The following is a 144,179-nucleotide window of genomic DNA, read 5'->3' on the forward strand; positions in this document are numbered from 1 at the left end:
GAAGTCCTTCACTATATTGAAAAACACTTTTTGTTAAACTGTATAAAGATCGTATTTGAGTGCGAAATCTAACAACGTGTTAAGTACTTCTATCTCAGACAACCTAAAACGATAATTCCTTCGGCTTTAGAACCTATTTGGACTTTCCCACTCCTACTTAGGCCCTCAATTGATTTGAATAAGTCCTTCACTATATTGGAAAACTCTTTTTGTTAAACTGTATAAAGATCGTATTTGAGTGCGAAATCTGACAACGTGTTAAGTACTTCTATCTCAGACAACCTAGAACGATAATTCCCTCGGCTTTAAAACCTATTTGGACTTTCCCACTCCTACTTAGGCCCTCAATTGATTTGAATAAGTCCTTCACTATATTGAAAAACACTTTTTGTTAAACTTTATAAAGATCGCATTTGAGTTCGAAATCTGACAACGTGTTAAGTACTTCTATCTCAGACAACCTAGAACAATAATCCCTTGGGCTTTAGAACCTATTTGGACTTTCCCACTCCTACTTAGGCCCTCAATTGATTTGAATAAGTCCTTCACTATATTGAAAAACACTTTTAAACTGTATAAAGATCGTATTTGAGTGCGAAATCTGACAACGTGTTAAGTACTTCTATCTCAGACAACCTAGAACGATAATTCCTTCGGCTTTAAAACCTATTTGGACTTTCCCACTCCTACTTAGGCCCTCAATTGATTTGAATAAGTCCTTCACTATATTGAAAAACACTTTTTGTTAAACTGTATAAAGATCGTATTTGAGGGCGAAATCTGACAACGTGTTAAGTACTTCTATCTCAGACAACCTAGAACGATAATTCCTTCGGCTTTAGAACCTATTTGAACTTTCCCACTCCTACTAAGGCCCTCAATTGATTTGAAGAAGTCCTTCACTATATTGAAAAACACTTTTTGTTAAACTGTATAAAGATCGTATTTTGAGTCCGAAATCTGACAACGTGTTAAGTACTTCTATCTCAGACAACCTAAAACGATAATTCCTTCGGCTTTAAAACCTATTTGGACTTTCCCACTCCTACTTAGGCTCTCAATTGATTTGAATAAGTCCTTCACTATATTGGAAAACACTTTTTGTTAAACTGTATAAAGATCGTATTTGAGTGCGAAATCTGACAACGTGTTAAGTACTTCTATCTCAGACAACCTAGAACGATAATCCCTTGGGCTTTAGAACCTATTTGGACTTTCCCACTCCTACTTAGGCCCTCAATTGATTTGAATAAGTCCTTCACTATATTGAAAAACACTTTGTTAAACTGTATAAAGATCGTATTTGAGGGCGAAATCTGACAACGTGTTAAGTACTTCTATCTCAGACAACCTAGAACGATAATTCCTTCGGCTTTAGAACCTATTTGGACTTTCCCACTCCTACTAAGGCCCTCAATTGATTTGAAGAAGTCCTTCACTATATTGAAAAACACTTTTTGTTAAACTGTATAAAGATCGCATTTGAGTTCGAAATCTGACAACGTGTTAAGTACTTCTATCTCAGACAACCTAGAACGATAATCCCTTGGGCTTTAGAACCTATTTGGACTTTCTCACTCCTACTTAGGCCCTCAATTGATTTGAATAATTCCTTCACTATATTGAAAAACACTTTTAAACTGTATAAAGATCGTATTTGAGTGCGAAATCTGACAACGTGTTAAGTACTTCTATCTCAGACAACCTAGAACGATAATTCCTTCGGCTTTAAAACCTATTTGGACTTTCCCACTCCTACTTAGGCCCTCAATTGATTTGAATAAGTCCTTCACTATATTGAAAAACACTTTTTGTTAAACTGTATAAAGATCGTATTTGAGGGCGAAATCTGACAACGTGTTAAGTACTTCTATCTCAGACAACCTAGAACGATAATTCCTTCGGCTTTAGAACCTATTTGGACTTTCCCACTCCTACTAAGGCCCTCAATTGATTTGAAGAAGTCCTTCACTATATTGAAAAACACTTTTTGTTAAACTGTATAAAGATCGTATTTTGAGTCCGAAATCTGACAACGTGTTAAGTACTTCTATCTCAGACAACCTAAAACGATAATTCCTTCGGCTTTAAAACCTATTTGGACTTTCCCACTCCTACTTAGGCTCTCAATTGATTTGAATAAGTCCTTCACTATATTGGAAAACACTTTTTGTTAAACTGTATAAAGATCGTATTTGAGTGCGAAATCTGACAACGTGTTAAGTACTTCTATCTCAGACAACCTAGAACGATAATCCCTTGGGCTTTAGAACCTATTTGGACTTTCCCACTCCTACTTAGGCCCTCAATTGATTTGAATAAGTCCTTCACTATATTGAAAAACACTTTGTTAAACTGTATAAAGATCGTATTTGAGGGCGAAATCTGACAACGTGTTAAGTACTTCTATCTCAGACAACCTAGAACGATAATTCCTTCGGCTTTAGAACCTATTTGGACTTTCCCACTCCTACTAAGGCCCTCAATTGATTTGAAGAAGTCCTTCACTATATTGAAAAACACTTTTTGTTAAACTGTATAAAGATCGTATTTGAGTGCGAAATCTGACAACGTGTTAAGTACTTCTATCTCAGACAACCTAGAACGATAATCCCTTGGGCTTTAGAACCTATTTGGACTTTCCCACTCCTACTTAGGCCCTCAATTGATTTGAACAAGTCCTTCACTATATTGGAAAACACTTTTAAACTGTATAAAGATCGTATTTGAGTGCGAAATCTGACAACGTGTTAAGTACTTCTATCTCAGACAACCTAGAACGATAATTCCTTCGGCTTTAAAACCTATTTGGACTTTCCCACTCCTACTTAGGCCCTCAATTGATTTGAATAAGTCCTTCACTATATTGAAAAACACTTTTTGTTAAACTGTATAAAGATCGTATTTGAGGGCGAAATCTGACAACGTGTTAAGTACTTCTATCTCAGACAACCTAGAACGATAATTCCTTCGGCTTTAGAATCTATTTGGACTTTCCCACTCCTACTAAGGCCCTCAATTGACTTGAAGAAGTCCTTCACTATATTGAAAAACACTTTTTGTTAAACTGTATAAAGATCGTATTTTGAGTCCGAAATCTGACAACGTGTTAAGTACTTCTATCTCAGACAACCTAAAACGATAATTCCTTCGGCTTTAAAACCTATTTGGACTTTCCCACTCCTACTTAGGCTCTCAATTGATTTGAATAAGTCCTTCACTATATTGGAAAACACTTTTTGTTAAACTGTATAAAGATCGTATTTGAGTGCGAAATCTGACAACGTGTTAAGTACTTCTATCTCAGACAACCTAGAACGATAATCCCTTGGGCTTTAGAACCTATTTGGACTTTCCCACTCCTACTTAGGCCCTCAATTGATTTGAATAAGTCCTTCACTATATTGAAAAACACTTTGTTAAACTGTATAAAGATCGTATTTGAGGGCGAAATCTGACAACGTGTTAAGTACTTCAATCTCAGACAACCTAGAACGATAATTCCTTCGGCTTTAGAACCTATTTGGACTTTCCCACTCCTACTAAGGCCCTCAATTGATTTGCAGAAGTCCTTCACTATATTGAAAAACACTTTTTGTTAAACTGTATAAAGATCGTATTTGAGTGCGAAATCTGACAACGTGTTAAGTACTTCTATCTCAGACAACCTAGAACGATAATCCCTTGGGCGTTAGAACCTATTTGGACTTTCCCACTCCTACTTAGGCCCTCAATTGATTTGAACAAGTCCTTCACTATATTGGAAAACACTTTTTGTTAAACTGTATAAAGATCGTATTTGAGTGCGAAATCTGACAACGTGTTAAGTACTTCTATCTCAGACAACCTAGAACGATAATTCCTTCGGCTTTAGAACCTATTTGGACTTTCCCACTCCTACTAAGGCCCTCAATTGATTTGAAGAAGTCCTTCACTATATTGAAAAACACTTTTTGTTAAACTGTATAAAGATCGTATTTTGAGTCCGAAATCTGACAACGTGTTAAGTACTTCTATCTCAGACAACCTAAAACGATAATTTCTTCGGGTTTAAAACCTATTTGGACTTTCCCACTCCTACTTAGGCCCTCAATTGATTTGAATAAGTCCTTCACTATATTGGAAAACACTTTTTGTTAAACTGTATAAAGATCGTATTTGAGTGCGAAATCTGACAACGTGTTAAGTACTTCTATCTCAGACAACCTAGAACGATAATCCCTTGGGCTTTAGAACCTATTTGGACTTTCCCACTCCTACTAAGGCCCTCAATTGATTTGAAGAAGTCCTTCACTATATTGAAAAACACTTTTTGTTAAACTGTATAAAGATCGTATTTTGAGTCCGAAATCTGAAAACGTGTTAAGTACTTCTATCTCAGACAACCTAAAACGATAATTCCTTCGGCTTTAAAACCTATTTGGACTTTCCCACTCCTACTTAGGCCCTCAATTGATTTGAATAAGTCCTTCACTATATTAAAAAACATTTTTTGTTAAACTGTATAAAGATCGTATTTTGAGTGCGAAATCTGACAACATGTTAAGTATTTCTATCTCAGACCACTTAGAACGATAATTCTTTCTGCTTTAGAACCTATTTGGACTTTCCCACTCCTACTAAGGCCCTCAATTGATTTGAAGAAGTCCTTCACTATATTGAAAAACACTTTTTGTTAAACTGTATAAAGATCGTATTTTGAGTCCGAAATCTGACAACGTGTTAAGTACTTCTATCTCAGACAACCTAAAACGATAATTCCTTCGGCTTTAAAACCTATTTGGACTTTCCCACTCCTACTTAGGCCCTCAATTGATTTGAATAAGTCCTTCACTATATTGGAAAACACTTTTTGTTAAACTGTATAAAGATCGTATTTGAGTGCGAAATCTGACAACGTGTTAAGTACTTCTATCTCAGACAACCTAGAGCGAGAATCCCTTGGGCTTTAGAACCTATTTGGACTTTCCCACTCCTACTTAGGCCCTCAATTGATTTGAATAAGTCCTTCACTTTATTAAAAAACACTTTTTGTTAAACTGTATAAAGATCGTATTCGAGGGCGAAATCTGACAACGTGTTAAGTACTTCTATCTCAGACAACCTAGAACGATAATTCCTTCGGCTTTAGAACCTATTTGGACTTTCCCACTCCCACTAAGGCCCTCAATTGATTTGAAGAAATCCTTCACTATATTGAAAAACACTTTTTGTTAAACTGTATAAAGATCGTATTTTGAGTCCGAAATCTGACAACGTGTTAAGTACTTCTATCTCAGACAACCTAAAACGATAATTCCTTCGGCTTTAAAACCTATTTGGACTTTCCCACTCCTACTTAGGCCCTCAATTGATTTGAAGAAGTCCTTCACTATATTGAAAAACACTTTTTGTTAAACTGTATAAAGATCGTATTTGAGTGCGAAATCTGACAACGTGTTAAGTACTTCTATCTCAGACAACCTAGAACGATAATCCCTTGGGCTTTAGAACCTATTTGGACTTTCCCACTCCTACTTAGGCCCTCAATTGATTTGAATAAGTCCTTCACTATATTGAAAAACACTTTGTTAAACTGTATAAAGATCGTATTTGAGGGCGAAATCTGACAACGTGTTAAGTACTTCTATCTCAGACAACCTAGAACGATAATTCCTTCGGCTTTAAAACCTATTTGGACTTTCCCACTCCTACTTAGGCCCTCAATTGATTTGAATAAGTCCTTCACTATATTGGAAAACACTTTTTGTTAAACTGTATAAAGATCGTATTTTGAGTCCGAAATCTGACAACGTGTTAAGTACTTCTATCTCAGACAACCTAAAACGATAATTCCTTCGGCTTTAAAACCTATTTGGACTTTCCCACTCCTACTTAGGCCCTCAATTGATTTGAATAAGTCCTTCACTATATTGGAAAACACTTTTTGTTGAACTGTATAAAGATCGTATTTGAGTGCGAAATCTGACAACGTGTTAAGTACTTCTATCTCAGACAACCTAGAGCGAGAATCCCTTGGGCTTTAGAACCTATTTGGACTTTCCCACTCCTACTTAGGCCCTCAATTGATTTGAAGAAGTCCTTCACTATATTGAAAAACACTTTTTGTTAAACTGTATAAAGATCGTATTTTGAGTCCGAAATCTGACAACGTGTTAAGTACTTCTATCTCAGACAACCTAAAACGATAATTCCTTCGGCTTTAAAACCTATTTGGACTTTCCCACTCCTACTTAGGCCCTCAATTGATTTGAATAAGTCCTTCACTATATTGGAAAACACTTTTTGTTAAACTGTATAAAGATCGTATTTGAGTGCGAAATCTGACAACGTGTTAAGTACTTCTATCTCAGACAACCTAGAACGATAATTTCTTCGGCTTTAGAACCTATTTGGACTTTCCCACTCCCACTAAGGCCCTCAATTGATTTGAAGAAATCCTTCACTATATTGAAAAACACTTTTTGTTAAACTGTATAAAGATCGTATTTTGAGTCCGAAATCTGACAACGTGTTAAGTACTTCTATCTCAGACAACCTAAAACGATAATTCCTTCGGCTTTAAAACCTATTTGGACTTTCCCACTCCTACTTAGGCCCTCAATTGATTTGAATAAGTCCTTCACTTTATTAAAAAACACTTTTTGTTAAACTGTATAAAGATCGTATTCGAGGGCGAAATCTGACAACGTGTTAAGTACTTCTATCTCAGACAACCTAGAACGATAATTTCTTCGGCTTTAGAACCTATTTGGACTTTCCCACTCCCACTAAGGCCCTCAATTGATTTGAAGAAATCCTTCACTATATTGAAAAACACTTTTTGTTAAACTGTATAAAGATCGTATTTTGAGTCCGAAATCTGACAACGTGTTAAGTACTTCTATCTCAGACAACCTAAAACGATAATTCCTTCGGCTTTAAAACCTATTTGGACTTTCCCACTCCTACTTAGGCCCTCAATTGATTTGAATAAGTCCTTCACTATATTGGAAAACACTTTTTGTTAAACTGTATAAAGATCGTATTTGAGTGCGAAATCTGACAACGTGTTAAGTACTTCTATCTCAGACAACCTAGAGCGAGAATCCCTTGGGCTTTAGAACCTATTTGGACTTTCCCACTCCTACTTAGGCCCTCAATTGATTTGAATAAGTCCTTCACTTTATTAAAAAACACTTTTTGTTAAACTGTATAAAGATCGTATTCGAGGGCGAAATCTGACAACGTGTTAAGTACTTCTATCTCAGACAACCTAGAACGATAATTCCTTCGGCTTTAGAACCTATTTGGACTTTCCCACTCCCACTAAGGCCCTCAATTGATTTGAAGAAATCCTTCACTATATTGAAAAACACTTTTTGTTAAACTGTATAAAGATCGTATTTTGAGTCCGAAATCTGACAACGTGTTAAGTACTTCTATCTCAGACAACCTAAAACGATAATTCCTTCGGCTTTAAAACCTATTTGGACTTTCCCACTCCTACTTAGGCCCTCAATTGATTTGAATAAGTCCTTCACTATATTGGAAAACACTTTTTGTTAAACTGTATAAAGATCGTATTTGAGTGCGAAATCTGACAACGTGTTAAGTACTTCTATCTCAGACAACCTAGAACGATAATCCCTTGGGCTTTAGAACCTATTTGGACTTTCCCACTCCTACTTAGGCCCTCAATTGATTTGAATAAGTCCTTCACTATATTAAAAAACACTTTTTGTTAAACTGTATAAAGATCGTATTTGAGGGCGAAATCTGACAACGTGTTAAGTACTTCTATCTCAGACAACCTAGAACGATAATCCCTTGGGCTTTAGAACCTATTTGGACTTTCCCACTCCTACTTAGGCCCTCAATTGATTTGAACAAGTCCTTCACTATATTGGAAAACACTTTTTGTTAAACTGTATAAAGATCGTATTTGAGTGCGAAATCTGACAACGTGTTAAGTACTTCTATCTCAGACAACCTAGAACGATAATTCCTTCGGCTTTAGAACCTATTTGGACTTTCCCACTCCTACTAAGGCCCTCAATTGATTTGAAGAAGTCCTTCACTATATTGAAAAATACTTTTTGTTAAACTGTATAAATATCGTATTTTGAGTCCGAAATCTGACAACGTGTTAAGTACTTCTATCTCAGACAACCTAAAACGATAATTCCTTCGGCTTTAAAACCTATTTGGACTTTCTCACTCCCACGTAGGCGCTCAATTGATTTGAATAAGTCCTTCACTATATTGAAAAACAAAAAAGAACGCTTTGTTAAACTGTATAAAGATCGTATTTGAGTGCGAAATCTGACAACGTGTTAAGTACTTCTATCTCAGACAACCTAGAACGATAATTCCTTCGGCTTTAGAACCTATTTGGACTTTCCCACTCCTACTAAGGCCCTCAATTGATTTGAAGAAGTCCTTCACTATATTGAAAAATACTTTTTGTTAAACTGTATAAAGATCGTATTTTGAGTCCGAAATCTGACAACGTGTTAAGTACTTCTATCTCAGACAACCTAGAACGATAATTCCTTCGGCTTTAGAACCTATTTGGACTTTCCCACTCCTACTAAGGCCCTCAATTGATTTGAAGAAGTCCTTCACTATATTGAAAAATACTTTTTGTTAAACTGTATAAAGATCGTATTTTGAGTCCGAAATCTGACAACGTGTTAAGTACTTCTATCTCAGACAACCTAAAACGATAATTCCTTCGGCTTTAAAACTTATTTGGACTTTCCCACTCCTACTTAGGCCCTCAATTGATTTGAACAAGTCCTTCACTATATTGAAAAACACTTTTTGTTAAACTGTATAAAGATCGTATTTTGAGTCCGAAATCTGACAACGTGTTAAGTACTTCTATCTCAGACAACCTAGAACGATAATCCCTTGGGCTTTAGAACCTATTTGGACTTTCCCACTCCTACTTAGGCCCTCAATTGATTTGAACAAGTCCTTCACTATATTGGAAAACACTTTTTGTTAAACTGTATAAAGATCGTATTTGAGTGCGAAATCTGACAACGTGTTCAGTACTTCTATCTCAGACAACCTAGAACGATAATTCCTTCGGCTTTAGAACCTATTTGGACTTTCCCACTCCTACTAAGGCCCTCAATTGATTTGAAGAAGTCCTTCACTATATTGAAAAACACTTTTTGTTAAACTGTATAAAGATCGTATTTGAGTGCGAAATCTGACAACGTGTTAAGTACTTCTATCTCAGACAACCTAGAACGATAATCCCTTGGGCTTTAGAACCTATTTGGACTTTCCCACTCCTACTAAGGCCCTCAATTGATTTGAAGAAGTCCTTCACTATATTGAAAAACACTTTTTGTTAAACTGTATAAAGATCGTATTTTGAGTCCGAAATCTGACAACGTGTTAAGTACTTCTATCTCAGACAACCTAAAACGATAATTCCTTCGGCTTTAAAACCTATTTGGACTTTCCCACTCCTACTTAGGCCCTCAATTGATTTGAATAAGTCCTTCACTATATTAAAAAACATTTTTTGTTAAACTGTATAAAGATCGTATTTTGAGTGCGAAATCTGACAACATGTTAAGTATTTCTATCTCAGACCACTTAGAACGATAATTCCTTCGGCTTTAAAACCTATTTGGACTTTCCCACTCCTACTAAGGCCCTCAATTGATTTGAAGAAGTCCTTCACTATATTGAAAAATACTTTTTGTTAAACTGTATAAAGATCGTATTTTGAGTCCGAAATCTGACAACGTGTTAAGTACTTCTATCTCAGACAACCTAAAACGATAATTCCTTCGGCTTTAAAACTTATTTGGACTTTCCCACTCCTACTTAGGCCCTCAATTGATTTGAACAAGTCCTTCACTATATTGAAAAACACTTTTTGTTAAACTGTATAAAGATCGTATTTTGAGTCCGAAATCTGACAACGTGTTAAGTACTTCTATCTCAGACAACCTAGAACGATAATCCCTTGGGCTTTAGAACCTATTTGGACTTTCCCACTCCTACTTAGGCCCTCAATTGATTTGAACAAGTCCTTCACTATATTGGAAAACACTTTTTGTTAAACTGTATAAAGATCGTATTTGAGTGCGAAATCTGACAACGTGTTCAGTACTTCTATCTCAGACAACCTAGAACGATAATTCCTTCGGCTTTAGAACCTATTTGGACTTTCCCACTCCTACTAAGGCCCTCAATTGATTTGAAGAAGTCCTTCACTATATTGAAAAACACTTTTTGTTAAACTGTATAAAGATCGTATTTGAGTGCGAAATCTGACAACGTGTTAAGTACTTCTATCTCAGACAACCTAGAACGATAATCCCTTGGGCTTTAGAACCTATTTGGACTTTCCCACTCCTACTAAGGCCCTCAATTGATTTGAAGAAGTCCTTCACTATATTGAAAAACACTTTTTGTTAAACTGTATAAAGATCGTATTTTGAGTCCGAAATCTGACAACGTGTTAAGTACTTCTATCTCAGACAACCTAAAACGATAATTCCTTCGGCTTTAAAACCTATTTGGACTTTCCCACTCCTACTTAGGCCCTCAATTGATTTGAATAAGTCCTTCACTATATTAAAAAACATTTTTTGTTAAACTGTATAAAGATCGTATTTTGAGTGCGAAATCTGACAACATGTTAAGTATTTCTATCTCAGACCACTTAGAACGATAATTCTTTCTGCTTTAGAACCTATTTGGACTTTCCCACTCCTACTAAGGCCCTCAATTGATTTGAAGAAGTCCTTCACTATATTGAAAAACACTTTTTGTTAAACTGTATAAAGATCGTATTTTGAGTCCGAAATCTGACAACGTGTTAAGTACTTCTATCTCAGACAACCTAAAATGATAATTCCTTCGGCTTTAAAACCTATTTGGACTTTCCCACTCCTACTTAGGCCCTCAATTGATTTGAATAAGTCCTTCACTATATTGGAAAACACTTTTTGTTAAACTGTATAAAGATCGTATTTGAGTGCGAAATCTGACAACGTGTTAAGTACTTCTATCTCAGACAACCTAGAGCGAGAATCCCTTGGGCTTTAGAACCTATTTGGACTTTCCCACTCCTACTTAGGCCCTCAATTGATTTGAATAAGTCCTTCACTTTATTAAAAAACACTTTTTGTTAAACTGTATAAAGATCGTATTCGAGGGCGAAATCTGACAACGTGTTAAGTACTTCTATCTCAGACAACCTAGAACGATAATTCCTTCGGCTTTAGAACCTATTTGGACTTTCCCACTCCCACTAAGGCCCTCAATTGATTTGAAGAAATCCTTCACTATATTGAAAAACACTTTTTGTTAAACTGTATAAAGATCGTATTTTGAGTCCGAAATCTGACAACGTGTTAAGTACTTCTATCTCAGACAACCTAAAACGATAATTCCTTCGGCTTTAAAACCTATTTGGACTTTCCCACTCCTACTTAGGCCCTCAATTGATTTGAATAAGTCCTTCACTATATTGGAAAACACTTTTTGTTAAACTGTATAAAGATCGTATTTGAGTGCGAAATCTGACAACGTGTTAAGTACTTCTATCTCAGACAACCTAGAACGATAATCCCTTGGGCTTTAGAACCTATTTGGACTTTCCCACTCCTACTTAGGCCCTCAATTGATTTGAATAAGTCCTTCACTATATTAAAAAACACTTTTTGTTAAACTGTATAAAGATCGTATTTGAGGGCGAAATCTGACAACGTGTTAAGTACTTCTATCTCAGACAACCTAGAACGATAATTCCTTCGGCTTTAGAACCTATTTGGACTTTCCCACTCCTACTAAGGCCCTCAATTGATTTGAAGAAGTCCTTCACTATATTGAAAAACACTTTTTGTTAAACTGTATAAAGATCGTATTTTGAGTCCGAAATCTGACAACGTGTTAAGTACTTCTATCTCAGACAACCTAAAACGATAATTCCTTCGGCTTTAAAACTTATTTGGACTTTCCCACTCCTACTTAGGCCCTCAATTGATTTGAATAAGTCCTTCACTATAATGGAAAACACTTTTTGTTAAACTGTTTAAAGATCGTATTTGAGTGCGAAATCTGACAACGTGTTAAGTACTTCTATCTCAGACAACCTAGAACGATAATCCCTTGGGCTTTAGAACCTATTTGGACTTTCCCACTCCTACTTAGGCCCTCAATTGATTTGAACAAGTCCTTCACTATATTGGAAAACACTTTTTGTTAAACTGTATAAAGATCGTATTTGAGTGCGAAATCTGACAACGTGTTAAGTACTTCTATCTCAGACAACCTAGAACGATAATTCCTTCGGCTTTAGAACCTATTTGGACTTTCCCACTCCTACTAAGGCCCTCAATTGATTTGAAGAAGTCCTTCACTATATTGAAAAATACCTTTTGTTAAACTGTATAAAGATCGTATTTTGAGTCCGAAATCTGACAACGTGTTAAGTACTTCTATCTCAGACAACCTAAAACGATAATTCCTTCGGCTTTAAAACCTATTTGGACTTTCCCACTCCTACTTAGGCCCTCAATTGATTTGAATAAGTCCTTCACTATATTGGAAAACACTTTTTGTTAAACTGTATAAAGATCGTATTTGAGTGCGAAATCTGACAACGTGTTAAGTACTTCTATCTCAGACAACCTAGAACGATAATTCCTTGGGCTTTAGAACCTATTTGGACTTTCCCACTCCTAATTAGGCCCTCAATTGATTTGAACAAGTCCTTCACTATATTGAAAAACACTTTTTGTTAAACTGTATAAAGATCGTATTTTGAGTCCGAAATCTGACAACGTGTTAAGTACTTCTATCTCAGACAACCTAAAACGATAATTCCTTCGGCTTTAAAACCTATTTGGACTTTCCCACTCCTACTTAGGCCCTCAATTGATTTGAATAAGTCCTTCACTATATTGGAAAACACTTTTTGTTAAACTGTATAAAGATCGTATTTGAGTGCGAAATCTGACAACGTGTTAAGTACTTCTATCTCAGACAACCTAGAGCGAGAATTCCTTCGGCTTTAGAACCTATTTGGACTTTCCCACTCCTACTTAGGCCCTCAATTGATTTGAATAAGTCCTTCACTATATTGGAAAACACTTTTTGTTAAACTGTATAAAGATCGTATTTTGAGTCCGAAATCTGACAACGTGTTAAGTACTTCTATCTCAGACAACCTAAAACGATAATTCCTTCGGCTTTAAAACCTATTTGGACTTTCCCACTCCTACTTAGGCCCTCAATTGATTTGAATAAGTCCTTCACTATATTGGAAAACACTTTTTGTTAAACTGTATAAAGATCGTATTTGAGTGCGAAATCTGACAACGTGTTAAGTACTTCTATCTCAGACAACCTAGAGCGAGAATCCCTTGGGCTTTAGAACCTATTTGGACTTTCCCACTCCTACTTAGGCCCTCAATTGATTTGAATAAGTCCTTCACTTTATTAAAAAACACTTTTTGTTAAACTGTATAAAGATCGTATTCGAGGGCGAAATCTGACAACGTGTTAAGTACTTCTATCTCAGACAACCTAGAACGATAATTCCTTCGGCTTTAGAACCTATTTGGACTTTCCCACTCCCACTAAGGCCCTCAATTGATTTGAAGAAATCCTTCACTATATTGAAAAACACTTTTTGTTAAACTGTATAAAGATCGTATTTTGAGTCCGAAATCTGACAACGTGTTAAGTACTTCTATCTCAGACAACCTAAAACGATAATTCCTTCGGCTTTAAAACCTATTTGGACTTTCCCACTCCTACTTAGGCCCTCAATTGATTTGAATAAGTCCTTCACTATATTGGAAAACACTTTTTGTTAAACTGTATAAAGATCGTATTTGAGTGCGAAATCTGACAACGTGTTAAGTACTTCTATCTCAGACAACCTAGAGCGAGAATCCCTTGGGCTTTAGAACCTATTTGGACTTTCCCACTCCTACTTAGGCCCTCAATTGATTTGAATAAGTCCTTCACTTTATTAAAAAACACTTTTTGTTAAACTGTATAAAGATCGTATTCGAGGGCGAAATCTGACAACGTGTTAAGTACTTCTATCTCAGACAACCTAGAACGATAATTCCTTCGGCTTTAGAACCTATTTGGACTTTCCCACTCCCACTAAGGCCCTCAATTGATTTGAAGAAATCCTTCACTATATTGAAAAACACTTTTTGTTAAACTGTATAAAGATCGTATTTTGAGTCCGAAATCTGACAACGTGTTAAGTACTTCTATCTCAGACAACCTAAAACGATAATTCCTTCGGCTTTAAAACCTATTTGGACTTTCCCACTCCTACTTAGGCCCTCAATTGATTTGAATAAGTCCTTCACTATATTGGAAAACACTTTTTGTTAAACTGTATAAAGATCGTATTTGAGTGCGAAATCTGACAACGTGTTAAGTACTTCTATCTCAGACAACCTAGAACGATAATCCCTTGGGCTTTAGAACCTATTTGGACTTTCCCACTCCTACTTAGGCCCTCAATTGATTTGAATAAGTCCTTCACTATATTAAAAAACACTTTTTGTTAAACTGTATAAAGATCGTATTTGAGGGCGAAATCTGACAACGTGTTAAGTACTTCTATCTCAGACAACCTAGAACGATAATCCCTTGGGCTTTAGAACCTATTTGGACTTTCCCACTCCTACTTAGGCCCTCAATTGATTTGAACAAGTCCTTCACTATATTGGAAAACACTTTTTGTTAAACTGTATAAAGATCGTATTTGAGTGCGAAATCTGACAACGTGTTAAGTACTTCTATCTCAGACAACCTAGAACGATAATTCCTTCGGCTTTAGAACCTATTTGGACTTTCCCACTCCTACTAAGGCCCTCAATTGATTTGAAGAAGTCCTTCACTATATTGAAAAATACTTTTTGTTAAACTGTATAAAGATCGTATTTTGAGTCCGAAATCTGACAACGTGTTAAGTACTTCTATCTCAGACAACCTAAAACGATAATTCCTTCGGCTTTAAAACCTATTTGGACTTTCTCACTCCCACGTAGGCGCTCAATTGATTTGAATAAGTCCTTCACTATATTGAAAAACAAAAAAGAACGCTTTGTTAAACTGTATAAAGATCGTATTTGAGTGCGAAATCTGACAACGTGTTAAGTACTTCTATCTCAGACAACCTAGAACGATAATTCCTTCGGCTTTAGAACCTATTTGGACTTTCCCACTCCTACTAAGGCCCTCAATTGATTTGAAGAAGTCCTTCACTATATTGAAAAATACTTTTTGTTAAACTGTATAAAGATCGTATTTTGAGTCCGAAATCTGACAACGTGTTAAGTACTTCTATCTCAGACAACCTAGAACGATAATTCCTTCGGCTTTAGAACCTATTTGGACTTTCCCACTCCTACTAAGGCCCTCAATTGATTTGAAGAAGTCCTTCACTATATTGAAAAATACTTTTTGTTAAACTGTATAAAGATCGTATTTTGAGTCCGAAATCTGACAACGTGTTAAGTACTTCTATCTCAGACAACCTAAAACGATAATTCCTTCGGCTTTAAAACTTATTTGGACTTTCCCACTCCTACTTAGGCCCTCAATTGATTTGAACAAGTCCTTCACTATATTGAAAAACACTTTTTGTTAAACTGTATAAAGATCGTATTTTGAGTCCGAAATCTGACAACGTGTTAAGTACTTCTATCTCAGACAACCTAGAACGATAATCCCTTGGGCTTTAGAACCTATTTGGACTTTCCCACTCCTACTTAGGCCCTCAATTGATTTGAACAAGTCCTTCACTATATTGGAAAACACTTTTTGTTAAACTGTATAAAGATCGTATTTGAGTGCGAAATCTGACAACGTGTTCAGTACTTCTATCTCAGACAACCTAGAACGATAATTCCTTCGGCTTTAGAACCTATTTGGACTTTCCCACTCCTACTAAGGCCCTCAATTGATTTGAAGAAGTCCTTCACTATATTGAAAAACACTTTTTGTTAAACTGTATAAAGATCGTATTTGAGTGCGAAATCTGACAACGTGTTAAGTACTTCTATCTCAGACAACCTAGAACGATAATCCCTTGGGCTTTAGAACCTATTTGGACTTTCCCACTCCTACTAAGGCCCTCAATTGATTTGAAGAAGTCCTTCACTATATTGAAAAACACTTTTTGTTAAACTGTATAAAGATCGTATTTTGAGTCCGAAATCTGACAACGTGTTAAGTACTTCTATCTCAGACAACCTAAAACGATAATTCCTTCGGCTTTAAAACCTATTTGGACTTTCCCACTCCTACTTAGGCCCTCAATTGATTTGAATAAGTCCTTCACTATATTAAAAAACATTTTTTGTTAAACTGTATAAAGATCGTATTTTGAGTGCGAAATCTGACAACATGTTAAGTATTTCTATCTCAGACCACTTAGAACGATAATTCTTTCTGCTTTAGAACCTATTTGGACTTTCCCACTCCTACTAAGGCCCTCAATTGATTTGAAGAAGTCCTTCACTATATTGAAAAACACTTTTTGTTAAACTGTATAAAGATCGTATTTTGAGTCCGAAATCTGACAACGTGTTAAGTACTTCTATCTCAGACAACCTAAAATGATAATTCCTTCGGCTTTAAAACCTATTTGGACTTTCCCACTCCTACTTAGGCCCTCAATTGATTTGAATAAGTCCTTCACTATATTGGAAAACACTTTTTGTTAAACTGTATAAAGATCGTATTTGAGTGCGAAATCTGACAACGTGTTAAGTACTTCTATCTCAGACAACCTAGAGCGAGAATCCCTTGGGCTTTAGAACCTATTTGGACTTTCCCACTCCCACTAAGGCCCTCAATTGATTTGAAGAAATCCTTCACTATATTGAAAAACACTTTTTGTTAAACTGTATAAAGATCGTATTTTGAGTCCGAAATCTGACAACGTGTTAAGTACTTCTATCTCAGACAACCTAAAACGATAATTCCTTCGGCTTTAAAACCTATTTGGACTTTCCCACTCCTACTTAGGCCCTCAATTGATTTGAATAAGTCCTTCACTATATTGGAAAACACTTTTTGTTAAACTGTATAAAGATCGTATTTGAGTGCGAAATCTGACAACGTGTTAAGTACTTCTATCTCAGACAACCTAAAACGATAATTCCTTCGGCTTTAAAACCTATTTGGACTTTCCCACTCCTACTTAGGCCCTCAATTGATTTGAATAAGTCCTTCACTATATTGGAAAACACTTTTTGTTAAACTGTATAAAGATCGTATTTGAGGGCGAAATCTGACAACGTGTTAAGTACTTCTATCTCAGACAACCTAGAACGATAATTCCTTCGGCTTTAGAACCTATTTGCACTTTCCCACTCCTACTAAGGCCCTCAATTGATTTGAAGAAGTCCTTCACTATATTGAAAAACACTTTTTGTTAAACTGTATAAAGATCGTATTTTGAGTCCGAAATCTGACAACGTGTTAAGTACTTCTATCTCAGACAACCTAAAACGATAATTCCTTCGGCTTTAAAACTTATTTGGACTTTCCCACTCCTACTTAGGCCCTCAATTGATTTGAACAAGTCCTTCACTATATTGGAAAACACTTTTTGTTAAACTGTATAAAGATCGTATTTGAGTGCGAAATCTGACAACGTGTTAAGTACTTCTATCTCAGACAACCTAGAACGATAATTCCTTCGGCTTTAGAACCTATTTGGACTTTCCCACTCCTACTAAGGCCCTCAATTGATTTGAAGAAGTCCTTCACTATATTGAAAAATACCTTTTGTTAAACTGTATAAAGATCGTATTTTGAGTCCGAAATCTGACAACGTGTTAAGTACTTCTATCTCAGACAACCTAAAACGATAGTTCCTTCGGCTTTAAAACCTATTTGGACTTTCCCACTCCTACTTAGGCCCTCAATTGATTTGAATAAGTCCTTCACTATATTGGAAAACACTTTTTGTTAAACTGTATAAAGATCGTATTTGAGTGCGAAATCTGACAACGTGTTAAGTACTTCTATCTCAGACAACCTAGAACGATAATTCCTTGGGCTTTAGAACCTATTTGGACTTTCCCACTCCTAATTAGGCCCTCAATTGATTTGAACAAGTCCTTCACTATATTGAAAAACACTTTTTGTTAAACTGTATAAAGATCGTATTTTGAGTCCGAAATCTGACAACGTGTTAAGTACTTCTATCTCAGACAACCTAGAACGATAATCCCTTGGGCTTTAGAACCTATTTGGACTTTCCCACTCCTACTTAGGCCCTCAATTGATTTGAACAAGTCCTTCACTATATTGGAAAACACTTTTTGTTAAACTGTATAAAGATCGTATTTGAGTGCGAAATCTGACAACGTGTTCAGTACTTCTATCTCAGACAACCTAGAACGATAATTCCTTCGGCTTTAGATCCTATTTGGACTTTCCCACTCCTACTAAGGCCCTCAATTGATTTGAAGAAGTCCTTCACTATATTGAAAAACACTTTTTGTTAAACTGTATAAAGATCGTATTTTGAGTCCGAAATCTGACAACGTGTTAAGTACTTCTATCTCAGACAACCTAAAACGATAATTCCTTCGGCTTTAAAACCTATTTGGACTTTCCCACTCCTACTTAGGCCCTCAATTGATTTGAATAAGTCCTTCACTATATTGGAAAACACTTTTTGTTAAACTGTATAAAGATCGTATTTGAGTGCGAAATCTGACAACGTGTTAAGTACTTCTATCTCAGACAACCTAGAACGATAATCCCTTGGGCTTTAGAACCTATTTGGACTTTCCCACTCCTAATTAGGCCCTCAATTGATTTGAACAAGTCCTTCACTATATTGAAAAACACTTTTTGTTAAACTGTATAAAGATCGTATTTTGAGTCCGAAATCTGACAACGTGTTAAGTACTTCTATCTCAGACAACCTAGAACGATAATCCCTTGGGCTTTAGAACCTATTTGGACTTTCCCACTCCTACTTAGGCCCTCAATTGATTTGAATAAGTCCTTCACTATATTGAAAAACACTTTTTGTTAAACTGTATAAAGATCGTATTTGAGGGCGAAATCTGACAACGTGTTAAGTACTTCTATCTCAGACAACCTAGAACGATAATTCCTTCGGCTTTAGAACCTATTTGGACTTTCCCACTCCTACTAAGGCCCTCAATTGATTTGAATAAGTCCTTCACTATATTGAAAAACACTTTTTGTTAAACTGTAATCGGCTGCACATTGAGCCACACAATCGGCTCTTCAATCAGTCTTTCAATCGACTGTTCATTGAGCCACACAATCGGCTCTTCAATCAGTCACTAAATCGACTGTTCATTGAGCCACACAATCGGCTCTTCATTCGGCCTCTTAATCGGCCGTTCATTGAGCCACACAATCGGCTCTTCAATCAGTCACTAAATGGACTGTTCATTGAGCCACAATCGGCTCTTCAATCAGTCACTCACTCGACTGTTCATTGAGCCACACAATCGGCTCTTCAATCAGTCACTCAATCGACTGTTCATTGAGCCACAATTGGCTCTTCAATCAGCCTCTTAATCGGCTGCTCATTGAGCCACACAATCGGCTCTTCAATCAGTCACTTAATCGACTGTTGATTGAGCCACACAATCGGCCCTTCAATCAGTCACTCAATCGACTTTTCATTGAGCCACACAATCGGCTCTTCAATCAGTCACTCAATCGACTGTTCGTTGAGCCAGACAATCGGCTCTTCAATCAGTCACTCAATCGACTAATCAGTGAGCCACACAATCGGTTCTTCAATCAGCCTCTTAATCGGCTGTTCATTGAACCACAAAGTTGGTTCTACAATTAGCCACTCAATCGGCTGTTCATTGAGCCATGATTGGCTCTTCAAAAAAAAAAACAGCTCAAAAAGCAAAGCAAAAATTCTTAACCATATAACTATGCAAAGATTGGCGTCAAAAATTTGAAACAGAGGTTGCAAACGTTCAATTTGGAAATTCATGACAAAATATAAAAGCACAATAAGTTCATAGCACAAAAGTTAAAAACTCAAAAACTTAAAGCACCATGAATGGCCAAATCAAATAAAAGTTAGAGCAACTTTGCAACTTTCTTCATCAACAACTTGCTAATGTTCTTATAGCACTTTAAGTGAACTCCATCTTGGAAGTCTTGTCGCTTTATCGCATTCTCAAGCTGGATATGGCGCCGCTTGTATTTGTCAGCAAGCCTTGAATTTGTATAATGAATTCCCCGCTCGTTAGACAACCGAGGTATTATGTCACAAACGAAGCATTTGTGATTATTGTTCTCCACGAAAGTTACTAATTCTCGCATGCAATTCATCACGCCTTTGATATCAGATGGTGAGGGCACAGATGGGAACTTCGAACAAATATCATTCCCTCCTAGCATTATGATGATAATATCATAGCCAACCATTTCGTCCGAATAATTCCTCCAATTCTCCAACTCCTCACCACCTTTTCCAAGGATAACAATATGTGGAGGTAGAAGTAGCTTCTGAACATGGGAATCGCCAAACACGGCAATGGACTTGTTGTTTGGATTCATTTCCGACTTGAAAAAGAGCAAAAACATAAACTTTTGTGAAGACATTACACAAATCACAATTTACAGCAGTGACCATGTTAATAAATTACAGCATAAATTAACCCCTATAGCTTAGTACCCCTGATACCCGGGGCTGAGTGGTCCCACTTCGACCCGTGGTGGGTGGTCCCAGTTCACACTTGGTGGCGTCCCCTGATACCCGGGGATGGGTGGTCCCATTTTTAACGACGGTACGGATTAAGCGCTACAAGCGATTCACAATGTAGATACACCAAAACTCTGGTTCTTTTTACTATTGGAGACGTCTACTAGTGCTAACTAATTAATCCTGATCGTATGAAGTCCAAAAAAATTAACTCAAAGAGATATTTTGAAAAAAAGAACGTATATATTGAAAAACACTTTTTGTAAAACAGTATAAAGATAGTATTTTGAGAGCAAAATCTGACAACGTGTTAAGTACTTCTATCTCAGACCACCTAGAACGATAATTTCTTCGGCCTTAGAACCTATTTGGACTTTCTCACTCCCACGTAGGCGCTCAATTGATTTGAATAAGTCCTTCACTATATTGAAAAACAAAAAAGAACGCTTTGTTAAACTGTATAAAGATAGTTTTTTGAGTGCGAAATCTGACAACGTGTTGAGTTCTTCTATCTCAGACCATCTAGAACAATAATTCTTTCGGCTTTAGAACCTATTTGGACTTTCCCACTCCTGCTTAGACCCTCAATTGATTTGAATAAGTCCTTCACTATATTGAAAAACAGTTTTTGTTAAACTGTATAAGGATCGTATTTTGAGTGCGAAATCTGACAACCTGTTAAGTACTTCTATCTCAGACAACCTATAACAATAACCCCTTGGGCTTCAGAACCTATTTGGACTTTCCCACTCCCACTTATGCGCTCAATTGATTTGAATAAGTCCTTCACTATATTGAAAAACAATTTTTGTTAAACGGTATAAAGATAGTATTTTGAGTGCGAAATCTGACAACATGTTAAGTATTTCTATCTCAGACCACTTAGAACGATAATTCGTTCTGCTTTAGAACCTATTTGGACTTTCCCACTCCTACTTAGGCCCTCAATTGATTTGAATAAGTTCTCCACTATATTGAAAAATACTTTTTGTTAAACTGTATAAAGATCGTATTTTGAGTCCGAAATCTGACAACGTGTTAAGTACTTCTATCTCAGACAACCTAGAACGATAATCCCTTGGGCTTTAGAACCTGTTTGGACTTTCTCACTCCTACTTAGGCCCTCAATTGATTTGAAGAAGTCCTTTACTAGATTGAAAAACACTTTTTGTTAAACTGTATAAAGATAGTATTTTGAGAGCGAAATCTGACAACGTGTTAAGTTCTTCTATCTCAGACCGTCTAGAACGATAATTCCTTCTGCTTTAGAACCTATTTGGACTTTCCCACTCCTACTTAGGCGCTCAATTGATTTGAATAAGTCCTTCACTATATTGTAAAGCACTTTTGGTTAAACTGTATTAAGATAGTATTTTGAGCGCGAAATCTGACAACGTGTTAATTACGTTTTTTGTAGACCACCTAGATCGAAAATTAGCTCTGTACAACGCAGACACAACTCACTCTATGGGTGCACACCGGGCTCAAATAATTGCTTTGCCTCACCACAGGAGGCTGAAGATCACTCGGTGAGTGCTGACACACACGACCTACAAAATTGCCGGGCTTGGTCACAGGCGGTCTTGAGCAAAAAAAAAACAGAGACACGCATTGCTCAAGCCGTCACTGTGTTGCCCAAGAAAGAGCGCTGCACCGCAGCACTGCTACAAAAAAAAACAAGGCACTCGATGAGTGCTCACAGGACTCAAACAATTGCAGCGCTTCATCACAGGAGGCTCAGAGCAAGCACAAAAAAGAAGCTCAGGCCATCACTGTGAGCGCTGAAAAGCAAAGAGAGCACAACGTGCGAACTCACCATTTGAGGGTTGAAGATAGCTGTTGTTGCACGAAACAAACAAACAAATGCTCTAAAAAAGAGCATTATTCTTACATGAAAAGAAACATAAACACAGAGAAACACAGAAACACACCGAAACGCAACGAAAGACGCCCGCAAAACTCGCCCGCATCGCACGTACGTCCCCATCATGAGGTGCACCAAAGCCCAGAAGTGGGGGGGGGGAGCCGACTAACCGGCGTCTCAACGGGACAGGGGGGGAGGTGCACCCCATGGGGCGAAACGCCCTCACTTTAGAATAATAGTATACATAAGTAATAAGAGGAGAGAAGATCAACCCCTCGACCAATATGGGTAAAAATTGGAGTACAGTTTACCCACAAAACATGGGTACTACAGCGCTGATACTGGTACCCCAAAACATCAATTTACCTATTTTCCCAAGGAAAATTCATGATTTTGGGCATATATTCATGGGGGTTGGGGGGGTTCACCTGCAGAGTAAAAATTGACCCCCTAGATCTCGGAAAACCCTATACAAAATATATATGGGGAGATTTCCCATTACAAATGGAGTTCAACGAGCCCATTCCTGCAGTCAAAGTCATTAATTTCAACATTTCACACGTAGAAACGTGAAACGTACCAGTCACTAAAAGGCCAAAATGACCGTATGTGTCGAGGCCAATTTCTCGAAAACGGCTGAAAGAAACAAAACGCCATTTACAGGGATTCAAGTACTGCTCAAGCTGAGTTCAAATCAAAAGTCAGATCAAAAATCGGTTCACTCTACGAGGAGATATTCCAATATCAAGGTACCGTACCAAATGACCAAAATGACCCATTTCGGGTCCTGTTTCTCTACTATAACCAATAACCACTCATTATAACAACCTGTAAAATATATATGGGGACAATCCCCATTACACGTGCTGTTCAAATCACTAATTTTTACACGTGCATTTATGAAATTCAGAGTTCAGAGTGACCGCAGAACTGGCAGTCATCCGCTTCTGGGGACAAAATGGGGTCAAGTTCCCTGGCCAAGTTCTCTAAAAACGGCTGAACAAAAAAAACGCCCTTAGTACAGTTTGTAGCACTGCTTAAGATACGCATCATATTAAAAAATGAGCACAATCGGTCCACTCTAGAAGAAGTTATAGCAAAAAGTAGGTACGGTACCAAATGGCCAAAAAAGCGAGGTGACCTGCCTTCAGAGCTAAAATTGGACATTTAAACCTCAGAAAACGCTACACAAAGTATACATATTCAGAATCTACGTTAGACGGGCTATTCAGAACACTAATTTTGTAACCTGAAGTAACAAAATTCAAAGGTTCAAAACGGGTACCAAGTACAGGTACCCTGCTTCACCGGGTCAAAATTGGGGCACCTGTCCTGGCCAATTTCTCGAAAACGGCTGAACGAAACGGAACGAGACCTATACCAAAACAAAGCTTAGCTCAAGCTGGGTCTAACAAAAAAATCATCAAAATCGATACACTCTATAACGAGTTATTGCAAAGTTAAGGTACCGTACCAAATCACCCAAAAGCAAGGGTCCTCTGGCTGCAGAGCCAAAATTGACCATCTAAACCTGCAAAAACGCTACACAAAGTATACATATTCAGAATCTACGTTAGACGGGCTATTCAGAACACTAATTTTGTAACCTGAAGTAACAAAATTCAAAGCTTCAAAACTGGTGCCAGGTGGTGTCATTCGCTTCTGGGGCTAAAACGGAGGGCAAGTTTACTGGCCAATTTCTCTAAAACGGCGGAACGAAAACGAACGCCCTTAGTACAGCTTGTAGCACTGCTTAAGATACGCATCATATCAAAAAATGAGCACAATCGGTCCACTCTAGAAGAAGTTATAGCAAAAAGTAGGTACGGTACCAAATGACCAAAAAAGCGAGGTGACGTGACTCCAGAGCCAAATTTGACTATCAACATTCCGTAAAACGCTATGGAAAATATATATGGGGATACTCCCCATTAACTGAGGATTCTAAAACACTAACACTTATTCCGCAAATCAGCTGTTTTGTTGTACCTGAATTTGGGTCACCCAGAATAGCCCAAAAATTCGACTTTTTTCAAATTTAAACATTATTAACTTTCTGATGCGACCGATTTGAGAAACCAACCAAATACTGCAAGCAAGAGGGGTTCAGTGTTGACAAAATGCGACCACTCCCGTTTAATTTGGTCCAGTACTTTAGCAGATATTAACAAAATACTGACTTGTACCCCATTTTTTGGGCTAAAACCGAAGCCCGAAATCTCCGGAACTGACGTAAAACAACGTGAAACAGAGTTGCCGGCGTATTTGTGGGTGTGATTCTGGTCCACTTCGACGTTCTGGGTCACGTAAAACCTTCATGAGGAGGTGGGAAAAAATTTCCCACCTCACCATGAAGGTTTTGATGTTTTGTGTGTTTTGACATAAAACAACATCCACAGAAATTTGATGAAATCGTGAAAAAAAAAATTGTTGAGTTAACCCCATTAATTGATACAAATAGCTTCAGGAACCTAAATACTGCTCAGAAAACATAAAAAGCACGCCCAAAAACTTGTTCAATCGCAAGAAAACACCACTTGACTCATTCATTTGGTCAAATGACCTATTTTGATTACCAAGTTTCAAGTTTCGCTAAAATAAACCATCAAAACTTGTAAAAAAATAGTACAATGTGTACTTGGGGATACTCCTCATCTACTGAGCAATCCAAAACACTACAATACTTATTCTTGACACAAAAAATTTCAACTATGTCGCCGCCGAAATAGCCTAAAATGGTCGATAATCGAGGTTCCTCGCTTACAGAGCAAAAATTGACCCACTCAACTCAATAAAACCACATAAAAAATACAAATGGAGATACTCAACGCTATCAGCGGAATCCAACGAACTAATATATGTAGGGATACTAAGGTATTTTGGGGTATCCATTTTTGGGGACTCCAATCTCACCTAAAATGGTGACTTTTTTACAATTTTACCAATCCATAACTTTTTTTTACCGAGCCGAATTAGGGTAAAAAAAATTATCAGAAGTGCCCGACAATTACAATACCAACACAATGAGCTCATGTTGGTAGAATTCTGCAAAGCACTTGCCTACTTATCACGAAAACAACTAACTGTACCTCTATCAATCTGAATCTGAAAGACTTTAAAAAAATGGAAGCTACATGAGGACCCTACGTCATTACTGCTTCTTTATTAGTGTAATTCAGTTTTCCAGAGATCTATTTTATGCAGAAAGAATAGTTTTTGATTTAATACATAAGGAAGAGAGATTGCAATCAAGTTGGTCCACTTTAAAACCACTGCGTTTCCTGTTGTTATCATTTGAAGAAATTAAAGTCCTTTAAACCGTTTTTTCTGAAACTTCATCATTGATATTCACTTCAGAATCCCCAATGGCTCCTAAATTACTTGTTCGATCCAGAATTATTAGTAGGGCTAATGTGTGGGAAACGTTTATATTAAACTTAACCGAAACTTTGCGAAACTTAATAAACGGCAGGAAAGAGTTTCATGAATGTTTGTTTTGTCTTCTATAATTTGTGCAGTGCCCTGTTTCTGAAACATGTACCTAAAATAACAAACAAATTCCAGTTTTCGAAGGACTGGGTTTTTGAAGCAGAGCTCATGTAGAAAAATGGTATTAGTTTGAATTAAAAAGAAAATCAATCTGATTCTGAAAGACTTTAAAGAAATGGAAGCTGAATGAGGACCATATGTCGTTACCGTTTCTGTTTTTGTGTAATCCAGTTCTACAGAGATCTATTTTATGCAGGAAAACTAATTTTTGATTTAAAATATAAGAAACAGAGGTTGGATTCAAGTTGATCCACTTTAAAACCACTGCGTTTCCTGTTAGTATGATTTTAAAAAATTAAAGTTTCTTTAATCCGTTTGTTTGGAACCTCAGTATTGAAATTAACTTGAGAATCCCCTAATGGTTCCCAAATTACGTGTTGAATCTAGAAACATGAGTAAGGCTGAAGAGTGGGAGACCTTTATATTAAACTTAACCGTTACTTTGCGAAACTTAATAAACGCCGGAAATAGTTTCATAAACGTTTGTTTTGTCCTTTAAAATTTGTAGAGAGCCCTTTTTCGGAAACATGCACCTAAAATTTGAAGACTAACTTCACTTCAACGAACAGGGTTTTGAAGCAGCGCTAATGTTGGAAACTGGAAGTAGTTTGAATTAAAAGGAATATCAATCTGATCTAAAAGACTTTAAAGAAATGAAAGCTAAATGAGGACCATATGTCGTTACCGTTTCTGTTTTTGTGTAATCCAGTTCTACAGAGATCTATTTTATGCAGGAAAACTAATTTTTGATTTAATATATAAGAAACAGAGGTTGGATTCAAGTTGATCCACTTTAAAACCACTGCGTTTCCTGTTAGTATGATTTTAAGAAATTAAAGTTTCTTTAATCCGTTTGTTTGAAACCTCAGTATTGAAATTAACTTGAGAATCCCCTAATGGTTCCCAAATTACGTGTTGAATCTAGAAACATGAGTAAGGCTGAAGAGTGGGAGACCTTTATATTAAACTTAACCGTTACTTTGCGAAACTTAATAAACGCCGGAAATAGTTTCATAAATGTTTGTTTTGTCCTTTAAAATTTGTAGAGAGCCCTTTTTCGGAAACATGTACCTAAAATCTGAAGACTAACTTCACTTCGACGAACAGGGTTTTGAAGCAGCGCTAATGTTGGAAACTGGAAGTAGTTTGAATTAAAAGGAATATCAATCTGATCTAAAAGACTTTAAAGAAATGAAAGCTAAATGAGGACCATATGTCGTTACCGTTTCTGTTTTTGTGTAATCCAGTTCTACAGAGATCTATTTCATGCAGGAAAACTAATTTTTGAGTTAATATATAAAAAACAGAGGTTGGATTCAAGTTGATCCACTTTAAAACCACTGCGTTTCCTGTTAGTATGATTTTTAAAAATTTAAGTTTATTTAATCCGTTTGTTTGAAACGTCAGTATTGATATTCACTTCAGAATCCCCTAAAGGTTTCCCAAATTACGTGTTCAATCTAGAAACATGAGTAAGGCTGAAGAGTGGGAGAACTTTATATTAAAATTAACCGTTACTTTGCGAAACTTAATAAACGGCAGGAAATCCTTTTAAGAATGGAAGCTAAATGAGGACCATATGTCGTTATCGTCTCTATGTCTGTGTAATACAGTTCTACAGAGATACATTTTCTGCAAGAAAAGTAGTTTTTGATTTACTATATCAGGAAGAGAGATTGGATTCAAGTTGATCCACTTTAAAACCACTGCATTTCCTGTTGTTACGATTTTAAAAAACTAAAGTTTCTTCAAACAGTTTTTTTCAAACTTCATTATTGATATTCACTATAGAAATTCCAAATAGTTCCTTATTTGCTTGCTTGACGTAGAAGCATCAGTAGGGCTGAAGAGTGGGAAACTTTTATATTAAAATTAACCGTATATTTGCGAAATTTAACAAACGCCGGAAAGCAGTGCTAATGTTGGAAACTGGAAATAGTTCGAATTAAAAGGAATATCAATCTGATCTAAAAGACTTTAAAGAAATGAAAGCCAAATGAGGACCATATGTCGTTACCGTTTCTGTTCTTGTGTAATCCAGTTCTACAGAGATCTATTTTATGCAGGAAAACTAATTTTTGATTTAATATATAAGAAACAGAGGTTGGATTCAAGTTGATCCACTTTAAAACCACTGCGTTTCCTGTTATGCAGTGCTTATAATGGAAAATGTAATTAGTTCGACTTAAAAAGAATATCAATCTGATTCTTAAAGTTTATCGCTACCGTTTATAAAGTTTGTATTTGTACTGTGTTTTAGTTTACTGCTAAATTTTTATTGTTTCACTGCTGAATACAAAAAAGGTGGTAACCACACCTGAACTTGTTCAGGTGAAAATTTACCTGAAATACAGTTCAGTTGTATTTCAGGTGCTTTTACACCTGAAATTTACCTGAACTTCTAGTTACCTGAACTTTTTTTTAGTGTTTACAAGTTTTATCTTGGTTGAAGTAAAATTCCGACTCGGAAATATCCCATATCCTATTAGAAAACGAAGGAAAACAAGCGAGAAAACTTTCCTACCAGGAAATTCAGGAAAAAAAGAAATTGTAAGATTTCCTACTAGGATTTGCGAGAAAAGCAGGCGAAAGTTTTTTTTCCGAGCAGGAAATTGCGGAAAAGCGGGTAAAAGTTTTTTCCGAGCCGGAAATTACGGAAAAGCGGGTGAAAGTTTTTTTCCGAGCAGGAAATTACGGAAAAGCGGGTTTTAGTAAGATAATCAGGAATCCTAGTGAGATTAGTAGGAATCGTTGCACCGGGTGTAGACCCCACAAGAAATCTCGACCAAATTAAGGAATGTTTCATAAATAGATTCAAAGATAGCCGTGATCAATGTAAATACCGACTAGAAGTCGAAGACGCCACTAGACAAGAAGATGAATTAATAAAAAGTATTTCCATCTTATTAAACATGTTGTTGATAGGGGATGACCTGAGAGGATACCCGCAAGTTTAACCAATTCTGCCCGTATTACAACCCATATTACAAAAAATACATTGATTTGGCTATATGAGGTCTGCAGCCCCCATCCTTAAAACGCAAAGCTCTTGAATACAGAATAGAAAATCCTGATAAAACAGAATTAGCACCAAAGTTATGGTATCTGTATCTATTTGTTGTTTCAGGGAGTGTCGACATTTTTGGCAGAAATGGTTGAAGCGAACACCATTCTGAACACAGCCACTGAGAACAGTCTTGTAATCATTGATGAGCTTGGAAGAGGTACTTCGACGTTTGACGGTTTCGGACTAGCTATGTCAATTGCAGAGCACCTAGTCACTAAAATAGGCTGCTTCGGTCTATTTGCCACGCATTTCCACGAACTGACAGAGCTTGCCAATAAATATGCCAAAGTCAAAAATTACCATTTCACTGCTACTGTTGAAAATAACGAAGTAATAATGATGTACCAAATGAACCCTGGTGTTTGTGATCAGAGTTTCGGAATTCACGTTGCCAAAATGGTTGGGTTTCCCAGTGATGTTCTGCAAGCTGCAGAGTCAAAGGCAGCTGAGTTGGAGTGGCTCGATTTTCTACCGGAGGAGGATGAAATTATTCACGAGTTCTTGCAAAAGATGGAACTTTTAAGCAGCGAAATCGGCGATGAAGAAGAGCGGTTCAAACTTGGAAAGAAAATGTATGACGATCTTATGAGCCGGCATCCTGATTTTGCATCGAGAGTGAACAAGAAATTGCAAATGCTGTCTTCAAAACAAGTTTAATTCTTTACGATATAACTGATGCCTGAACAACTTAATGGCATAATAAACTGTATGCGCTATATGTGCTTTCTGCGTTTATGTCGAAAACTTTCTACCTTTGACTTGCAACAGCTCCGTGTTCTGCTCCTAACACCAGCATACTAGTTGATAACAAACTTATTTTGTGGTGAGATGAAAAATGACTGTTGAAACGCTTCTATTTGTTGATATTTTGTGTTTAAATTGATACTTTTGGTGTTACATTTGATCTTTATTTTGAATTAAAGAGTTTTGTTATGGCAGAATATTTAACAGAGAAACACCGACCGACAAAACAGCAATACCCGAATTTACCACGCAGTTAAACGAAATTAGTTACTGTTAAACTGTTCAATTTTTCGCAGTTGAAAAACAGAACAATTTACAATCTTCAGTTTTTTTCATGAATAGAGTCAAAATCATCCTCTCAATGACTAACAGTGGTTTAATACCATGTTGGGGCCTTAATCGCAAAGACATCCCAACCCAAGTGTTAGTACACCATATCTGTCGTTGACGGTTTTTGTTCGTGAAAGCAAGAATATTCATTGCTTATTGTTCCAACGTTCCTTTAGAAATGGCGGAATATCTATACTAGGCTGGCTTTCTCCAGACCAAATAGGAAAATTTAATATCAAATAGAAAAATAAAAATGGTGCCATATAAAAGCTCTTAAAACGCAGATTTCAACCTCCTAACTTTCAATTGTTTTTTTTAGCAAAATAGAGTCTTTCTATTGCCAGAATTTTTATTACTAAAGCTATTGCTGGGGTGGTTGTATATAATTAAGCATTCGCTCTTTCTCACGATTTTCGCGCTCATGGTTATCGACTCCTTTGTGTTTCCAGCCGACTGTTATTGCCGACTTTTTTCAACTACCAGATTCAGCGTTTTTATTTACTTAATATTAACAGAAAAGAGTACTTTGTTAAGGCATAAAATTGTTTCAAGCTGTTTTTACAGTAGAGCAAAGAAATGGCGTATGAACGAATTTTTGGTTTTTAAGAGAAAATTTTCATCGTGCGGCGAGTTAAGTTTTTTGCCATTGTTTTTCTGCTGGTTGGTTTTGGATTGTATTGGTGCTCTGTCATTTTGTAAGATGTTTTCACACCTTGTTCCCTGACTTTGAGCTTTCAAAATGGGATAAACAGGTAAAGCTCAGCGATCATCAAGTTTCATTAGAGGCATTCTGCTGGGTTTTTGCAGTCGTTCAAGTGCTTAGAGTGGTGAAGGTGCTGGGAAGGTCGTAATTAAAGATCAAAATGTCATTCTTAGGAGCTTTTGAGACCAAAATGGTGCATTTTTTTGAAATTTTTCTTTTTCATTTTTATAGGTTTTTTCTTTGACCAGTTTTAAATTGACTTTTGTAAAAGTTGATAAAGCTCTTTGCTTGACATATTTTTTTATGACCATTTTGTTAGTTATTTTTCTGCTACTGCAAACAAGCACGCAAAATGATGCCTACTCCTGCTATTTTTCGAAAATTTTTGTTATTTTTTATACATTTGTTACATCATTTTTCAACCATAAGCACGCAAAATTATACTATTTTTGCGATTTTTTTTCGTAGTCTTTTAAAATTTTGTCGCTTCTTCGAATTTTTCCAGCTCTTGGGGCCAGGAGGCCTCCTCTTGGGTTTTATTATAGGTTAATGCATAGCTTCCAGTAGCAATAGAATGTTTTCAACATTATGATTTCACGAAGTTTCACGAAGCGATTTCTTTTTTAAAACTTTCAATTTTATTTTTGTAAATTTTTTGTAATTGTTTTGCGGCCCTGGGAACCAGGTTCAACTATAGGTTAATGTCGAAAACTTTCTACCTTTAACTTGCAACAGCTCCTTGTTTTGCTCCTAACACCAGCATGCTTGTTGATAAAACTTATTTTTTGGTGAGCTGAAATATGACTGTTGAAACGCAGAACTGGCAGCCTTAAGGTTCAGGCGTCCTTTTGTTGATTTTTTGTGTTCTTTTTGTTGATACGTTTTGTGTTACATGGATCTTTGTTTTGAATTAAAGAGTTTTGTTATGGTTTAATTGACCACTTGGCAGAATATGTAGCACAGAAAAACCGACCGACAAAACAGCAATACCCGAATTTACCACGCAATTACACGAAGTTAGTTGCTGTTAAACTGTTCAATTTTTCGCAGTTGAAAAACAGAACAATTTACAATCTTCAGTTTTTTTCATGAATAGAGTCAAAATCATCCGCTCAATGACTAACAGTGGTTTAATACCATGTTGGGGCCTTAATCGCAAAGACATCCCAACCCAAGTGTTAGTACACCATATCTGTCGTTGACGGTTTTTGTTCGTGAAAGCAAGAATATTCATTGCTTATTGTTCCAACGTTCCTTTAGAAATGGCGGAATATCTATACTAGGCTGGCTTTCTCCAGACCAAATAGGAAAATTTAATATCAAATAGAAAAATAAAAATGGTACCATATAAAAGCTCTTGAAACGCAGATTTCAACCTCCTAACTTTCAATTGTTTTTTTTTAGCAAAATAGAGTCTTTCTATTGCCAGAATTTTTATTACTAAAGCTATTGCTGGGGTGGTTGTATATAATTAAGCATTCGCTCTTTCTCACGATTTTCGCGCTCATGGTTATCGACTCCTTTGTGTTTCCAGCCGACTGTTATTGCCGACTTTTTTCAACTACCAGATTCAGCGTTTTTATTTACTTAATATTAACAGAAAAGAGTACTTTGTTAAGGCATAAAGTTGTTTCAAGCTGTTTTTACAGTAGAGCAAAGAAATGGCGTATGAACGATTTTTTGGTTTTTAAGAGAAAATTTTCATCGTGCGGCGAGTTAAGTTTTTTGCCATTGTTTTTCTGCTGGTTGGTTTTGGATTGTATTGGTGCTCTGTCATTTTGTAAGATGTTTTCACACCTTGTTCCCTGACTTTGAGCTTTCAAAATGGGATAAACAGGTAAAGCTCAGCGATCATCAAGTTTCATTAGAGGCATTCTGCTGGGTTTTTGCAGTCGTTCAAGTGCTTAGAGTGGTGAAGGTGCTGGGAAGGTCGTAATTAAAGATCAAAATGTCATTCTTAGGAGCTTTTGAGACCAAAATGGTGCACTTTTTTGAAATTTTTCTTTTTCATTTTTATAGGTTTTTTCTTTGACCAGTTTTAAATTGACTTTTGTAAAAGTTGATAAAGCTCTTTGCTTGACATATTTTTTATGACCATTTTGTTAGTTATTTTTCTGCTACTGCAAACAAACACGCAAAATGATGCCTACTCTTGCTATTTTTCGAAAATTTTTGTTATTTTTTATACATTTGTTACATCATTTTTCAACCATAAGCACGCAAAATTATACTATTTTTGCGATTTTTTTTCGTAGTCTTTTAAAATTTTGTCGCTTTTTCGAATTTTTCCAGCTCTTGGGGCCAGGAGGCCTCCTCTTGGGTTTTATTATAGGTTAATGCATAGCTTCCAGTAGCAATAGAATGTTTTCAACATTATGATTTCACGAAGTTTCACGAAGCGATTTCTTTTTTAAAACTTTCAATTTTATTTTTGTAAATTTTTTGTAATTGTTTTGCGGCCCTGGGAACCAGGTTCAACTATTGGTTAATGTCGAAAACTTTCTACCTTTAACTTGCAACAGCTCCTTGCTTTGCTCCTAACACCAGTATGCTTGTTGATAAAACTTATTTTTTGGTGAGCTGAAATATGATTGTTGAAACGCAGAACTGGCAGCCTTAAGGTTCAGGCGTCCTTTTCTTGATTTTTTGTGTTCTTTTTGTTGATACGTTTTGTGTTACATGGATCTTTGTTTTGAATTAAAGAGTTTTGTTATGGTTTAATTGACCACTTGGCAGAATATTTAGCACAGAAAAACCGACCGACAAAACAGCAATACCCGAATTTACCACGCAATTACACGAAGTTAGTTACTGTTAAACTGTTCAATTTTTCTCAGTTGAAAAACACAGCACAATTTACAGTCTTCAGTTTTTTTCTGAATTGCGTCAAAATCATCCTCGCAATGACAAACAGTGGTTTAATAACATGTTGGGGCCTTAATGGCAAAGACATCCCAAGGGTTAGTACACCATATCTGTCGTTGACGTTTTTTGTTCGTGGAAGCAAGAATGCATTAATTGCTAAATGTTCCAACGTTTCTTTAGAAATTGCGGAATATCGATGCTAGGCAGGCTTTCTCCAGACCAAATGGGAAATTTTAATATCAAATAGAAAAATTAAAGTGGTACCATATAAAGGCTCTTGAAACGCAGCTTTCAACCTCCTAACTTTCAATTATTTTGGCAAAATAGAGTTTTTCTATTACCAAAATTTTAATTACTAAAGATATTGCTGGGGTGGTTGTATTTAATTAAGCATTTACTCTTTCTCATGGTTTTCGCGCTCATGGTTATCGACTCAATTGTGTTTCCAGCCGGCTGTTATTGCTGGCCTTTTTCAGTTCCAAGATTATGCGTTTTTATTTAGTTGATAGTAACAGAAACGAGTACTTTGTTTAGTCATAGAATTGTTTCTAGCTGTTTTTACAGTAGAGCAAAGAAATGGCGTAAACTTTCAATTATTTTAGCAAAATAGAGTTTTTCTATTACCAAAGTTTTAATTACTAAAGATATTGCTGGGGTGGTTGTATTTAATTAAGCATTCACTCGTTCTCATGATTTTCGCGCTCATGGTTATCGACTCAATTGTGTTTCCAGCCGGCTGTTATTGCTGACCTTTTTCAATTCAAAGATTAAGCGTTTTCATTTACTTGATAGCAACAGAAACGAGTATTTGTTTAGTCATAGAATTGTTTCTAGCTGTTTTTAAAGTAGAGCAAAGAAATGGCATATGAACTAAGTTTTGGTTTTTAAGAGAATATTTTCCTCGTGCGGCGAGTTTATTTTTATTGGCATTGTTTTCCTGCTGCTTGATTTGCTGCGCAAATGCTTTTGAATGCGATATCTTTATTCAAGCGATGAAATTTTACGGTTATTTAAGCCCCATGGTAGGCAACTAATGGTTTTAGTCGCACTTAGTCTCATTAATTACGGGTCTCATTGAATCTCTAATGAAGTATATTTGAGTTTACTTAGCGATTTAACTTCAGTCCAAAGGTTTTAACAAAGTTGACAATATTTTCAACAATAATGTGTGTCACTTGGGTTATGTCAGTTTTGTAGTTATTTTTAGATGTTCTATCACTAAGTCCCACTAATGCAGGTCTCAATGGCTCCCTAGTGAGTTTTTTTTATTTATTTGTTTGTTTCTGTGTACATCCATCTGTTTTAAGATCTTTGAAAACTAATTGAAATTGTCTCGAAAGTCAAAAGCAATTTAATGGTCTCAGAAGAGTTTATGGGTCTCTACAATGTTGTGGTACGGTTGTACCATATTAAGTTCATGTTTAGTTGTCTAAGTTTAGTTTCCCTTTAAGTTGCCATTGTCTGACTAAAAGTCATAATTCACATACGTTAAGTTTGCCGCCGACTAATAGGTCATCTTTTCAGTTTGTTCACATCACCCACTTATTATCATTTTCATTCTCCTAAATTTCATCACTTAATTCAGTTGCTCTTAATCTACTCTGTTTTCCAATAAGAAGAATCTATTTGGATTCAAGGAGGATTTCCACATCAGATAAAATACAGCTACATTCGTAGCTCAATTGCTAAGCAAAACTAAAAGTGGTAATCCCACTAATTAGTAACAGCTTGGATTCGCACCTCGAATCCCACTCTATAATTTCTAAGTGGAATTCTGGATCAAATACGTATCTATACAGTCAGGGATATCATATGGCGTAGTCAGCAACCAGAGAACGTGCACTTCTTGGAATTGAACCCTTTTGGGAGAAGCCAACATTAAAACCATCCTTGAGATGGGACCGCTAGCAGATCATGTTGAAGTTGGCTATCATGGCAAAAGAGGGTATTTCAATCGACATTCTATTCGAAGATCCCCCAGACAAAGTCATCCTACCTCCTGAGCCTATATACGAGGATAATGTTGAAAACAGTACATCTCAGAGCGAAAGAGATCGAAAAATCCGAAACGAGCAATTGAAGAACTCGTGTCTAAATCGTTGTCAGAAAATAGAACTCATAGGTATATTATGCGGTGAAAAACCCTGGAAGTATTGTGATAACAAAGCAGTCTCCCTAACGTATCTCAGCCTGGGGATGGAGGGTAGACGAATATTTGGTTCTCAAGAACCGAATATCCAGATTGATCGGGTAACAACAAAGGATCTTTGGGAAAGTCTAGATAGGGTATTTACTAAACAACGAAACATTTTCGATCGGTACACCTTTCTCACCAGGAAACAACTAAAGGGAGAACCTGTGGAAAAGTTCTACGGTTGTCTTCGGGAACTATCCTTGAATTGCGATTTAGGAAGCCACGAGGAATCAATCATTCGTGATGTCTTCATAGCAAACATGCAAGATTGCGAAATTCAACGAGAATTGCTAAAGGAGACAAGAACAGCGAAGAAGCCACTAGAAGTTGCCATGAACATTGAAATGGGAATACAAAATCAATTGAAAATATCTGGGACTGCAGCTCAGACGTCAACAAATGGAATTATCAGTGCGACAGTGAATAATGTACAAGGATCATGGAATAGATCACGCCCTTCGACTAACCAATTCGTCAAGCCTACAATTTGTCCAAACTGTGGCTATGGATGGTCAGCTTCGCATAGACAAAATTGCCCAGCCCGTGGAAAGAATTGTAAAAATTGTGGTATTGTTAACCACTTTGCAAAAGTTTGTCGCAAACCTAAACTTCCCTATAAACCAAAACCCAGAGTAAATAACGTAGATGATTCCGTTTTTGAGGCGGCCACAGTGGGTCCCTCTACAACAGCGGTCGAACAAGTCAACAATATAGACAGACTACTCAAACAACAGAGCATATACGACGCCAACTATGATTCGGATTTTGACGACTATATTGATTACTGTGTGGCGACGATTTCAATTAAAAGCGACACTCGCGAGGTGGAACCGGTGAATTTGGATATTTGTATCGGGAATACGACGACAAAAGCATTAGTGGATTCGGGAAGCGTGTGCACAGTTATTAATAAAAGCCTCGCAAACGCGGTGGTCTCAACGTGCAAAGAAAGCTACTGGGTACAGTCGCCAGAAATACATGACTTGAAAACTTTCTCTAATGTTATAATCAAGATTTCTGGCGTAGTTAATACATCAATCAAATGTAATGACTGGATAACCACGGGCGTTGATGTAACGGTAGTGGAAGATGGTCATCGACCCATCATTGGACGAGATCTCTTCTCAAAACTAAGCTTTTCTCTCACACAATTGAAACAAGTCGCAAATATTGATCAAAATCAATGTTTAGTCAAGAAACAGATTGCATTTGATTTTCCAGGTCTCATCACAAGAATCGACGCAGATACAGTTCCCGTGGAGGACTGCCTCGGTGAAAATGTATGGGTGACCGGTGACCGCAGTGACATCCTCATCGAAGAGGCGATGCAAAAGGCACAAGTGGATGCAAGACGTCGTTACAATGGTGATACGAACAAATTGGTGTCCTGATTCATTATGCATCCGAGACTAAACAACCCCATTCATCGGTCGGAAAAGTCACTGGAAAATAAACTTGCACGCAAGGTGTCTAAGAGGTCCAAAAGAGATCTTCATGGTCTATGGGAGACATTGGCCCCGGGCAGTACGGTTGTTCGCACTTCTGACACGACCACAGTTATTAAGGAACCTGGAGGTCCAGAGGTAAGTGTGCGGAACAGCGATATTGCGAAATTCGGCACTCGCGCTGAACGCAATACAGAATTATGGCAATAAGCACAAAGACGTCCTCTTCCCTGAGAAAACCACGGAAGAAAAAATAGCCCAACACACAAAGGACCTTAAAAAGAAATATCGTGGGGAGATCAAAATTCGCCATCGCTCTACCCAATCTGATGCGGCCTCAGGAGTCTCATCCGCTAACAGCAACATTTCGAAGGCCATGTCGTCCCGTAAACCGAAGAAACCAGAACCAGGAAGTACTCGCTCGAGCAAGCCGTCCGCCAATTTGAATATGTCCAATGCATCCTCCATTGCTGCGTCATCGGTCACCTCGTCAACTGCTTCGCCTTCCACATCGAAAACAAAAAGGAATCGACGAGCCCCGGACTATTTTGGTTTCGAGAATTCAGTGTGCTCCATAAGCGATGACTCTGCCCCTGCTTCCAAAAGACAAAAGACGGCAAATCCGTTTATTGAAACGATTCTCCAAGAAGAGGCGTCACAGCCTCCTGCAACTTAAACAGATTTTGAGCTTCCAGTGGTGAGTCCTCCTGCACCTCCCCCTGTCGGATCTTGGTCTCCGGAGAGTTACGAATACGACGACTATGCAAGGGAGATTACTATGAGCGTCTTCGACGCAGAAAACCAAATTTAAAACTAAGTAAACTATTGTTGATAACTTATAACTTCAATGTTTTAATTTTAATTTATTTCATTAGCAGTTATTTAATTTAAATCTGGATTTGCAGTACAATTGTACTGATTTTCTGTTGAAGTTCGCCATTTATTTGTGAACGTGTTTAGTTTTAAATTGTTCAACTTCAATTGGTTTCCTCTCAGTAAACCACATTCAGTTAATCCGTTTGGGATACGCACCACTTTGTGCAATAATTTATGCTTTGTACTTACGATTAACAATAATTGTCTAGGACTTCCATGTTATGTAACCTACCTAGTCAGCATTCGTCCCTCCTTTCCACTATAATTGTCTGTTGATTGTTGCTGGTCTCATTATTTTACTAATTATACTAACCAGTACATAGGTTATTGATATCCTAAATTTTACACTGTTGCAGTTTAAAATTTATTTAATGCCAAGGATATGTGGTACGGTTGTACCATATTAAGTTCATGTTTAGTTGTCTAAGTTTAGTTTCCCTTGTCTGACTAAAAGTCATAATTCACATACGTTAAGTTTGCCGGCGACTAATAAGTCATCTTTTCAGTTTGTTCACATCACCCACTTATTACCATTTTGATTCTCCTAAATTTCATCACTTAATTCAGTTGCTCTTATTCTACTCTGTTTTCCAATAAGAAGAATCCATTTGGATTCAAGGAGGATTTCCACATCAGATAAAATACAGCTACATTCGTAGCTCAATTGCTAAGCAAAACTAAAAGTGGTAATCCCACTAATTAGTAACAGCTTGGATTCGCACCTCGAATCCCACTCTGTAATTTCTAAGTGGAATTCAGTCAGGGATATCACAAATGTGTTAGAACTGGGGTCAGCAGTCATCAAGCGAACCCCGACGACACTTATAATCAGGGAAACGGGAAAATCTGATGTGCGGAAAAGATGTCAGATGTGACAATATTTGGGATATTTGAGGATCGTAATACCCACTAGCTAGTTATTCTGTACGATGACATTATATCTGAAAAATCCATAGATTCTAAAATCGGATAGCTCAGCAATGATCGCAGCTAAAGCGTGACTTTCGTATTGTTGTCGATTATCCGCAGAGAAATAAAAGTCCGAAGTCCGCACTCCCCTTATTTCTTCTGTCTTAATTCCCTCTCCACCATCGCTTCAGCGGTATCCACCGAAGATTTCCGTATTCTGCCCCTTCGAACGCTTCAACAATTCCGATGACACCTGAAGTAGTAACTTCGCCTGAGCAAAAGAGCCTGCCACCGCACGCGTAGATCGCCAAATTACTGTGGGTTTGACAGCAACCAAACTTCAGCGTCAGCACAGGCGAACTTTGCTAATACAATTGTTAGTCAAAACCTTACTTTCACCAGTGCCCAAGAATTTTCTGACCAATTTATTGATTTTGGTTCAGTATGACCACCCGATGTGCAAATGCGGTGCTTTTAGGACCCGAATCAAGAAATACTACCACCAACCAAAAGCGAATTGTCAAATCGGAAGGTAGAAAATCTTCTATTTTTAGGTGGTACAACTGAACATGAGACAAATAAATTAAGTGGTATTTTACGAAAGCAATTGTCAAGGACTTCCATGTTATGTAATCTAGTCGGCATTCGTCCCTCCTTTCCACTATAATTGTCTGTTGATTGTTGCTGATCTCATTATTTTACTAATTATACTAACCAGTACATAGGTTACTAATATCCTAAATTTTACAGTGTTGCCGTTTAAAATTTAAATAGAGCCAAGGATATGTGGTACGGTTGTACCATATTAAGTTCATGTTTAGTTGTCTAAGTTTAGTTTCCCTTTAAGTTGCCCTTGTCTGACTAAAAGTCATAAATCACATACGTTAAGTTTGCCGCCGACTAATAAGTCATCTTTTCAGTTTGTTCACATCACCCACTTATTATCATTTTCATTCTCCTAAATTTCATCACTTAATTCAGTTGCTCTTAATCTACTCTGTTTTCCAATAAGAAGAATCTATTTGGATTCAAGGAGGATTTCCACATCAGATAAAATACAGCTACATTCGTAGCTCAATTGCTAAGCAAAACTAAAAGTGGTAATCCCACTATTTAGTAACAGCTTGGATTCGCACCTCGAATCCCACTCTGTAATTTCTAAGTGGAATTGTGGATCAAATACGTATCTCTACAGTCAGGGATATCACAAATGTGTTAGAACCGGGGTCAGCAGTCATCAAGCGAACCCCTACGACACTTGTAATCAGGGAAACGGGAAAATCTGATGTGCGGAAAAGACATCAGATGTGACAATATTTGGGATATTTGAGGATCGTAATACCCACTAGCTAGTTATTCTGTACGATGACACTATATCTGAAAAATCCATAGATTCTAAAATCGGATAGCTCAGGAATGATTGCAGCTAAAGCGTGACTTTGGTATTGTTGTCGATTATCCGCAGAGAAATAAAAGTCCGAAGTCCGCACTCCCCTTATTTCTTCTGTCTTAATTCCCTCTCCACCATCCGCTTCAACGGTATCCACCGAAGATTTCCGTATTCTGCCCCTTCGAACGCTTCAACAATTCCGATGACACCTGAAGTAGTAACTTCGCCTGAGCAAAAGAGCCTGCCACCGCACGCATAGATCGCCAAATTACTGTGGGTTTGACAGCAACCAAACTTCAGCGTCAGCACAGGCGAACTTTGCTAATACAATTGTTAGTCAAAACGTTACTTTCACCAGTGCCCAAGAATTTTCTGACCGATTTATTGATTTTGTTTCAGTATGACCACCCGATGCGCAAATGCGGTGCTTTTAGGACCCGAATCAAGAAATACTACCACCAACCAAAAGCGAATTGTCAAATCGGAAGGTAGAAAATCTTCTATTTTTAGGTGGTGCAACTGAACATGAGACAAATAAATTAAGTGGTATTTTACGAAAGCAATTGTCAAGGACTTCCATGTTATGTAATCTAGTCAGCTTTCGTCCCTCCTTTCCACTATAATTGTCTGTTGATTGTTGCTGGTCTCATTATTTTACTAATTATACTAACCAGTACATAGGTTATTAATATCCTAAATTTTACAGTGTTGCCGTTTAAAATTTAATTAGAGCCAAGGATATGTGGTACGGTTGTACCATATTAAGTTCATGTTTAGTTGTCTAAGTTTAATTTCCCTTTAAGTTGCCCTTGTCTGACTAAAAGTCATAATTCACATACGTTAAGTTTGCCGCCGACTAATAAGTCATCTTTTCAGTTTGTTCACATCACCCACTTATTATCATTTTCATTCTCCTAAATTTCATCACTTAATTCAGTTGCTCTTAATCTACTCTGTTTTCCAATAAGAAGAATCTGTTTGGATTCAAGGAGGATTTCCACATCAGATAAAATACAGCTACATTCGTAGCTCAATTGCTAAGCAAAACTAAAAGTGGTAATCCCACTAATTAGTAACAGCTTGGATTCGCACCTCGAATCCCACTCTGTAAATTCTAAGTGGTATTCAGTCAGGGATATCACAAATGTGTTAGAACTGGGGTCAGCAGTCATCAAGCGAACCCCGACGACACTTATAATCAGGGAAACGGGAAAATCTGATGTGCGGAAAAGATGTCAGATGTGACAATATTTGGGATATTTGAGGATCGTAATACCCACTAGCTAGTTATTCTGTACGATGACATTATATCTGAAAAATCCATAGATTCTAAAATCGGATAGCTCAGCAATGATCGCAGCTAAAGCGTGACTTTGGTATTGTTGTCGATTATCCGCAGAGAAATAAAAGTCCGAAGTCCGCACTCCCCTTATTTCTTCTCTCTTAATTCCCTCTCCACCATCGCTTCAGCGGTATCCACCGAAGATTTCCGTATTCTGCCCCTTCGAACGCTTCAACAATTCCGATGACACCTGAAGTAGTAACTTCGCCTGAGCAAAAGAGCCTGCCACCGCACGCGTAGATCGCCAAATTACTGTGGGTTTGACAGCAACCAAACTTCAGCGTCAGCACAGGCGAACTTTGCTAATACAATTGTTAGTCAAAACCTTACTTTCACCAGTGCCCAAGAATTTTCTGACCGATTTATTGAATTTGGTTCAGTATGACCACCCGATGCGCAAATGCGGTGCTTTTAGGACCCGAATCAAGAAATACTACCACCAACCAAAAGCGAATTGTCAAATCGGGAGGTAGAAAATCTTCTTCTTTTAGGTGGTACAACTGAACATGAGACAAATAAATTAAGTGGTATTTTACGAAAGCAATTGTCAAGGACTTCCATGTTCTGTAATCTAGTCAGCATTCGTCCCTCCTTTCCACTATAATTGTCTGTTGATTGTTGCTGGTCTCATTATTTTACTAATTATACTAACCAGTACATAGGTTATTAATATCCTAAATTTTACAGTGTTGCCGTTTAAAAATTAATTAGAGCCAAGGATATGTGGTACGGTTGTACCATATTAAGTTCATGTTTAGTTGTCTAAGGTTAGTTTCCCTTTAAGTTGCCCTTGTCTGACTAAAAGTCATAATTCACATACGTTAAGTTTGCCGCCGACTAATAAGTCATCTTTTCAGTTTGTTCACATCACCCACTTATTATCATTTTCATTCTCCTAAATTTCATCACTTAATTCAGTTGCTCTTAATCTACTCTGTTTTCCAATAAGAAGAATCTATTTGGATTCAAGGAGGATTTCCACATCAGATAAAATACAGCTACATTCGTAGCTCAATTGCTAAGCAAAACTAAAAGTGGTAATCCCACTAATTAGTAACAGCTTGGATTCGCACCTCGAATCCCACTCTGTAATTTCTAAGTGGAATTGTGGATCAAATACGTATCTCTACAGTCAGGGATATCACAAATGTGTTAGAACCGGGGTCAGCAGTCATCAAGCGAACCCCTACGACACTTGTAATCAGGGAAACGGGAAAATCTGATGTGCGGAAAAGACATCAGATGTGACAATATTTGGGATATTTGAGGATCGTAATACCCACTAGCTAGTTATTCTGTACGATGACACTATATCTGAAAAATCCATAGATTCTAAAATCGGATAGCTCAGCAATGATCGCAGCTAAAGCGTGACTTTGGTATTGTTGTCGATTATCCGCAGAGAAATAAAAGTCCGAAGTCCGCACTCCCCTTATTTCTTCTGTCTTAATTCCCTCTCCACCATCGCTTCAGCGGTATCCACCGAAGATTTCCGTATTCTGCCCCTTCGAACGCTTCAACAATTCCGATGACACCTGAAGTAGTAACTTCGCCTGAGCAAAAGAGCCTGCCACCGCACGCATAGATCGCCAAATTACTGTGGGTTTGACAGCAACCAAACTTCAGCGTCAGCACAGGCGAACTTTGCTAATACAATTGTTAGTCAAAACGTTACTTTCACCAGTGCCCAAGAATTTTCTGACCGATTTATTGATTTTGGTTCAGTATGACCACCCGATGCGCAAATGCGGTGCTTTTAGGACCCGAATCAAGAAATACTACCACCAACCAAAAGCGAATTGTCAAATCGGAAGGTAGAAAATCTTCTTCTTTTAGGTGGTACAACTGAACATGAGACAAATAAATTAAGTGGTATTTTACGAAAGCAATTCAATACTGGGTTACACAATGTTTCCTTTAAGCAAACGTCCACTGTTTTGAGAACTTAAAAAAAAATTTAAACTACAAACACCAAATCACACTGGAGGATTGTAATGATGCATAATATAATAATAATTAGTGACTTTTGTAAAATAGGATGTTTTCTACTTAATTTACTCGTGCTATGAAATTAATCTGAAGAGGGGGAAATGTGATAGGCTTATATGGTACGTTCTACCTTAATTAATTCAATTCATCTTGCTCACTCAATTTATATGGTTTCTGGCCTGCTTAGCAAGTCATATACCGCTTCTTTAATCGGCTCTATTCGTATTTAGCTGTTTTAACGACTTTGAGGCAATTTATTTACCAGGAAGTAGTGAATTTTTAGTTTTTGCCCGTTCTTAGTATTAATTATTAGTTTCTCACCTAGTCGCATTAATGACCGGTATATTTGACTGTCAATGAGGTTTCTTTCATATCTTTTATGATTTTTGGTGGTATGTTATTGTTTTGACCGACTTCGACGCAGCCTCTTGTTAAAAATTTGTTTTTTAAAAACCCACGTGTCAGCCTCTCAACGGCTATTATTTAGGCGCTCTCCTTTTTACAATCCAAGAATTGGATTGTATTGGTGCTCTTTTTTGTAAGATGTTTTCACACCTTTTTCCATGACTTTGAGCTTTCAAAATGGGATAAACAGGTAAAGCTCAGCGATCATCAAGTTTCATTAGAGGCATTCTGCTGGGTTTTTGCAGTCGTTCAAGTGCTTAGAGTGCTGAAGGTACTGGGAAGGTCGTAAATCAAGATCAAAATGTCATTCATAGGAGTTTTTGGAGACCAAAATGGTGCATTTTTCTTTTCTAAATCATTTTTAGAGGGTTTTTCTTTGACCAGTCTTTTAAATTGACTTTTGTAAAAGTTGATAAAGGTCTTTTGCTTGACATAATTTTTTATGACCATTTTGTGAGTTATATTTCTGGTACTGCAAACAAACACGCAAAACGATGCCTACTCTTGCTATTTTTCGAAAATTTTTGTTATTTGTTTTATACATTTGTTACATCATTTTTCAACCATAAGCACGCAAAATTATACTATATTTGCGATTTTTTTCGTAGTCTTTTAAAATTTTGTCGCTTTTTCGAATTTTTCCAGCTCTTGGGGCCAGGAGGTCTCCTCTCGGGTTGGATTATAATTTAATGCTTAGCTTCCAGCAGCAATGGAATGTTTTCAACATTAAGATTTCACGAAGTTTCACGAAGCAATTTCTTTTTAAAATTTTCCATTTTTTGTATATTTTTTGTAATTGTTTGAGTTTTTGCTGCCGTGGGAGCCGATTTCTCCTATAGGGTTTGATAGTAGGTGACTGCCTTGTTGTTTGGGACAATGGATTGGCATTCAACTTTTTAAAATAACAAGTTTTTGCAATTTCTTGATAAAATTTGGGGATTTTTTTCAAATTATCTGTAAATTGTTCTCATGTTCCGAGTTTTTCGATCTTTATTGGCCTGTGTGCTTCAAATTAGGTTGTTGAATTTTTCTAGAGACCACGGAATAATTCAGGACATATTTTTATCACGATTTTGAACATTCCATTAAAATCTGCAACTGTTTTAATGTTTTTTAATTATTTTTGTCATTTTCTTGTTTTTATTGATCTTTAAGGGTCACTACAATGTTTTCGAGGCCCTTCAAATGGGTTACGGGACAGATTAGAATGGGTTTCAGCAAGATAAAATGACAAATACTTCGCAATTGTTTGATTAAATTTGAACTTTTTGAATTTTTACCACCAATTTATCACCATGTTCCGAGTTCATTGATTTTTATGGGCCTGTGAAGCAGATGGGCTACTGGACAGATTGGAGAGATAAAAACTTGGCTTTGAACGTACTATTTTTGCGAAGAAAAGAAACTTTTAGAAAACTTTGCAGCTTTCATTTTTTGAACGTTCGTCATGTTTCATATGTTTATTCTAATTGTTTATGCTAAAATTTTAGTGGCCACTAGACCCTTTTAACGGCTTGTTCCTGGGCTTTTTGTGGATCAAATTTGGCCTTCAGGGTTGGGCTTCTGGCATTGTTCAATCGACCTGCTGGTCAGATACAGCGGTTTTCAGTATTTCTTTGATTTGGTTGGATTTTATTTCAGGTTTTGTCCTGTTATGTTTTTTTTAGTTCGCTTTTCCCTTTTATCAGGGTTTTCTGTTTGTATAAGTACGGATTTTCAGGCCCCATTTCTGACTTACCTCACTCAGTGTTTCAACTGAATGCATTTTAAATACTTTCACGCCTTTAATTATGCAAGGTGGTGATTACAGTAAGTCAGAAGAGCAAAATAAAAAGAAACTGGATATACCGTTAAATCCCGGTCATTAAGTCTACATGCATCAGGTTATCAAAGTTCACTAGAGAGGTTGCTAGCTGACATAAGTTTTAAGCTCAATAGTTTTCAATTTAGAAGCTGAATCAAGTATAGTTTACTGAAAACACGCTATTTGTTAAAAAAAAAGATGAAAAGATGTGTTTTCGTATATGTATTGATATATGATTTGTTAACAAAGCAGCTCTTCTAAAGCAGGCATATATTGAGGAGTAATTTAATTTGGTCATGAAACTGCCCTGTCATCCAGTACTCGTCCATGCTATGTTTTTGGTTTGTCAAACAAAATATTGTTTTCCTTTATCCTCTTTTGCTGTAAGCTCAAAATTTTTGCCGCTTTTTCTACTGTAAGCTGGAAATGTTGGTTACTTTTTTTCCAGGCTGGTTACAGTCTTCGCTCCTTCTCAAATTGTTTTGAGACATCAATTGTTGAACAAAGTAATCTAAACTGGACTGATTTAAAATCAAAAAAATACACAGTAGAAAGGCATAAAGCAGTAAAATCGTTCATTCAAATTGCCTGACAAATTATTATAAATGTTGAATATCAAATCAAGCCGTTCTATCATTTGTATCAATAGTTAATTGCTTTTTTTTTATTGAAGTCAAGACACAACACTTGATTATAAACTCCATTTGATTATCTTTTTTTTTACTTGTTTTTGATCCTCGATGCATTTTTAGTTAAACTTTTTCAACACTAATTGTTTTTTTATTTTTTTTTTGCGTTTTCGCCTTATATCTGCCTTCGGACATATGATTTCGGATTGTGGATAGTTAAATAGGTGTTAAAAAGTCTGGTTGTGTGTCTCAATAGATTTAGTTTTACTTCTTTTTTTATTTTTAAGGCAAAAGAGCACGTCTTTTTCAATTTTAAAAATCACAAGCCATTGTATTTTTCACCAATGTCTTGTGCCCTCTACTTCGTCTCATCTATCTTATTCAAATTTGGCTTTAACTGTCGGAGATTCCATTGTGTGAAGGTTTTTTATAGACGTTTTTAAATCTTATAACTTGGACAAATCTAATTTCACGGAAAATTTATGGTTATATTTATTGTGCTTAAAGAGTGTCATGTTTCGTTTATTGTCGTATCTGCATTAGTATTTGTTCAATATCATGAGTTGCCCAAGGAAAATGATAGTCAGCGTTTAAGTTGGCCAATTCTAAAAACTGTTATTGGTGACATGTCCTGCTGTGTTTTAGTTTGACAAGAAAATGTTTTGCTTTATCCAGTTTTGCCGATTTTTCAACATTTAACGTAAATTCCAATGATTGGTGAAATTTATAGGCTTGTTTCTTTCGCTCATTTTACTCGAAGAATTGGTATTATACAGCAATTGCTGTGCAAATCAATCAACAGATTTGATATCGAAAAAGAAATCACAAATAAAAATGGTATAAAACCATAAATCGCTCTTCCAGTAGCCTCAAAAAATAAGTTATTAAAAGGTTGAATTTCAAAAGAACCTGGCGTTCAATTGTATTCAATGGCTAATTATTTTTTGTCTGAAAACCAATGAAATGCAAGTGATTTCAAAAAATCATTTGATGTTTCTTCTTTGACTAATTTTTTCGTCTTCAATGCATTAGTAATTTACAACGTTTGTTTTCTAATTTCGGTCTCTTTTTACAATTTGTGGTAGTTTCTGGGTTGATGGAGCTGCGGCGTTATCCTGTGTTAATCTTGGAACTTTCTGTACAACGCACAGTACTGGGCAATCATTTTTGTTCTAACTTGGTTAATTATACTCTATACTCTAAATTTCAAAACTCGTATAAAAATTGTTTTGACAACTTAAAAGAACTTTAATCATCCATCTCATTTTAAGTTTGATCGAGATCTACTTCAAAGAGCGATTAACTTATATTGTTAATAGAAAGTACCCTAGGGTCAAGATGCAAAAGTGAACAAAAACTAGGCAACTGAAGCACTCTACTGTCCAAGTTTATTTAGCAACATTTGAACTAAACAGGTAAGATAGCATAGCGTTCATTCAAATTTAAACAGAGGTTTGGGATCTTTCCCATTATAGCCCTCTTCCAAGCTTAGTGGTCAGGTAACGTATAGCCCCCCCCCCCCCCCCCCCCCCGCAGCTTAATGTTAAGATAACGTATAGCCCCTCCCCCCAAGCATGGTAATTATAGCATAATGGGGGGGGGGGGGGGGGCTATAATGGGAAAGACCCGTGGTTTGGATGTTTGAGGTTATGATCACACCCCTCATAAAGTGCCCGAGTCATCAAAACAATTTAATGAAAGTAAGAAATTAATTAAATTAAGACTGATTCACTAAACAGCTAAGTTGTTTTAAATTGGTCCTGTTGTCGAGCTTATATCGAATGTAAAAAAATGTATCGCAGTTGGAGACAGCCGGTGATATAACCCGGGACCTCTCGCACCCAAAGTGAACGCAATTTCAGCACAGCAACAAAACAGATTCTAAGTATCGAAAAGTTGCACAGCAATTTTCTGACTCTGCTGTATTGCATGCGAACTATTCCCCTACCAGCGTGTGATTTATTGTAAAAATTCTTTTAAGATTTTAAAATTGGGAAGTAAAGTAGAAATTTGCTTATACATTAGATACTGATTAGATAGGTGGTACTTGTTACATAAGCTTTTGTGGCCTGAGAATGGTATCACTGAATCATATCTTTTTACTGCTCCGGAATTCTTGGGTTGATTTCCTTTGCAGATATTTTCAATAGACAAAAGAGCTTCTCTGAAATGAAGCTCTATGGAGCTTTTCAGCTGTTTAATAAAATCTGGCGAATAAAACGGTTCAAAATGCTTCTAAAAGTAAAAATCCGTAGAAATGGTATTTGATTTGAAACCAATTGTTTGAAGTTAATTGTCAAATTAGACTTCAAATACAATGCACAGATTCTGCTGCATTTAACAAATTGTGTGTTGTTTAATTTAATGGCCGACTATTCTAACTGTGCACGTAAATTATTGTGCGTTTTTAATAGTAAACTACGAAGAGTACAGTAAAGAAAATCAGTTTTGTGTTTATGGTATTTGCTGCAGAAGTATTTTTATTCTAGCCATTAAATAATTAATTGGATGGCATCTTCTAAAAGCTGTATAGCTGAAGAAGTGAGTTCAGCTTTTTTATAATAGAGAGCTTAGTTACATGTAAAACACCGATGTTGGGTGCCAACATTTAGGCGAATTTGTCTATTTTGTGTTCAATTCTTAATGGAGAGTTTTAAATATTCGGCGGTGATTAAATCGCCAAGAACAGTTATTTGGGAAGTTTTCGAAGACCCAGTTGCTTCTATTTTAACATTGTTCTACGAGTACAAAGACGCAAGAGCCGAGGACACTCGAGTGGTCAATTTTATTGAAGAGGGTTCCAAAGAGAAAATTACAGTGACGATTACGAAGCGGTCAACGAATGAGGAGAAATCGGAACTGGTGACTCGATTCAGCTCAGCCTCACTCGGAGAGATCAAAGTTAATATGAAGTTGTCGGATGGCGCGGAGACTAAAAGTAGCACCAAATTTGAGTTCAACGTGGACTTGTCAAAAATGGGTAACCAATCATGGCGACAAAGTTTCGCTCACGATATGAATGACCGGTGAGGCTATAGGCATTTGTAGCTATTAAGGCCCTTCACTGAAGCAAACTCCTGCCGTCATTTTTTAGCTGAAATAGGTAAAAAAAGGCTGTAAAGTATAGGAATGTCCCTAATCTATTGTTGGTCTTCAAATACCCACGAATTTTTTTTTTTAAAATCGATTATTTTCATTGTTTCAGTTTAAATCCGTCCTTTTTTCTTGAACTTGCCCGTTGAATAGCACTATTAAATTTATTATAATTTTTTTCTCTACTATTGATCCGGTTGTTTTTAATAGCCGCAAAGCAATAGCTGGGGCTATTATTGATTTTTCTTGGTATTTTCAATCTAAAGATTGGATTGTATTGGTGCGCTCTCTTATTCACGACTCGAAGAGGAGTATTGGTGGGGAGTATTTTTTGTGATCGATTGTTTTTTGGTGTATTTAAAACAGGATTTAAAAGTCAATGCCGCACGTGGAAACTAAGTGTTTAGGTCAAATGGATGCACGAGTTAATGATGACAGAGAAGAGAAAGCGATGTTCTGATCATGCCGCATTTTTGAAAGAGAGCGAGAAAAAATACGTGTAAATTTTTTTGCTTAGCGAGCAAAAATTAGATCAGGTGAGGCTTTTTCGAATCAATTTTGTAGATGTGAAATAAGTTCTGCCAGTAAAATCGTTTTTCTAAACTATATAAATAATTAGATGTACGTTTAAGAGCATTTTGGCTGCTCAATCATATGATAGACTTCAAAATGCAATCTTGCGCTTTTTTTTGATTTCTCTGAACGCTTTTCTAGCGATTTTGCATTGTTTTTCAATTTTATATCGTCGTGGGTTATTTTCTGGTTGCAAATAGGATTTTTGAAATCTTACTTTGGGTGATCTTTTGATTCCATTGGGCTCATTTTAAGTTTATTTTATTTGAAGAGAACTAGGTAAATTCAAGCGAATTGTGTGCTTAATTTCGTCTTCTAAATTTATTGCCCTATTTTTCTCTTTTTGAGAGTAATTTTTCATTTTCGATTTCAGAGTAATCTTTTTGAGAGTAATTTTTCATTTTCGATTTCAGAGTAATCGCTTTCAGAGTAATTTTTCATGTTCGATTTTCCCTAGGGGCCCTTCTACTATGCAGTGAAAAGCGAAGGCTTGATTTTCATTGAGAAAAACTCTTTTTTATAATGGATTTTATTTTCTGCTTAAACTTTTCAGTCTTTTCCAGTGGTTTTGGGTGTTGATGCTCAATGAATAAACATTTATTTTTTGTATGTTGCTTTGAGAAGAATACTGAGACTGTTCAACTTCCAGCAAATGTTTTAAAGTGAGAAAGTTTAAGTGAGTAAGAATGTTTTTAGATTTCTTTTCTTTTTTCTTTGATCGGGGTTTATTTTTCAATATATATTGTTCATTTTGTTATTTTCTCCAGTATGATAGTCATTTGTAGAAAATAAGCTAACTTTATCAGTCAATGTATTATATATCCAATAGAGGCAACTTACCAAAAGTTTCCAAAAAGTGTTATTTCATTTTGCCTTTTACCTCTAAAATGCTTCTGCAGTTTGTTGCTTCAAATTGAATGCTATAATAATGTATATAGTTTTTTATTTTAACTAGTATTTGGCTAGGGCTTAAAGAAGTTTTCTTTGAGTGGATTCCGGAGTCTTCGGATATATTTTTTTGAAGATAGTTTCCCACTTTTTCGGCAGTGAGAAGTCAATTTAGAGTGGCGATTTTTATAATGCTCAAGTAGAAAGGATGCGGAAAACTGAGTAAGTTTGAAGCGTGATTTTATTCAATTTTTCTTTAAATTGAAGTGAAAAATTTGTATTTGAAAAAAAATTTTGCTTTCTGAAAGCGAACATTTCTCCACGTCTAATTTTACCAAGTTTTTTTCTACCTCATTTTTTTTACCAAATTGACATCTATTTGCAGTGTTTGTTGTCTTGAGTGCTATTAATACTATGCATATCTGCTTTAGTTGCGCCTATTTGTAATCGCTTGAATTTTTCAACGGGCATACTTATTTCTGTCTCATTTCTTAATCTCTTTAATGGCAAGTCTAATCAGATGCTGATGAGGAATTGGTGATTGAAAAAATTGTTTCAATCTGCTGCTACTGCTTTATGTGACTTTTTGCAATTGTTTTCAAAAAGTATCAACGAATTTATTTTTGCGAAAATTGGTTATTGGTTTTTGTTGTCTTATATTTTTGTCCCATTAGTGACCGGTTCCATCAGGTGCTCAGGAGAAAGAATAAATTTAGCAACTGGAATTGATAGCAGTCGTTATTTTTGATTTTTAACGTTTTTTTACAGAAGTTGATTTTTTGTCTAGCTTGCTTTTGTTGTTTTTTTCTTGTGGTCTTTTCGCTGTTTCTCGAATTAGCCGTTCTTTTGGGGCTATTAGTGCGGTGTAACATTAGTTCCTCTTTTTCATTAACGTTTTGCTTGACCAAGATATTGTTGTTTTTGGAAATGCTGATGTGATTTTGTGGGTCTTGCCTTCTTATGTAGTTCTATTGTCCCTTTTTCAGCCATTAGAACTGCTAAGAGGTATTTAATGACTTCTAAAGTTTTCTGGTATGCGTTGACTAAAGATTTTGGCATGTGTTCACGAGGTTCATTTAATTTGACGCCCCCAATTTTGTGATTTTGTCAACTTCTTTAGTTTTTACTCTTTTTTCCTTTGTCTGCAATTGATTTCCACAATGTTTTGTTTTGTGTACTCATTCTAACGTTGCTTAAAGTCATTATCATAAAGTTTTGTTATATGTGGTGGTCCTTAAAACAGTAAATCTTAGAAAAAAATTTAAATTGTTTTCAGGTTTTTTGTTCTTTCTGCGCATATAGTGTCGTGGGTTTTGTTAAATGTCTTAGTTTAAGGTTGTTAAATGTCTTAGTTCATTAATTATTTCAATTATTTGAATTTTTACTAAGTATTTGTCCTGCTAATTAGAAAAAAATCTTCAATGTTTTTACTACCATTTGACGTCACGGTTACTTCAAATTTGCTTTTTGTTCATTTAATCTTGCAATTTTGCCTGAATTGCTCGCGTGACGTCTCAATCTTAGTGGTGCGAAATTTTTGTTTAATTGTTTGATTAAGTCTTTGGTCACACGTTGCTTACTTCTCTCTCAGATTGGCCTATCTTTACTTCAAGTCAAGGAGATAAGGTCAAGGGGGTATGTGCCACTCTAATTGAAGTTTATTCAAGAGCAGCTAATAGAAGCAGGAATAAGTTATACAGATTTTTAATCAAATTATAACATCTCAGCATTTAATAAAAAGGAGAAATTTGTTTGTCTGTTTTCAACATTTTTGAGACTGCAACTCTACGGAGATATTGAGGCTAATTTCTGGCAATCTGCCAGGTTAGTTTGACTAAATTCTGGAACTGTTTTGTCTTTCAAGGCAGATACTAGAGACTATTGACTCTCACGTGGACTTGAAGTGCTGTCAGTAAGTCTTTGAATAGTTATCGCCTAATTTCTAGAATTAATTTGAGCAATTTCTTTTTTGGTTGCGGAAGCTTCCTTTTGTTAGCTTTTAGCTATTTGAATGCTGGATGCTTGAGAGAAAAATTTTTGCAGAAGTCCTACTTTTTGGTATTATTTAAGAATCTGTATTGTTTTCTTCAAATCTGCTAGTGTGAATTTTGTTGTGAGTTTTGTTTTTTTCGGGGGTTTAAATTGTCCTTAGTTTTTGCTCAATTTTTAATGAGTTTTGCTAAAGTTATATTAACGATAGTGTTATTGGTTTTTACTTATACATTAATAGGCGGTTTCTGATGTTTAATCTGAAGTTTTGTCTACATTTCTGAAAATTGATCTCTTTAAAATGAAAAATGGCGCCAAATAAGCGTGTGCAGCCCCCTTTGTCGAATCTTGCCACATTTTTACCTTTGAATTATTGAATTTGGTTTTGCCAATATGTTTTGCGCTTAGACTTAGTACAACTCGCAGCAGTACCAAGGCTAGCTAATTTTGTATCATCTTGGAATTTTACAATCAAAATAGGCAGACTTTATTGGAACTGTCTAATTAAAATCGTTTCGCACTTTTTTTTATCAATTAATGACTAGTCAGTTTTCATATCGAGAGTCCCATTTGCTGTGGGAAAAGCTGTCCCTTCAAGTGTAAGTGAACTTTTGTTAATGCTGTCATTTATAAGCTAATGCGTCTAATGACTTTAAAATTGTTTGGCCTTTTTGTTCGTCTTGTTTTCCAACTTTTCTCATTGTTCCGACCCCACTTGTGGGGGGAGGAACTATATACTCAAATGGGTTTTTTTTTGTTCCGTGAATTTTGGCCGACCGATATATTCATCGTAGAGAAATGTGCATGGTATCATTAAAAAGCTCGTCCAGCGTAGAATTCGAAATTAAAAAGATTTTTTAGAATTTCGTTTTTTCGAGGAGTTATCGAGGTTTAAAGTTTCATGTGAACACTTGATATTTGGTTCACTTTTGTTCACTTTTACCGTAATTTTCGTTCGAATTAACGTTTTTTCTACGAAAAATTTAATTCAAAACTAGATTTCACGCCAAAAAAAATCAATTTTAGGTTTTTAATAGACGAAAGGAGATAATAAAGACTAGTTCTAGTCTTAGAGGGAAGTTTAATATATAAAAAAAAATTCGAATTAGATTTGGGAGCTCTTTTTTTAGAAAATTTTGCATTTTTTTTGTTTTTTCAAGTCACCTAGAGACTACTAGACACTTTTAATATCAAAGTTCCGTTAATGACAAATCTCTTTTACGATCAAAGGAAGCCCAATGAACCAAAAATTTGTTTCAAAGGGATTGCTCATGTTTTTTTTGGATTCGTATCTCAAATTTCGTAATTTCAAATGAAATTTTGATTTATTTTTTTGAGGTTTTACTAAAGTTTTCTAATTCTATGGCATAAACTTGTTGGCTAATGGTGCAATAGATTTGCTATTGAGCATTAAGTGAACCTATCTAGTGCTGTGAGTGGACAGCTAATGGCTGTTAAGACTTTGAAAATTAATTTTCGAATTTTTTTTAAAATTAGTAAATCATAAACTTATTTTTGTGAACTGTAAGTTCGTCTCAGTAAAAACAGGATTGAATTCCCTCATACCACTGCAACATAAGTTAATCTCATTGGCGGCTTTATCAAATAACGTTTGGTTATACGTTTTCAATGCCACAAGATTTCAAATTTTTTAAAAAATTTTTTGGACATTTCGTTTTATTGGTTCATTTTGAAATCTTATCACGTCATCCTAATATTGATGGCTACATCCTCCTTTAGTGAAGACGTCCAGAGGATCATAGATAAAATTTTCTGGGAGAAAAATGTGGTTTAAATGGCTTCAGCACTTTCTTCTCCCATTTTTCTAAAGAAATTTTGGTTTTTGCCTGTATTTGTTGTTTTTTTTTCATAGTCGTAAGACATATTGTGATGTCTTATTGATTACCTAGGCATGATAAACATCCTTTTATTCACATCGTGGCATAGCTGAGCGTATTCATTGAATTCCTATGAAAGCTTTTGAGTTTAATTGCTGTTAAAAATATTCTTTTTTTGAAATTTTTCTGAACATAAATCAATCTTAACCTTATTTTCGTGGATTGTAAGTCAGTCTCGGTAATGACAGAACCGCTTTTTTACGTCAACAACAATTTATCTAGTTAGCGGTTTTGTCTTCTAACTATTGGTTTTTTTGACTTCGGTGCACGAGTTTTCATAATTTTTATAATTTTTGGATATTTTTTAGTAATTTTGGTTCCTTTTGAAATCGTATTACATTATCCTAATATTGATAGCTCCCATTGGCTTAGTGAAGACGATCAATGGATCGTTCAAAAAGTTTTCAGAGAAAAAGCTTATGGTTTAAATAGCTTCGACACTTTCTCTCAATTTTCTACCGAACTTTTGGATTTTGCCTGTTATTGTTGTTGTTTTCATAGTCAATGACTTGTTGTAATGTCTTATTGATAAATTTTGATTGGCAAACATCCTAGTCGTCACATCATCTAGGCATATTTTAGCGTATTAAATGCCTTCCGTTGAAAGCTGTAGAATTTTATGACTTCGATACTATGGGTTTTCTCAAAAATTTCGTGATTTTGATGTATTTTTTCTTTGCCATACGACTTATTGTGATGAGTTATTGATGTCACATGAATGAAACCTATGATGGCTATTTCATCGAGGCAGAATTTAGTGTGTTTAATTAACTCCGTTGAAAATAAGTGAAATTAATGTCTTTGATACTAGGGCTTTAATCAAACTTCGTGGTTTTAATATCTTTGTTTATATTTGTTGTTTTCCAAGTCATTTTGTAACAATAGAAACAATCACCTTGCTGTTGAAAAATTAATTGAAAATAGAAGAGTTTCTACTGAAAAGTTTATTCTCTAATGGCTTTGAAACTTTTCTCGCTTAATTTTTGTGAGTTTGCTGTTTTTGCTTTTTTTTATTTTTAGGTAGCCGTGAAATTCTGATCGGTCTCATAAACCTGTAATATTGCCTGTAATGTTGGCCATAAACCTGCAATGAGTGATGTTACCCAAAGCAGTCAGTTTAAAGCCAATAGTCCTAAAAAATTATGTTATTATACATCTTCAAAGATTTTTCAAACTTTTCAGTTTTTTTGTTCTTTTCGTCAACTTATTCTCGTCATTGAGAAGTCCACTCCAATTCCTTGAATTTCAAAAAACAACTTGTCTACTAATATTTTGTCGTAACTGATGTTTTGTTTGGTGGAGATTATGCGCTTTCTTAAAAAATATTGTGAGTGGTGTATTTGTGTTTCTTTTTTTCTGTTCTTTTTAGCTTATTCAAGTAATAACAGATCCCAATGATTTTCAAATGTGGCCCAAATTAACGAGCTTCTTTTCTCTTTCAGTATAATTTTAGCTGAATGAGTATAAATGTAAACTGAAATAAAATTAAATAAAATTCAGATAATAGCTAATGATTTTAATGGCTTCAATAGTTTATGTTATTGTTCGTAATTTTTTGAGATTTTCTGCGTCTTTGTTTAAGTTGTTCGTTTTTTTGAGATTTTCTGCGTATTTTCTTCATCTTCTGCCTATGGTTTTATTCTCAGCAAAGACATGTCCCGTTAGTTTCATATTGACGTTTTAGTAAATTTATCAAGAATTATTTTGTTAAAAGACTAATGATTTTTTTAGACTTTTGAAATTATTTGGTTTAAGAAATGTTGATTGATCTTTGACTTTAACCTCATTTTTTTTCTCTATGTCTACTTTTTACCTAATCTCATTATGAAAAACATACATCTGCTGTATAGTTAGCAAAAACTAAATTTGTGGAGTTAAGGTTTTATCTGATTGCATTTTGACGTTGTTACTAGGTGCTTTTAAAATTAAATATTTGGTTTCTGCCTTGAAAATTTTGTTTTTGCATATTTTGTTGTTTGCTGTATTCTCTCGTAGTCTTTTTATCGGTAGATCTTGTGAGCGCTGTAATGAGAAATGGCATTATGTAATTCAATTTGTAGTTAGGTTTTGTAGCATTTTTTTTAAAATTCAAACATCTATTTTTGTTATCTCTTCGTTTGGTTGACAATTAAATCAAAAATGTAGATGAGCTCGGGTCGGAACATCATGTGCGAACGCACATCAACGAGCCGCCTTGTTAATATTAGGTGGTCATTGTTTGTGAGTTTTGGGTCAATTGAATATATCGAATATTTGCAGTTATTTGTTTTTAATGACTTCAACCTTGTGTGTATTCGTAAGTTGTCTGTGAAATCTGTGTTACTAGTATTTGTTGATATTTTAGAGTCTTATGACTTAGTCGCACTAATGACAGGTCTTATTTACTTTCTATGGAGTCAAATGAGAATTTATCTAGTATAGATTTTTTACTAAAATAATTTTTTTCACTAATATAGGAAGTAGATTACTAATGGTTTTTATGAATATATTAATATTTAATTATTCGGTTTCGTCAATTTCAATTGACTTTTGAACTTTGCCTTCTTTTTGTTCTTTTAGGTTCACTTGTTACCTAGTCTAGTCTCATTAAGGAAATGTCCCATGTGAGGTACGAGTTAATTTATTCATGTGAATTTTGAAAGTTTCCTTCCTATCGCTTACTCATTCGTTTGACAAATATTATTGCCATAATATTGAAACGAAGTCCTCGATTTCGCTGGTTGCTTGAATTGTGTTGATTTTGTGTTATACAAATATCGGATTCCCAGAAAATCTGATGATTGTTTTTGTGCATATAGGTACGAGAAGTGTATCAACTACATTCTGCTGCGCGTGGCCAAGAAGCACGGCAGTAAGCTCAAATACAGCATCTCAATCAAGTGTCCTCGTGACGTCATCTGGAGAGACGTGAGTGATTGGGATTGCGTGGACTGGATCAAAGGTGCCACTGGAGTGGAGAGAATTGGCAAGGACAAGAGAAAAGTTATCTCCGGCTCAAAAAGTGCCATCAATTCACTGGTTGGTTACCTGAAATATTTTAAGCAAGTGCTCAATCATATCATGATAGTAAGGGGGAGATGAGTGAAGCTGTTCTAGTGAAATTTGGTTTTGCAAAACAAAGCAACTTGAGTTTCTTTAAGTTTCCTACGGCTAACCTGGGAACTGAAAGAATGCCCGGACATTACTTCCGAACAATGTTGGGTAGCTTTTGTATCAATGAACAACAACTTGAAATGGTAGCCACCAGACAGATTGGAAACAAGGCTAGCAACTGTGAGCCAAATTTAAAGGAAAGCAAAGCAATGCGATCATATGTGTTTTGGATGCCTACTGTTGACCTTTATCATCTTTCCGACAATGTAAAAATTAGACAAAAGTAAGCTTCTCTGATATTTACTAAAATTAATTTCTCAGTGCTCTCGATCAATGTACCATTTTTAAGTACTTCAATAGCTGTTTGCTGAATGTAAATAACATTTTTGCCAACATTTTTTGCCGAAATGGATTAAAAAATTGTTGTCGTTGAACGGCGACGTATCATGTAAATAAAAGCTAATGCTTCTGAAGAGTATATTTACTATGTTGACGCTAAATTGTGGCAGAAGATAGACAAAAAAACGGGGTGAAGCAATTTTTAAAGAAGTAAGGCAAAAACTATTTGAAAGACTAATTAATATCAATCGAAATTGTACGCCATAACATACTCATGTGTCCTAACGTTTGCATTGACCTGAAGCAATTATTAATTTCGGAATAGTTTCTATCCTTCACTGCCTCGCAAAATCTTGACCGATCCGAGCTTTCTACTGCAATATTGTGATCAGTCATCTGAACAATTTCAAAGAGTTTGCAGGCAGAAAGAAAAATAATTATTTTCTCCAAATACTCTAAAACAGAAGCTATGAGAAATATCAATCTATAAAGAGATTTGTAGGAGACATACAACGGAAGTCATCAACACTCTGCCCTTCAATAATACATGACTTCAATATAACAATAATACTTGACTTATATAACTTCAATAAAACTGTTATTATAATGTTAAATGAATGCATACGATAAGAAAATAAATTTGAAATGCATTTTGTCACCATTTCCAGGTTATTTAGTGGAAATTTGTTCCAGAAAATGCGATCGTGGCCATCAAAGGTTGCTTTTCATTCATAAAACATAAAAAGCGGAGATTTTTTCCGACAGAGCTGTACCATGCATGTAAATTGTATGTAGATTTATTACTTCAAAAGCAAAAATAAGTTTTACCAGCTCTCTTGTTATGTATGTAAGTCTGGAGTTTTTTTTAAAAAATTATCATCTCAATAACAGTCCAATTATGAAATTCAAATAGTTTCTGCAACCATAAATTAAAGTACTGTATTGTTTTATTGGTTTTGCGTTGCCTTTATAGTAGCGAATTAGCAACTGCCTTGGAACGTAGTGTCTTACCTCACAAATAATTCCACACTAAATGCTTAATCTCATTAACATAATCAATATGGAAATTTTACATCCGTTTAGAATCTTAATTTTAACCAATCTATATACACTTCTGTTTAATAGAAACCGGACAGTCATTCACAATATACTGGTGATTAGAATCACTACAGTTTAAATTTAATTGAACTATTTTATCTAAATTAAGAGACAATTTGTCAGCTAATTGCCAACCATTGATTTCACAGATCTGTTTCAATAACTTCAGGTTTACATCCAACCGATGATATATTATTTTTATCTGCAAACAGAACTATTTTTGTGATTTTGCAGCTTGTGGTAACACCAATAATTTTTTGATTAATAGAGGTTCTGAGATTGATCCTTGTGGTACGCACCAATTAAGCTTTCTCCTCTTTGATAAACTTCCGTTCAGTCAACTCGTTGGTACCTATTCAATTAAGTACGGTTCAGACAAACTGTGACGGTTTCCAGAATTCCGTAGCAACCTAACTTATGCAGCAATATTTGATGATCAATCTTATCAAAAACTTTCTTACCATATTTATATTATTTATTTTGTTTTAAAAACAGAAGATCTACGAGTAATGATTCGGAGACATACGAGTAGTACTTTTTCCAATTGATTTTCTCAAAAAAACTTACTATCTTTATTGTCGAAATTTTGAAGTTTTACCATGGCATCAACCGTGCTGTTTTTCCGGTTGAGTCCAAATTGTTTAATCCTCAATAAGAAAAAATTATACATTTTTATAAAAAACTATGCAAAGTTAAAATTTATAAACATTGGTTTTTGTTAAAACTTGTTAGATAAATACGTTTCAGCTCAATTTTGACCTTTTCCGCGAATTCAATAAGAAACTAACTAAAGCAAGAATTTGTCCAGCAGCTCTACCAATTTTTTGTTGTTGCGATATTTATTGTGGATCTTGTTCCCAATCAAACTGTCATTAGGACATTCAACCCCACAGTAACGTAAAATGTATACATTTTCATTTTCTTTGTTTTTACTACTTTGATCATTTAATAGTTTATAGAACTGTCTTGCGTCCCCCGTGCATGATTCGGAGGCATTTGAGTAGTTCCTTTTCCTTTTAGTTCTCTCCTAATGAAACCTTTCTATCTTGTCTTTAAAAGTTTGAAGTTCGACTATGGTATCAACCGTGCCTCGTTTCCAGCGGAATCAAAATTGTTTAATCCTCAACAGCAAAACATTATAGAATCTTTTATTCAGACCTTCGGTCTTATCACCATCCTTGCGCAGAAGAAAACCTTTGGGTTCTACTAAAGCTATGAATTAGTACGATAAGTTAGGTATGGGACAGTAGGCACTGAGCTGTTTTTCACCAGGAGGTTACTAATTTATCTAGCAGCTCTACAATTTTTTTGTTGTTGCGAGTTTCATTGTAGATATTGTTCGCAATCTTACTATCATTAGGACACTCAATCACAGTTACGTAAAATGTATACGTTTTTATTTTCTTTGTTTTTACTACTTTGATCAGTTAATAGTTTATAGAATTGTCTGTCGTCTCCTGTGCTTGATTCGTAGACATACGAGTAAGACCTTTTCCTATTCATTCTCACTAATTCTTCAAACTTATTGCGCAACAGTGTGCTTTTTTCTAGATAGAAGTTGTTGCTTTCCTTCCATTTGCAGAGCCATTTGCACCAACACTATAACTTCTGATTTGAGATTTTCATATAATTTGAGCTTATATTGCGCAACTTTTCAGGTCTTTTTAGTGCAGATGTGTCACGGTAGGTCTTTAATTGTAATATTTTTTGTCTGTTTTTTCATCTAATTGTCATCAGAAAAAGTTTGGCTTTCAAGAAATGAAACTTGGATGAAGCACAATTTTGCTGTATGGTAGGATCACTGCCAGACATCTAGGTCATTATTACTTGAGTTGGGATTGTTTCGAAAAGTTCAAAACCATTGGGCTGGATAAGATTTTTGAAATCTCTTGTCAGCTGGTGATCTTTCAGAATATCAATGTTAAAATCTCTACAGACAGCAAACGGAGTTTAAACCGATTTATGATTTTCCAAAAACTCCTCTCACAGCTCTACAATTTTTTTCGTTGCAAGGTTTTTTGTAGATACTTAGGACCTTGAATTTTTTCCTGCTCTTGAATTTTCAGATTGTTTCAAAGCTGTTTCAATATTTTCGATTTTGGTAATATCGCTGCTTACTTGAATCTCCCATAGAAGCTCTACATGTTGTTAGATACTGAGAGTAACAGTGTAACAACAAACACTTTCGGTCATCATTTTCAGATAACCTTGTTTTTTTCATACATAGAACGGACAGATAAGAATTAAGATCTAATATTAGTGCTTTTGAATTGTTCAGTTTCATATTTAAGGACCTCAAATTTAAATGCATCAAGAAATATTTAAACATTTTGGGAGTTCCGAAAAATACAGTTTATCTTTTGCATTACTGATCACCGCTTTCGAGCGTTTTTCAATAGTCTTATTACCTTCATTTTACTGTTTGTATTAACGCAGGAACTTTTTGAACAATATCATTCGCTAACGATGCAGTATTGTTTGATTCAAGAGCTGGTGACAATTGAGAAAGTTTCCGCCGCTTAGCGCTGTTAGGCATTGTTGTTGATGTTTTTTTCAGTTCTGGCGAGAGGTTTGGCGCTTTGATGGGATTAGTCAGTTGCACTTGAGTATCCTTCGTTGGGATACAGTTCTGCTTATGATTCTGTAGATTAACATAGGCATTTAACTCCTGAGTTTTCTTTACTTGCGCAACATCTGCATTAGGAAGATTATAGAGTAAACATCTTGTCTGCCAGTATAAGAAATCTGCTCCATTTGCGTTGCCTCTCCTAAATTCTCGGTCTCTCGGGGCTAGGCCCTCTTGAACTTATATCATACGTCCAATGAAATTAGAAATATCCCTCAACCATGTTCTCCTCCGAACTTTGTCCTATCTTGATAATAAATGAATTTGGCGATAATAGGAGCATTTATATTTTGATTAAGTGGATGACATGCTGCAATGCTTGAAGCTGACAAGCTTGAAAATTATCAGAGTCCATGCACAAAACCCGGTATTATTTTTAAATTGACATAGTTGATCAATTGGCCTATTTAATGAAAAAGTTGGTCCAGCTTCGAGCCTCTCTAGCAGAAGTGGATTTAGAGTTTTCTGAGAAGAACCAAATCACTCGTTGGAGCTGCCGCTGTTTCTTCTTTTGGTTCCAGGATGGCTTCCGCTTCTTACCAGCTTTTTCGCAAGAAAGTTCTACTGAACCGAGAATTATAGTTGGTTCGTTTTGTCTACAGAGGGCCATTAAATTTTGTTCTTCATCAGAAATGCAAGGATACATTTTTTGTAACTCGTTGATCAGATTGTGGTTTTGTCTTATCAGGATGCGAAAGAAGCTGTGTTGAAGCTGTGCAATGACAATTGGCCGGAAGGCTTTCAGACAGAGCGGAGCAACAAGTAGTTTTATTAATACATTAGCAGCAATGCGGTCTTTAAATTCCAATAGAATATCAATTAGTTCAAGAACGGGGCAGGCTTTCGTTTGTTTAAATCGCCAACTTACCTTCTTGTAAAGACTACCACCAATGTTTAGAAACTTTTAAATGAATTTTGCTCTCTCTCTCTCTCTCTCTCTCTCTCTCTCTCCCTCTCCCTCTCGAGTTCTCACGTTGAAACTCAAATCATCTTTGTGATAATGACTCCACAATAAAGATTTCTTTTCATTGCATTGCATTCCATATACTTATTGAATTGGCTCCCATTCTAAATTCCATATCATATTCAATTAAATCCGGACTTTTAATCAATTGGCTAATTAATAATTTCACCACTACAAAGTGCAGAAATGCGCAGCGGCTTAATCGGGTCCAGTTTTAATGAGGAAAACAGTATTACTTTTAAAATGTTTTTTTTAGCTTCAATCTATTTTTGGTGAAGTGTTCTTTAGGCTTAAATTGGTGTTCCATGAGTTGTACAAAGTTATTGTTTTTTATAGTTTTTTTTAAGACTTGCTTCACTTTAATTAGGTTATCACCTAGCAGCCATTGGGATTTGTTGTAATTTTTAAGATTTTTTTAGCGAACTCTCGTAGATAAGTTATATTTACTTTTTCTAATTGAGAAGAATTAAGTTCCCTTTGTTGTTCAACTTTTTGGAACTTTTAATCAATTATTGACTGGTGTGCGGTAACCACAGAGGTTTGCGATGTTTCCCTTTCCCATGAGACATCTAGTTTTTCATATTTGCATTGAGTATCCCCCATCGGTCTGTAAAAACTGTTGCCCGCTTCCAAAGTTAGTTCGTACTATTTCATGTCCTGAATTATTGAAGCTGAAAGAGTAGTACTTGAAAATTCAAGGCAAAATGTAACCATGGGTTTGAAGCGTTTTCACTGTCAGTACCGAAAAACTACTTAAACTTGCCACTTTTTCAAATGTCTACATCATTTTTTTCTTTTAATCACCCGATATCGACCGAACCGAGTTTTATGACGTACTGTTAAGATCAGTGGTTGCTTGGTTGCTCCCTTTATCTGAATAATTTGGGCATTGAACTAACCGTGAAGATTCGCATAATTTTGATTTTTTTAATTTAAAGATTGATCTCTTGAATTATTAAGTTTTTCAATTTTATATCGAGTGTCCTACCAGCAGCCTTGAAAAATAATCGCTTTCTTCCAGTCAAAGAATGCTATTGCATTCCCTGTTGATTGAATCTGCAGTTTTTCCCTGAAAGCCCTCTTAACAGCTCTTTAGGATTCTAAGCAAGTTTTTGTCAGTCCGTTTTGTCATTGCTTTTCAGGCCGAAAAAAAAACATTACGTTTACAGTGGTAACAAATTACGAAAAAATGGAAAATTTTCTCCGCCATTCTTGTGAATAGCGTCACTAAATTCCCCGTAAATTAATCTTAAGTAACCAATGAAGAAATCAGAAAATCAAGTTTCAGGCTAAATGAACTTTTTTTTGGAAAACAATGTTTCGTTGGAAAAGTTATTTTTTGAAAAACAAGGTACTGATGCAAAATACCTCCCACAAAAACTAGGAAACTGAATTAACAAACATTAACCGCGGAATATAGTGACAATATTTTTGTCACTGTTTTTCGCGCAGTTAGAATATCACTGTGAATAGAAGTGATGTGTAATTAATTCTAATTTTGAAGGAATTTGAATTGAATTTGGTGGCTGTCATTAATTTCCACTCCCGGTCCTCACAAATGTGTATCGCGGAAAACAGAGGCAATAGCGAGAATATAAATACTTGCCTAAAAAGCTTTTTAATAACTAATGATGCGTATTAGAGATTAGTTTAAAGTGATTTTCGGACAGGAAATCTATGCTGAGAATAATTTTGTTCAGATTCACGTTGACGATGAGACACTAGTTTACGAGGTAATGACTCCCGAGTTCTCATCTTGTGCGTACTACCGTGGTTTTCTAGTAGTACAAGACAGCCAGAAAAAACCCGGAGCCACTAGTGTTCTCTATCGCAACATCTGGCTTCCTATTGAGCTGGACAAAGTATCCGAAGTCCAAGCGTCCATGAAAAAGAGCTTTATCAAGAGGTTTCAATGGATGAAGGAATACTACGAGGCTAAGCACGCGGGGGTGACACGCGATGCTGATGTTGAAGAACCCGAGAAAAAAGAACCAATTGTTGAGAATGATTCTGGTCACGATGACCCTGGTGGCAATCTCGTATTGCCGGTGATGCAGGGGAAGTACAAACAAGAGGTACAATTTACGATTGCCGGACAACTTGACGATGTTTGGGAAGTGATCCAAGACTTCGGCGTTGGATGTGAAAATTGGTGGATGCACTCAAACTTTCTACAGTTTGAGGGTGATGAAGCCAAACAATATCTTGGGTGTACTCGTAGAGTTTCGCGCAAAGGACAAGTTGTTCGCGACAAGCTTATATTTATATCTCCAAATGACTACAAGTTGATGTTTGAAGCGTTGGAATGGATTCCCAATCCTTACGGATTCCAGAATTATAGTGTTCTTTTATCACTTGAACCAGGACATCGGGAACCAGACGATGAAACTGAGGTGTTAGTGACCGTAAAGTATGATTGTCCAGCTGTTATTCAACCTACCATTGACTCACAACAAAATGCACAGATTTTAGACTCCCTGAGACGTCTGAACGACTTGTTCAAGAAACCTGTTGGTCAAATAGAGATCACGCTGGTGAATGCCGAAGACTTAGGATTGGATCGAAATTCGTCAATTGATCCTTACTGTTCTATTTCTGTTGACAACGGCGAAGTTATCGATTCCACGGTTGTCAAGGCAACTTCAAATCCTAAATGGAACGAATCTTTCAACTTTAGAGTGTATTCTGCTTCTTCAGTGGTCAACGTTGCTCTCTGGGATAAGAGTTCAGCGTCTGATTCAGAAACAGGGCCGTTTGAAAATAACTTACTGGGTATCATAACATTTGAGTTGCCCAATAAACCCAAATCAATTGATACGAAATATAAAGTTAACATTTCGACCGGGAATATATATTTCAAAATCAAATTTTCAAACACTCCGAATAACTCAAAATCGCATTCGACAAAACCATCAGTAGTACGTCAAGTCAACTACCTGAGAGACTGTTTAGTGGCGACATATCTCGATCTACCCCAGCTGAGAAACGATAAATTTCTATGGAAAGTACAAAAGCGGTTGAAGAATGCGGAGCATATTCCGATGGAAAATCTACCTGGATATTGGGAAGTGGTTCCTCACATGGAACGGACTAATCCTGCAAATATGAGCACTGTTCTGTCCGAACTGGCTACTTGCACTAGCTCCTTCCGAGGACAAGTTGTCTCCCAGAAGACCAACCCAAAGTCACGAGTTGAAGGAATTTACTGCAAGTACTTGCCTATTCCGAGTCCTGTGTTGGAAAACTACGAAAATGATAACGACTTCTGTATGCGCTTTTTTATCGGCCTTGCTCCAAACTTGGTTGTATGTGTGAAACATCTGTCCCAAGTTCCAGCTTCGATCCGTAACCAGACTTTGGAAGGAGACTTGGTTGATCTCATAACCAAGAAGTCTCTTTACATGGTCTTGTTAAATACTATCTCCGATTTCTCAAGTCCAACTGGGAGTATTCTCAATACTCCCACTATTGTCTTCTCTGGAGATTTCAAGGAAGGCTTCAAAATACACGGAATTGTGCTCTCGTCCGCTGACAATGACGTGTACACGGCCACTTCAGTGGAAAATGCATACAGACTTTCTAAGTTGTATTTATCGAATGCCGTCATCATTCACCACCTATACTTCAATGTCCTCTTGCGTAACTTCTTCCTGGAATCCATCTGCTTCGCCATTCACAAAGACCTTCCTTCCAATCACCCAGTCAGGAAAATACTACTCCCATGTTTGAATGAAATCGCACATAAAGCTGTGTTTCTTCGCAAGATTTTCACAGACAGCGAAAGCTGCTATCCCGATTACGTCTTCTCAATAGGCAAAGTCAATGGCATTGACATGATTTCTAAATACAGTCGAAGCAGGGAGGTTGCAGATTCATTTTTTGACGTTGCCAAAGATTTTGAGAATCGCGGATTTGATACTCCAAACGTGAACTATTTACATCAGCATGATGTCATCCGGCTGCTTGATGTTATCACGCACGAGATATCGCAGTACTTGTCAAAACACTTCAAGATTGACCGAGATGTCGAGAGTGACGAGAAACTTCAGTCCTTTTTTGATACCCTGATAGATCCCAGTCAATGCAATCTGAACTTGTTCACCGATGGTGTCAAGACGCGCCTCAAACTTGCTAACTTCATAGCATCGGTTATATTCTCAGCAACTGCTCACACTTCAGCGTTTGAGAAAAATTTGTATGACGATGGCTCACTTCTGGCGGGCATGGCAACATCGATGACAAAACCGATGCCGAAACCAGACGAACCTTGTCCCGACAATCTGTTCGACTACTTCTTTGCTCCGAACGACGAACTGTTTCTCCAGGTCTTACTCTGTAGAGTTCTATCTGTCAACACTTCACAGTCACTAGCGCAGCACTCATCAGTTATGGGACACAAACTGTCGGACAAGTTACTCAAGTTATCAACTGATATCAAGAATCGCAACTCGCAGTTGAGGAGTGAAAACAAAAAGTGTTCATTTGTCGAGTACTCGCGACTGGACCCTTTTAACATACCGTCGGTAGCAGGCCTCTAAATTGAGGCACGGCCTTTATCATTTATTCACTGGAACAATAATGAGCGAAAATTAAGAAAAACATTTGCTATGGTTAAAGATTTACATTGTTCGAACGTTTCTACCAAATTTAACTATACGTGTACATATTTTGCAGCAAAGACCGTTGATCATGATGAAACGATTTATATATATATTATGAGATTATTGTACAGTTAAAAGAAATTATTTAGACAGACGCATTTTTGACGCGTTAAGCTTATTGGCATTCAACAGATGATTATGACGTACGCTCGGTAAATATTCAGCAATATTGATTCAATCTTTGATGAAATGTATTTAATTAGACAACCTCGTCGAAAACAAGTCAACACTTTCGACAATCACAGAAAGACTAAAATTGAGTTCGCCATCCAACTATGTTCTTCAATTGCTGAAACGGCACTTTGATCATAATAAGAAGTGGCTATATTTAATTAAGTAAGAAATACCAACTGTTTTGGTTCTGTAATGTTTCGGTTAATCATTTGATTAAGGACGGATATCATGGAGTTTTTCGATAGTCAATTCGAGGTGGCCACCTCAACTGAGCACTCGGAGCATCATTATCATCAACACGAGAAGTGCTATACAACTAACAAAGACTGGATTGAGTTGGTCATTATCTGGGTCATAGTTTTCCTCTCACTATTTGGAAACGGGTTGGTCATTTATCTCTTTGTGTCCAGAAGAGTATCGCGATATCCGGCACACTGCATCATCACTAATTTGGCAATCGTGGACTTACGTTAGTTCAACTACGTTGTGTGGGTTCAGCCCCTGTAATCTTAACTGTGTGATGATGGTTGTTGTGTTGCTGCGATTGCGGACGTCAGATTTCAAAGCTAATCAGCTTGCTTAGCTGACACTCATGCAGTGACATTCAGTGCAAAAATTTGATTCTTAAATGTGTCCGTTTCCATTAAATCGACTTGAACGTTTTAAAAATTTATTCGAGCAAAAACGCAATTCGTTGACATTGAGAAAGGATTGGTGAAGAGAATAATTGCTGCCCATTTTCTTTTCCAAGTTTCGAAGTAAGAAAGACGAAGAGCGTATTATAATCTTCCGAACTGCTTTAAGAATAAAAATTTCCAAAAGTTATAAGGTTCGCAAATCATAAGTAATTTTTAACTGCTCTTGAACGAAGTTCATAGCAATTATTGTAAATGTTTGCGTCTTTTTTAATTCAAATTTTTCGCTTGACAAATTTGCGCTTTTCTTTTAGAACATTCTTTGACTTCTCAAGTGACTTTTTCACGCTTTCGTTCATCATTTTTGAGTAATCGCTAGTGCTTCGAAGTTGCTAATATAAAATCGGTTGCAGCATAGCAAAAGTAAGTGACTCGTAACGCAGTGGTTAGTGCTGGTGGCCATTGATCGAGAGGCCAGTGGTACGAAGCCCAGTGACGTGAAAGTTTTTTGCACCCATAAAGAAAAGTTGTTATCGACTAAAGACCATGAATTAAATTGCCTCGCCTGTCGTTCAGGAGCAATTCTTCCGACATTTGTGGGTTTATTATAGTACTGAACTGCGCGGTTTCAAGAGTTTGAGAATGCAACTCATTTTGGTGACATTAATTTAATTAATGTAATTCCTTACTCTCAAAATACACACATTTTTTGCACCTCACAATATGGAAAAAAACGATTGCCCGTGTATGTTTCTGCAAGTTTCAGCTTAAATATAATAATAATAATAATGCATTCAAACAAATAGTTACAACCAGCGTGGTAGTCCTCAGATTAGAGGAATATAAAGTTTTAAAAAAAATAATTTGTCTCGATAATTTTCCATCCTGAAGGGTTTCTTTTATATTTGAATCTTTTCATTGCTTCCCCTTCCAAAATGTTTTTTGCACTTTTCTTTGAAACCGACATGGAATTTTGTGTGGTGAATAGTTTAAAAGATTCCTTAGTTGAGACAAAGAACTATTGAATCGGGCTGCTCCTTTAAAGTAAATAACTGCGGAACGTTTCAAAAAAATTTGTTCTGGCTTCAAAAAAAATTTTCACTTGATGGGGTCTTTGCACAACCAGAATTTATTCACCAGTGGTTTGAAGCTTTCTTAGAAGTTAAATCCAAAAAAATCTTTAAGCAGAATTAGGTTGTTAAGAACTAGAAATTAACTGACTGATAAAGGGAGATTGCGAATGAGGCTCTTAATGTTTTCCTTGTCACCCTAAATTGAACGGCAAGTTAGATTGATTTTAAACATGATTTTTGCAGTCTCTCCAAGCGTTGAAGGTACAGAAGTCCTGGTTTCCAGACATTTGATACAAAGAGACCGCTGCTAATATATATAATGTCACCAATGTTCATTTGCCAGTTTCTTTTGTGGTTTTTGTATTACTCTTCTTAGATGATTCAGTTTCTGGAATCATTTCTTAAAGGCCATATTGAGGTGACAACTCCAAGTCATGCTGGTTGTAAAAATTATTCCGAGGCTTTTTATTTGCTTTTCGATTTTGATAGCAATACTTTTGCAAATAATTGTGGACGAATCGTTCGTATTTTTCTATGAGAACTCGAGAATACTGACTTTGTCGAAGTTGAAATTTAATTTGTTTGAGCGAGGCTTTTTGATAGGTCTATTTATGTGAAACTGAAACTCTTCATCTTTTGAAATCTGTCCTTTTAATTTCGTATGAACGGCATAAAGGAAAGTTTCATGAATAATTTGACCAGGTAGATAATTTACGTACACGAAGAGCAAAAAGGAGGCAAATTTGATCTCTGAGGACCCCTGCTTGAAATTTGTGAGAAAAGTTTCTCACTAAAAAATTTTCAACAAAAATTAATTTCGTCAAACACAAAAACGAGCGGGTTTTTGAAGAACATTAGTAAATTGTATTGTATGAAATGATTTAGAAATATCCAAATAAATTGTTATCGGGGATGAATTCTTATCTGAAGCTTATTAAGTTTTCACAACACAGTGACATCTGGGGACTGTTGAATGCTTTTTACCGAAAACCGTATTGCTCAGTGCAGAGTGTCCCTTAGAACGCCTTCTTAATTTTTTTTGTAAACCCATGTTTCAAAAACTATTGGAAATTGCACAGATTAATGCAATTGGTCTTTAATTCGTAATTTCCATTTGGCTACCATATTTGTGACTAAGATGCAGGTGTACAATTTCCACACATTTGGCAATTGGCAAGTCTTAATAAGGCTGCTTAGTATATACAAGAGGCAGTTTGTTGTACGGCGCTGAAGCTCTAAGGAGTGATGGTGTTATCTGTTCAAAAGAGTTTGTGCCAGATTTAATTTGTGACAATTCTTCCGTCACAACTTTAGCGTTAAAAGAGATTTCTGCTAGAAAAATCTATTGCTTTGTTAAGTCGTTAAAAAAACTATGTTTTCGGTACTGTTAATAGTTGAATGTTGGCAGTCGTGATCTTCGCAAAATTTATCCTAACAAATTGTTTTGGTTTGCTTGCGATAAAAACACAATTCTAAGTTGAAATTTTTATCAGTTTTCTATTTAAGTGATGAATACTTTCTTTTTTACGTAGCATAATCTTTTATACAATGTGAGTATGGCATCGTTTCAGTGAACTACATGATTTGATTGGGAGTTTTGGTTTTTTGACCAACGAATAATTAAAGAAAGAGTTAATTTCCTCCAACACACAAGAAAAAATGCCTTTGAGAAAAAGGCAATGCGCAGTTTAAAGCTGATCTTTATTTTTAAAAGACCTAATGAAATATGTGTTTGTAGTGTTTGACCTTCTTTACTTTAGGCGGTTTAAAATTCGGGACCCGATTTTTGATGAACAGAGTGAAGAATTGCGAATTAAGTTAAAAATAAATCTCATGCTTCAAATGACATCTTGCGCATGAATTACCCTTGGGTCCTTCAAAAATTATTTCCAAACGTTTGTTACTCTCTTTTCAAGGAGGACCTCGAAGTTGTCTAATATTAGGGGGAAGACTATTATAATATCAAGTTGACTAATAATCTATTTTTAGTCACGAATTCGAGAACTATTCATAGCTACAAAATTTATTTGCCTTTCAGACAAGAGGAGAAGATAAGACAATAATATTACTAATGTTACTTACCTTGTCAAGTCAAGTTCTCTTTCAGTAACTGACCATTAGTTTTTGGCTATCTTATGGATAGTTTCAATTCAATTTTGTCGCGATATACAAACAGCTGATGAATCCTTTCGTGAGATTATTAGTGTTTTTGAACTTTTTGAATCCAGTATATATGGTTTGTCGCATGTCAGTGATTGTTTTTCTTAGTTAAATTTTGGGAAAAATATAAGATCCTAAATAAATCTTTGCACCATGATTTTCATAGTTGGGATTCCAAAACGTGGTCTGGTTTTAAAAAAAGGGAAATTGTTAGCACTTTCAGAGTGTCACAATGATATAAGTAAGATGAACATGTGGTGGGAGGACTTAGCATCCGATATAGATAAGTTAAAATGGTTCCATTTATAACAATCTAAATCAGTGGAAACTGAATTAAGAATCGCTTTATCTGAGATTCATTTCAAACAGTCTGTTATTTTAAATCCACTCGCGTCGGCTCCCATTAAAATTTCTGAAATTTTCCAACATCGATTCGGGAAAGGGTATCGTGTTGAAGACCGCTGCCGTTTTGTCAGTAGGAACGTAGGGAAAAGGAATAGTTCCATCTTCCGGCTTGTCCCGAATAAATTTGATTTTTTCCCCATGCGCCTGCTCCTCTTGTGCTTGACTGGTTTTTGGGTAAAGTCTGATACAACTCTGGTTGTCCTCTACAATTGCTACTGAAGGTTTCCATTGGATTTCACAATCTTCTAGGAATTTATTTAAGCACGGTGACTCTTAAACTGATATTGCCTTGCCCTCATATTTTGCCTCTGATCAAGAAAAAGAGAATGTAGCTTGCTTCTTTATACCCCAGCTAATTGCTGCCCTACGTCCATTGAGCTCGAAGTAAGCGACAGTTGTTGATTTTCTGTTGTTCTGATCACCTGGCCATTCTGCATCAACTTCTCCACTAATTCATAATTAGCGTCTTTTATTTAAGTATGTTTTAAACCTTATGAACCTTGAACATAATGTAAGAGCTGTTTTCCGCAAAGCCACTGTTGGTTGGTAGGTGTATTCTTATGACTGGAAAGATTGCTGACTGTTAACGCGATGTCTGGTTTAGCCTGTTTGGCTGGATGAAGAAGTGATCCACCAGGCTTCTGTAGATCATTTGATCCACTACTTCGTGTCCGTTCTGTGCCGCCTGAAGTTTTAAGTTCAACTCAGTTGGAGTCCTTGAGGGTTTCCACTGATCCCCATTTAAACCGCTTAAGCATTGTTTCTTGGGAGCATTGCTGGTCGATTGTTACTTTGCCCTCGTTTCGTCTGACTCTTAGGCCCAGAAACCAGTGTAGTCTTCCTATGTCGTTCATGCGGAATGGCTATCAGGCAATCAAGCTTTAAATTTTCCTGCTTAGGCAACTCATTGTATCAGTTGTTAGCAGCTTGTAATAGACCCGCCTGTAATAAACCATAAATTGTTTTTTTTTCTGACGGCATTTTAATTTCCTTCCATCTGATCCTTTTTTCAGGAACTCCTGTGTTTGCTTCAGATACATTTCTTCTCCTCTTGGTCAGTACAGCAAAGCCGTCTTGAAATCAAACTGTTGCATGGCATGACCCTGTTCGTCTCACTTGTTTGGAGGCCTCTGTCATTTAGCATGCTTTATATTTGTCGACCTGACCACTAGGTCCTATTTTAACTTGTAGCCAGTTTGCCTTGAATGACGTCCTTGTCTGTTGGTTGTTTCACTATTTGGTCCCAAGTCTCGTTGTATTTGAGGTCTTTGACATCAATTTTCATTGACCGGTTGCACTACTCCCAATAATCACCTTGCCTGGCTTTGTAAATTGTTTTAGTATAGCTAGTCAACCTCAATTACAGCAATATGGGTTCTGTTTTGTCTTTCCTTGCTCGTGTCCTTCGTCTGGGCTGTGCTTTCTCTACTTGCTGAGGTGAGTCTTCATGGATGTCAGAAGTTTCTGTGGCCAAGTCTTATGTGTCACGGTCATCTAGTGACTCTGAGTTACTCTGATTACAGGTTGGGTTCGAATTTGCTGACTTCTCTCTCTCTCTCCCTTGTGAAGAGGGTGCAAGCGGAATTAGATAGTTTACTAAATGGAGGCTTAGGTTTCATACCTCGCACAAGATCTGCTGGACATCTGTCTTTTCGTTGTCTTACAACCCAGTTTTTGGTCCGCGATGCGTGCAGAATTTCTGCTTCCCACATCATCTTGGGAAGCTCTGAGTAAATTAGCAAACTCCTTGCCATCTTCAGCAATGTCCTGTTGACCTCTTAGTTAACCTATTCTGTTGTGGCATCGTTGGTGTGGTCTTCTCCTTTAGAATGCCTGAATCTAAATAGAACGTCTCAAATTGGTTTGAGAGAAACTCCTTTGCATTGTCTTGTCTCAGCTTCATGGTCTTCCTCACACTGAAATCAATCTTCTTGAAGCTGGCCGGTGCTTCAGTCTTTGCCGTAAGCGAGTCCACAAGCACAAACTTTATGCACTCGTCTGCTAATAATGTAGAGCCGGAACCCTTACAGTGACTCTACTCTGAAAACTCCCATCACGTCTGTGAACACCATCTCCAGCTTCTAGGTGGGCCTCTTTCCCTCTTGGTACTGGTTTCTCTGTTATCTTGGTAATTGCGCACACATTACATACATCATCGAGTTGCCACAATGTCTTTGGCGCGTTCCTGGCCACGTCCGTTAGATTCAAACGACCCAGTCGTCTGTGCCACTTCCTTGCACTCTCAAGTTTTACGCTGTTAGAACACATCTTGAACTCTAGAACGCTGCAGGGTAAGTAAAACAAAATTATCTCGATTGAGCATGACTCGGGTTCCTTTATGGACTTTCACGCAACTGTTGTCTTTCTCGAAACTGAAGCTACGTTCCCACTCCATTCATCTCGAGACTGATGGAGGTTTGAAGGACATTCAGGCACAGACACAACATTCATAAGTTCGCATTTAAATTTGCCTCAATTTGAGGGTATGCTGATCTTCGCACAGTTTCTGCCTGCTACTCTTGACTGTTCTCCGTTGAGATTATTGACCATTAATTCATTAAGTACAAAGGAACGCATCGATGTTCTTTCACTGTGATATATACAACAACGGTCCACTAGCATGCTTGGGTAAGAGGCAATCACCGGGTGATAGCCACCCAGTTTCCCTCGTCTCTTGTGGCCAATGCTTCACCCATTGCCACTGATTTATGTTTGCCTCCGCGACCTTGTATATTGAGGGCTTTTTCTAGGTGAGCCTTCTCAACACACTTGCTGCATCACGCTGTCTCCGTTATCCAGCAGTCATTGACAAAATGTAGAAGGATCCCGCATAAAGCAGTTCAATTACTTGAGTCCATTCTTGAAATCAGGCTTCACTGTGAGTGCTAAAGAACAAATTTGTCTCAAGTGTCTTTGTGCTGTGCTCTCATGGCAGTTTTCTTTAACTCTGCCAAGTTTGTCAAGGGATTGGAGTTTTCCTACAGAAAAATTTTTGTGCCTCATTGGAAGACCATTGAGAACTAAAGCGTTGAAGAGGTTTTATGAGACTGATTTTCCTGGTTATTGACGCCTTGTGATCAGTTCTTGTCCTTTTAAGAAGAAACTGTTCAGATCTTCAGATCCTTCAAGCTGCATTTGTGCCAAACGTGCCACCAAAGTCAATATTGTGAGCGTCACCACCCTCTGAAATCTCTTACAATTTTTTTCAAGCCTTTGGTTCGTCTCCAATGGCTTCATCTCCCACACAATCATGTTTCATCAGCATGAGAGTTGTTGCATCTAGAGTCAATGTCAGATGGCACCACACTTTGTTTGTTTTTCCTTGATGACTGCAACTTCTTTCTCATATGCGTCCTTCAGCACCTTTTATTCCTTTTCGTACTCGTTGCTGGCCCCATTGGCCACTGGTACAGGCTAATTGAGTTGGTTTGCTCCGATGTCCCCAGTAGTTCTTTGTAGAGTCCCTCAGTCTGCATCATCGCAACAAATCTTGTTCTCCAGATTGGAAAGTCCTGTGTAGGTCAGCAGCTTCACTGTCTGTTGATCCATCGTTGTTTGAACTGGTTAAAAATTTGGGACAACAAAAGGTACTAAGCAGAAAAAAGATTTTGACCGTCAACAAAGATAGAGTTTTATTTAGAAAATGTTATGCCCTAGAATTCTCAGGTTGAATGAAAAGCGGTTTTATCTAAGTGAAAGAATAAATTCCGCAAAGAGAGAGAGAGAGTAACAAAAAGCTATTTTAAGCTAAAATATAGAGATTGGCCGGAGAGCTGCATAAAAGGTCAAGATTGTGAGCTGGGTTTAAGGGCGAAGAAGGCTCAAAATCATCTTTATATATGTCCAATATCAGATTGAAAGAGCAAGACACAAAACTTAGTTTAGCACCAAAGTTTAAAGTAGGAGTAGCAAGGTTTACGAAATTTATGTTGCTCTTAAAAAAACTTCCAGATCTTGTTTTAACGTCCAGGGTGTTATGGCCATACAAGTGAACTAAGCACGTGGTGGGAGAAATCAGCATCAGATAAATATACGATAAATCAATTCTTTTCAATCATTTTCTAAGTTTAAATCAACTTCGCTGTGGGATTCTTGATACGTTAAACGTTTTCTTCAACTAATATTTTATCTTTTTTTGAAGTCCACTTCTAATATTATTTCGAAACTTTTTTAAAGAAAAACAAGAGAAGTTGTAGTGTTTCAGTTTTTTTTCAATTGAATAGATTAGTAAAACGTTTCTAAACAAAAGCCTCATGTTCTCTTTAAATTACAATTATTTTTGATGCTGATTTCTTATTTGTAGTCGCTTGTTTATTTTTGTTTTTCTGTATGCTTTTTTTCCAAATTTGTGAAACTTATAGAACAAATGTTTCTCCAGTTATCAGATATTTTTGGATGCTCATACGGTAGGTAATATATAGATCCTTGACAACTTATTTTGCCTTTAGTTAATCTTAACAAATTGTAGTGCGTTTGCATCAGAAATCTGTAAACTGACTAAGAATAAGAATATTAATGAGAAAGCAGGGCAGTTTTTTTAGTCGCCATCAAATGTTTTACTTGATATTGTAATGTTTGTCTTTTTGTTTTTTTAAAGTTATTTCTAAGACGGTTGATGGTTCTTCAGAATCGATGGATCTTCAGAATCGCACGAGATGAAGGAGCTACATTATAAGCAACAGTGAGCAATAAAAATTCACGTAATTTTTTTGAGCAAAAATGCTGACTCATGAAAAGACTTTTGCTTGAGCCATGACTTGACAATAAATTTGACCTGGTCAAAAAATACCCATGAAAAGATTATTGACCTAGGTTTGACTGCTGCTCGACTCAATTTTTAATCCTCAAAATTTACGGTCGAGTAAAAATCCAGAGCCCAAGTTTGATCGAGAAAACTCCAGCTTAATTTTTTTGGGTCGAGCAAATGTCTATAGTGGCAAAATGTCCGTATCTTTGTCAAAATATCCGAGCAAATTTCCCTTTCTTTCTTCGGTCGAACATGGTTTTACCATAGGTAGAAGCCTAGGAGGGATACAATTTTTTCTTTGGGACTAGTTTTGTTTTCAGTTACTGCCGTTTCGTTGCTGATATCGGACGGTATCCCTGGAATCTACAAACCAGATGGTACTGGAAGCAGAGCGAAGGCCTTCTGCATTTTCTTCTGTAGTCTCTACGCTACTTGGGTGTTCATCAGTGCCTCTATTTTCAACCTGCTCCTTATTGCAATCGAGAGATACATCTCCACTCTGTTTCCTGTCACATACAGAATTAGAATACGAGACGACAGAACATGCTTGGGTGTCGCACTTGTTCTCTCATGGATCGTTCCTCCATTCCGTGAGTTGTTATTGTTCAACTCATATCTAACAATTGAAAGCAATAAAGAATTAATCAACTAGCAAGACTCTCAGGTCAATACAGCCAATAATTAGGATTATGAAATAAATTAGCTGTAACTCTAGATGAAATAACTGTAAATGAAACACAATGAGAAACGTTGTCAAAATTTGACTACGCCAGATTATTGTCAATGCTCGGTTTCAAAAATGAGAAAATTAACTTGATTTTCACCAATAGCTCTCACCGGTTGTTGAACGATCATTACGCAGCCGTTTTCAACGTTTTGTATTTCAAAAATTAAAAAAAAAAACGTTTCCTTGACTGCATTTTTGTGGCATTTTTAGCTGTTATGTATGATATATACTTCTACACTCCCGAGGACGACTACTGTGTGATAACATACAACAAGGAGTTCATCACCTGGGCCGGCACCTGGGCTCTGATTGGTCAATTGGTGCTACCCACCCTCTTTATGTTCTACGCCTACATCCACATGACTATTGTGCTCCAGAGATCGCAAGCACGAAACGACAAAGGTGATAGAACAAGACTTGGCGAAAAAATGATTACTTGTTATAATTAATAGGTTCTCCAGATATGTAAGGTTATGCGTATGCGTTGAATTTATGTAAGAGTCGTCCTCGGGATAAAACACAATTTTGCCATTTTTAGAGTTGCTTACTTAGTTTGCGCTTATTCGGCGTTTGTCTTACTGCAAATATGCACCCCTTACACATTAGATTTGATATCATATAGTTTACCGATTTTTAGTGTTGATGTTACATAAAAAGAAATCACCGCTGACCGGGTCAAGATGTTAGCAGGAGTGGGCAAAAAACTTTGTAAGAGATGCACTGAATGCGCTGAAATTTTGTAAAAAATATGCTCAATGTGCTGAAAGTTTAATTTTAGGCGCTGAAAGTGCTGAATAAAAATATTTTAGCACTTGTCAACGCATTTCTTACATAATTTCAGCACATTATTCAGCACTTCGCCTACAAAATTTTAGCAATTCAAAAAATCCCGTATTCAAAATTCCACTTTCAGCACATTCCTTACATAAAGTCAACACTTCAAAAGTTCAGCACAATTCTTACATAATTTTAGCACTTCAGAAAAAAAAGAGAATTTCAGCGCTTTCAGCACATCCTTCACATAAAATTTTACGTGCAATATTATTGCTCACTGTTGCCTATAACGTAGTCAGTGTGTACGGTTTTTCATCTTTTGCAACTTTGTAGAGCCATTAACCAATCAAAAACCTGCGCTGTTTTTCTAATGGTAATTCATGTTTTTGAAAAACAGAACAACTGAAAAGCGTCACACTTTCATTTAACGGAAGGAGGACAATTATGCTTAAGCTGCCTGGTTTGATTCAATCAGGTAAATTGTCTATATACTCCAGCTCCGATAACTGCTTTATCTTAAGAGTTGACAAAATACTTGAGACCTTTGGCAGATTCCCAACTGTTTTTATGTTGAACTGCAATGCTATTTAGTCTTGCTCTGGTGCTGCTTCTGTATATACAGATGTAGAAAAAATATCGAAAAAAATTGAAAATGTTTAAGGTAAGTGCTCTAAGTGCCAAAAATGTTAGATTGGTGGTGAAAAACTGAAATATGTAAGAAATAAATGAGTTGACACGTGCTGAAATTGTGTAAAAAATGTGTTGAAAATACAACATATTAGTTGGATAATTTTGTAACATTTATTTGCTGAAAAATATATTTTTTCAGCGCTTGTGAGCGCATTTCTTGCATACTTTTCGTGAAAAATCTCGACCCGGGTGATTATTTCAAATACTTTAGCTCTGAGCTTTCGTCATTTTAGTTTTTTATTTTTGATATTATTTGCTTTACTGCCTGAGAAACTCTCTAAAATTGTGTTTCAAATCTGATTATTCCAAAAACAAAAAAGCTGATTTTAGCCTTCCATCTGACAGTAATATTATATACATTCATTAGTTAATGAACATTGAAGTTACTGGACGGAATTATGTCTTGCTTTGGCGCTAGGCATTTTTAAGATTGTCTGCTTGGCGGAAACCATCCACTAGTCGAGTTATAATTTTCTCCCCCAGATTTCAAGGATGCCAGAAATCTGTTATTTAATAAATGTGTCTGGAAACGGCCTTTTGGAGTAAGACAAAACTTTGCTAAACTTGCTTAATGTCAGCATTTCTTTTTGACAATCTTTGACTCAGTTCAATTAGGTCTGCGGCTTTTGTACCGTTTCGGTGACATTTTTTAACAATTTGAAGATATAAAATTCTTCATTTTCGACAATTTTTCTCCAAATTTTTTTTCGGTATAAAAGGATTCAGAAGATCATAAATATGTTTATGGGTACAGAGGACCATTCCTCCGAAACAAATTCTGTATAGTCGTGCAATTGCGAGTTCAGTCGGTTTCTACAGCTTTTAAAGGGAAAATGCCAAATGACAACAAAAAGTACCATAAATACTGACCAGCATCTAAAACTCAATATATTTTTTGAAAAATCATGGTGCCAAAGCCGTAAAAGCATCGCTTAAAGCACAAAACAAGCAACCATTTATGTTTGGTTCCCATCTTAACAAGATCTCACCTCCAAATGAGGTCAATGAGAACTGTTGTTTTTAATAATTTCTTATACGACTTCAAAAATATGAACCAAATTCCAGAATTCATTTTGCGGGAAACATATTTAAGACATTAAGACCGTTAGCAATTCATTGAAAGTTCTACATACGTTCAATTAGATTTTTTTCAACAGGAACAGAGATCTTTAATCTCATAACATGACAAAAAACAATAAAAGAATAACAAATACAGGTATTTACCCATAAATCATAAAAGTCTCTTATGAAAACTTCTCATATCAAAATCACAATTTAAAGAACCGCTCAACAGATTATTTTTTATTTCACCCTAAAAGAGATCCTACCTGCCATTTATAAAACTCTGCTACAGGAATCCATCCACTGGTCTTGGTATCTTGTTCTTCCCAGATATCAGGAATGCCAGAAATCTTTTATGTAACAAGTTTTGCTGGAAACGACCATATGAATTTAGAGCATTAGACAAAAATATAGTACACTTGCTTAGTGTCATCAGTTCTTTTTGAAAATTTTTAACAGAGTTCAAATGCATCTGAGGTTGTTGTACCGTTTCAGTGAAATTTTTAAACAAATTAAAGATATGAAATTTTGGCTTCTCAATAGTTTTTCTTCAAATTTTGTTTTTAATATCAAAGTGTTTTTTTGGCTCATGAAACAATCTTTTGCTTCCAGAAGACCATTCCTTCCTATCAAATTCTGTATAGTAGTGCAATTGCAATTTCGGTGGAATTCTTCAACTCTTAAAGGTGTAATGCTAAACAACCTCAGGAAAATACAACGACTGACGAGCATCAATAACGCACACGGTTTTTTTTGAAGAATCGTGGTGTCAAAGTCATAATAGCATCGGTTAAAACACAAAACCAGCAGAGATTAGTTTGTTCTCATCTCAAAATTACCCCACGTCCAAATGGAGCCATTGAGACAAATTGAAAATATAAGGTTTTGGATTCTCGTTTTCTCAAATTTTGTTTTTGAGATCAAAGGGTTCTTTTCGGTCCAAAAAATTTTTTTTGCGTGCAGAACACCTGCACTCGTTCTGTTTCTGTAGATCATATTAATTCAAAGCCTAGCACAGTTTTAATAATGGTGGTTAATGAAGCCAATTGAGAAGCGAAACTCAGAATCTGCAAACCCGAGGTAAAAATTATTGTGTTTTTTCTCGTGTAAGGATCATTCAACCATTAGAGTTCTTTTTTGTTTTTTTTTCGTTTGATTATTTGTTCTTTTGCGCTTCATTATTTTATAACAGTATTGTTCACTGCTAAGTTTGCTCAGTTTTGGTTCATTACTTATGGAGTTATTCAACATTGGAAAAGTTGTCCATGTACTAAGATTGGGTATAAAATAAAAAAGGTAGCCCCACACAGCGCTGTTCAGCAACCGCTGTCTATGTTTTCATCGGATAGTAGGCCTTTCTAGCGTTTATAACTCTGTGGAATTTTACCTCATTAGCATTTGTGGATAAGGAGATATAATCGAATAACCTCCAATTTGAGATTATTTAGATATCTGAAATTTAGGATTTTTGCTTTATTGAAGCAAAGCAGTTTGTTATTCAGCAAATCTGAACGATTAAGTCTTTGAATGTATTGAGTATCGAGTAATGCAACGGTGTTATACAGCATAGCGGATAATATAGTTCACAAAAGTTAACCGCAAAAATGTAATAAGTAGTAATAGGGTGAGCAAGTCTCCCGGGGGGGGGGGGGGGGGGTGTAGACCCCATGTATTAAGATAGGGTATAGGAGTAATTTTTGAGAGAGGGTCTACACTAATGTATTAAGATAGGGTATAGGCGTACATGTATTAAGATTAGTAATAGCGGCCGCCACGTATTAGGATTAGTTATAGCGGCCGACACGTATTAAGATTAGGAATAGCCGCCGCAACGTATTAAGATTAGGAATAGCCGCCGCAACGTAATAAGATTAGGAATAGCCGCCGCAACGTATTAAGATTAGGAATAGCCGCCGCAACGTATTAAGATTAGGAATAGCCGCCGCAACGTATTAAGATTAGGAATAGCCGCCGCAACGTATTAAGATTAAGTATAGGGACCAGGGTATTAGTAGTATAGTGTGAGTAGATCAGCCGCATTTTTGGGAGCCGGTCATTGGCCTTTCCGCGCAGGGAATTGTACATGCGGGGAATTGTACAGGCAGCGCGCACGGGAATTGTACAGGCGGGGAAATGTACAGGCAGCGCGCACGGGAATTGTACAGGCGGGAAATTGTACAGGTAGCGGGAATTAACGGATAATTCCCCTCGCAGTAAATTTCAACATGTTTATTGGTATAACCAGCGCAATGTTTTAAGATTAGTTATAGCCGCCGCAATATATTAAGACTAGGTATAGCCGCCGCAATGTATTAAGATTAGGTATAGCCGCCGCAATGTATTAAGATTAGGTCTAGCCGCCGCAATGTATTAAGATTAGGTATAGCCGCCGCAATATATTAAGACTAGGTATAGCCGCCGCAATGTATTAAGATTAGGTATAGCCGCCGCAATGTATTAAGATTAGGTATAGCCGCCGCAATGTATTAAGATTAGGTATAGCCGCCGCAATGTATTAAGATTAGGTATAGCCGCCGCAATGTATTAAGATTAGGTATAGCCGCCGCAATGTATTAAGATTAGATATAGCCGCCGCAATGTATTAAGATTAGGTATAGCCGCCGCAATGTATTAAGATTAGGTATAGCCGCTGCAATGTATTAAGATTAGTTATAGCCGCCGCAATGTATTAAGATTAGGTATAGCCGCCGCAATGTATTAAGATTAGGTATAGCCGCCGCACTGTATTAAGATTAGGTATAGCCGCCGCAATGTATTAAGATTAGGTATAGCCGCCGCAATGTATTAAGAGTAGGTATAGCCGCCGCAATGTATTAAGATTAGGTATAGCCGCCGCAATGTATTAAGATTAGGTATAGCCGCCGCAATGTATTAAGATTAGGTATAGCCGCCGCAATGTATTAAGATTAGGTATAGCCGCCGCAATGTATTAAGAATAGGTATAGCCGCCGCAATGTATTAAGATTAGGTATAGCCGCCGCAATGTATTAAGATTAGGTATAGCCGCCGCAATGTATTAAGATTAGGTATAGCCGCCGCAATGTATTAAGATTAGGTATAGCCGACCCTAAATAGCAAGATGGCGCAGCGGAAGCGTGCTGGGCTCATAACCCAGAGGTCGGTAGATCGAAACTATCTCTTGCTGATCTGGCATTGTCACAGTACTAGTGGACTTTTACGCGCTCATAACATGGAAAAAAGTTACATAAAAGAAAAAAAAATTGAATTAATAAGTACAAAATAAGAGACACAGTACAAATTAAGCACATGCAAATACAAATTTAATCAAATGTTTACATGATGATAGTACAAAAGAAAAGAGTATTAAAGTACATTTAGCCGAGTAGTTAATAAAGTCGACAGCAAAAATTTGAGTAACTAACGAAGAATTAAGGAATTTAGAAAAAAACTACTGTCGACTTTATTACACTTCGACTTATTTTACATTTAATTTATCTAATTCACATATAATTACTTATAAAGTTTAAAACATGAACGTCATGAACCTTGTTCAGTTTTGTTTGAAAAAATTTAAATAGTTGAAATGCTGCAAATATTGTGTAAAACCCACACAAATTATCAGTTTTCTGAACTGGTTGTTGTATCATTTTCTGATAATTTTTATTCAAAAATTTGTATTTTGTGATTGGACGAGCCAAAGAATCAGCATAGTAATAAGTTCGATTGAGTCAAGCAATCATTATCCAATGCTCTCCAGCTTCACTGCTCTGAGAAGTGTTGATGATAGCAAAACTGAATGTGGGTAGCCTTGGAACACAATCTGCTGGAAACGATCCAATGTAATAAGTAGTAATAGGGTGAGCAAGTCTCCCCGGGGGGGGGGGTGTAGACCCCATGTATTAAGATAGTGTATAGGAGTAATTTTTGAGAGAGGGTCTACACTAATGTATTAAGATAGGGTATAGGCGTACATGTATTAAGATTAGTAATAGCGGCCGCCACGTATTAGGATTAGTTATAGCGGCCGACACGTATTAAGATTAGGAATAGCCGCCGCAACGTATTAAGATTAGGAGTAGCCGCCGCAACGTAATAAGATTAGGAATAGCCGCCGCAACGTATTAAGATTAGGAATAGCCGCCGCAACGTATTAAGATTAGGAATAGCCGCCGCAACGTATTAAGATTAGGAATAGCCGCCGCAACGTATTAAGATTAAGTATAGGGACCAGGGTAATAGTAGTATAGTGTGAGTAGATCAGCCGCATTTTTGGGAGCCGGTCATTGGCCTTTCCGCGCAGGGAATTGTACATGCGGGGAATTGTACAGGCAGCGCGCACGGGAATTGTACAGGCGGGGAAATGTACAGGCAGCGCGCACGGGAATTGTACAGGCGGGAAATTGTACAGGTAGCGGGAATTAACGGATAATTCCCCTCGCAGTAAATTTCAACATGTTTATTGGTATAACCAGCGCAATGTTTTAAGATTAGGTATAGCTGCCGCAATATATTAAGACTAGGTATAGCCGCCGCAATGTATTAAGATTAGGTATAGCCGCCGCAATGTATTAAGATTAGGTATAGCCGCCGCAATGTATTAAGATTAGGTATAGCCGCCGCAATGTATTAAGATTAGGTATAGCCGCCGCAATGTATTAAGATTAGGTATAGCCGCCGCAATGTATTAAGATTAGGTATAGCCGCCGCAATGTATTAAGATTAGGTATAGCCGCCGCAATGTATTAAGATTAGGTATAGCCGCCGCAATGTATTAAGATTAGGTATAGCCGCCGCAATGTATTAAGATTAGGTATAGCCGCCGCAATGTATTAAGATTAGGTATAGCCGCCGCACTGTATTAAGATTAGGTATAGCCGCCGCAATGTATTAAGATTAGGTATAGCCGCCGCAATGTATTAAGATTAGGTATAGCCGCCGCAATGTATTAAGATTAGGTATAGCCGCCGCAATGTATTAAGATTAGGTATAGCCGCCGCAATGTATTAAGATTAGGTATAGCCGCCGCAATGTATTAAGATTAGGTATAGCCGGCGCAATGTATTAAGATTAGGTATAGCCGCCGCAATGTATTAAGATTAGGTATAGCCGCCGCAATGTATTAAGATTAGGTCTAGCCGCCGCAATGTATTAAGATTAGGTATAGCCGCCGCAATGTATTAAGATTAGGTATAGCCGACCCTAAATAGCAAGATGGCGCAGCGGAAGCGTGCTGGGCTTATAACCCAGAGGTCGGTAGATCGAAACTACCTCTTGCTGATCTGGCATTGTCACAGTACTAGTGGACTTTTACGCGCTCATAACATGGAAAAAAGTTACATAAAAGAAAAAAATTGAATTAATAAGTACAAAATAAGAGACACAGTACAAATTAAGCACATGCAAATACAAATTTAATCAAATGTTTACATGATGATAGTACAAAAGAAAAGATTATTAAAGTACGTTTAGCCGAGTAGTTAATAAAGTCGACAGCAAAAATTTGAGTAACTAACGAAGAATTAAGGAATTTAGAAAAAAATTACTGTCGACTTTATTACACTTCGACTTATTTTACATTAAATTTATCTAATTCACATATAATTACTTATAAAGTTGAAAACATGAACGTCATGAACCTTGTTCAGTTTTGTTTGAAAAAATTTAAATAGTTGAAATGCTGCAAATATTGTGTAAAATCCACACAAATTATCAGTTTTCTGAACTGGTTGTTGTATCATTTTCTGATACTTTTTATTCAAAAATTTGTATTTTGTGATTGGACGAGCCGAAGAATCAGCATAGTAATAAGTTCGATTGAGTCGAGCAATCATTATCCAATGCTCTCCAGCTTCACTGCTCGGAGAAGTGTTGATGATAGCAAAACTGAATGTGGGTAGCCTTGGAACACAATCTGCTGGAAACGATCCAATATAGCGGTATTTGAGTTCTGGGATTCGTTCAATAATCTGTCTCAGGGAAGTGTTATCCATGACAAACAATTTTTCTCTGCTTTATTTCGCAAGTACCATTAACACACGGATTTCTAACTGTACAGTCAAGTTGAAAAGACTCATTCTCTTCATAAAAGCAACAATCATTGGAGTTTTTACCTTGCTCTAATAAAAGGTTGCTTGACTTTTTAATTTTGTCAACAGAATTGTTATGGGATTAGGGGTAGAATAAAATAATTATAAAAAGAAGTACCAGGAAAATTAGGAGAGGAACGTAAACAAAAAAGTTTGAATTAGTTCGCCCCCAGTTAACGTCCTTTTTAAGAAATTATTTGGTGAAGAGAATGGCAACTGGGTGACGATAATATATAACCCAAAAATGTTCCAATGCAGAAAGCAATGATGTAAAACCCATAAAAAACTGAAAAAAATATGAAAAAATTTTCGTTAACGCAAAAATCTTCAGACATTTTTAGCAACCGTTCCGAACTGATCAATTTTAACAGTGGACATCCTTTCTCCTAGAACAATTAATTCTGTCACGCTTCTTAGCGGGCGGTCGAAAAACATTTCTAATCGGATACTTTCACCGCTGAGCTCAGGATAGTGAATACTTTCTCCAGCATCTTGAAGTGAAGTGAGATTAAATACAAGCACGTAATGGTTCTGAAATAGATTATGTGGTAACGCGGGAATCTCTTCGTTAAAATTCATTGATTTCATTGTTGTTACATATGCCCTACAGTCATTGGTTGTATCAACTGATACTATAGCTCTACCTCCTCGAACAATTCTTAGTTCTCGTAAACCAAATTTCTGATAATGGAAAGGATTTTCTTGAAAATGTCCTGTGAATGCTGAATTTGTGTTCATCGCAATAGCTACTCTTCTGATTGGAGCATTGTTAAAAACATTTTCCTGAATAAACTGGTTCTGTCCTGAAGGAATAATAAATGTGCGTGCAATTGTTTCCATAAAGTTGTAACAAGCAGGTTGATGAGTTAATTGATATTTGATAGTCTGGTGATACACTTCGTTAACAACAACACGTCTTGTAAACAGGGAACAGTCAAGAACTTTAAAGGAGACGTGAGGATTGTAGGAGATCATGTAAAAATTGGGTCTTGCACGAATCAATTTCAGTCTAACTTTTGTATTTGGAAGCAGTAACTTTTCACATTGGAACAAATCAATTGCTAATTTACCGTAATAAGTAGTTCCATTTTTCAGCAAAAGTTCTTCCTTTCGATCTATAAAAGGGCTTTTCTCAAAATCGCTGGGTTCTTTTTCAAATTCATATCCATGACAAGCCAAAATACCTTCATTGTTTCTTGTGGAAGCGTTAAATTCATTGGAAATTATAGCTTTGTGTCCATAGAGACCATTTGAGTTGTAAGCCTGTTGATTGTTCAGATACACCTCACAGTTGGAAAAGAGCGAGTGCAATAAATTGTTGACGTGAGTTAGATAATGTAAATCATCATCTGTGAAAGACATTCCCATATCTGCTTTTCCATGCTCGTCTTTTTTCATAAAGTCATCAAACAATCTTCCCTTTTGTAATCCAACTTTGATTTGAAGGTGGATATCTCTCATATCAAGATATATGCTTCTATCTGTTTCAAACTCGAACTCAATGCTGCTTTCATCCAATGAAGTACTGGGATAAACTTCTTGAACGTGAGAAGATTCAATTGGTTCCAAAACAGGAATTTTGTCAAAAATCTCCAAGCAAGAGTTCGTAAAGTGACCATAACGAAAGTTGCTATCGTTTGTTGATCTAGTATTTATTTTAGCTTAGAACAAATATCTCTTCTAGTTCGACGACGTGGACTGGTTTTTGGGGTAATTCTTCGAATTATGCGCCGTTTCCTAATTTTTCCACCACCTAGCTGTTTACGTAATGTTTTCTTTCCAACATCTGCAGCCACAGATTTGAATTTTTTCTTTCCAGTTAGAACATTTCCAATTTCTGGTGCAGCTATATCAAGCAAATCAGCACCAACTCTTTTTGCTGCTGGGACAACATATCTCCTCAAGAATGGAATAGCTGTCCTCCCAATTGTTTGTGCTAACGCTCCGAATCCTCTTCCCCTCTGTCTTGAATAACCACGAAAATACGGTAAATCACTATCAACCATTTTCTACAACTTTAAATCTAAAAATGATTGTCAGAAGATTTTCTAAACATTAGTACCGCTCTTGTCACACCAACAGAGTTGAAAGGAACTTTTTCACCATAAGAGTCCCGGAGCTCGAGTTTTATGCTGTGGAATGAGTTTTTTAGAATTTTTTTAAATTGTAAGTTTGGAAAATTTTGATAATTCATGTATTGTCCCGTTGAGATGATATCTCCTTTCTTAACTTTTGATATAAACGGAATGCATCGTAAAAGAGCAGCTTTTGTATCACCCTCAATATTGTATTCAACAATATCACTATATATCATTAAGGTGTGTATTCGTACAATGTCATAAGGAAACTTGGGAAAATGTGGACCACCACCACTCATGAAAACACCCATACCATAAACAGCTTCTTCGCATCCAAAGACATGACAAAGATCGGCACTAAAAATGACAAGTAAAGAGTTCTGATTTGGAAGACTCAAAGAAATTCGCTGTGTAATTTTGTTAACGTGTAACTTGATGGGCGTTTTTTCATATTTTTCACGTTCCTGAATTTTTCTATTCATTTCATTGACAATATCAGAGATCGAGGGGTATAGACCTGGATCAAGTGTGTAATAATCCGATGGTTTTGTATCTGGTGTTGCTTCATCTAGATAGAAGAATTTACCCTCTGTTATGTTTTGGTACAAGGAAGGATACGACAGTTCTGTTATCGCTACCTCCCATTCTCCATCAAGATTAATTTGTTCAGGTAGAAAATTCGTGAAAGAACTTAGTGTATTGTTTGGGTAACAATCAAACGACGCATTGGAAACCAACTCAACAGTGAAAGAACTCATCTTTAAATGATACACTTTGAAAGCTCTTGTTCATAAAATTTACCTAGAATTTCATCACCTTGTTCTCCACAAAGGTTATAGGTTGGCGGTTTAAAAGTAGCAACTTTAACAATTTTGAATATTTCATTTGTGAACTGTGATTTATAACCTTTTCTGAATGGAATATCTTTTTTTGATATACGAACATTTTCACCAACTTTAAAACGTGGTCGTTTATATTGGTTAATTGGGTTTCTGTAAAAAATTGACAGAAAGTCTCTGTTTGTTACATTTTTTGGAGCTTTACCTGTTGAGCGATTAACTCTTGTGTTCATTGTTTTGACATAGGAATGCATTTTTCTCATGTATTTGTCACCATTTTCTTCCATATAGCGATAAATAATGTTTTTCAGGGATTTAATGGCTCGTTCTGCTACAGCAGCTTTCGTTTCACTTCTAGTAGAGTAAATTTTAATTTTCTTGTCCGTACAAAACTTTCGAAACTCAAAACTAAACTCTGTTCCCTGGTCAACCCATACTTTCGCGGGCATACTTTTTTTACGCAACATTTTTTTGAAAGCTACAACTTCATCGGTAGAGTACTTTGACTTCATTGGTTGCACACGAACAAAGCGAGAAAAGACGTCAACACATACTAATAAATACTTCACTCCATTATTAGTATCCAATAATTTATCCAAAAAAACTAGATCGAGACACCAGATCTCATTGATTCGCTTAGCAAATGCTGGTAATCTTTTGAAATGTCGTGTTGCATGACGATACTTTGTGTAGGAATCTTTACTGTGTAGAAAGTAGACAACTTTCTTTTTGGATAACCCACTTGCCTTTTGTAGATTTTTAATTGATCCATATGCGGCTTTTCCATCTCTATACAGCCTTTGTAGCTTAGCTTTTTCAGATTTTGAAAGGAATCCAGCTCCCTCTGTCTTTGCTTTTGGCATCTTTGTTTATTACTTTTTGCGGATTTATTCCGGTAGCATCAAGTATTGTGTAATATATGTCGGGAAAATCAACGTTCTTTCTTTTTAATGCAAAAATAAAATCTGCAAAAGCTACTTCTGTATCTCTTCCATCTAATAAAATTGTGTCGTTGAGAGATAGCTTGACTCGCGGTGATTTCAAAATTTGATCTACAATTGAATCGTTCTTTAAAGATCTGATTTTGTTGCTGATTTGCTTGTAATTAGGGTTCAAATGTGTTGGGACAGAAACTGGTTTCTGCTCAAAAGTGTCCAACTTTTTAACTTCTAATTTGAATTTTTGTTCGTAAAGGTGTTGAGGAATCAAAACAAACTGTTCCATTTCAAGACAATCGATTAATGATAGATGGTGTCAAAATTGATATGAGCTCTATTCCTTTTCGTGAACTTAAAATTGCTCTTCTTTTATTTATTCCGGTTCTTTTTATCACGAGTTGATGAATTTCGTCTCTGTACTTTATTACGTCTTGTTTTTGTATTTCCTGTAGTTGTCCCCCGAGAAGGTTTACTATGCATTCGTTTAGAAACCGAATGAAATCTTTTGGACAATTTCTTAGGAACGATTTCTTGAAGTTCTGGGAATACGTTTGGAACGTTATCAGCGTAGAGAGATGTTGTGTGTTCATCGTTCAAAAAAGTAATCTCTTGTTTCGTTTTAGGGAGAAAAAAATAGTGGGAATAGAACCACTGTTTCTGCAAAATCTAAGAGAGTCGACTGTTTTCGGAGTTAGATCAATGAGTAAGTGACCATACGGGATTGAAGTAGCTTTTGTATACCAATCTTTTAATTGTGATCCTAACCCGAGCTGTTGACTAAGAGTGTTAATCTGGAGAACATCTCTAGGAGACTTGAATAAAACTATATGAGTATTTTGTAACTCAATATCTCTTCCCAACCTACTCTGATGAAAAAGATTATGCTTTATATATATTGTACTAAGACCTTTGTGTCTTCCAGCTGTCGCGATTTTAACAAATTCTTTCGAGCTTGAGATTTCTTCACAAGAATCATCAAAAATCAGCAAATACTTTGTTCCATTATTGGGTAGACTCTGAATGAACTCAAAGTCAATTCCTTGAATAAATTGAATGTTTTTAATGTTTTTGGACATTAGACCGTAATGTGATTGATAATGTTGATAAAAATAGTAAATTTTATCAAAATCGGGTTGAAAAGTTCCAATAATTAGCCAATCATGGATAAGATGAGATTTTCCAGACCCGCTTGGTCCCACCAATGAAATAAAAATGCGTTCCTTAGTAGAGATTATTTTGTTCATAGTTTAGGAGAAGGTAAAATATAACCGACTGTACTAGATAAGATAGCAATCCAAACTGTTGTTTCTTCACAGGTTTCGGCAAGAGTTATTCTTACTATACAGCACGCTAATATTAACAAAATAACAAAAAATTGGGACAAAAAAACCACCAGAGATCTATTAAAAGTCTGTCCAAAACATTTCCACGATTGTCGTTCCTGGTTATTATCATCAAAGACAAAATTACCTAAATTTAAACCGTTATCTGTATGCTTGGTCATTTATACCTTATTTTTTAAGGGAAAATCAATTTTTTGAACTGGGAATGCAACTTCGCTCTGATTTCAAAAGTAGTAAAATAAAAATAATAAATTACAAAACGATCACAAATACAAATAGAAATTACAAATAGAAATTACAAATATTATACGTTATCAAAAAAATCCAGAGTCCAAGTTCCGTAAGCATAAGCTTTTTTCTCTGCACAGTGAAATGTCTTTTTGTGTCGATACGGATAATTGGTACAATCCCAGTCAGGATCCGAGTTATTGAGAAGTTTGGAAACTTTTGGACAACCAAGATCATCTAGATTCTCCACATCTTTACACAAGTAATTTGAGAGAAGATTACACTTCTCTAACCCTTTTGCAAAGTATTCTGTTGTAGGTGAACAATGTTGGTGAATGATTGATGACAACTCAGTGTATTCCAGTTTTCCATTGTTCCAATTAATCCCATGTAAATTTTTAGCGTTCCATTTTGCTTGAAAAGTAGGTTTATAGTCTTTGGGTGGGAGGAAACTGTATCCCAAAACAATTCCATCCTTGAAAACACCCAACTCCTTGACAGTTTTCCCTTCCAAGCACTCAATATCAAACACAACGAGAGACATTCTTTTTTCTAGGTTGAATTATTACAAAAATGATTAGCAGTCTAGCATTTTGAAAATTTGAGGATGATAAAATTTAATAAAGACACAAAAGATTAACCCAGTTAAATGTCCCAAGAAACATGAGCTTGGAAAATTTGGTAACATGTAACAGTATCCTGGTCCCTTGTTTGTAGTTGCTTTAACCTCTCCAGCAGAATCGTGTAGTATAGCATGTAATCGAAAAACTTTCAATCTAGCAAAGAAGAAATCTAAAAAGGAATTTCCATAACCAATAAGTCCTCCATGAGGAAATTTTTGGTTAATTTCCTCCAAATTTATATTCTCGTCCCAAATTTTACAGGCCGCTAAAAAACAGTTTTTGCGTTTTTCATTTTCGGGAAACATTGAAAGGATGCTTCCGTAGCAATTGAATATGTTGACAAGAATGACAATATTCATCAACTTTGCGTTCCTTCATCCATGTCAATGCAAGTTTTCTTAAACTTTTCAATATAAGATAAAAGTGTAGGGAGATGCTCTAGTAAGTTCTCGTACTCTTCTTTTTTTAATTCAATATTTGTCAGAAAACTCCACTGATATCCGTTCCAACGATGTTGTGAAATTGTAACTTGTTGTTTACTTGAACGATATATAAGACTTGTTCTGCGTAATCCGTTGTGAATAACCCACTTAAATTCTGAAATTTGGGACTCTGTGTCCAAATTTTCTAATTTGGGAAAATTTTGAGCTTCAAGAACAAAATAGGAATATCTTTTAAGTTCGTAATGAAGTCTAACGTGAAAAACATTTGACTTGTCTCTGAGACTCAAAAAAATGTTTCTTGAGCAGCCAATATCCCAACTCATTCTCAGATCAAAGATTTTTAAAATGAAAAATTTATTGTAGAGAAGACAAAGACATATTACAAAATCACACAACAATTATTATTGAAATGTACATTGTTCAATGTTAGAAAAGTCATTCAAATTTTGCATCAGTTCCTTGAACTCGTCCAAAGTGTAGCTGACATAAGTCAACTGCTTGAACTCATTGTTTTCCTTGCGACAAAAGAGCCGAATCTGCACATAAATGGAGGCTGGATTCTCCTGAACGTATTGAATCAAAGGCACATATATTCGTCGATTTCGTCCTATGCTGACCTCTCTGACTTTGTGACATCGTTGCAGCACATCCTCCATACATGGGTTCTTATCAAATTGAGTCGGGTGCTAACTCAGTTCCAACTCCCCATCCAGGATTTTGTTCTTGAGGAAACAGAATTTCTTGAATTCGTAATCTCCTATTCGAAGTTGTTGGTACTTCTCAAATGTTCCAGAATTATCTTTTTTGAAGACTTGGAAAGTTGGTTCGGAATAATTTTGTCCGTTTTTAAAAATCTGGGACACAGTAAATCTCCCAAATCTTTTTGGGTTAGAACCAAAGTCTATATAAAATGGAACCGAATCAGTTCCAGTTTTAGGTTGAGAATCGGTAAACATAGACGGAGCACTCGAGTAAAACGGAGAGACTTGAGAGAGAGACATTTTATCAACTTAATGTGACAGAGAGAAATTAATTGAATGATTTGACTTGCAATTTTACTTCCTCTATTGTTTCCGATCACCTTTATTTGGTAATGATGTCATTATCTTTCTTTCATTTCCAAATATGGAAAGTTCAATTGCGTCATTTGGCAAAAATTCCTTAGAAGGAAACTTAGTCAGAAATTTTAAGTTGAGCAAACATTTGAACTAGAGCAGCATATTTATCTTGATGTTTAGCACGTCTGTGTTGCATTAGCGAGTAATAGTGTTTGAAATATTTAGAACAAGTAAAACAACGGATTTTTCTGAGTTGCTGTCTCTTGAACTGTGTCATTTTTCAAATGAAATTTTCGCTGCGTTTGAACTGAATTGCGTTATTTCCTTATACGGTAGTTTAAAAGAATCACTCCAAAATCACTTTGGTTACAGAATGGCAGCAGTTATGTGTCAAGTTTTACCTGACTTTTATAAAACATTTTGTGAGAAATCCTTGTTCATTTGCGTATCAGTTAAGGATTATAAACCTTACTTGCTTACTAGTGAAAACTCTGTTGCGTCTCACAATTACACTTTTTGTCCTCTGAAAAATTGTTCTTATCACATAATTCTCATTTCATCTTCCATTAATGAATTACTCCAAAAATTGGATGATTTATCTTTTCAATATCAGACAGTGGACTGCTTATACACCTTATATAAACATCAGTTTTTTGGTCACACAAACGAAGAAGCAGGACTTGTTTTCACCCAATTGAAGAGAGCGGTACAACATAATTCGGAAAACAAATTTGTTGAAAAACTACCCAGCGTGTCTAAGAAGAGATTGAGTAGAAAAAAGTTCAAGAGACATCTACTGAGAGCTGAGCAAAGAAATGCAAGCACACAAACATTGAGATCACCCTTCTTCGACCGAATTCAGTCTCTTAAGAACTCAAAGTATGAATTAATAAAAATTGTTGATTGTTTACTAGATGGTCATGGAATAATTGATAACCCCATGTTGTACTTTGAAGTTAGAAAGTAATAAAGTGTTTGTACTAAAATGTTTTATTATTAGTGTATATTCTAAAAGTCGAAATTTGAAGTCGATTTTTTTGTTAAATGTCGAATTTTCACACAAAATTTTTTGTTAAAAGTCAAAAATAGAACCTCAGATTTTTCATTAAAAATCAAAAATGTTACCAAACTGTGCGTGCAAAATGTGCAATTTTTTCTCATTTTTCTTAGTTTTACGGTATGATTTTAAGCAAAAAACATAAATTTTAATAATTTTTAAAATGACAAGTTTTGAATCTGTTCTTGCAGCTTAAAAATCGGATTTGTAACAGTAATTTTTTCTTAAAAATCGAATTTTTTCTCGACATTTTTTGTTAAATATCGAAAATAAATTCGACAATTTTCTTAAATATCAAAATTAAATTCGGTATTTTTCTTAATTGTCGAAAAACAAATTTTCAATAATAACCAAGTACCTAAATTATCAAGTAACCTTTCGTGTTAATCTTTTTTCTGGAAAACTATAAAAAAAATTATAAAATTGAAAATGTAAATTTAATACGAAACACCCAAAAGGTATTCAGAAACTTTATTATTTTTACGAACAAATACAAAATAGTTTACAAAATTGAACATAGAAATCATTCAAAAAGAGTTTCAATAACATATTCTGGTAAGTTCTGAAATTCATTACCGAAACCTCTTTGTCGCTCAATTCTACCAGGTAGTTGAGTTGGTTGAACAGTGACTGGGGTATTAGGTACATCACTCAAAAAGATAGGGTTGTGAGCTGTTCCTTCCTCAATCGATGGGGTTGTCTTCGAGGGTGTAGTTGACATGTCAGTAGATCCATAGTACTGCGCTGGATCAAAGTTTTCCAGATCGTTAAATGACGTGGTGGTACTAGTATCAATACTCAACTCGCTATATTCTCTTCTATGAGCTCTTGAAGCTATTTGGAGAAGATTATTTTCCACCTCCGGGCCTGATACCTCACCTACATCCTGTGTAAAGAGCCAACTGTTTGGAATTTGCCCTTCCTCCCAAGGAAATGTGTACTGAATATTTCCAGCTACGTAGTTGGCAGGAAAATCAGATCCATTAACGTGAGGATAGTGGTGTCCACTGACAACAGCAACTTCGTGTCCCATCGCGTGAGTTCCGAGTTGATTCTCTGTGATTGGGACCTGTCCCTGATGATATGTATCAAACTGTTGTCGCTGGTGCTCAATAATGTGCCACACAGTAATGGGTAAAGTGATCAGAGACTCATACAGTCCGTTTGATAAATCTCGAACTCCTATCCGAGCAATATCCTCAGTAAAAGAAAATGAGTACAGAAGGTTATTATTTTGAACGGTGAGCTCCATTTTGGAATAAATGATAGAAGAGGTTTTTGTTAGAAAGTGATGAGAATGGATGAAAAGATTCTTGTCGAGAACGTGATAAAAGCAATCAGTGGAGAGAAAGTTATAAAGCAGCAAATTTCCTTTTTAGGAAGGGAACAGGATATATAAATTAGATTTAAACAAAAGTTAGAACTAAAGTAAGTATTTTTAAACAAAAAGAAAGTGAATGTTGGAGCTCGATAGCAGGATAAAATGTTGAGGAGTAGTTAGTATAATGTGAGAAAGTAGTGACGATGTCTTCAGAGAAGTTGGATCAAATGATAATGTCAAAATCAACAACCTCTATATATAGTGTGCTCTGTCCAATCAGACAACAGTAACCAAAGATGGAAGATTTTATGAGAAAAAGTGACGTTTAGCTTGAAATTTCTGGACGAACTGAAATTCAAATCCAAATTTGGGTAAAATTTTCTAACAAGGTAGGAAGTGAGGGATACATACAGGTTTCCGACTATGGTTTTACCTAAAATGGTCTATTTAAGTTGAAATGAAGTGACATAATTTACCAAAAAAGTCAAGCTTTGATAAATTTTTTCCAATTCGTCAAATTTCAGATCAATCTCGGAAAATGTTCCATTTTTGGAATCAAATTTCTGTATATATAGGTTAGGTAAACAAATTCCGAACCTGATCAGTACTCCCACTGCATTGTAGTCGTTGTAATAATGGAAGTACAAAGCACTCTGTAGTGAAGAAGTTATTGTTATTGGTTCTGGGAGAGGAACAAAGTTTGTTTGTGAAATATTTCTGTACTGTTCCAATATATCGGGGACGGAGTTCAAAATGAACAACAATTCGTATTTGCTTACATGCAATTCTGAGGATAAATCGAAAGACTTTTAAATCAAAAATTGTAAAAAAAGTATGAATCTACATCAATTTCGTCAATTTTGTATGAATCAGGTATACCTTCTTTTCTCTTGTAAATCTTCTCCAATATTTGTAAGTGGTTTTTGATCAACATGTTTCACAAATGAGTAAAATTTCACGTATTAATCTATTAAAATAAAAAAATGTTAAAAGAGAGAATGAGATAAGCAAAACGATATCATTAACTTTTACAACAAGTTTCTTAATACTAAAATTTGATTGGTTTGTAGTTTGTAATATAATCACGTTAACGTCAATTGTATATAAAGTATCTTCAATTAAAGTAGGAGTTTTCTTCTCTAATGTTTTAATATTATTGTAAAAACACATTTAGTGTTTTATCGATGAAATTACAAAATTAGTTTGTTTACAATAATATTTGTATTCTCTAAGTGAGCAAGCATCTGACAGATAGATTTTGTTAAGAAGTCTGTTTTGGGATGAATAGTATTGTTTTGTAAAAAAGTAACACAAATCAGCAATATGACAAATAAATATAACTTAAGACTTCCAATTTTCCTCCAAGGAATAAGGTTACACATTTTTGATGTTTTCTGGATTTAAATACAATGTATAATGTAACACTGTGACTGCTTCGTAGGAAGTTCTTGAACTTTCGTATTGCGTAATGTTACTAAAAATAGAAATTACGTCATTTCCTTATATGGAAATAATTAGTCATAAAAGTTATTCTAACTAAAAAACCAAAAATTGTATTCATTCTCACTTTGTTATCAGATACAGTTGCTTGGCAATTTACTTAAAATTTATTCGATTTATTTTGGATCACAACAATACAATGCCTTCTCTTGATAGAAATCTACCTGTCAAATGCTCAAAGTGCGAGAAAATGGTTGTCAAGCAGCAAATGGCTCGACACAAAAAATCGTGTGATAGTGGGACTTTAAAATGTCCCAAGTGTCCACATTTCTACACAAAGAGGAAAGAGGACTTGAACTATCACCTTGCTAAGCATCACGCTCCTCAAGAAAAGAAGCTCAGTACAGTGTGCACTATATGCTTGGAGGAATTTCCAAGTTTTTATTCTCTTCAACAACATAAGAGACGGAAACACGGAACATCGACCAAAGTTGGAACCAAATCCAGCGAAAACTTGAAAGAAGTACTAGAGTCGGAAGAATTGGATAGGAACAACGAACAGTTACAGCAGGAACTTAGTGCCTGTCAACACTTCTTTGACAATACTGAGATGGAGAATGGGAGACATAGAGTATTCAATTTTAAATTGTCGAGACTTGATCCCAGCGAAATTAATGAAAAACTGAAGGAAGTGTTTGAAAAGCTTAACTGTGCTGCAAAAATAAATTTATCCCTGGGATTTATTTTACGAAATGTTGACACAGACAAATACCGATACTTTTATGCTCATGAGAACAACACCTTCTTTGAGAAGTCTCATTTACTTTGTTCTAAGGGAGACTTAGTCTCACTTCAGGATAGAGTAGAGAAATTGGATTTGATTGAGACTTGTGCTCAAGAAAGGGCAAACACAAAATGGCGGTATGCACTAACTACGAATGTAACAGTTTTCTGTGCTCTTCTCCACAATATCCCAATGGGATGTTTAGATGCTGTTATACCTGAACAGTTGTTGAGGAGAAACGATATAAATTGTCTTGTTACGAATGGATACGGAGAAACCTACAAGGACTACCTTTGCTTGTTTAGAGCTGTGGCTGTTCACTTGTATGGATCAGCTGAGCTGGAAACAAACGCAGCTAAGTTGTTCAGTGACTTTCTCCACGAGTCTGGTCATGACGCAATTAACTTTAGAGGAGTGTCAATGGATCACCTTGTGTTTGTTGAAAATGCTATAAAACACAACATTTTCATTTATGACATTGACATTGAGGACGGTGATTTTGTAGGTGAACTTGCCAGAAGAAGTATTGAGATGTACGAGAACAACATTAATCTACTGCGCTACAACAACCACAATTGCTATGTTGATGATATCAACACGTTTTTCAAACGATTCCGCTGTCCTAATTGTGATACTTTTATTAAGCGTGCTGGTAATTTCCACCGTCACGTGAAATCTTGTAAAGATAGGATACAGCACATTTATCCGAAGAGTGTTTACACTTTGAGAGAAACTTTCTTCGATAAACTTGACGGTTTTGGAATTGGATATGAGGAAGAACAAAAACTGTTCAAAAACTTGGCTGTATTTGACTTCGAATCAATCTGCGTTCCATCTAATGAACTAAAAGATACCAATACAACTACTTGGATAGGAAAACATGAACCAATATCTGTGTCAATTTCCTCTAATTTATTACAAGAACCTATTTTCCTTTGCAACAGAGACCCCAAGACACTGATTGTATCTTTTGTTGAAACATTAGAAGAACTAGCTAGCAGAAGTAAAGCAGAAATGTTGCAAAAATTTTCCTCAATTGAAAATGCAATTAAAAACAGAGTAAGTTCTATTTTCGAGAAGCTAAAAGGAAGGAAAGATGAGAGTACTCCAATGTTTGAATTTCAATATATCGAAGAAGAAGAAATTGATATGTCGACTCAATTCCTCCAAATTCAGAAAAATCAACTTCTCGAACTACAACAACATTTTGAACGTTATGTCAGCATTTTACCTGTATTTGGATTCAACAGCGGGAAATATGATCTGAATCTTATCAAGTCTTATTTACTACCCTACCTCATTCACGAGCGCGATATTCAACCAACGGTTATTAAAAAAGCTAATCATTTTGTATCCTTTAAATTTGGCGATGTTCAGTTTCTCGATATTCTAAACTTTCTTGGTGGAGCAACATCACTAGATTCGTTCCTCAAAGCTTACAAGACAAATGAGACCAAAGGGTTTTTCCCTTATGAATGGTTCGACTCACCAAACAAATTGGATGTAACTTTCCTACCCCCTTACGAATGTTTCTTTAGTAAGTTGAGAGATCACAATCACTTGGAAAAAGAATTTACGGATTTCACAAAATTGTTGAATAGTGGACTTTCCCAACAGGAGGCTCTGAAAAAACTTAGGTTGAAGGTAGTGCCCCCCTCGGGATTCGACAACTACAATTACCTGGAAAGTGGGTGGGAGCACGAACAAATGACAACTTTTCAAGACTTTGTCAGGTGGTATAATAACAAAGATGTTGTCCCGACACTAGAAGCGATGCAGAAAATGATGGAATTCTATCATAACAAAGGGATTGATATGTTAAAACTGGGTTGCACACTACCTAATTTAGCAAATATTTGTCTACACAAATCAACTAATATTAAATTCTATCCTTTTGTTGAAGCAGACAAAGATTTACATGATAAAATACGCAAAGATATGACCGGTGGTCCCTCTATTGTGTTTACTAGAAAAGCAATTGTGGATCAAACCTACATTCGAAACACAGAAAACATTTGCAAATCAATTGTGGGTATAGACGCCAGTCAACTTTACCCCTTCTCAATGTGTCAAGAAATGCCCACTGGGCTTTACACTAGATGGGAGTTTGATTCAGACTCTCAGAAGTTTAAAGCTAGACAAAATAAATTGAGGAAATTTGAGAACATGGTTATGTCGTACCTACAATCTCAACGTCCTAACTGCACTATTGAAAGCTACTACACAACTGGAACTCAGAAAAAGATTGATTGTTTTAATGTAGACGGATTTTGTGCTCACTGTAAAACTATTTTTGAAGCAATGGGTTGTTACTTTCACTTTTGTGCATGTCAGGAAGCAAGAGCAAGCATGTCAGAGGAAGAGACTCAGAAAGGATTAAAGAAACGGGAATACGATGAACTAAGACGAGACTATTTGCGAAACAAAGGATATAAAGTTCTTGAGATATGGGAATGTAACTGGTGGGAAACTGTCAAAGGTGATGAATCTGTAAAAATTCACGTGAGAAACAATTTCCCATTCAAGCTACCTCTGACTCAAGAATCTCTACTTACAAAGATAAGAGAAGATAAACTATTTGGTTACGTTCAGTGTGATCTCGAAGTTCCAGATGGGTTGAAATACAAGTTCTCGAACTTTCCACCAATCTTTAAAAACTTTAATGTTAGTCGAGCAGATATTGGTGATTATATGAGGGATTATGCAATTGATAACGATTTACTCAAGCAACCGCAACGCATGTTAATTTCAAGCTTCAAGTTGGAGAATGGAACAGTCATAACACCATTACTCAATTTTTACCTTAGTCTTGGGCTAAAATGCACCAAAATTTATCGCTTCGTTCAGTGCACACCCAAAAAATGCTTCAACAATTTTGTCGAATCGGTTGTTGATGCTAGAAGAGTTGGAGATGAAAATCCTGAATCAAGCGTTGTAGCAGAAACAATGAAATTGTTAGGGAATAGTTCCTATGGTTACCAAATCATGGACAGAAGCAGACATACAGAGACAAAATACTTGAACGATGAAAAGACACACAAAGCTATCAACGGGAAATTGTTTAAGAGACTTAACAGTGTGTCAAAAGAACTATACGAAGTTGAACTTGTAAAATCAAAAATTGAGCACCGTGAACCGATAATAGTCGGCTTTTTTATACTTCAGTACGCAAAATTACGTATGTTGGAGCTTTATTACAATTTTTTTGATAAATTTTGCGTTCGAAGAGTTAGAAATGGACACTGACTCCTTATACTTAGCTCTAGCGCACGATAATTTGTACGATTGCATTCGTCCATCTAAAAAAGCAGATTGGGAAACTCTGAGGGAACACGATTGTGATGATTCTTTCAAAGCTGATGCTGTACAAAATTTCTTCCCTAAAACTTGTTGTGATAATCATAAAAAGCACGATAAGCGTGAACCAGGTCTGTTCAAGGAAGAATTTAGATGTACTGAAATGATTTGTCTCTGTAGCAAAACATATTGTTGCTACGATGCCAAATCGGATAAGTACAAATTCAGCAGCAAAGGACTGAACAAACGAACATTGGAAGAGACCGGAGATGGACCATTGGAAAAATATCGGCGAGTGATGGAAGAAATCATCAATTTAACATCAACAAATAGAGGATTTCGGACAATCAACCACTGCGTAGCTACCTATGAACAAACAAAGAAAGTACTCTCATATTTTTATCCTAAACGAAAAGTGTTATCTGATGGAATTCATACTGTACCCCTGAACTTGTAATTTATTGAATCAATTTTTGTATTGTGAGCGCTCTCTGTTGTGTTTAAAATTACTTATAATGTACTTGATTAATACTGTGTCTGTCTTTTTGTACCTTCATAATTCATTCTTTTAAAAATTTTCAATTTACTCAATTTTAGTGGATATAACTGACCTTAATACATTGCGGCGGCTATACCTAATCTTAATACATTGCGGCGGCTATACCTAATCTTAATACATTGCGGCGGCTATACCTAATCTTAATACATTGCGGCGGCTATACCTAATCTTAATACATTGCGGCGGCTATACCTAATCTTAATATATTGCGGCGGCTATACCTAATCTTAATACATTGCGCTGGTTATTCCAATAAACATGTTGAAATTTACTGCGAGGGGAATTATCCGTTAATTCCCGCTACCTGTACAATTTCCCGCCTGTACAATTCCCGTGCGCGCTGCCTGTACAATTCCCCGCCTGTACAATTCCCGTGCGCGCTGCCTGTACAATTCCCCGCATGTACAATTCCCTGTGCGGAAAGGCCAATGACCGGCTCCCAAAAATGCGGCTGATCTACTCACACTATACTACTAATACCCTGGTCCCTATTTTTAATCTTAATACGTTGCGGCGGCTATTCCTAATCTTAATACGTTGCGGCGGCTATTCCTAATCTTAATACATTGCGGCGGCTATACCTAATCTTAATACATTGCGGCGGCTATACCTAATCTTAATACATTGCGGCGGCTATACCTAATCTTAATACATTGCGGCGGCTATACCTAATCTTAATACATTGCGGCGGCTATACCTAATCTTAATACATTGCGGCGGCTATACCTAATCTTAATACATTGCGGAGGATATTCCTAATCTTAATACGTGGCGGCCGCTATAACTAACCTTAATACGTGGCGGCCGCTATTACTAATCTTAATACGTGGCGGCCGCTATTACTAATCTTAATACGTGGCGGCCGCTATTACTAATCTTTATACATGTACGCCTATACCCTATCTTAATACATTAGTGTAGACCCTCTCTCAAAAATTACTCCTATACCCTATCTTAATACATGGGGTCTACATCCCCCCCCGGGGAGACTTGCTCACCCTATTACTACTGTAATATCCGGACAGATTTGAAACCACTGAAACGAACCGAGCGGTGTAAATTTTTCCATGACTTAGATAGGAGAGCAGACGTTACAACACTATTACGCCAAAACAATTTCGTTTTAGTCGAGCATCTGCACGTTCAATCACTTTCTAGAACTTCTAAAGGATCAAGGCGAAACGACAACAAACAGATCCACAAATACTAATGAGGATGAAAAACTAACATAATTTTTTTGAGGATTTATAGTGAAAAGTCAAAAGCATCAGTTAAAACACAAAACCAGCAGAAAATATTTCTTTCTCATCTTAATTTCATCTCTCCGCCCTTTAAAGCCATTGAGAACTTCATTATTGAAAACCTGTTATACGACAGCAAAAAGAAACTTATACGAACAAGATTCCAGAATTCAATTTGCTAGAAAACATCGAAGCTTTTAAAACTGCGAGCAATTCGTTCAAATGTTTAAAAAATTTTAGTTATGTTTTTCTACAACAGCAACGTGAACTGTATTCAAAATTATTCTCTGACATGAAACAACAAGACGAACCACAAAAACAGGAAATTACGCTTTAATCATAAATTTCCTTTTTGTTCCTTTGAAATCTAATATCAAAATTACAATTTATAGTACCGCTCAACATATAAACTTTTTTGCACCCGAAAAAAGCGGAAAAAAGTATTTGTTAATGATTTTTTGGTCGTCTAACCTTCCAATGAAGTCATTGAGAAATGGCGATATTAAAAACTTGTTATACCAATTCAAAAAACATTAAATACAATCAAAATTCCGGAGTTCAAATTGCGTGGAAATATTGAGGCCGTTAAAACCTTTAGTAACTCACTGAACTTTTCACATTTTTTCTGTTAGTGCTCCTTTCAACAGCAACAGGAACTGTCTTTAAATTGATAATCTGACAAGAGACAGTAAGCGATCCACAAATACAGACAATTACCCATAAATCATGAAGTTCTCTTATAAAAGCTCCTAATATCAAAGCCATAGGTTATAGAACCGCTCAACAGAGTAAATTGTGAGGAGTAAATTGGAAAGTGGTACAGTTAAAAAATTCGCCCATTTTTTAAACAAATATATTGACCGTCATAAGCGCCGGTTGTTAAAACAGAACAGCTCAACAGATTAATTCTTGTTTCCCTGAAAAGAATAGTTGGCCGTTCAATAATGAGACTAAACTACAAATTGACAGAAACAAGGTTAAAATTGTGGCAAAGCTCCGAAATTCAGTGATTTTATAAGAAGTGTTTTTAGAGACATTTGAGTCATTATGTATGAATGGAACGCATTAGATAGTTTAACTGATACCTATTGAGAGTTTCAATTGAGCCTTTGAGTATGGAGGCTAAGTCTTAAGACTGAAAACAAACAAAAAAATGTAGAATTCATCAACAATCACCAAATTTTTTGTTGGATCTCTGAAAACGGAATATTTGTTCAATGGAATATTTGATCTCATTTGAACGGAATATTTGATTTCATTTGAACGTAAATGGTGCGCCACAAAAATGCAGCGAGCTTTTAGATTACGAATACTTTTCAATTTTGAGGATTCACGATAAGACGAAAACTAGTTTTGCTATCGCTGTACGCTTATTGAAAACTCGTAGCTGTTCCAACTCTTAGCGAGCTATGTTAATTGGTTAATAATCCTTATTATCTAAAAACAAATGCATTGTTGTGAACAATGTTAGTTTCCCTTCCCTGGCCCTATATTAAATTATAATGAAAGTGCAAAACTGCAGGAAAAATGCACATTCAAACATTTAGCTGTTCAAATGTGCGAAAAAAAACTTTTACCATTTCACATAAATAGTATGCACTTTTTCTAAGAGGCGTTACGGTTTTCTGTTTTTTTATAAATGAAACAAATGCATTGCAGATAATTTTTGATTTAAATTTTCGATGATTGGCAAAATTTGGTGTCATGTTCACGGAAAAATTGCTAAATGTTCAGATATTTGGTGACAATTTCTGCCATAAAAATTGTATCAATTATTTTCGAAATTCCCCTCCTTTTAACTGTTGAACCGATAACACTTTAGCTCTGAATTAATATCCAATTTTCAATCAAAATTGATCAGAATTGGCTTGGAAACGAAGGAAAATGTCAACTCAACAACTCCACGGTAATAGCAAAATCCGAAAAAGAGTGATATTTTAGGCTTAACAAGCTTTATATTGATACGACCTACAAATCAAATGTTGACCGGCCAAAATTGACTCAACAAAATGAAAAAAAAAACAGCTGAGCTTGTAGTTCCGCCCCCACAAATGTGGCGTCGGTAAAACTATTGAGCATTTAACCCGTGCTCAAGTGCCTCAGAGGAAAAAATTTATTACGACAAACAAAGTCAACTGATCAGAGGAATAGAAAGACTGTTAGTTTTATTACAGTTTTGTTATTTCCTTAATTATAAATCTAAGAAATTGTGACAACAAACAGATATTTTTATGTTGATTCCTGTTGATCATATGTTGTTTCATAACAATCTTTTGTTGATTCGTTTTGTATGTTTCAGCGAGAAAGAGGTTGATAGTGTCTTGTTTCTCAGTCTCTACCTTCTTCTTTATTTGCTGGTTCCCAAATCAGTCTGTTTTCTTCTTACACGCAATGCAGCTCCCATTCTGCCCCGTTGAATTGGATTCCAAATACTACATGTAAGATGATCACCCATCTGCGAAACGTGAACATACATCTAAATTATCTACAATTGTTCATTACGTTGTACTAAAAAGATCTCGACTTGCTCCAGAAGACGCCATCGACTCTTGTATCATATTCAGGCATTAACCATCAATTAATCGTAACCAGGCATTAATCATCAAATAATGCAGGCTTCTTTCACACCTGAATCAGGTTTTTAATAAGATTAAAAGAATTAAACCACGACTTTTGTAACAGACAGAAAATTTTTTGGCAACATAGGTTATGTTGAATTGTATGATTAGCTTAAAGAATAGTAGAACAAATTCTATAATGTAGCTAAATTATATCAGTATACTTGTATCAACTAGAATTATTTACGGCGCCTAAGATGTCAACTCCGCTCAAACCAACTTTGAAGCAATTATTTTGGTCCTGCTGGACTTCTTAGGCATTTCTTCCTTTGCTTGTTGTCAAGGAACTGCTTTGACTTTTCGAGTGACATCCTCGTTCTTGACAGTTTGAGTTTCGCGTTATAAAAAAATTGCTCTTATACATGATTTTAAACTGTTGATTTCTAATGCCCGTAATTTATTGCCATTTCCATAACTTGCGAACATCCTGATCTGTTAACCTCTGCTAATGTCAGTCTCTCAGGACGACTGAATCAAAGTACATTTTGGGGTAGAGCTTTCATCTCTACCCAAGATGAGTTGCGCGACCCAAGCCGGCCCTGATGAGACCGACTTGAGTCCTGCACGGTGGTTAAACATATATAATAATAATAATAAATTCGTTTGCGATATACAAAGAATACAGTCATCATTCATGTATACCGCGCGAGCACCAAAAGGCTGGAAGCCTGCGTGAGGGGCCGCTTTAGAGCGTCTTTTCCCATAAATTGTCCTTTAGCTTTACATTTTTTTCAAAAAAATTGTTAATACTTGTTCTAATGCTAGTGAAAAACGCAGTGAAAAAGTAATTTCCGGCTTCATTCTTTGGTCCCTTCTTATAAACGGGTATCACTCTACCAATTTTAAGCAAATTTGCGAAATATTCCTCCCCAATGCATTTGTTGAAAATTTGACTAAGCTTTTCTAAAATTGTTGGTGACACAATCTTGAGAAAAAAATTTGATAGTCCAAAGTATCAAATTCTTGTTCAAATACTTAAGTTCATTAAACACTTCTAGTTTGTTTGTTTTGCTTAGAAACATTGATTTTTCATTCCGTGGTATGCTAGATATTTCACAGTTGGTATTGAGTTTTTTGTCAAATTTGGTCCGACTTCAACAAAAAAATCATTGAGCACTGTTGCAGATTTATCTTTCGAGGATCAAAGTTAAGGCCTAAGCTCTTTTCGTTCGTCAAGTATTTTTTATAAAGTGGAAGAATTTTTTGTTGTTTTTGTCATTTTCTTTACAGAAAAATTTTGAGTGAAACTCTTTTTTTGATCTGCAACCTGATTGTTTACATTTGTGGCGCTGCCTTTTCAATTGTTCTGTGGCCTCTTCAGATTTAACATCTAAAAAATTATTCCAAAGCTTTATCTTCTTACAGCACTGGTTTTCACTTCATTAGTTATCCATCTCTTCCCTTCACTTTGTGGTTTGATATTATTTGGGGTATTGTTTTGTCGAGTACTTTTTCCAATATTCTTAGTAAATTTTATATCATCGAGTTAGTGGGTATATTTTTCGGGAACGAGTTATTTTCAAATTTTTTCTCGAATTTTGTTATTTAAGAGGAGTTTTGTTTCTAACTTTTCTAGGTTTTCCAATTTCGCGAAATGAAACTCTTTTTTTTTTCACTGTAATTTTTCGTGTTGATTGATCTTGATTATATGATGATATCGAAACCATGACTCGCTAATGAATTATGAACCTGTGTTTGAACGGTAAAGTTTTGAAAAAACTAAGTCAATTGTTGATTGGCTTGATTGTGACACTCTCGTAAATTCTTAAGGGTTGTTGGCCAGCTCAAATCCTAAAACATGTAGATTTTGTATAAGATTTTGTTTCCAATCTGACTCACCCGTAATGTCTATGTTGAAATCACGACAAACAATGTGATCAGTTTTGCTTTGTTATCCAATTTCAAATAAATGATTCATACGAATGTCAACAAACTGAAAAGCGTTCATTTTTGGAGCCTTATATATTACAGTAATCAGAAGTTTTTTCCATTTTGTGACATTTGTTTTAACAGTTAAAATCTGTAAATCTTCGTGACTAGTTTTTTGGTGGTATTAATACAATTTTGTTCAGTACTAAGGACGGCCACACCACCGCCCCTTTCAGTTTTTCAATTGCTTTTTTCAATAGGCTTCAACCTGTCTTGGCAGAAGATGTTGAGATTTGAATACTCACGCAGCTATATTTCTGTTACAATTAAAAATTGAGGCTAAATATATAAATTTTCAAGCTCAATATTGAGTTCATCAAAATTGGCTCCTAATGAGCGATTGGTTTGCAAGTATAACAGTTTCTCCATTTCATGTTGACTTGACCTAACTGCTTTTTTTAAAGGATGTTCTGCTTTAGCATACCAATTTTTAGTTAACATTGTTGATTTAAAAAATATTATTGTAAAAGAAAATTCCTAACATGGCGTCGAAAAGTGAATTTCGTGAAGTTAAACCGCGACCACTCCTCAGAGTCTGGCAGCAGAATGTATGTTCTCCACATTCTGATCAGAACCCCATCAACGGTCTGATCAGGGCATTAACTGGATAAATTGTTCTTCGCTTTTGTTAAGGAAACGCATGAAACGCTCGATCACTACGCACAGTGTTCAGGGCGTGGAAAAAAACTGCGTTTTCATTAGGGAAGACTCAAAATTTTTTATTCAACTTAACTCAAACTTAATTTCTTTCAATGTAATTTCAATTGATATGGATGAGGACCGTGTTGAAAATGCTGCGTAAAAGTTTCATTTAAAACTGAGTAGACGCATCAAGATGTCCAGCATGGCCTCAAGAATTTGCAAAATACTATCTCGCCAATAATGGATTCTCTTTCCCTGAATTCATCTCAAAAGTAGTCTTCCAAAAGGCAATAATGCTGTCCCAAATTCTCTAAGTACTGGCCGGAAGGTTTTTTTTAATTGCTCTCTGAAGAAAGTTTTTAGTAATTGTTTTAGTTCTGTGGTTTTTTAATGCAAGTTTTTGCTTGACCGATTTTTTTCTGACCCCTTTTAACTTTTCGTCCCCCAAAACGGGATAAACAGGCAAAGCCCGAAGGGAATTAAGTGGCTGAGCAGCTCTCTTAGAGCTTTACACCTTACTATTCTCGAAGGATGTGATTCATGAAAACTGTTTTGGGGAGACTATTTTGTGGTGTAAAGGGCGGTTCTTAATCTAAAAAGTGTGGCCCCTCATTCACCCCCCCCCCCCCGTCACCCTCCCAACACTCCCCTTTCCACCCCGTTCTCCACCTGGCGAGTGCACCCCCCTCATCCAACTCTCCCAACCCTATTAGAAAGCCGTTTGAAAGCAATCTGTTCGTAAGTTGGTTTTGTTTTTTTGGTTAGTTCTATCTTTCAGGCAGATTTTTGTAATATGAGTGGTGTGAATATATTCACACCACTTATATTACAAAAATCTGCCTGAAAGATAGAACTAACCAAAAAAACATAACCAACTAACAAACGGATTAAAACCAAGACCAGATTTTTCCTTGTTCAGCAGTCATCATTAGGAAAAGTGAACATAGACTAGAAGTAAAGAGAATTTGATTTTTAGCAAATTTTTTTCCCAGGTATGCGAACGTGATTGGCTATTTGACTTGTGCTTTGAACCCATTCTTTTACGCAATACTGAATCCATCGTACAAGAAAGCGTTGAGAAAGCTGAAGAGAAGTTTGCTTCGCAACAGATCTCCAATGTCGCAGTCGGAAAATGAGATCACAATTACCCAGGAGGGATACGAGAGTCTGTCATAACTTCATTCCATCTGTCTTTCTATGTTACTTGCCATTGATGAACTTACGTTTTTATTTAGGAACTGCCCCCCCCCTGTAAAATTTTTACCGCTAAAACTTGTAATTCTTACAAATTTCACTGCTGAGAGCCGCAAATCTTACAAAAATTTACGACTAAAATTTTTCGACAAATTCACCGATTAATATTTTTCACCGCTATTCACCAAAAAGCTTACACTATTTTTTTTGCAAAACCTCGACCCTGGTATATTGATATATCAGTTTATCTAAATCAGCTGAGAAGGGTAACACAGCAAAATTGCGCATTATTTCTTCACATAATCTGCTAAAAGAACTTTTAAAAAGGTGTGAATTGTGGAGGGGTGGCAGTTCCTTTTTTAGAATAGCCAATTCATGATTTTTTAATACATTTATTTGTGAACAAAATTAAGAACACATTTGAACTGGAGCTGTTTTTAAATTTAGTTACTGTTTTAGCATGGATGCATAATCCAATACATCAGGTCAGTTATTTTTTCGAATTAGGTTGAAAAAATGAAAAACGACAGACATTCTGTGATGGATGTATGATGGATTCGATTGGTCAGTTTTTAGTCCATTTTGATAGTAGTCAGTGTTCAAGATTTGAATTGATGAGAATTTTGCGATTAACTTAGGTTCTGTAAAAAGATTGTCTACCTAAGGAAGTTAATATTGACTGTGAGAAGAAAGTTTTCGATGTGGTCCTGATCATGTACCCTTACATCAACGAGAAAATTAGCTTGGTTTTTATTGCAGGCAAGCGTAGCAGATGACATTCAAAAATAGGCACAAGAGAACCCCAGAAGCTTCTTTGAATGGAGAAATTGCCTCGTTTTAATAACATCAGGGACCATAGTAACATAGTAGAAAACAAAAACTCTTAGAGTACTATGAAACAGCACTGATATTGCGTTCTACTAATGAAATATTTTGAATCAGTACTGATTAATATGAGATTAGGGTCCGGGATGCTGAATTTAGCAATTCTTAGACCAAGGGATTCACTGCGAATTAACACATTGAAATCTTGCAACATTTGGGTCTGAAATTAAATGGCAGCTTGTTGAATCAACTAGATCTAGCTTTTTTCCTTACTTTGTGTTCCTTTGATATAATCAAATCCTGTCAACAGGTGAAGAGCAACACCAAATTGATTATTAAAAATGTTGAATGATTGATGAATATTTTTGAAGGAAGATAGTTAGCTATAACTTGTCAACTCACATTGAGCTAATGAAAGAAAATTCAAAATATCGTCAAAATCATAATTACCGAAAGCTAACAAACCCCCCCCCCCCCCTCCCCATCACCACCACCAACACCGTCGCCGGTACAACCCCGCACTCCCTCTCCCTCACCAAAAAACGATGATTGAGGAGGGTGAATTGAAATTGCAAGGTGACTGCATGCCTGAATGGCCCGGTGGCAGGTATGCAGGCAATCATGCATTGGGAGGGAAGGGAAGGAGGGAGGGAGGGAGGGGGAAGAGGGGCGCAATTTGTATCACATCAGAAAGAGACTGGAGTCTGGCTGCGAATACTAATGGCACAAAGCTGGGAAAATAACTTCACTCCAAATCACGTTCTCCTCAATTCAATGAGCATCCTATCACCGGAAGGTATGGAAGCGTGAAATTATGTAATTACAGGCATGAATAAAAGTGCGTCTCAATTGATTCTCAATTCTTCTCTTTTTTTTCTGTCTCTATCCTACCTGAAATTGTGTCTTTTCCATTCCTTTGAAATTTGCCAGTATATTCCAGTCCGAGGGGGAAATTGTGGCAATAAAAGTTTGCTTTAATGTCATTTTCCCTAAAATTAAAGTAGACTTCTCTGCCCTGTGATATTAAAGAAAAGCGTTGTTGACATTTAATCAATAATTAAGTGACCATCTTAGGTTTTTTGGCACACTCAAATCATATAGAGCTACTTTCGCTGTCTCAATTTTTGCTTTCATTCAATATATTTTCTCCAGAGAGAAAGCAAACATAGCAGCAATACCAACTTCACGCAAGCACAACACCACCAACCATAGTCTGTCTATATTCATTCCCCTCCCCTCAATTTTCAACAAACAGTAAACAGTGTTTATTTATTTAAGATCCTTGACACTTTTACACTCTTCATAAAACTGAGTGTCCATTTAATTTAGAGATTATTACTCTTGTGTTGCCTCATTCTTTCCATTAGTTATTTTTATTGCAATTTTTCAATTCAACATTTTGAGTCTCGATTTTTTTGTGCCTTGGAGGTCGAGCAAGTCTAAAGCCACACCAGTATCGAGCTTCTACGGGGTTTAGTATTGCTATACTTAAAGAGGACAGATCAGATCATCAGCCTTCGTTGGGGTTTTCGATTTAGGGGCAGATAATGATTTGTGTAAGTACAAAGTTAGCTGATCGGGTCCTGTAATTGACAGGACCATGGTTCATTTTTGGTGAGTTTGAAAAAAACTTCAGAAGCCTTCAGAACCTCCAAAAGCGCCCCCAGAGGGTTAACTTTATGATAGCAGAAGTGTTTATATATCTCAAACACAATATTTGAAAGCATATAATATCTGCTGTGTATAACAATTTCTATGCTGTGTAATTTAGCTGTTGCGGATGCAACTTCAAGATGGCTAAATATGGAAGTTAAGATGATTTGCCGCAAAAAACTTGACTTTATGTCCCACATTGCTAACTGTCAGTTACCAAAAACATGGAAACAAAACATCTGAATTTGACTTTTTCAATGCTAGAAATATGTTTTTCACTACATATTAATGGTAACTAACCGACATTCAACCTTCTGATGTTACAATTACAGACGCTAACGATTACTTGGTTGTGACAAGAGCAGACAACGATCTCCTGCATGGATTTTTTACTGGAATCAGATGTCACCAAGAACAATTTTTTTTGGAAGTTGGGTTTCAGACGTCACCCCTACAAGAGGTTCTAGTTTTTTTACTGGTTTCAGACGTCACCAGCAGAAGTCCGCCCGAGGTCTCAGACGCCACCTCTGATGTCCTGTTCCCCGGTTAGATCGAGCCAAAAATCTCTAATTTTTTCGACAAAAAGCCACCAAAAAATTGAAATTTGTCCCCCAAAAACCTGTTTTCTGCTACTATAACACCTCGATTGATAAACTTCGACTAGTTTTATTTTTCTAGTAGCAAGTAAAAGCAATTTAACTACTTTGAAAGAAAAATTTGGTGAGAAAAAGGCCAAAAGTCAGAAAAACGGTCGCAAAATCAGAAAAATCAAAAAAATCCATTTTGATTTTCTGATTGCATATTCTAATGAAATACCAAAAAAGTTTTTGAACTATTTTTTTAGCTAGTTTTCAAATAGCGAGAAGGCCATTCTAGTCGATATGTCATACTGGAGTCTTAGAAACAAGAAATGTTAGAAAATTTTTTCTGAAATCAGAAAAATCAAAAAACCCATTTTGATTTTCTGGCCCCATATCTTATTGATTCACAAAATAAACTCTTAAACTATCTTTTTGAGTTAGTTTTGCAGTAGCCAGAAAGCTATTTTGGTCGATATAGTATACTGAGTCATCAAAAATGTGAATTGTCAGAAAATTGTTTGTGAAATCAGAAAAATCAAAAAACCCATTTTGATTTTCTGACCCCGTATCTTATTGATTCACAAAATAAACTCTTAAACTATCTTTGTGAGTTAGTTTTGCAGTAGCCAGAAAGCTCTTTTGGTCGATATAGTATACTGAGTCATCAAAAACGAGAATTGTCAGAAAATTGTTTTCTGAATTCAGAAAAATCAAAAAACCCATTTTGATTTTCTGACCCCATATCTTATTGATTCACAAAAAAAACTCTTAAACTATCTTTTTGAGTTAGTTTTGCAGTAGCCAGAAAGCTATTTTGGTCGATATAGTGTACTGAGTCATCAAAAACGAGAATTGTCAGAAAATTGTTTGTGAAATCAGAAAAATCAAAAAACCCATTTTGATTTTCTGACCCCATATCTTATTGATTCACAAATTAAACTCTTAAACTATCTTTGTGAGTTACTTTTGCAGTAGCCAGAAAGCTATTTTGGTCGATATAGTATACTGAGTCATCAAAAACGAGAATTGTCAGAAAATTTTTCTGAAATCAGAAAAATCAAAAAAACCATTTTTATTTTCTGACCCCATATCTTATTGATTCACAAAATAAACTCTTAAACTATCTTTGTGAGTTAGTTTTGCAGTAGCCAGAAAGTTGTTTTAGTCGATATAGTACACTGGGATCTCAAAAAACAAGAAAGATCAGGAATATTTTAAAATTTTTTCTGAAGCCAGAAAAATAAAAAAAAAATCCTTTTGATTCCTGACCTTATACCCTGTCTATTTGCAGTTTGAACTCTTATGCTAGCACTGTGAGTTAATTTTACACTGGAGAGAAAGCTATTTAGGTCAGTACATCGAATTGTGATCTCAATAACGCGAATTGCCAAGAAAACTTTTTTGAAATCAGAAAAAAAAAATTCGAAAAATAGTTTATATTTCTGACTACACATCGCCTTGAAAGCAAACCAAGTTGTCAAACTAGCCCTCTGATTTACCGTGCAATTGCCGAAGGTTGATATTTAGTTGATATATGAGTCAGCCTCAGAAAAAAAAGAGAAGTTAGAAAGGCCTTCCGAAAAAAGAAAAGAAAAACGGTTTCGATTTTTTCGGACTGCACAAAAAAAACCTAAAGTGTGAATCAAACAGTCTAACTCATTTTTTGAGTAAGATTTTGAAATTGTCTCAAAATTTTTCTTTTCGAATATATTATATCTGGAGTCTGGAATCAATAAGAGTTACAGAAAAAAGTTCGAAACAGGTTTCTTTAAAAATAGAAAACACTTATTACAAAATCCCAAGAACACCTCCGATAAAGAAAGCAAAACACATAAAACAACTTCCCAACTAGAACAAAGCTTTGATTTTTTGAAAGATTTGCAAAACGATATATATAAAATATAGCCTTCAGCAGAAAAAAAGCAAAAAGTTTTCCCCTGTTAACTTTAAGAACCGTTTAATTTTTTCCTTGTCCGCGGTCACAAACGTCACCGAGAAGAAGTCCCTATTCCCCTGCTGGTCTCAGTAGTCACCAATCAGAAGAACAAATTTTGCACGGTTCCAGTAGTTACCGAGAAGAAATCGATAATTTTTACTGGTTTCAGAAGTCACCATTGTGAAATGAGAAGCCTTTTCTTTTTGGTATCAGTAGTCACCCCATTTAGAAGATTTCAATTAATTCAAGAAGAGCAAAACATCTCTCAAGAACCTCAAGCAGTTCTACACAGTAAAGTCTTTAGTGGGTTTTCCTAAATCAACACAGAGACAACTCAACAACCAACGTTTTTTCTTGTAACCCTCGTTGCCTAGTCGCTCCGCAAAAAAAAAAAGAAAAAAAAATATATATATTTTTAGCAACCTCCTTTTGGGCTTCTCGTAAAATTAAAACAGTAGAACTAATTGTTTTTGCTTACATTCAGGGAGAAAGCACAAACCATTACAGTCATTGTCCGAAGAAAAAAAACTATTTGAAAACAAAAAAGAAAATCTATTCGTAGCAGTTATTTGGTCCTGCAAAAAAAAAAGACGATAAACGTTCGAACGATTTTTTTTTCTTTTTTAGCAATTAAAATCTACTATAATTAGCACCACCACAACCTTAGGATTCTTGTTTTTGAAAATATTTGCGTCGCTGAACTTTTATAGGAAATTTTTGGCTGATTAGCCAAATTAGATTTTGACATCAAAAGTTCGTCGCTCCGGTTTTTAGCCGTTTTCATTTTAACCTGAAACACAAGCATAACAACAACAACAACAGAGATCAAAGATGTCGCAAAGGAACAACGACGAGTGTCAGTTTGCAGTGAACATGTTTAAATCAACGGAAAGTTCTTTGAAAAGCCAGCTTGATTTGTTGCAAAAGGCAATAGACGATAGAAAGAGCTTCCGATCATTAAATCTACTGATAAGCAGAGCCAAAACGCTGCAAACAGAATTGGACAAGAAGACAGAAGCAGTGTTGAGGGCGAAGCCTCACCAGAGTACAGCAACTTCGATTCTCGACAGACAGAAAGCCCTAACATCCAGACTGCAGCAATCCGAACTGGAAGTTGACACATTGGACGATGATGGTCTATTAAGCCAGTCTTCAACAAGATTTCGCGATGACGTCACAATTCCTTCTCGCCCAAGCAGCCGACGACTGGATTCAGAACGATCAACACCAACACGCAATGTTATCGTTGAGCAAGCAGCCAGTTCACAAACGAACGACACAACAGTCTTCATTAATCCACCGCCCATTCCTCCAAGACCAATCAAGCCACCACTATTCCTGAACAACCAGCAAATCCAGGATCCTCTTATTAGCCATTTGATAAATCAACAACAAAATTTCCATCAACAGAACAGAAACCAGTTTGTTGACTCCAACTCAACACATCATGCTAGTCATTATCAACCAACGGCATCAAACACCCTAGAACAACCCAATGCTAATCATCAACAAGAAATCTTAACTTTGCCGCCTCTCAACATGTCAAACTTGGATCATCAGTTGAACCAAGAACCCAATTTCCTAACGGCAAAGGATTTAGAATTCAGCGGTTCTCAATCCAATCAAAAGCAGTTTGTTAACCGTTTCAGTTTATCTTTGACCCCTGAAAGTCAGAGAGGCTTCCGAAACGTCAACGTACCTTGTCTAGCCCTTCAAGATGAAGGTGGAAACCCATTCCTTGGCAGAGCAATTATTGACAAGCCTCTTAATCATGGACCTGAATACGTGACAATAGATCAAAACCCTCACTCATCTAAACAAAACTACGTTCAGCCTATGCATTATTGTTTCACAAACAATCTACAACCAACAACAGCTGCAAACGTAGTTTCGGATGTCCAGAGCTATTGTTTTTCAAAAGAACAAGATGTTCAACTCAAACCTCAAAAGTCTGAAAACAGTTTTGTGCAACGTGTCAGTTCTTTCAACATCGGTCCCAATGATCCTGTAAAAAACACAACCTTGACAAACAGCTTCCCAATTCAGGGTTTAGCAGTTCAAAGGCCTCCTGTTTACCCATATACTACCCCAGCGCAAGCAAACATCCAGCCAGTGCAGAGCGATCTACAACTTCTTACAACGCATCCCACAACCTCTCAAGAAGCGAACAATCCAGTCCATAGCTTCAATCCGGCTACTCAAACCAGTATGGTGGATATTGGTCAGAACAACACAAACGCTTATTTATCATATCCTTTACCCATTAAGAACATGGCAGCTGAACCCGCTGTAAATCAAAGTCATTCAAACGACGAAATTTAGCAGTTGCGACCTCCCCCTCTACCTAATCTTTATCCAACTAACATCTTGCCAACTTCAAGCGTAAGGCAGCATCAGGCTCCAGTGTTTGCTACAGCTGGACAATTTATCCCCTCAATGACCAATAGTGAACTTCAGCCAACATCTGTCGACCTAAAATGCTCGATCAAATTACCGCCATTAAAATTGCAAAATTTTAATGGTAACCCCATGCACTATCTCGAGTGGATAAATAATTTTTTCTCAATGGTTCACAATAACATTTCAATTACTGACACACACAGAATAACCTACCTACAGAATTCAGTGTCGGGTAAGGCAAAGGATCTGATACATGCTTACTCTTGTGATCCATCCTATTATAATACAGCCCTCAACGAGATAATGAGCCGCTTTGGCGACCCTTCAGTTGTTGTCAACGCTTTTATCAACCAATTAGAGAGCTGGAAATGTAACATTTCTTACAACAAGCAATCCTTCATAGCATTTTCTTCATTTCTAAAGAGACTAGTCCAGGCTTTTCAGAACCTAGGTTTTCAAGCCGACCTTCAATCGTCTACTTTATTGAGGAAAGCGAAAGAAAAAATTCCCCACAATTTGCTTCTTAAATGATTTGAATACACCCTGACAGAGAATGTTACAACAACTACCCTTGTTGAGTTTCAAAAATGGCTTGATGTTCAAGCAAGGGTTTATGACAAAGTAAACCAGGAAAATAGAACCAGTACCTTCACTCACAACAAAAACGGTAATTATCCTGCTGTGACAGCACAACAATCGGTTCAAGAACAGTTTAAGCAAACAACTGCAAGACAGTCTCAAAGGAACGATTTAGATCAAGGAAAGGTTAATCACAACGGCTCGAAAAATGAGCAACAGTTTGCAAACAAGCACACAAATTGTGTTCAATGTCACAAACCGCATTTTGTTGCAACTTGTTCAGACTACCATAAATTGTCCCCTGAAGGTCGATTTCAAACTATCCAGAAAAATAGCTTGTGTAAAAACTGTCTAAGTAATCAACATCGCAGAGACACTTGTCCCTTCTCGAAGCGTTGTCAAGTGTGTAATGGTTTTCACCATACAACACTACATAATCCAGCTAAACAATTCAGCAGAACACATGCCGCTTTTACTACCAGCAACGTCCAACAGCAAACTAAAACCCCAGGTCAACAAAATTGGTCATCGAAAGACGACAACAACTCACAAACGCAAAAAAGTATTGAAGCAACTCAGAATAAATTAACACAATTCAAACCCAAAAGCAATCTCAGGTATGGAAAAAATTTCGGAAATAATAATAATCAACAGTCATCGAAACATGCGAATTTGAATGGACCTTCTACCAGCCAAAATTTCAATGTCAACCAAATATCCAGTACACCGAAATATTGGTTTGAGCAGTTACTGCTGCTGCCAGTATCCTTTATCAAAGAAGATAAAGTATTCGACACGTATGCTCTCATTGACCCCGGCAGTCAGTTTACGTTTTTATTAGATGCTGTTTCTGACTACCTGGAACTCCCACGCGAATATCAATCTTCAACTACTGTTCAATATCTAAGCGTTGATTACGAAATGCCCCTATCAAAAATAAAGCAACCAATAACAGTTTGCCCTTTCAATCAGTTTGATGAAAAGTTCCAAATATCCAGAGCCTACAGCACCCCTACATTAAACGTTAATGCAGCCAATGTCACTGAGCTTAACTATGTTTGCGATGCATTCAATGAACTTCGACACATATATTTCCCAGACATTGCCGAAGGTAAGATTGGAGCACTCCTTGGTGTCAATGCTTTTGCCTTTACGCATCCTACTGAAGTAATTCAAGGCACCGAAATCCGCCCCTTCGGAGTAAAGACAAAGCTGGGATGGACACTTGCAGGAGAGTACCTGAACACACTACGAAACTGCTCTTCAAAATCTTCTAATAAATCGAAAGTATTTGTATACCATGTCTGTCGGTAAAGTCCAGAACAACCCTTGGACAATTTGATACAAGAATTTTGGTCAATAGAGAATGATGGTACCAGAAAAGAAGATAATACTATCACTGAAGATGAAAAGTCTGCCATTCGAATACTTGAGAGTACTATCAACCACACAGGGGAAAGGTATGAAATAGGTCTTCCATGGAAAGTACCTGCCAATCTTCAAAATAACTATTTTTCTGCCCTCAATCAGCTAAACAGTTTGAACAAACGACTTAATAATGATCCAAAACTAAGTGATATGTACCAACAGACTCTTGTCACAGATCTCGAGAAAAATTACGTCAAGCCAGTGGAAATGACAGACCCACCCCCTGAGAAAATATGGTACTTGCCGCATCACCCTGTTCAAAGCGCAAACAAACCAAACAAAGTGCGTCGTGTCGCCAATGCAGCGTCAAAATTCAAAGGCGAGTCACTAAATTCCAATCTTCTAACAGGACCAGACCTCTTAAACAGTCTAATAGGAATTTTGGTCAGATTTCGTTAAAAACCTATTGCTATTTTGGCAGACATTGAAGGAATGTTTATGCAAATCGGCATCCGAAATGAAGATCAATCTGCACTACGTTTCCTATGGTCTATTGACAACGATGTGCGACAGTTTCAATTCACCAGATTGATTTTCGGTGCAACTTGCTCACCATCTTGTGCAATTTTTGTCTTAAACAGATGCGCAGAGGACAACGTCGAGACATATCCAAAAGCACAGAGCGCTATAAAGTCTTATTTTTTATATGGATGACTACATCCAGTCCTTCGACTCTCCTGAAAATGCCAACGCGACTGCATTTGAAGTAAAGAACTGCCTGAGAGCCGGTGGTTTCCGCCTCACAAAATTCCTGTCAAATCATCAACAGGCTCTTCAGTGTATTACTCCAGAAGACCTCGAGGAGCCCAAGAGTGAAACAAGAGTCCTCGGACAAAAATGGAACCTTAAAAAAGATACATTTTTCATGAAATCCCTAGGAGAATTCCCTAAAGAAGCTGAACAATACACTCAACGGAAACTTTTCAGTCTGGTGTCATCGATTTTTGACCCAATTGGGTTTCTTGGCCCAATGACAATAAAGTTCAAAATTCTTCTTCAGCAGCTTTGGAAGTTAGGTAGAAAATGGGACGAGCCACTCCCAATTGAACTTCTACATCCCTTACAAAAGCTCCTTAACAGTTATCACTCTATGCCTCAACTTGAAATTCCACGACAGATGACAACACAGAATCTACTGGAGACAGAGAACCAGTTGCATGTTTTTGTTGATGCATCGATTGTTACAACGTGTGCTGTTGTCTACCTCAGGAGCTTGAATAAGACCAGCAACGAAGTACAAACTGCATTCGTGATCGGGAAATGCAAAGTAGCGCTCGTAAAACAGTTGAGCGTTCCAAATTTGGAACTAGAGGCATCTGTCACAGGTGTTCGACTCCTGAATTTTGTTAGACATGAACTCTCTGTTGAAATCAGCAATGTTTTTTATTGGACGGATAGTCAAGTTGTCCTTGACTGGATTGGTTCTTCCAAGAAGCAACCAGTTTTTGTTGCTAATCGCATTGCAGAAATAAAAGTAAAAAGCAAACCTGACAATTGGAACCATATTGCGACAAACTTAAACCCAGCAGATCACGGTACTCGTGGTTTAGAACCCAAGGAAATTGAAGCAAAATGGTTTAAGCCACCAGATTTTCTCAACACAAATGATGTCTTTTGTAGACCTACAAAGCAAATGCCGATTTGTGCTGCAACAACACGATCTGCCTTAAGAACCAAGAAACCATTACTCGACCCTAAACAGTTTTCAACATGGACAAAGATTTTGCTAACGATAGCTACTGTTTTCAATCTGATCTACAGAGCGAAAAAACAGCTTGACAATCACCATCAATACACTGTTGAAGACATTGAATTATCAAAATCTTACTTGATACAAATGTCGCAAGTCAATAGCTTCCCAACCGTCATCGAGTTGCTAAAAAGTAGCCGTAAACTGGACCCGAAATTCAAACACAGGTCGTTAAACCCAATGCTTGATAAGAACGGTATATTACGCGTCTGTGGAAGGCTAATTTTTGCTCCCAGTGAACTCGAGTTGGCCAAGCGGCCAATACTACTTCATGCAAAAGATCACATTTGTCGTTTATACCTCGAACATGCCCATCGCATCTGTGTGCATCAGGGAACAGAAGCCACTAAGGCTTTTGTACAGCAAAGGTACTACGTAATTGGTCTCCGCAGGACACTGCAGAGCATTAGATACAAATGCTTCCTTTGTCGACGTTTCGAACCGCAAAACATTGAGACTTTTATGGCACCGCTACCTGATTGCCGCTTCCCGACTGAAAACAAACAATTTACATTTGCCAACTGCGGATTAGACTTTTTCGGCCCATTTTACATTGAGGAAGAAAAAGATAAGTTTCAGAAACACTACGGCCTCATCTTTACTTGTCTGGTAACGCGAGCTGTTCATTTGGAAACCTGTCCAGATTTGAATACAGACACTTTTCTGAACGCCTACCGCCGCTTCACTTCGCGAAGATGTCAGCCCGCTGATTTGTACAGTGACAACGGTAAGACTTTTCTTGGTGCCAAAGAAGAACTCAAAAGGTGTCTGAATGATCTCGACAAGGATAAAATTCACAAAGCACTTGCAGCACAGAACACCAAGTGGCAGTTCAACCCACCTTATGGCCCTCATTTTGGAGGCGCTTGGGAGCGGCTGATCCAGAGTGTCAAGCGGACGCTCCTGATCATTCTAGGGTCAAGAAAGTTTACTTTTGACGTTTTCCACACAATCATGGTTGAAGCAGAAGCTATGATGAACTCCAGACCACTTACAAACGTGTCGGACGCCATGGAAAACGAAGAACCATTGACGCCAAACCATTTTTCACTTCAACGTCCTTACAACTCTCTTCCCCCTGGTATCTTCCCGTCAACCAAGCCAGCTAACATGAAGTCTTGGAAAAATGTTCAACAATTCCTCAACCACATCTGGAGGAGACTGGTCCGGGAATACCTACCGACCTTGATAAAGCGACCAAAATGGACCGAAAACGCCGGGAATTCACTCAAAGTCAACGATGTGGTGTGGATCCTGAAAGACTTCACCCCACGTGGTATTTGGCCTCTGGGAAGAGTAGAAGAAGTGTTCCCTGGACGAGATGGTAACAACAGAGTAGTTAAAGTGAAAACGGCTTACGGCACCTTCGTCCGCCCCGTGTCCGGTCTCGCCCGTGTTTTCGCTGATTAGCTTTTTTGTTGATATTTTTTGCGCTCCGGTTTTAGGCAAAGGGGGTTGCATATAGTTTTATTCAATTTAATTTGGGTTTATGATTTCTAACTGGAATTGGAAACATATTTATTTGGTGGATTTATTCGTGTTTTATCCTCTTATTCCTGTTGCCCCCGTGGAGCATGTTGCGGATGCAACTTCAAGATGGCTAAATATGGAAGTTAAGATGATTTGCCGCAAAAAACTTGACTTTATGTCCCACATTGATAACTGTCAGTTACCAAAAACATGGAAACAAAACATCTGAATTGGACTTTTTCAATGCTAGAAATATGTTTTTCACTACATTAGCTATCGATAGACTTTAGAAATTTTAAAGGTAAAATGTATGCAACCGATTCTCGGTTGAAAAATAAGAAACTTCCACAGTTCTATGTCGTTTTAGCCCCTTTCGGAGAAAAAAATCTGAAACTTTAGAAATATGAAAAATTTCTCAGAAGATTACAAAAATCATCCACAAAACTTCGAGGTTTTTCAAATTTAATCACGGTTATGAATTGTCTTTTACTTTGTATTTTACAGATAAAACATATGCTTATAAATATTTGAGTAACTATTAATTAAGTTCTATAAAGCTGCTGTTTGGTTTTTTAAGCGTAAAACAAGGAGGCTCGTTAATGCGCGTTTGCACATGATGTTCCGACCCGCGCTCATCTACATTTTTGACTCAACTGTCTTTTGACTTACATTTCTGACAGAGATAATCAAAAATAGATTTTCGAGTTTTAAAACAATCGTTGCACAACCAAACTAATAATTGAATTAAATAATGCCATGCCTCATTACAACGAGATTTGCATTGAAAAGACTACGAGAAAAAACAACAAAAACAAAAGAGCAAAAAACAAAAATTTCAGACAAAACCATAACAACACAAATTTATTTTTTTCCTAAATACACAGCAGATGGGATTTTTCTTTAATGAGAATAGGTAACGCGAAATTCAAGAATTAATCTGCCTTTTTTAAACCAAATAATTTCAAGTCTTAAAAATCATTAGCTTTTAATAAAATAATTCTTATTAAATTTACTAAAAAGTCATAGTGAAACCAATAGGACCTGTTTTTGGTTAGACTAAGCCATTGGAATGGACTATAGATGTTGAAAAACTCAAAAAAAGACTAACAACAAAATAAAAACATTGCGAAAACACAAATTAGTGAAGCCATCATAGTGAAAATCATTAGCAATTATCTAAGTGTTATGTATTTTTAATGCAAATTCTATTTATAGTAATTCAAGTAAATTATACTGAATGAATAAATAGGTTCAATTGAGCCACTTTTGAAAATCATTGGGATCTCTTGTTACGCGATTGTGCTCAAACAGGAGAAAAAGAAACACAAAAACAGCACTCACATAATTTTATGGATACTGTTCAACAAACAAAACATTAGTTACGTCTTAGTATACGTATAAATGTTATGTTTTAAATTAGGGAATTGTATGGGAGCTCTCAATGATGAGACAAATTTACAAGTTGACGATAACCACAACAAAATCTGAAAAATTGAAAAACCCTTAAAATCAAAAAAATGTATAATATTATAAACTTTAAGACCGTTCGCTATAAACTGACTGCTTTGGTTATCATTATTCAATCAATCATCTTTTACAAGCTGACTTACACCATTTTACGGCTACCTAAAGAATAAGAAAAACAGGCTAACACAGCAAATTCAAAAAAAAATTGAGCGAGAAAAGTGACGAAGCCATTAAAAAAATGAGCTTTTCAGTAAAAACTTTTCTTCTTTCAATTACTTTTTTACAGCTTTGGGGTTCTTCTTTTTAACAATTTTACTCCAATGAATCAGCGAACATGAACAAATACATTAAAACAACGAATTTTTTGAGAAAATCCGTATTATCAACGTGATTAAATTCAATGACTTTCAACGGAAGCTAGAAAATACACTAAGTTAAGCCTCGATGAGAGAACGAGGACGTTCGTGATTCAATACTCATCAATAAGGTATTAAAAACCATTGACAATGAAAACAACAACAAATAGAGGCAAAATCTAAAAAATAAGTAGAGAAGTGCGAAAAGAAAGTGTCGAAGCCATTTAAACCATTAGCGTTTCTCAGACAGCTTTATTTTGATGTAAATTCCGTTGAACAACTGCTCTCAGCCAATGCAATTATCAATTTTAGAATAATGTGTTGAGATTCGAAGAGGAACAAAAATTACTACAAAATGTTCAGAAAATTAAAAAAAAATATATGAAAACTCGTGCATCGAAGTCATAACACCAATAGTTAGAACATAAACCGCTAATTAGATCAATTCTGTTTGAAATAGAAAAGAAGATTCTGATAATTACTGAGACTGACATACATTTCACAAAATAAGGGTTAAGACCGTTTAATGTTAAAAAAAATTTCCCGAAGAATCTTTTCTAAAGACTTAACAGGCATTATATTCAATAGCATTCAAGGGAAGTCATTAAATACGCTCAGTTACCCCTCAAAAAATAAAGATATTTCACATGCATAGGTGATCAATAAATTGTCACAATAAGTCTGATGACTATGGAAACAACAATAAAAACAGGCGAAAATCAAAAATTCAGGGGAAAAGTTCGCGAAGAAAGTGTCGATGCGCTTTAAATCATTAGTTTTCCTAAAGAACACCTTCTCTAAGCCAACAGGATATATCTATGTCAGGAAAATGTGATAAAATTTGTGGAGGGACCAATAATAAGAAAATATCCAGAAGTTTTTAAAGAAAATTTTGAAAACTTGTTGCATTGAAGTCATATAACAAATAGTCAGAAGTTAAAACCACTAACCAGATTAATTTTGGTTAGAGTAGAAATTAAGGGTAACTGTAAGTCAGCTAATTATTAATTAGACTGACTTACAACTCACAAAATGAGTTTACGGTCGGTTAATATTTATAAAAACTTCTCGAAAATTTTTTTTTTAAGTCTTAACAGCCATCAACTGTCCACTCAAAGCTCTAGATAGGTTCAATTAATGCTCATTACGAAACCTAGTACACTTTTAATAAACGAGTCTGTGCCATAGGACTTCAAAAATTTCGTAAAACATCAAAAAGAAAATCAAATTTTTATTTAAATTTACGAAAACTCAAGAGTCGAAGCCAAAAAAAAAGACGAGCGATTCCCTGAAAACGATTTTTTTTCGTTGGGCTTAATTAGACTGTAGAGCAAGTTTTTCATTAACAGAGAATTGTTATCAAAAGTGACTATTCTCTCAGTGACTTAACAAAACAGAAAAATGAAAAGTTTTCTAAAAAAGAGGTTTCAAATAGAATTCTAATTTTTTTGATAGTAAACTTCCCTATAAGACCAGAACTAGTCTTTTTATCGTTTTTCGTCTATTTGGAACTCCAAATACTTTTTGTGGCTTGAAATGTAATTTTCAATCAAAATTGATATGAAAAATGTCTTAATTTGAAGAAAAATTACACTATAAAAGTGAACAAATTCAAGTCAAATATCAGGTCAGAACTGCCTGTACCACAGAAAAAAAATCAACTAATCCAGCTTTTTTTGCTGTGGAGAAGATCATCTTCTTACGCTTTTTTAAATAAAGAAATTGATTTTAATGTTTTCTTATTTTAATGCCATTTTCATAAATGGGGAAATTACATGAAATTGGAGCCCTGAGATAAGTTTAAGGGAGTCCACGGCATGTCCGATTACAAAGTCGCTTCGATTAGACATTAAATTTCTAATTTGTGTTTTTTTTCAGACAAAACGAGACCGCAGTTTTGTAGTGCCCAAGTGGAACGTAATTGGTCGCTATTTAAAACTATTATGATTATAAAAATTGAATCTGACAACAAAATTGAGTATCATTTCTAAGGTATTTTATTCGTAGAGCTTTTTGATGCCCAGTGATCGTTAAAGATAAAAATTGCAGTTACTTTTTATGTGCAGTTTTCTATTGATATACTTTGGTGGCCAAAGATCAGTGTTGGGACACTATCTGTCACGCGAATCTTTTTCAACCTTTTTTTTATATAATTAGTTTGTGTTTTGATAATGTATTCAGCTTGTGTATTTACATACTAGAGATCTAATAAACCCAAACCCAAATCCAACTACAGTGCAGATAATCTCAGCGCTTCATTAGTTGATGAACAAATTTTTTCCCATCAAATTGTATGTCATTGTTATTAGGCAGTTTTTCAGCCGTACTTGTTTTGATAACAATAAATCTCGCCCCTTTCAAATGTTGGCAGCAATTCAAATCCTGTGAGTTTAATCTTATTGTCAGAAATAACCTTTTGACGTAGAGCAACTTCAAGTCAGCACAACCTCTTTTCCATTGTTTGAGTTTCATGAGCTGGTGGAGAAACAATAGCACTGTAATTGATATGCTACAACAAACATATGTAAGGTATAATGTGTACACTGTGCGTGCGCGATGGAAAAGAGAGTGTGTGTGCAAAACACAGCCTGTGGTAGTTTGTTCAAATTGATTTTTAAGTGCCTGACGTCAATTTTTTACAAATTATTTTACTCGGGACATTATAAAATTTTGATGACTAAAATTTTTGTTGTATCTCAATTAAATTAGAACCGCGTATAACTCCATCGAGTTGAGGGTATATATACATATATTATTATTGTTGTTCAAAGAGTATATCAGACTCGTATTTTGGTAATTGGCTGAAGTTCGCCGCCAGTATATATTTTACAATTGCCATAACTTGCAATGCGATCTAATTCAACCCAACATGACCCGTCCTATATTTAAAGTACCATTTCAAATATCACCAGTTTCTAGTTTGCACTTGTAAGCGAGCGGCCTTTTAACCCAACCCGGCGTTCCACGCAACTGTTAATGGAACCGCATTGAAATAGACTAGTTACCCGGAAGTGAAATAACCAAATGAATAATGCCAAATTTCCATGTACTTCCCGGCTTTTTATGGCTTCCAGATTTATGGTGATTAGAATACCGGGAGGCAAGTTATACTATTATACTGTTTGAATAAATTTTGTTTGAACTGTAATAACACTTTCATTGTTCACTGCAAATTCGATCTCTAAGTTTTCAAAAGGGGATAAATCAAAAGACGCTTCAAATCCACTCTTTTTATCCCTAAATCCCCCTCTTCGCTCTCTTTCTCCAGTATTTCTCATTTCTTTTTCCACTTTGGAGCTCTTCTGATCAATGCAAGCACAACTTATGTTTTATTTTCAATTTAATTTCACAGGTAAATTTGCGTAACGGTCCAATCTGTTCGTACGTGCGCAGGTATGGCCTGGTCTGACCGTGCTTGTGTTACTAACTAACTGCACTAGTGAAGCGAACACAGCCTTGAACAAGTTTAGTTCTCCTCCACTGTTGGTTAGTTACGCAGCAAAAATTCTGCTGGCAAATCGGATTTTGAGATTTAAAAATCCATAACTAGTGCGTTAGTTATAACTACTGCTGTGGCTTTAACTGATGCTATTTTGGCTGACAACGGTGAGGTTGTTTCTTATACGTCATAACACGCCTGATTTGATGGTCTGTTTCTTTGCCCCTTGCCTAAAATCCTACCCTCTTGTAGTTAGACAACTGAGTTATTGATTTTAATCCGAATTAACCGCTCCAGTTATTTTATGAGATTGATTACACGCCAATTGTGGTAACACAAAACACAAAACTGTTCTATGCTGATATGCATGCGATATTTATGCCAAAATGAAGACTCCAAATTTGAGTAAAGATATGAAGATATACATCTGAATTGACGCCAAATTAAGAGGTGATTTGATTTGAATTCACGTCAAAAATAATTGAATAAAATGAGACATTGTTCCATTACATTTATGACTCCCTTTCTGTTATTACTATCCTGGTTTTTCCTGGCATTATTTGGCCAACAGCATGGTTCGGACACGGAATTGGTTCGTGTAGGAATCATTTTGGAAGACAAGTCCATTAACGAAGAGCTCATTGTTGACGAATTGGAGAAACTTCGCAAATCGTTGCCACAAAACATCAAAATTGAACCAAGGTAACGGTTATTGTTATTATTTACTATGCATTTTAATCCAATAGACTACGGGCTGTATGGATTCAACTGTCAGAGCCCGGGCCGAGTTTTTGACCAAAAATAATGTAAGATTTGAAGTTAACAGCGGTGAAAAAAATGCGGTTGCAGCGTTCAGCCTGAAACATTTATTTTAAAATTCTACTGAACTCTTACGTTTGTTTACCGCATTCACTCCAAATTTTACATAATTTATCAGCGATTTTGACAGTGACACATCAACCCATATATCTTACGAAGTTTTTCGCATTATTCATCCAAAAATTGCCTTAACTTCCCAGCAAAAAGTAGCATTCTAGCATGTTAGATGGCCAAGAGAACAAACAACTACACATGGTTGATAAGATAAGCTTGACGTTGCTGGACAAGAAGCTCTACTTGTTCACGAATACTGCATGGCTAGAACGATGAAACCGGAAGGAACTATAACGAACAGAAAATGCTATGAGATACATGAGTTTGAGTGCTGCTTAAGACCAGTTGGCTCGAAAAAGGGGTTACGGGGCATTTCACAGTTGCACTTGAGTAGATCACCTAAAGAAGTATTTATGATATAGAGAATGTATCACCGGTGTCACACTACATGCTGGCAACCCATATTTGACGTCAATATTGAGTACATTTGGGTGGGTTGTGTATGGCAAGAATCGAAACTGACATTTTGCTACTAAATTGAATCCCTCCGCGATTATAACAAAATTACTAGTTAGGGCAGCGTTAGTTTTTGTTTGACATGGAATATTTAATTGTATTCTTTCAATAGCAAAACGCAAGCTATTAAAGTTTATAAAATAGTCTGGAGGAAAAGGTGTTTTTAAATTTAAAAGAGATGATCAGGTGGATTCAACTGACGTTTTCAAACGCTAGAAATTCCCAATAGCTGTATATGGCACTTAGGTTGAAAACAGGTGCAAGAAATTGACAAGAGTTTTGAAATTTCGAAACGGTTTGAAACAATTAAAATAATGTCTTCACATATACTCTTTTTCATATACTCACATGAAGCCGAAGATCACTTTGCAAGTTCACTTAGCAATATTTTCAAGTTAACAATTTTGATTAAAAAAGATGCAAGATACATTATTGTTCAAATAGTTTGTCAGTATTGACAGTTGTTGAGCTTTGATCTTACTTTTAGGCGGTCAATTTTTTTCCAACGGCAAGGCATTGAGCTCTGTCAGCCCGAAGGGTTCCAATATTTTGAAATAATAGACACAAGTTCTATACAAAAATTTACAGCTGACATTTTGAACAATTTCGCTGATTTCTCTTAATCAATTCAAAAATTTAGCCTGACTGTTGTGATAAACTTATTAAATAGTTTAAGACCGGAACAATGAATACTTTCGATGCTTCAACCACAAAGGAAGGGTTCCTGGTTATCACAGATGAAGGACGGGGTCCGTTGAGATAATATAACACTTCATACAAAGTGATCATATCAATCCCAATTGCCGGGTCAAGCACAAGAGGAACCTGCGACGTTCTTGGTCCTTTTTGTGAACTTTGTGAACAAGGTGCGGAAATACAGCAAATAATAGATCAAGCGATTCAAAAGTCCATTTCTGAAGTTCTACCGAATATAATGCAAAGTGTAACGATGAGTTTTTCTGAACAAATGGGTTCTACAATAAAAACATCGAAGGAGCAATCTGTAAACAATATGACGGAGGATCTGAAACAAAAAGTAAAAGTCAATTTGGAGAGAAATAACATAATTCTAGAAATGAAAGTCCTCTCGCGAAATGAACAGCTGGAAAACTATAATCGGCGTGATGATATTAAATTTCTTGGAAGGGCTGAATCCACGTCAGATGTAAATGGGAAGCATGCCACTGACTCTACAAAAACTAGCATGAAAAAAATTATTGAAGTGGCACAGAAGATCGGAGCTAATGTTGACATGAAAAATATATCTATCGCCCATAGATTGCCAAATCGAGCATCAAAAAAGCTAATTGTAGTAAAGTTTGCCCGCAGAGTGAGAAAAGTTGAAATGCTTATTAAAAAGAAGAAGCTGTTGGAATACGAGAAGTGGAGAAAGTCTCATATAATGAAGGACATCAAAAACGCTCGACTCAACTTCCTCAGTTTGATGCGACCAGATGGGAAAATAGAAGCAGCTTGGACAATGAAGGGAGCGATCTGTTTCAAGTACCAGAACGATAGGCACATCAACAATTCCCGGATCTATAGAAGGGAGGAATAATGGTTCAATATGATATTAATCAATTTTTTTGTGATCTCGAAGCATGATTAAAGGGCGGTAAATAATCAGAAGGTGCTAAAATATGGAAACAACAAACTAATTTCAGTTTTTTACACATGAAAGTTTGATCTTTTAGGCCTCACTATAATGACTTAGAAGCCATTTTAAAGACCCTCCCGTCTTGATTTGCTAATGCGAGACGTGGCTCAAAATTGACGACGACACGAGGCTCTATCTTCTGCGAGATTAAAGGCAGTACTTAGATGAGAACAGAAGTGGAAAATTAGGAAGGGTATTAATCCAATTTCACAATAGGGTATGCTGCCTGAGAAAAATTGCCAGCCCCTTTAAGATCCATCAATTTTTCATTCAGAAAAAATTCAAGGCGATCACTGTGTTTATTATTTAAAACACCCCTCGCGAACAAAAACAGAGTTTTGTTAGAATCCTTGATGATTTCCTGCAACAGCATTCAGGCTGGAACAAGCCTTCAATTTTGACTGGTGACTTTAATTTAAATGCTCTGGTAAACAATCAACTGACAAAGAAAAACAAAAATAGTATAACGGCAGCGAGTTTTTATCTCCTCTATTCCGAAGCAACTAGTTTCGGTGAGGCTTCAACGTCATGGCTAGACCACTTCATTTGTCAGAACTTACACAATCCTGAGCTTTCCGTAAGGGATAGAGAGACTTCCTCAGACCACTGTCTCATCAAACTGACAAGTCAGATCTAAAATAAAGAAATCAAAATCGAAGTCAAGTCTATCGAGATACGAAAAATTTACTGCGGTTAAATGAGATAAACTTCAGTGAAAACTTAAAAAAAGTGCTTAGTGGCATTGAATCTTTAAATATAGAAAACATAGCCAGTTCCTTCAAAAGCTTTCATAGCACTTTTCTATACAATATGACGACGAAAGGAAATCATGCTCATAAAAAGTGGAAAGAAACAGGCAGCGATTCAAGCCAAATTTTTTTATTGACACCTAGGGAAATTTCAATAGGAAAAAAAGGCAGCGAAAAAGTTTTAGTTCATCTAAATTCGCTGTTTGTATTAGAAAAATATGTAAACTCATCAAGGATCTATACGGGAAAAGTATGTTGAATAGAGAAGTAAAACCATTGGACGGCGAGCAGAGCATTGAGTATAGTTCAGACACAGCCAAACGGTTTAATGATTTCTTTGTTAGCATTGGTACGTCAGTGAAAAATAATTTTCCAGCTGTAAATTTTCATGCAGTTTTTCAAGCAGTTTTTCAAGGTTTGTTTTCCATTACGAAACTGTTGAAATTGAAAAAAAATTATTGATAATTTATAGAATAAATTGTTGTCAGGTGTTCATCAAATAAAGTAAATTTTCCTCAAGTTAACTAAAGATAGATACTGTTTCTCCAAATAATTGTTCTTTAGTTAACCAGTGTTTGAAATGTGGTGTATTCCCTGAGGTTCTAAAGTTAGCAAAAGTATTTCCAATACAAAAAGGTGACTCCATGACTGATGAGAACAATTATCGACGAATTTCACTGCTCAAAATTTGATTAAAGTATTTGAAAGAGGGATGTTGAACAAACTTTACTCCTTCATATAAAACTTTCAATTGTTGTATATCAAGCAGTTTTGGATTTCGATACAAACACTTTACAATAGACGACTTAGCTGAATTTACTGAAAAAATTTTGATCGAACCCACGTAAGTCAAGTATGCAGAGCTTAGTCTTGGATCTCAAACAAACGTTTGATACGACTCAACACGACATTCTACTCTACAAAACTCGAGCACTACGGAATTTGTTGAATTGCACTAAAATGGTTTGAATCTTCTCTGCGGAGCCTTCTACAACACGTTGAAGTATATGGAACGCGATCTATCCAGAAAATGATTCCCTGAGGTGTCCCACAATGTTCAATTCTTTGACCACTCTTTTATCTATGTCAATGACCTACCTATTGTAGACAGTAAGGGTGGCGTTACACTTTTCGTCGACGATGCAAACGTATCTAATGTTGGGTGTGAACCTGGGAATAGTAATCGATAATAAGTTGTCGTTCAAATCTCAGGTTGAAAGGGAAATATCCAGTCATGCAAAGCAGTGTGGAATATCGGCAAATATACGGCATTTCTTTCCAAGAAATCAACTGGTTCAATACTATAAAAGCAATTTGAATTCAATTATCCAGTACAGCATCCTAGCTTTGCTGCTGCTGCTTTTCAACTTTATCACCAATATATGTTTATAAGAAAAATTTTCTAAAACTGATGCATTTTTGAAATATTACAGAAAAGATTGAAAATTGTTTTGCTCGAAATGGAATGCTCATTGTATTTGAACTGTATATTTACGAACTTTCAAATTTGTTCTTTTATCGATATATAATTTGCACTCTTAAAAATACTTAAATGAGATGTATGTCTTCCAACAGAAGTCAAACACCCGAAGAAGGGATCTCAATTTGAAATTTGAAATTAGGCCGAATTGTAAATTTCAAGAAAACTCAATACGATATCGTGGAGCCAGATTATACAACTTTTTGAGGTTAGAGGAATTTTAGAGGATATGGACAATAAGGATTTATTGTTTATCAAAAAACATGCCATTCTTCGGAGAAGCGTTCATTCTAAATAACATTGAGCTAGTAAGAATGATATTTGAATGGTTTGTCAACATAGATCTCAGTGTTTTTCCTGTTGATCAAACTAGAATTAATGAAATATCAATCCGGAAATTTAGTACACAGCGCCATGTTGATTTTTTTGTCCATTTTTTGGCGTTTGATCACCAGTAAGACTCTAAAAAATCTTCGGTCTTTTGCTTACCCAAAAACTTCAGGCTGTCAGAATACCAAATAATTCAAAATTAGGAGAAGTCAAATTAAAAGTTTTTAAGTTCATCTATTGGTTAAATTAAATTAATAGAAAATTGTTTATGATAGATGATCATTTGTCTCTTTCTGTGTATCTTACGTCTACAAGAAACGAATGAGAATCTTATCTAAATTTTTGACAAAAGGCCGATGTTGAAGGCATAAAACAATCAGCAATGCACAAAAATCATTTGATCTTTTTTGTGCTTTTGTTCAACGCCATTTATGCGATGTGAGACGTGCAATTAATGAGGTGAGGTAACAAGTAGACAAAACAACAAAGTGCAATTTCAAAAAATACCCATGTATATTTTTTTGAAAAACATTTGATTCAAAATCTTAAAAACCTCAGCTATCAACAGAAGTCATTGAAAATGTTCTTATGTTAATCCGGGGAATAAATTCAGACCTCAGAACGTGATTACCCAGAGTTCTTCATAGACTTCACAAAGAAGGGCAGATAATAAAGTCAATAAAATTCCGTTAAATTCAGTTACTGTTTATCAACAAACATGCCATTCTTTGAGAGAAGCGTCCATTCTAAATAACATTGAGCTAGTAAGAATGATATTTGAATGGTGTGTCAACATAGATCTCAGTGTTTTTCCTGTTGATCAAACTAGAATGAATGAAATATCAATCCGGAATTTTAGTACAAAGCGCCATGTTGATTTTTTTGTCCATTTTTTGGCGTTTGATCACCAGTAAGACTCTAAAAAATCTTTGGTCTATTGCTTACCCAAAAACTTCAGGCTGTCAGAATACCTAAGAATTCAAAATTAGGAGAAGTCAATCTAAAAGTTTTTAAGTTCATCTATTGGTTAAATTAAATTAATAGAAAATTGTTTATGATAGATGATCATTTGTCTCTTTCTGTATATCCTACGTCTACAAGAAACGAATGAGAATCTTATCTAAATTTTTGACAAAAGGCTGATGTTGAAGGCATAAAACAATCAGCAATGCACAAAAATCATTTGATCCTTTTTTGTGCTTTTGTTCAACGCCATTTATGTGATGTGAGACGTGCAATTAATGAGGTGAGGTAACAAGTAGACAAAACAACAAAATGCAATTTCAAAAAAAATACCCATATATATATTTTGAAAAACATTTGATTCAAAAGTCTTAAAAACCTCAGCTTTCAACAGAAGTTATTGAAAATGTTCTTATGTTTTTCCGCAGGAATTAATTCAGAACTCAGAACTTATGTTAATCCGGGAAATAAATTCAGACCTCAGAACGTGATTACCCAGAGTTCTTCATAGACTTCAAAAAGAAGGGCAGATAAGAAAATCAATAAAATTCCGTTAAATTCAGTTATTGTTTATCAACAAACATGCCATTCTTTGGGAGAAGCGTCCATTCTAAATAACATTGAGCTAGTAAGAATGATATTTGAATGGTTTGTCAACATAGATCTCAGTGTTTTTCCTGTTGATCAAACTAGAATTAATGAAATATCAATCCGGAAATTTAGTACACAGCGCCATGTTGATTTTTTGTCCATTTTTTGGCGTTTGATCACCAGTAAGACTCTAAAAAATCTTCGGTCTTTTGCTTACCCAAAAACTTCAGGCTGTCAGAATACCAAATAATTCAAAATTAGGAGAAGTCAAATTAAAAGTTTTTAAGTTCATCTATTGGTTAAATTAAATTAATAGAAAATTGTTTATGATAGATGATCATTTGTCTCTTTCTGTATATCTTACGTCTACAAGAAACGAATGAGAATCTTATCTAAATTTTTGACAAAAGGCCGATGTTGAAGGCATAAAACAATCAGCAATGCACAAAAATCATTTGATCTTTTTTGTGCTTTTGTTCAACGCCATTTATGCGATGTGAGACGTGCAATTAATGAGGTGAGGTAACAAGTAGACAAAACAACAAAGTGCAATTTCAAAAAATACCCATGTATATTTTTTTGAAAAACATTTGATTCAAAATCTTAAAAACCTCAGCTATCAACAGAAGTCATTGAAATTGTTCTTATGTTAATCCGGGGAATAAATTCAGACCTCAGAACGTGATTACCCAGAGTTCTTCATAGACTTCAAAAAGAAGGGCAGATAATAAAGTCAATAAAATTCCGTTAAATTCAGTTATTGTTTATCAACAAACATGCCATTCTTTGAGAGAAGCGTCCATTCTAAATAACATTGAGCTAGTAAGAATGATATTTGAATGGTGTGTCAACATAGATCTCAGTGTTTTTCCTGTTAATCAAACTAGAATGAATGAAATATCAATCCGGAATTTTAGTACAAAGCGCCATGTTGATTTTTTTGTCCATTTTTTGGCGTTTGATCACCAGTAAGACTCTAAAAAATCTTTGGTCTATTGCTTACCCAAAAACTTCAGGCTGTCAGAATACCTAAGAATTCAAAATTAGGAGAAGTCAATCTAAAAGTTTTTGAGTTCATCTATTGGTTAAATTAAATTAATAGAAAATTGTTTATGATAGATGATCATTTGTCTCTTTCTGTATATCCTACGTCTACAAGAAACGAATGAGAATCTTATCTAAATTTTTGACAAAAGGCTGATGTTGAAGGCATAAAACAATCAGCAATGCACAAAAATCATTTGATCCTTTTTTGTGCTTTTGTTCAACGCCATTTATGTGATGTGAGACGTGCAATTAATGAGGTGAGGTAACAAGTAGACAAAACAACAAAATGCAATTTCAAAAAAATACCCATATATATATATTTTGAAAAACATTTGATTCAAAAGTCTTAAAAACCTCAGCTTTCAACAGAAGTTATTGAAAATGTTCTTATGTTTTTCCGCAGGAATTAATTCAGAACTCAGAACTTATGTTAATCCGGGAAATAAATTCAGACCTCAGAACGTGATTACCCAGAGTTCTTCATAGACTTCAAAAAGAAGGGCAGATAAGAAAATCAATAAAATTCCGTTAAATTCAGTTATTGTTTATCAACAAACATGCCATTCTTTGTGAGAAGCGTCCATTCTAAATAACATTGAGCTAGTAAGAATGATATTTGAATGGTGCGTCAACATAGATCTCAGTGTTTTTCCTGTTGATCAAACTAGAATGAATGAAAAATCAATCCGGAAATTTAGTACAAAGGGCCATGTTGATTTTTTTGTCCATTTTTTTGGCGTTTGATCACCAGTAAGACTCTAAAAAATCTTTGGTCTATTGCTTACCCAAAAACTTCAGGCTGTCAGAATACCTAAAAATTCAAAATTAGGAGAAGTCAAATTAAAAGTTTTTAAGTTCATCTATTGGTTAAATTAAATTAATAGAAAATTGTTTATGATAGATGATCATTTGTCTCTTTCTGTATATCCTACGTCTACAAGAAACGAATGAGAATCTTATCTAAATTTTTGACAAAAGGCCGATGTTGAAGGCATAAAACAATCAGCAATGCACAAAAATCATTTGATCCTTTTTTGTGCTTTTGTTCAACGCCATTTATGTGATGTGAGACGTGCAATTAATGAGGTGAGGTAACAAGTAGACAAAACAACAAAATGCAATTTCAAAAAAAAATACCCATATATATATATATTTTGAAAAACATTTGATTCAAAAGTCTTAAAAACCTCAGCTTTCAACAGAAGTTATTGAAAATGTTCTTATGTTATTCCGCAGGAATTAATTTAGACCTCAGAACTTATGTTAATCCGGGGAATAAATTCAGACCTCAGAACGTGATTACCCAGAGTTCTTCATAGACTTCAAAAAGAAGGGCAGGTAAAAAAATCAATAAAAATCCGTTAAATTCAGTTATTGTTTATCAACAAACATGCCATTCTTTGAGAGAAGCGTCCATTCTAAATAACATTGAGCTGGTAAGAATGATATTTGAATGGTGTGTCAACATAGATCTCAGTGTTTTTCCTGTTGATCAAACTAGAATGAATGAAATATCATTCCGGAAATTTAGTACAAAGCGCCATGTTGATTTTTTTGTCCATTTTTGGCGTTTGATCACCAGTAAGACTCTAAAAAGTCTTCGGTCTGTTGCTTACGCAAAAACCTCAGGCTGTCAGAATACTTAATAATTCAAAATTAGGAGAAGTCAAATTAAAAGGTTTTAAGTTCATCTATTGGTTAAGTTAAATTAATTGAAAATTGTTTATGATAGATGATCATTTGTCTCTTTCTGTAAACTTTAATGAGTCAGTTTTTCCAGGGCAGATGCTTGTGAAGACCACATGGTCCTGCCCATCTGCCCTCTTCTGTTTCATTCAGTAAAGTTCTTTACTTTTTTCCTCATTATTGATTATATAATAAAGAAACCAAAAAATTCTTCTTCTTCTTCTTCTTCTTCTTCTTCTTCTCCTCCTCCTTTTTCATTTCATTGAAACTTTACTGCTTGAAAATCTCATCAACGTGTCTAACTCACTCGGAAGTTGAAGTTAACTGCTTGCTGCAGTTTTGATACTTTCCTATAGAGTGTTTTGTTTTCTATGGCTTTATTACTTAAGGATGATCTATACTGAAGAATCCGTTTTTTACATCAGACAGAAATTTGCGATAACTTCGAAAGCCAGTAAGCACCAATTGAAATCTTTCATTAAGTTTCTTCTCATGCATAACTCTGTGAAAACTAGTTGGAACCTGACTTTATCCAGAAACGAACAAAAAATGCAGACCGAAACATAAATTCAATTAATCTTTGCCAGTAAATATTTTCGAAGCCGATAAAACCGTAAAATATCCGGTATAACCTAATATAGAATTAATTGTGCCTTCTTTGAACACCAATGATATTTCATGTTAAATTTGAATAATTTATTCAGAGTTAATTTCAAAATTACAAAAACTTTTGCTGTAAACTGAAATCTTTTAATAAGTTCATATGTTTCTCTAATACAATTGAATGAGATTTGTCCTTGTTCAGAGTATATCTTACTTCTACAAGAAACGAATGAGAATCTTATCTAAATTTTTGACAAAAGGCCAATGTTGAAGGCATAAAACAATCAGCAATGCACAAAAATCATTTGATCCTTTTTTGTGCTTTTGTTCAACGCCATTTATGTGATGTGAGACGTGCAATTAATGAGGTGAGGTAACAAGTAGACAAAACAACAAAATGCATTTTGAAAAAAAATATCCATATATATATATATATATATATATATATATATTTTGAAAAACATTTGATTCAAAAGTCTTAAAATCCTCAGCTTTCAACAGAAGTTATTGAAAATGTTCTTATGTTATTCCGGAGGAATTAATTCAGACCTCAGAACTTATGTTATTCCGGGGAACAAATTCGGACCTCAGAACCTGATTACCCAGAGTTCTCCATAGACTTAAAAAAGAACGGCAGATAAAAAAATCAATAAAATTCCGTTAAATTCAGCTAGAAGGCGAAGTCTAAGCTGTTAAAAGCATAATCTATTAAAATTATGAATCGATTAAATTAACATGAATCGATTAAAATTATCAATTGTGCTTTGTTTTTGAATGTCAATAATGTTTGCGGACCATAAACTACAGGTTGACCACAAAGGAGAGAAAAGTCGCAAAGCTCAATAAACCATTGTTTTGTTTTGAAAACAAGGATTTTTCAGTACGACCATATGCTTTCGACAAAAAAACTAGATAGGTTTCCATTAAACAACCAAGGAAATCAATTAGGCCTGCCACTAGTAATAAATGACTTGAACTGTTGTGTTATTTAGTTAGCATAAAAATAGCAAAAAATGCGAACACGTTTTCAAAAAGGCAGCGACTGATTACAATCCTATTTATTATGAGACCGTAAAAACAATGATTATACTCAAATAGCCGTGTTATTGTTTTTCGTTAATTATGAACAAGTAACTTTTTCAAATAATAGGGATATCCACAATTTGACGAAAAGGCTCAATATATCAAAAATGAGTGATTCATTTCTTTTTTGATAATTATCGCGTTAATTAACAAAAAAAAACGTAAAATTTTAGTTCGAGAAAAATCTCAAAGGAAGTGCCATTAAAACCTAACCTCTTTTAAGTTAACACAAACTCTTCAGCACTTTATTGTGTTATTCCGTTGATTTTTTAATATAGTGTACTACTAAGCTTAATTCGTGCCATTTTTGGTGAGAAATGGCTAAATTTTGAAATACTGGCAATATTTTCTGCCAAAATGCTGAATTAAACGGTTCAACAACACTCTTCCATCTTCAGCAGGAAATTCAACACGGCTGTTTTCAACAGTTTCAATAATTTATTCAATAAAAATGGCAAAAACTTGAAAAAAAAACGAAATTGTGAACAAAATCAACGAATATCAGTCAAATGTGCACATACATTTAAACCTCAATATTTCCATGGAAAGAAACAAAATTGGCAAAAATCTTTCTATTTTCTACTGCACGCTGGATAGGATTTCTATTGATAGCACTCACAAAACTTTATAATAAATGTTTCGATTCGCCAAAATTGACTAAACTAAAAACCCGTTTGAGCATTATTTCCTCCCATACTAAAGTGGGTTGGGACAGTTAAGTTTTCAAAATTGAGATCACCAAACCGTTAATTTCGATTGGAGTCGTCCAAAACAAGAGTATGGTTGAGTTTTCAATTCCAGGTAAAAAAAATTCCAGGTAAAATCAATGGGACAGTATAGACCATGGGTTAGAACTAGAAAAGAACATGCATGTATTTGAATGAAGGAGATTTTGTTTTTCTCTCTACGAGGTCTCTGTGACAGCCATTTTCGAACTAGTTGTTTTCATTTTTGGAAAAACACTTAAAACTTAGTTAAAGTAATAACGGACTTTAAAAAAACAGAACTAGTCAATAAAAAACAGCTGTTTTAGAGACTTCATAGCGAGACAAACATAAACTTCTCTAGACAAAGCAAAGTTTGTAACAACTGGCCCTGACTTCCTGTACATTTTTGTTCCGAACCCCTTAAGTGGGGGAAGAACTGTTTGCTCAACTGGTTGTTTTTCAATTAGTCAAATTTCGCTGGTCGATATTTTTTTTTTACCGTACAGTGTTGTGAGTAGCATCATTTTCGTCGTTTGACTTAGTCACATCAACTACTTGTCCAAGTTAATTGCTAAGCATTAGGAAGTCAATCTAATTAATATTTTTAGGTAGAAGCTTACTCTTGTTATTTCGTATGACTCCAAAAACGTTTACAAAACTGTTGTTTTTTTAGTTTCCAATTTTGTTCTTTTCTGTGCCCCTTTTTAGCGTAGTTTCAACAAAAAGAGAAATTGCTGACTCTTGCAAGTGATTTCGAATGTAGTCTTCATTGTTGCTTTATCAATTGAATAACTGTTTTTTGGCGTTGATGCTACAAGTTTTCAAAATTCTTTTTTATTTTAGGTTTTTTTTTAAAAATTTTTTGGGTTCTTTTGCTGTCTTGTTCTATTCTCAGATTAATAACACAGCAATTACCCGTATTATTTTACACAAATGGCATTGGAAGAAGGCGCAATTGATTATATTTTTTGTTTTTAGGGAGAAGAGTTTGATTTTGTAGGCATCGACACTGACACATTTTTTCTCGCAGAATTGAATTGACTTTTTAATTAATGTTGTGTTTTTTATCTTTGTTTGAATGTGTGAATCGAGCCTTTCAGTTTATTCACCTTATAGCTAATGGTTTTCATGACTTTTAAGTAGTTGTTTTCAAAAAAATAAACGTGTTACTTAACGTTTTCTACTTAAAGACAGAACCTGTGGATTTTCTCAATAAAGACAGAACCTATATCTTTTCGGTTAACATTCCAGTCATTTATTGAATTTTATGTTTATCTGATGCTATTCTGAATTTTTTTATGTTTTTTCAAAAATAAAGGCAGCCATTGTGTTTGATGCTTGTTGTTTTTATATTTTTGCCGATTTTGCCGTTTTTTTGTCTCTTAGTCTCCTCAATGGATCATCAGCCTTCCAATGAAGCTTTTTAAATTTGCATAGTTTGAGCTTAAAACAATTTTTTAAAATGGTTTCATCATTTGTTTTCGCAGAATAACTGAATTTTTTGAAAGTATTTTGTCTGTTCCGCATTTGGTGGTCAGTTAACTGAAAAACGTGTTTGAGCAGGGTCGAAATATTATGTGCGAACGCACATTAGCGAGCCTCTTTGTCGTATTTAGGTTTATGCTCAAAACCAACTGCTGCTAATTGAAAGCCCTAATTGACTTAAATGATCAATGCGATTATGCGAAACGAAAGTTCTTGGATCTCTAAAATCATATGAAACTGATCATAAAATCAGTCTTATATCAAGTTTGTTGAATTAAATATCAATCACTAACGATTATAGAGATCAGTCGAAGTCTGCGCGGAAATTAGTTCGCATGATTCTCAAAGCGCTTCAACAGTACTTCGACAAATTTTTTCAAGGGTTTTTCAAGTTTTAAAGGTGTCAAATATTTTATATGATGTAATATTTTCGCTTTTAGATGATGCGAAACTTGCGAAATTCGGTATTTTTGTTCCAATCCCAGTATGTGTGGGGACCAATTGAATGCGGAATGCTTGATTTAATATATGAATTTTCGGCCGAAGTCACGAAGAAAGCGCATTAGAATGCTCATCCAAAGCATAACTTTTTTGAGGCATGTTTGTGCAACTTTTTGTCTACGAGTACATTATGAAATGTGAAGTTTTCAGGAGCGGCGGCTATTTTACCACCCAAATTGATCCATTTGTTTTATTTTTCCGTATTCTCCATTGACGTATGCATGTGAACTATAAGTATTTTAAATTATTTCAGTACCATTCAGTCGTAAACAGACTATCATATTGAACAATCTTAATTGCGTTTTAATTGTTTTACCAACCTCTCTCCAAATTTCAATTTTGCCTTTATTTGTTACAGGTTTAATTTTTTTAGCGTCTAATCTATCAAATTGTTCACGGGAGTTTACGGAGTAGGACAAATCTACGGAATGAAAGAACAAAGTAGAAGAGTTATTGAACGAACATTTTCAGCAGCTTAGCCGGAGTTTTAGTAGTTCAGTTTTAAACATGGTTATAGCACTTTGCATCTATTTTTGGAGGTTCAAATTTTTGTCGGCTAAAGAATTCGGCAATAGTTGCCAGTCATTTCAAATAGTGACATCAATGATTTAAAAAATACAAAGCCTAATAAAAATTTTCACAATAGTTTCTATTTATTTTAGGAACATTTGTTTTGTCCCATTTTTGTCCTCTCAACTATCAAAAAATTCTGTTGCTATCTCGGCCACATTGAGCATCTTGACATTTTGTTTATAAAAAGTTATAAAGTAAGTAGAAAATCCACTTAAAAATTAATCGTCTATTTTATTGTTTTTATATTTTGCATCCGTTGAAATATATTTAGCAATTTTCTTAATTGGTCGTTGCTCTCATTTACCTTTATTTCGATTTAGCTCATAATCATATTTTAAGAAAAAATGATTTAAAAATAGTAGGAAAAATCTCAAGAAAGTTTTTTCCAGTTTGCAATCTTTCGTCAAATTTTCCCACTTTTAATTGCTGTCTATTGGTCATTTGGTAGTTGAGCTTTAATGAGAGATACTATGTGATTGAACTGTCACCCAGGACCAGATGTGAAAATTTTCAGTGAACGGCGAGCTTCCGAATCAAATTACATCACGAAAAAACTACTGGTCACGGTTCATTAAATCTTAATTTCTCGATGAATTTTATAAAAACCCCGAAATTATTGGCATACTTCTCAAAACCCTTTGTAGAATAAATGTCTCCACTTTTTATTTGTGTTACTTTACGTTTTCTTACAGTAGAAGCATTGTTTCGGATGCCTTCAAAAAGAAAAGTTTGAAGCATTTCAACTTGAAAACTCTCGTTTTTCCAGAAGTCAAAAAATAAAGTCAGTTTTTGAACATATTCCACGGTTCGTTTATTCTTTAAAAATTTTTTCTGTTATGGTTTCGCGGCAATTATTATTTCAATTATAGAGCAATATCAATTTCGTAAACCAAATTCTGATTGGATTTCAATTCAAGGTGTGAAGTACTATGAATGATATCGTATTTTTTTTTTGGAAAATATCTATCCATTTTGAAAAGGATTTCAATTGTTTTCAGATGCTTTCAGTTTTTACAAAGTTATCTATGCTCAAAACTTGAAACCAAAGATTTTCTTGCCGAAATATTTTAAATTATAAATTAATACCGAGTGATAGAAAGTGGTTTTATTTAGTTTTGCTGCAAAACTAAATAACTTTTCTGTTTTTTCACGGGATTTTTTTTTAATATGGATTTTGAAGTTGTACTCAACAGTTTTGTATTAAAATGACGCGACATTAAGGAAAGTAATTACATCTACATTATTTTTTTTCCCGATT

General features: G+C 35.8%; 7 protein-coding genes and 1 non-coding gene across 8 annotated transcripts in view; all 8 read left to right on the plus strand.

Annotated features, from left to right (window-relative positions):
• LOC142334535 (DNA mismatch repair protein Msh2-like) overlaps window positions 1-30,140 on the plus strand; it is a 103,248-nt gene extending 73,108 nt beyond the window's left edge. The window contains exon 12 of the mRNA XM_075382636.1: window positions 29,260-30,140. Within this exon, the coding sequence (XP_075238751.1) occupies window positions 29,260-29,856 (597 nt within the window). The 3' untranslated portion in view covers window positions 29,857-30,140. The remainder of the gene's footprint in view (window positions 1-29,259) is intronic.
• A 19,133-nt stretch (window positions 30,141-49,273) lies between these two features.
• LOC142334536 (uncharacterized) lies at window positions 49,274-68,140 on the plus strand. Its single transcript, XM_075382638.1, has 3 exons — window positions 49,274-49,850; window positions 58,064-58,283; window positions 65,086-68,140. Exons 1-3 carry the CDS (start codon window positions 49,468-49,470, stop codon window positions 67,921-67,923), a joined length of 3,441 nt encoding a protein of 1,146 aa, XP_075238753.1. The 5' UTR covers window positions 49,274-49,467; the 3' UTR covers window positions 67,924-68,140.
• Window positions 68,141-68,253: 113 nt separating this feature from the next.
• Window positions 68,254-110,284, plus strand: LOC142335374 (histamine H2 receptor-like). Its single transcript, XM_075383838.1, has 5 exons — window positions 68,254-68,689; window positions 77,561-77,830; window positions 78,178-78,369; window positions 106,110-106,248; window positions 109,992-110,284. The coding sequence occupies exons 1-5, from the start codon at window positions 68,449-68,451 to the stop codon at window positions 110,173-110,175; spliced, it is 1,026 nt and encodes a 341-aa protein (XP_075239953.1). The 5' UTR covers window positions 68,254-68,448; the 3' UTR covers window positions 110,176-110,284.
• On the plus strand, window positions 85,681-85,752 carry Trnai-uau (transfer RNA isoleucine (anticodon UAU)). Its single transcript has one exon. It is a non-coding gene; the product is annotated as a tRNA-Ile (tRNA).
• A 9,957-nt stretch (window positions 110,285-120,241) lies between the features above and the next one.
• On the plus strand, window positions 120,242-122,755 carry LOC142334942 (uncharacterized). Its single transcript, XM_075383271.1, has one exon. The coding sequence runs from the start codon at window positions 120,242-120,244 to the stop codon at window positions 122,753-122,755; it is 2,514 nt and encodes an 837-aa protein (XP_075239386.1).
• Window positions 122,756-127,281: 4,526 nt separating this feature from the next.
• The window catches only part of LOC142334540 (uncharacterized), a 75,191-nt gene continuing 58,293 nt past the window's right edge, over window positions 127,282-144,179 (plus strand). Inside the window, exon 1 of the mRNA XM_075382659.1 lies at window positions 127,282-128,779. Coding sequence (XP_075238774.1) covers window positions 128,568-128,779 — 212 coding nt within the window. The 5' untranslated portion in view covers window positions 127,282-128,567. The remainder of the gene's footprint in view (window positions 128,780-144,179) is intronic.
• LOC142334544 (uncharacterized) overlaps window positions 130,114-144,179 on the plus strand; it is a 489,219-nt gene continuing 475,153 nt past the window's right edge. The window contains exon 1 of the mRNA XM_075382662.1: window positions 130,114-130,135. The gene's annotated coding sequence lies outside the window, so the exon portion shown is untranslated. The remainder of the gene's footprint in view (window positions 130,136-144,179) is intronic.
• LOC142334546 (translation initiation factor eIF2B subunit alpha-like) overlaps window positions 130,115-144,179 on the plus strand; it is a 256,577-nt gene continuing 242,512 nt past the window's right edge. The window contains exon 1 of the mRNA XM_075382666.1: window positions 130,115-130,134. The gene's annotated coding sequence lies outside the window, so the exon portion shown is untranslated. The remainder of the gene's footprint in view (window positions 130,135-144,179) is intronic.

This window comes from Convolutriloba macropyga, chromosome 2, assembly GCF_964194025.1.
Source record: "Convolutriloba macropyga chromosome 2, txConMacr16.3, whole genome shotgun sequence".
NCBI lineage: Eukaryota > Metazoa > Xenacoelomorpha > Acoela > Convolutidae > Convolutriloba > Convolutriloba macropyga.

What these genes read in the sequence shown, in the direction of transcription:
- LOC142334536 (XM_075382638.1), top strand. Translation starts at nt 49,468, where the DNA reads ATGGAGAGTTTTAAATATTCGGCGGTGATTAAATCGCCAAGAACAGTT. An exon ending in GCTCACGATATGAATGACCG is followed by an intron (nt 49,851 to 58,063) that starts GTGAGGCTATAG and finishes TTGTGCATATAG; the next exon opens with GTACGAGAAGTGTATCAACT. An exon ending in AAAGTGCCATCAATTCACTG is followed by an intron (nt 58,284 to 65,085) that starts GTTGGTTACCTG and finishes AATTTTGTTCAG; the next exon opens with ATTCACGTTGACGATGAGAC.
- LOC142335374 (XM_075383838.1), top strand. Translation starts at nt 68,449, where the DNA reads ATGGAGTTTTTCGATAGTCAATTCGAGGTGGCCACCTCAACTGAGCAC. An exon ending in TTTGGCAATCGTGGACTTAC is followed by an intron (nt 68,690 to 77,560) that starts GTTAGTTCAACT and finishes TTTTGTTTTCAG; the next exon opens with TTACTGCCGTTTCGTTGCTG. An exon ending in ATGGATCGTTCCTCCATTCC is followed by an intron (nt 77,831 to 78,177) that starts GTGAGTTGTTAT and finishes TGGCATTTTTAG; the next exon opens with CTGTTATGTATGATATATAC.
- LOC142334942 (XM_075383271.1), top strand. Translation starts at nt 120,242, where the DNA reads ATGGATGACTACATCCAGTCCTTCGACTCTCCTGAAAATGCCAACGCG.